At 38.6% G+C, this 107,266-nt stretch overlaps 8 protein-coding genes and 1 long non-coding RNA gene across 12 annotated transcripts; 4 read left to right on the forward strand and 5 right to left on the reverse strand.

The window, feature by feature from the left end:
• Positions 1–14,667: 14,667 nt before the first annotated feature.
• Positions 14,668–20,574, forward strand: LOC131301880 (uncharacterized). Of its 2 annotated transcripts, XM_058328375.1 has the most exons (7): positions 14,668–14,931; positions 16,297–16,557; positions 16,733–16,788; positions 16,909–16,987; positions 17,077–17,215; positions 18,821–18,934; positions 20,116–20,574. In XM_058328375.1, the coding sequence occupies exons 2-7, from the start codon at positions 16,388–16,390 to the stop codon at positions 20,302–20,304; spliced, it is 747 nt and encodes a 248-aa protein (XP_058184358.1). In that variant the 5' UTR covers positions 14,668–14,931; positions 16,297–16,387; the 3' UTR covers positions 20,305–20,574. The 2 variants fall into 2 exon arrangements, with proteins under 2 accessions (XP_058184358.1, XP_058184356.1); XM_058328373.1 differs by lacking the exons at positions 16,733–16,788; positions 16,909–16,987 and having other exon boundaries at positions 14,747–14,931.
• A 3,063-nt stretch (positions 20,575–23,637) lies between these two features.
• Positions 23,638–26,154, forward strand: LOC131301881 (protein MAIN-LIKE 1-like). Its single transcript, XM_058328376.1, has 3 exons — positions 23,638–24,870; positions 25,254–25,412; positions 25,482–26,154. The coding sequence occupies exons 1-3, from the start codon at positions 23,731–23,733 to the stop codon at positions 26,067–26,069; spliced, it is 1,887 nt and encodes a 628-aa protein (XP_058184359.1). The 5' UTR covers positions 23,638–23,730; the 3' UTR covers positions 26,070–26,154.
• An 875-nt stretch (positions 26,155–27,029) lies between these two features.
• On the reverse strand, positions 27,030–29,772 carry LOC131301882 (uncharacterized). Its single transcript, XM_058328377.1, has 2 exons — positions 27,488–29,772; positions 27,030–27,327 (listed from the first exon to the last, which is right to left on the reverse strand). Exons 1-2 carry the CDS (start codon positions 28,211–28,213, stop codon positions 27,160–27,162), a joined length of 894 nt encoding a protein of 297 aa, XP_058184360.1. The 5' UTR covers positions 28,214–29,772; the 3' UTR covers positions 27,030–27,159.
• Positions 28,262–30,959, reverse strand: LOC131299745 (PKS-NRPS hybrid synthetase cheA-like). The gene is made up of 4 exons (XM_058325325.1): positions 30,783–30,959; positions 30,083–30,181; positions 28,810–29,999; positions 28,262–28,703 (listed from the first exon to the last, which is right to left on the reverse strand). Exons 1-4 carry the CDS (start codon positions 30,957–30,959, stop codon positions 28,262–28,264), a joined length of 1,908 nt encoding a protein of 635 aa, XP_058181308.1.
• Positions 30,960–35,932: 4,973 nt separating this feature from the next.
• On the forward strand, positions 35,933–41,003 carry LOC131301883 (WUSCHEL-related homeobox 6-like). The gene is made up of 4 exons (XM_058328378.1): positions 35,933–36,155; positions 36,766–37,116; positions 38,298–38,377; positions 40,623–41,003. Exons 1-4 carry the CDS (start codon positions 35,957–35,959, stop codon positions 41,001–41,003), a joined length of 1,011 nt encoding a protein of 336 aa, XP_058184361.1. The 5' UTR covers positions 35,933–35,956.
• A 4,492-nt stretch (positions 41,004–45,495) lies between these two features.
• On the reverse strand, positions 45,496–51,408 carry LOC131301885 (phytanoyl-CoA dioxygenase). The gene is made up of 9 exons (XM_058328380.1): positions 51,220–51,408; positions 51,006–51,130; positions 50,811–50,871; positions 49,103–49,171; positions 48,726–48,844; positions 46,463–46,610; positions 46,209–46,353; positions 46,040–46,126; positions 45,496–45,875 (listed from the first exon to the last, which is right to left on the reverse strand). Exons 1-9 carry the CDS (start codon positions 51,272–51,274, stop codon positions 45,833–45,835), a joined length of 852 nt encoding a protein of 283 aa, XP_058184363.1. The 5' UTR covers positions 51,275–51,408; the 3' UTR covers positions 45,496–45,832.
• A 1,158-nt stretch (positions 51,409–52,566) lies between these two features.
• Positions 52,567–66,249, reverse strand: LOC131301884 (protein ESMERALDA 1). 2 transcript variants are annotated; one of them, XR_009191452.1, is made up of 11 exons: positions 65,659–66,249; positions 63,320–63,386; positions 61,721–61,788; positions 61,486–61,574; positions 58,130–58,327; positions 57,170–57,374; positions 56,765–56,932; positions 54,349–54,516; positions 53,995–54,265; positions 53,717–53,873; positions 53,085–53,222 (listed from the first exon to the last, which is right to left on the reverse strand). XR_009191452.1 is itself a non-coding variant. In XM_058328379.1 (10 exons), the coding sequence occupies exons 1-10, from the start codon at positions 66,025–66,027 to the stop codon at positions 53,060–53,062; spliced, it is 1,686 nt and encodes a 561-aa protein (XP_058184362.1). In that variant the 5' UTR covers positions 66,028–66,249; the 3' UTR covers positions 52,567–53,059. The 2 variants fall into 2 exon arrangements, 1 of the variants encoding a protein (XP_058184362.1); XM_058328379.1 differs by lacking the exon at positions 53,717–53,873 and having other exon boundaries at positions 52,567–53,222; positions 54,075–54,265.
• A 4,526-nt stretch (positions 66,250–70,775) lies between these two features.
• LOC131301887 (uncharacterized) lies at positions 70,776–93,925 on the forward strand. Its single transcript, XR_009191453.1, has 3 exons — positions 70,776–71,212; positions 92,481–92,583; positions 93,806–93,925. It is a non-coding gene; the product is annotated as an uncharacterized LOC131301887 (long non-coding RNA).
• On the reverse strand, positions 93,521–98,481 carry LOC131301886 (uncharacterized). Of its 2 annotated transcripts, none has more exons than XM_058328383.1 (8): positions 98,373–98,481; positions 98,074–98,143; positions 97,588–97,778; positions 97,400–97,466; positions 97,117–97,237; positions 95,768–96,067; positions 94,557–94,622; positions 93,521–93,795 (listed from the first exon to the last, which is right to left on the reverse strand). In XM_058328383.1, the coding sequence occupies exons 3-8, from the start codon at positions 97,685–97,687 to the stop codon at positions 93,700–93,702; spliced, it is 750 nt and encodes a 249-aa protein (XP_058184366.1). In that variant the 5' UTR covers positions 97,688–97,778; positions 98,074–98,143; positions 98,373–98,481; the 3' UTR covers positions 93,521–93,699. The 2 variants fall into 2 exon arrangements, with proteins under 2 accessions (XP_058184366.1, XP_058184365.1); XM_058328382.1 differs by having other exon boundaries at positions 97,400–97,480; positions 98,373–98,480.
• Between the last annotated feature and the right edge of the window lie 8,785 nt (positions 98,482–107,266).

Consider the following 107,266-nt stretch of genomic DNA (forward strand, 5'->3'; position numbering starts at 1 on the left):
GAATTCCATCGAATTCAACACTATAGGCAATCCTCTCCTTTAATCGCTCATCTCCCCTAAAAGCCCCCCCCCCCCACGGGGCCATCACCAACGGCACAAACGAGCAAGGCTCAAGCACACATGTTTGACCTTGTAAACGCGACTCAAGAAACCCAACCGCACATGCCTCCAAAGTGAGCCTCTATCTTCCAACGAGCACCTCCCACCCAACGCATCCCTCCCGAATGCACTCGAAGATCTGCTCAAACTCCACACGGAGTTAATTACCGACTCTACCACAGAGTTAAAAACTCAACACTGAGTCAACCTCGAATTCACCGATGAAGAACCCAAAGATGTAGCACCCACAATCGTACTACCATCAAGCATATAGAGGTTATTCGATTTTCGACCCTTCATCAAAACACGAGCACCCTTCAAAACCCTCAAGACTCTACCTTCATCGGTATGCTTCCAACCCAAAGAGTCAAGAGTACCCAAAGAGATAAGGTTCCTCTTCGAATCTGGTATATGTCGAACACCAAACAACGTCCTCACAACCCATCATGCATTCTGACTTTAACTGTTCCAATCCCAACAATTCTACAGGGCATATTATTCCCCATAAGAACTGTACCACAGCTGACCGATTCATAAGTATCGAACCAATCTTTATTCGGACACATGTGGTAAGAACATCCGGAGTCCAGAATCCATTCGGTATTCGAACAGACATCACCGACACTCACAGAAAGAACCATAAGTGAATCGTCGGAATCTTCTTCAACAATACCAGCAATAACCTTCTCTTCAAAATTATCCTTATTTTTCAACCTAGGACAATTTCTCACCATGTGCTCGTATTTCCTATTGTAAAAACACTTTACTTCTTGATTTGTGGAACGAGAGCCAGAAACCCCTCTACTGTCATAATCCCTCTCAGAAGTTCTTCCTTGCGCCATCAAACCCTACGCATCAAAATCACCACCCTCACCGGATACTTTTTTCCTCAATTCTTTTGAATACAAACTAGATTTAACTTCCTCCATGGAAATCGTATCCCTCCCGTAAAGTAGGGTAATAACAAAATGCTCATAAGATGCAGGCAACGAACATAACACAATAAGGGCTTTATCTTCATCATCAATCACAACATCAATATTTTTTAAATCCATAATAATTCGATTTAACTCATCTAGATGGTTTTTTACGGGCGTACCTTCCCTCATACGAAACGTATAAAGGCGCTGCTTCAAATACAACCGGTTGGTAAGAGACTTCGTCATATAGATGCTTTCCAACTTCAACCAAATACCGGCAGTAATATCCTATTCCCTGACCTCGCGAAGCACATCATCGGCTAAACACAACTGAATCGAACTGAGCGCCTTCACATTGAGATCCTCAAACACACTATCCAGCATATCAGCAGGCTTCTTCGATTTTCCCAACAAAGTCTTGTGTAATCTTTGTTGAACAAGCAAAGCCTTCATCTTAATACGCCATAAACTGAAGCTAGTGCTCTACCCATCGAACTTCACAATTTCGAAACGAGTCGCCATTGAAACGATCACCAATTGCATAATAAGCAGCGAAAAACAAAAAGCCTCGGATTGAAACCCAGAGCTTTGATACCAATTTGTTGTGCCAAACACCAAATTGAGAATATAACAAATCAACAAGCGATAAACAAGAACACAAGGATATACGTGGTTCCATTCAAGCACAAAGCAAGAACGTACTCCACGGGGAAAAGAGCAAGAGGATTCACTATAAACAGGGAGAGAAACAAAGAGCCGGCTATACCCGTAACTCTACTTGAAGCACCAAACAAATATCTAAGGACAAATCTCTGGTGGAACCCAAAAGGGAGACACAAACCCTTGGTGGAACCCTAAGAGCATAAACAAAACCCTAATATCTAAGCCCTTGAACAAAAGACCATAACCCTAGGAACCCCCAAGGTCCCTATTTATAGGAAAACACAAAATAAACCTAAACCGAATAGGAAAAGAAATCCTAGTCAATTTAGGAATTCTAGTCAATTTTCAACACCACACAAATCATCCGAGTCGTTCATTAAATGTAAAATATTTTTTCAAGGGTCCCTGTAAAAAATAAACTCAATCTCATACCTATAGGTACTTCATCTAACTTTTTATTCAGATTTCCGGATAATGAAAAGTTATATGATTGGATCGAGCACCTATAGCTATCGGATTGAGATTACTTTTTACAAGGACCTTTGAAAAAGTATTTTGCATTTAATGAATGGCTCGGATGATTTGTGTGGGACCCGTGGTGAGCCCCACAATGAAATCTGTGCATAATCTGTGCACAGATTGTATGTGTGTAGACTTTCTGTTTAAAAAAAGTGACAAGACTTGACTTTCTAGAATTTTACTGTACGAAGATGTAACTATTCATACTATTGCTTGTCCGTGCCTAAGGCACTACGCACTCCAGATAGAATTGTCCGCGCCTAAGGCACTTGCTAACTAGTGGCTCAAACACTAAATCGATTCATTAGTATATAGTATGTGATCCTCTTCTTAATGACACAAAAGAGAATTGTCTGTTCTTACGGCACTTCTCAACTAAACTTTTAAGCTAGTTACAAATAACTATCAATTTGCGGGTTTTGGAATTGGAAGATTGGTGACATTTGTGCAATTACTACAAAAAATATGGACACTTACATTATATTTGCAAAGTTCCTTATCAATCTTGGATCAAATTAATGAATTTCAGCCGTTCTTTCAACTTGTGTTTGTGTGATCTCTACACTATTGTGTTTTATTAGGTAGATTTGCATGATGGACATTGCGCCTCCAGAGCTAAAGCTCAAGGAACCTTCTCTTTTTTTTATATGTTAATAATACCCATTATAAAATTCAACAAAAGTAATACAAAATTGATTATTTTCCGGCCTTCCAGTTATTTCTTCAGAAAAAAAACCTTTTATACTGTAATTGAAATTAGTTAAGTCTTACATTCCTTTCCAGTTATAATGTTCGTTAATTTGCAGGATTAGTGATATCTAAGTATGTTTTGTAAAATCTAGTAATGTTTGCTTATTGTTTTGAGATTCTCTTATTCATGAACATTTGTATATATTTTTAAAAGTAAAACTTATATATTTTTCGTAAAAATTCATTTCGAGTCTCACTTTCTATTCACACTTTAAGGCTCTGTTTGGAACTCAGGGAAAAGAAAGGAAAAGAAAGGAAAATTAAAGAATTTTCCCTCCTATTGTTTGGTTGTAGAGAAAGAGAAAAGAAAATAAAGATTTTGAGTGTAGTGAATAGTAAATTTTCTCTCCCATTTTTCTCTCATTTTCCTTCTCTTTTATTTTCCTTTCCTTTCTTTTCTTTTCCCTAAGTTCCAAACAGAGCCTAAGTTTTCAAAAAGTCAAGACGTCCCCACGAAGGATAATTTTCCTTATTCCCAACAAACAACAAAAACACACTACACCCATGGGTTTGGTATTTGAGAAAGTACTTCATCCGTTCCAATTTAATTGTTCTTTTTTAGAGTCTGTGTCATTTTTTAATTGATTATATCTTGTAATTTATAATGTTTTATGTGATTGTGAAAAACATTATATTATAGACCTAATTTAAATATATAAAACAAGATTCATATTCGATATGAAATTCATTACGAATTTAAAGTTATAACTAGTTTTTTAGATGGTTAGAATAGAACGAGGAACAATTAAATTGGAACAAATGAAGTAATAAATGCTTATTTTCAATTGGGCCGTATGTTCGAATTCTACGCCCAACATTTCAAACTTTGGAGCGTAGGTTTATCTTCTCGTTAACTTCAGTATGCTTATACAGAGTATTAAGTTAGCGTCCGGCTCCCATGCCCCAAACTAGTATTGGGGCATTATGCCCCTATTTTTTTTTTAAACCGTTGGATCTTCTCTTTGAATCTCAACCCTTGATCCATCTCTCCCTCTCTCTCTCCTTTAACCTTCTACACTGGTTAACTCATTTTGCTCCCTCTCTCTCTCTACCATACGCCTCTCTCTGTCTTCTCTTCTCAGTTCGCACGCCCCTGCACCAAATCCGAAATCCCTAACGCCATGGTCGTGCCTCTCTCCTCCTCCTGTCCTCCGCCATAGCAGTCCCTCCACACCAACTCCTCCACAGCATCTTGTCTTCTCCTCCATAGCAGTTTTCACTCAAGGTACCTCCTTTCTCCCTCTCTCTCGCCAAAACACACACACACAGTGTGGGTTGCGACCCCCCCCCCCCCCCCCTCCCCCTCTGTGGACCGAACACACACATAGTGTGGGTTGCTAGGGAAAAAGGGGGAAGATTTAGGATTTTGTGAAAATTGGGGCAGATTTAAAGTTTGTTTAAAAAGCTCTTTGATTACCCATCTTACGAGATAATTAATGTTGAACCAGGTAATTTTCTTGGGTGGGTTTGACTATAGATGGTCCTTAGTTCTGTTGTTCCATTTTACTGAATAGTAATAAAATTATTTGTACTCTTCATGGGCATCTAAATGTTCTTGTCAAATAATTTCTTTTTTGGTAAATTGTTTTCAAGTATATGTTGGGAAGAACCTCATTAGGAGCTTGTAAAGCATCACTCGTGGAGGCATTTTTGCTGTGGCCATTTTCTTTTATCTTTTATGCTAAATCGATTAAATTCATACTTAATAGCACTTAAGTGGATAACTAAATATCAATTGTTCTACCAAAGTTAGGCGAAACATACCGCTTCCGGGTACATAATATTGGCATCTCCACAAGTTTGAATTTTATAATCCAGAATCATAACTTGCTTCTAGTAGATACTAAAGGATCATATACAGTTCAGCAGAACTATGTGAACATGGATATTCATGTGGGTCAATCATTCTTTGATTACCCATTATCTTCGTTATGCTGAGGAGCAGTAGGACATCTTAATGAACAACACATAAACCTTAGGCAAAGAAAAGAGCTGATGACTGATTGCACCAACTCTGTAGCATAACGCATCTCTCCTTGTTGCCAACTCTAGTCAGTCAGCAAGTTTCAATGACCCTTACCAGTCAGCAAGTTTCCATTTGAAACAGAAATTCAGTAAGTCAATTCAAAGTTTAAAGGTCCATAATAGCCATAGGCATTTCTTAAATAGAGTATTTGTACCCTGGCGGATGAGAGTAATATATTAAGCAGAGAGAGGCTATCAAGTAAAAGAGCCACACTACTTCTTGCACGATTTTTAGTTTGGCCACCAACTGCTTTTCTTCACATCTTACCTGTTACTAAAACCAAGAGAAGTTCAACAAATAAAAAGATTCAAAATCTTTGACGAGGCAAGACTATATTATTAGTAGCTAATGCAACTCTGATGCCTCTGTCTTTTCCCTATTGATCGCTTTGATCTTTTTCTTATATAACTCTTGTAAGTATTTGGGTATAACTCTTGCAAAATAATTACTGGGAATAACTCTAGATTTTTTTTCCTGGACTGTTTTTTAGCTCTCTGTTGGAACTAAAGGAAGAGATTGGTTATTTGTTTGAGGGTAGATAACTGTGGGTATCTAGCTTGGTTGAATGTTTTTTTTTTCCTAGACAGCTCTAGTTTGGTTTTTTTTTTTTTTTCCTAGACAGCTCTAACTTAGTTGTTTTCTAGCTCTCTGTTTTTAGCTCTCTGTCTATCCCATGGCTGCTAAATGTTTTCTTAACTTAAAACAGGTCTATTATTTGAAGAGTTGAAAGAAATGGATGAAGAATGCCGTAATGAAGTTCCGAAGTACCCTTGTATTGCTACTGATTATGTAGTATTTTGGATGTAATGCAGCTGCCTTTTTGTTAATTAACATGGCTGCTGCCTTTGGATGTATATTGTGGCTCATGTAGATTGTTACTAATGATATTGTGGCTCATGTAGATTGCTGTCTTTTGTTATTTGGAATAACTAAAAACTTATGATATGTATTCAATGATATCAAGGCCCTTTCTTTGTTTTGATGAATGTTGAGAAATTTTATGCCTGCTTATTGTGAATAGAGGATATCCTTCCATTTTAGTGGCCATGTCATAAAACTAGAGGTGCTTACAATGTCAAATAACATACTTACCACGAATATAGGGTGTATATAATTAAAACTGGACATTCTTACCACAGATTTTGGAAGGAAAAAATAGTGACTGAAGGTACTTACCATGACAAAGAATATTCTTACCACGAATACAAGATGTACATAACTAAAATTGGACATTCTTACTACAGATTTTGGAAGGAAAAAATAGTGACTGAAGGTGCTTATCAAAACAAAGAACATACTTACCACGAATTCAGGATGTACATAACTAAAACTTGACATTCTTACCACAGATTTTGGAAGAAAAAAATAGTGACTCAAGGTACTTTACCATGTCAAAGAACATTCTTTTCACGAATGTAGGGTGTTCATAACTAAAAACTTGACATTCTTTCCACGAATACTGGATGTTCTTACAATTACAAATGAAAGACATTACATGAAACAAAGATTACGATTACATTTGTAAATTGCATACTACATTGCCGAGAAAGGGCACACCCACAGGCCTTATCAAGTTGTGGTTGTGAAAGCTTACAAAGTTAGCTACCACGTATTTGTTTGATTTTTGATCTAATTTGAGATGAAATAAAGCAGGACATCCAACTCTAGTTAGTGCCATCGGCTCTTTTTTTCGATCTTCTCTTTCTATATATTTAGCTTCTCGATATCTTTCTTTTGAGCAAACCCACTTTCTTGAAGTAACAATACCCTCATTGTCCTTGTGAATATTATCCTTTCGTACACTAAAGCCTTTCACTTTGACATATGCATTATAGAATTTTTCTTCATCCTCATCTGAATCGAATATCATTTCATAAACATCTTCTTCCGTTAATTCATCCAACCGATAATCGTCAAGTCCGTCATCATCACCATATCAATCATCATCGCTATGTCCGTCATCATCACTAGCATCATCATCACCATATCCATCATCATCGCTATGTCCGTCATCATCACTAGCGTCATCATTAATGTCTATCACTACATTCTTCCCTTTCAAACTGTCATCCATCTCTCTGAATCTAGTAAAATACGACCACAATCGGTGGTAAGTATTTTTATATATAATGGTAAAAAAATGCAACACATTATGGAGATAATTCTGAATTTGGTCAAATACGATCATAGTTTATGGTAAGTATTTCTATATATCGTGGTAATCAACTGATATACATTATGGTCATTTTTATCTTGACAAACCAACAACATAATTATTGACCTTTTGCTAAAATAAATAAATTATGTTCAATATCTAAAAATCATAACTAAAATAAGACTTCATTATATGGATAAACTTACTTGGTCAAATTCTTCAATTTATTGTTCTTGAAAGTTAGAGAGATTCTTCAATATTCATTTCCTGAGACAAGAATGAATATGTAGGAATATGTGTGAAAAAGTGAAAAATCAGGTGGATAAGTTTGAGGAGTTTAAGGTAAGTAGAGAGGAATTTTGTATCTTTAATGGCATAATGTGGGGTAGGTAAGCATTTATTGCACAAGTTCGAAAGTAAGTGAATCATTTTCGAAAGGTAAGTACTAGCAAAAATTGTGGTATGTACAAAAATCAGATGGCATGGTATAGATAGCCTGATTTTGTGGTAAGTATGACACTAATGACAAGTTGGTACGTATTTATATAACATAACTAATATACCATCATGAGGGTAGTTAATAAAGTAACTACCACAATAAATGCATGTGATGTTATTTAGTTTTACTTAATTTGAATTACCTTGTAATTAAAGTATAATACCTTAATGATTAATGAAACTAAATAATGTATTGAATGGGTCATTAGAGATCAATAGTTAGTAGTACTTTTACATTAGCCAATTGTATCAATCACTTATTGATTGCAACTAAAACTACTATACTTCTACTAATAACATTGATCACTATTAACCTACATTAACCAATTTATTTTAGCCAAGTATATTAATACTCAATCATCACTATATCATCACTTATTGAATATGATCAATCAATTAAGCTCTCAGTCAAATGATTCTGACTATTATAGTCGATTATAGAGATTAATTGACACCCTACCACTAATTGAATAGTCTAATGTCAATTATAATTACTAATTGTTATAATATCACGTTAAACGATTGCATACATCATTTCAAATATAATTATTTAAATATAATTAGGAGATTATTACAATTATATGGTTTATATTTATTTTTTTAAAAATTTATTATAAGAAACATATATACACAAAGTAAAAATTTAATGGAATATATTAACAACATTAATTGTAAGTTATTCAAAACAACAAATGAATAAATATTTTCTCAATAATATTTGTAAAATACTTTTTAATTAAAAATAATTTACTGAAATATATTAACAACATGAATCTAAAATCAAGGCAATTTTTTGGCTTAAATATTTAGTTTCAAAAATTTGTTATTAAAATTTTGTTTACAAATTAAATAGTATTAGATTAAATTCATATTTTCAGCCAATATTTGATAGTCTATTACACAAATGATTAAAAAAATGATAAAAAGTAGGGTGAATATGACAAAAAGTGGTGTGAACTTATAAATTTTCAATAATTAAAAAAATTATAGCAAAATGCTACATTTTTCCGCCAAAAAAATTTATTTTCCCGCCAAAAACCGGCTACCTAGAGAACAAGTTAGAGAGAGAAAGGGTAAAAACGTTGAAGTGTAGTCTTTTGTTGTGGTAAGTATCTGCATAAACTGTGATAAGTAGAGTCAGTGTTCATGGTAAGTATAGTGATGTTTTTTTCTGAAAAAAATGCTAAACCCCCATACTTTTTGGGAATGGTTTTCATCCAAAGGCTGAGATTCATCCAAAACCTGATCTAAAGGTCCAAATTAAATGGGGGCATGATGCCTCAATACCACACTGGAGCATCATAGAAAAATTGATTTAAGGTGGGCGCAAAGTCCAGTCCCGAACATCTATATTATAGAACAGAATGGTTTTTATGTATACATACAAACAATAGTACCTCTCCAGTTGTCAGATCAAATTTTCAATAAGTTATGGTCATCCAATCAACTTCTTTAATAAATTTATCCTCTCACTCCCTCTCTCTCTTTCCTTACTTCTTTGGCAATGTTTTCATTTCTAGGGACAAACATATTTTTTTTCTTAATTTAACAATGAGCCTTTTATTATCAAAACATTTTCTTTTCCATATCGTCAATCTTTAACTCTATTATTGGGATGTTGTGCATTGTCCACTCATCTGTTAGAAAACTCTATTTAATTTCTTTCTTCCATCAACTGAGGTAACAATAGAAAAATATTATAAAAACTTTACTCATACAAAAGAATAAACTTAATTTTTTTTTTTTGGTAACAAGTTGTTTCACCTATTTCTTGGACGCATGATTGAAAGTAGTAGTGCTTGATAATTTGTCTCAGTTATAGGCCTGTAGCATTCCTTTGATTTGGAGGAGGAAAAAACTCAAGTTGTGACATTCTGTTGCAAGAATTATTTTCAATGTAAAAAAAAAACAGCATTCTTTAACTTACGGGCAGTAGAGTTTTAAAACTATTCATTTTTTTTTTTTTTGGATTAGTTGTTGGTTGAACTATATTAGATACGGGTGTGATATAAGTATTGGTTGATCGTGATAGCTGTTAACAAATGGTTATGCATAAGTTAATTACAAATTTCATTTGGGTATGTGCTTGTTAGGATCGACACACACACACACGATTTACGAGTATAAACAGTAAAGAATCAACACAGAGATATACGTGGTTCCCCAAAGCCGGGTACGTCCACGGGAACGAGAGCGGCTGCTGTTCTTTATTATCACAGTATAAATTAGGGTTTACAACATAGAGTATTTATATTGACTCTATTCTAATCCTAAACTAGTATTTGGTCTGTATACCCCTATACGAACCATACCGTATAACGCCCCTGCACCCCCCAAATAACATATGAGCCATAGTTCTAACAATCTCCACCTTGGCGAATTCACTCTCGCCCCTTCAGAAGATAACCATCACTATCCAATAAGTTGGGGGGATGCCTCCATTTTCCTAGCACCGGGAGACATTAACCAAGTCCAAGCAATTCTTGGACTTGTCTGCAGTAACCGTCTTTGTCAACATATCAGCTGCATTCTCAGAAGTGTTCATCTTTTCCAGTATCAAATCTCCTGCATCAATCAACTCTCTCACCTTGTGAAACCTCACGTCGATATGCTTGGTTCGAGCATGATACACCTGATGCTTTGCCAAATAAATGGCACTCTGACTGTCACAATGCAACTGAACTCCACCTTGATCTATGCCAAGCTCCTTAACAAACCCTTTCAACCACAATGCTTCCCTAGCTGCCTCAGTCACCGCCATATACTCAGACTCAGTAGTGGATAAAGCCACTAGAGGTTGTACCATAGATCTCCAACAAATAGGCCCACCCACAAGTGTAAACACATAACCAGTTGTAGACCTTCTGTCATCCAAACCCCCAGCATAATTCGCATCCACATACCCAACAACTGAAATCTGACCCCGTTGCCTACCAAACATAACCCCGCGATCTGAAATACCTTTCAAGTATCTGAACATCCACTTGACTGCCTTCCAATGCTCTCTGCCTGGTTTGGCCATGTACTTACTGACGGTGCTAACTGCATGTGCCAAATCGGGCCTCGTACAAACCATTGCATACATTAAGTAACTCACTGCACTTGCATAAGGCACCCTTGACATATCCTCAATTTCTTCATCTGACACCGAACACTGAGCTGAAGATAATCTGAAATGACTTGCCAATGGAGTGCTGACCGGTTTGGCATTATTCATACTAAACCTCTCCAACACTTTCACCACATAATTCTTTTGAGATAACCACAACTTACCAGCTGACCTATCTCTGCGAATTTCCATCCCAAGTATCTTCCTAGCCGCTCCTAAATCCTTCATGTCAAACTCTTTACCCTATAAAGACTTCAACCTATTTACCTCAACCATACTCTTCGCAGCAATCAGCATATCATCCACATAAAGAAGCAAGAAAATATAGGAACCTTCATCAAGACTCTTAACATAAACGCAACAATCATACTCACAGCGTGTGTACCCAATCCGTATCATGAAAGAGTCAAACCTCTTGTACCATTGTCTTGGAGACTGTTTCAGCCCATAAAGGGACTTCTTCAACTTACAAACAAAATGCTCAATCTCTGGCTGCTTGAACCCCTCAGGCTGTTCCATGTATATGACTTCCTCCAAATCACCATGGAGGAATGCCGTTTTCACATTCATCTGCTCTAACTCCAGATCATAGCTAGCCACCAATACCAAGATAATCCTGATTGACGTATGCCTCACCACTGGAGAAAAGACCTCATCAAAATCAATCCCCTTCCTCTGTGAATACCCCTTTGCCACTAACCGAGCCTTGAACTTTTTCCTCTCCTTTTCTGTTGCTGCCACTTTCCGCTTGTATACCCACTTATAACCCACTGGCTTCTTTTCCTTGGGTAGTTCTTTCAACTCCCAAGTCTTATTCTTATGCAAAGACTCCATTTCCTCTACCATGGCTTCCATCCATTGGTCCCTTTCAGAACTCGTAATAGCATCCTGAAAAGTAGATGGATCCCCACTAGTAGTAGTCAATGCATAAGAAACCAAGTCATCAAACCCATACCTCACTGGTGGCTTGATAGTGCGCTTAGTTCTCCCAGCGGCCAAGCTTTGCTGCTGCTTCTGCTGCTGCTGTTGATCAAGCTGTTTATCTAGCTGAGTATCACCTATATCAAAACTCTCCAGCTCAATCTGTATGCCCTGTTGTTTGATGTTCACTTCCTCTGACTTAGAATTTTGAACCCTCTGATGTGCCTTGATCATAGAGTCCTCATCAAATACCACATCCCTACTGATCACCACCTTCTTTGTCTCTAAATCCCAAAGCTTGTACCCTTTGACCCCTTTCTCATAACCAAGAAATATACACTGTCTAGACTTCGCATCAAGCTTTGACCTCTCATCACTGGGAACATGAACATAGGCCGAACACCCAAAAATTCTCAACCCTGAGTAGTCAACCTCTTTCTCTGTCCACATCTCCTCAGCTACCTTCCCATCCAAAGCAGCACTCGGTGACCTGTTTATAACAAAGCATGCCATACTCACTGCTTCTGCCCAAAAAAACCTTCGGAAGTCCCGCATTCAATCTTAAACACCGTGCCCTTTCTGCAATGGTTCTGTTCATTCTTTCTGCCACCCCATTCTGCTGTGGTGTCTTTCGAACTGTAAAGTGTCGCTGAATCCCATGTTCCTCACAAAACTTCAGAAAAGGCCCATTCTTGAATTCTTTCTCATTATCTGTCCTGAGGCACTTAATCTTTTTCCCTATCTGGTTTTCCACTTCAGCTTTCCACACTCTGAACTTAGCAAAGACTTCAGACTTGTGCTTCATGAAGTACACCCAAACTTTCCTTGAAAAATCATCAATAAAGGTCAAGAAATACAGAGATCCTCCTTTCGAAGCTACCCTCACTGGCCCCCAAACATCTGAATGAACGTAGTCAAGAATTCCCTTCGTTCTGTGAGTTGCATTCCTAAACTGCACCTTACACTATTTTCCAAGAACACAAAACTTGCAGAAATCCAATTTACACGATTTAACCCCTTTCAGCAGATTCCTCTTATGTAGCTCTAACATCCCACGCTCTCCCATAAGTCCCAACCGCATATGCCAAAGCATAGTATCATCAGTATCGTCTGTTGTAGTGGCAGCAGCTCCACCTACAACTGTACTCCCTACCAACTTATAAATATTACCAGGAACTTTACAAGCCTTCATCATCACCATAGCACCCTTTGTTACCTTCATGACTCCACTCTCTGTTTTATACCCACAGCCATTGGAGTCTAAGGTTCCTAACGAAATTAAATTCTTTCTCAATTCTAGAACATGTCTAACATCCCCCAAAGTTCTCACAACACCATCATACATTCTGATTTTAATTGTGTCTATTCCTATGACTTTACACGATGCATCGTTACCCATAATAACATTACCACAATCCACTGACCTATATGTGTTGAACCATTCTTTGATAGGAGATATGTGAAAAGAACATGTTGAATCCATAATCCATGAATCTGCCATGTGATCTGAACTTGCTGAGACCGAAAGCATATCACCATCATCTGACTCCTGCTCCACAACGTTTGCAGAAGTTGATCCATCTTTCCTCTCCTCTGTCTTTCCCTTCTTCTTCCAGTCAGTTCCCTTACTCTTCTGCGGACAGTCTTTCTTCATGTGCCCCGGTTCATGACACCTATAACACTTGAACTCAAACGTGCCCTCGGACCTGTTCTTTGACTAATACCTCCCACGCCCCGAAACTGATTTACCCCTCTTATTCTTTCTGCCACGATCCCCGTACCCTTTAACCACCAGACCTTCACCCTGCAGCGATTCTGTTTGTTGCTTGCGTTGATTATACGCCAGAAAGGCTGCAGTGACTTCCTCCAGTTCTAGGGTTTCTTTCCCCCAAAGTAAGGTTGTAACTAGGGTTTCGAGAGAAATCGGTAGTGAACACAGTAACATCAGCGCTTGGTCTTCCTTCTCAAACTTTACGTCAATCCGTTGCAGGTCGCTCACAACCTGATTGAACGTGTTGATATGCTGAATCAGATCAGCACCCTCGCCCATCTTCAACCCAAACAGTTTCTGCTTTAGAAACAGTTTGTTCGTCAACGATTTTGACATATACCTGCCCTCCAGTTTAGTCCAAACCCCAGCCGGCGATTCATCACCCAACACGTGAAACATAACTTCGTCTGCAAGACATAGACGAATCATACTCACCGCCTTCATCTGGAGTTCTTCCCAATCGTCGTTAGACATGGCTTCTGGCTTCGCCTTCAATCCCTTGTACAAGCCCTACTGCACCAACAGATCCTTTACCCGCTGTTGCCACAATCCGAAATTCGAAGTTCCATCGAACTTCATCACATCGAATTTCGAAACAGACGAACTCGATGACATCGTTCTTCTGTGTGATCTAAAACAGCCTGTAGCTCTGATATCACTTGTTATGATCGACACACACACACACACGATTTACGAGTATAAACAGTAAAGAATCAACACAGAGATATACGTGGTTCCCCAAAGCCGGGTACGTCCACGGGAGCGAGAGCGGCTGCTGTTCTTTATTATCACAATATAAATTAGGGTTTACAACATAGAGTATTTATATTGACTCTATTCTAACCCTAAACTAGTATTTGATCTGTATCCCAAAAATACCCCTATACGAACCATACCGTATAACGCCCCCTGCACCCCCCAATAACATATGAGCCATAGTTCTAACAGTGCTCCTACTTTTTCAACGAGTGTGGTATTATTTGCTGTGAAATTATTCTTAGAAGAAATTAGTTCAATTTATACCAGTTGTCTATTTGAAGAGAATTTTAAAAAATAAATTATAAAATTTTTCATTTGGGTTTTTTAAAATTACTAGAAGGTAAGAATAATTTTTTTTTAAGTTGTAATAAAATAGTGCTGTGTCGTGTCTTTTTTTTTTTTTATCGGCGTAAAGGCACGGATAATCACTAATCCAATTATAAAAACAAAAAAAAACAGAAAACATAATAGCAGGAGTATTTGATTTTGACAAGAAATGTCATTGGAGACTTTTACGAGCTGATGCCAACCCGACACCTCGAATATGCGCACACCCTTTCCGAAGATTCGTGGCCTAAATTCGCATCTCCACCATTTTGAACTCTTCCCCACCTTCCTCAACCTTTGTCTTTCACTCCCCTCTACATATATACAAGCAATATATACATACGTGTGTTGGCACATACATAATACTATTGTATATTGCCATTTTCGCCACGTCGTCACATCCCCATTCTCCAGGTTCTCTCTCTGGAATTTCCTTTTTCCTTTTCGGATGATTCGATTTGCTGATTCCTGTTTTCGATTAATGCAAGGCTGTTATTGTGCTCAGAACCCATTTTAGATTAGTTTTGTTGATTCTTTTGGTGATTGGAATTTACGAAGAATTTGGATGTTTTGTTCTGTAAGGGGCAAGGATGGTAATCGATTTGGTCCTGAATTTTGCAAAATCTTGTTGGAATGGGCTAAGCTTTAATTGGGGTTGGATTGAAATTTGCAAATCTTAGACCAGGGGTGTGTATAATTTTCTGAACTGGTTCTGGGTATGCCAGAATTGGGTGATATGTGTGGATTCTTAACCTAGCTTTTCGACATTATTTGGTTATATTTCAAGTGCGTACATTTGAACTTGCTCAATTTACAAATGAAGGACTAAAAAGATTTTCAAAAGAAGCTTTCCAGACCGACATGCTGAGTGTCATCTTGCTGAATAGGAATTTAAGTCCACTATTTGGGGTCTGTACTTCCAATCAAACCTCAAACATGTAGAATTATCTGAATTAGGTCTGCTTTGTATGTTAAGATTGGTTGATCTTTAATGGTTTATTTATTCGAAACTTCGGAAGGACTTGTTAGCATGAGCTTGAGACTGCATATCTGTAAGTTTTAGGATTCGAGGTGCCATCTAGCTTCCCTAATACCTCGTGTCTATGATTGCTTGCCTTTGCTAACAAATCGTTGACTCTTGTACTTCTTGGTAGTTTTGTTTCTGCTTTGATGGTCTCACCGTATACGTAGGATGATTCAGTACAACCAGGGCGACTCCAAAATTTTAGTTTAGTGGTGACAGGAATAGAAGAAAACATTTAAACACAAAGTTCTATATAGAATAAACATACTATATATGGTCAAAAATTTATTGAGTCTAGTGACGTCGAGGTTTATTTTGTTTTGTTGAGTTATATATTAATATTATCTACTTGCTCACAAACTTTGTGAATTTGCATTTACTTTGGCTACATGTGAATGATTTACTGTCAACGATAGTAAAGAAAGATCAGATTATATGTTTAAAAAAAATACTAAATTTTAGTGCATTTTTTGTAACCCTAGAGGTTCGCTTGAACCCCTCAGGATATAGTGGAGCTCCCCGTGACTTCAATAGTTTCCCTACCCATGGACTATATCTGACTGAAATTGGGTATTTTTCAATCTATGGTTTGAAAATTTTCCATCGTTGCAAATGTTTTGTTGTGATATTTCTTGAGCTCTTTCTGAACATATCTTGCTAGTTTCTAGTATATAGGGGTAATTTACATGTTATGAAATCAACATTTCTTAGAAAACAATAAATTGCTGACATTTGAAGTACTTGGTATGTTACAGTGACAAAACAGCAATTTCGCTTGGCATCTCCAATTGAGACCTGCAAGCTTTTGCTGGCAATCAGTCGAATTGACTGATTGCCACATAGCTTATGTATCCCCAAAGTACATTGACCCCAAGCAAAGCCCTAAAGGGTGTGCATGGAGTGCATTTGGCTCCTCAGTCACCATTTGTGTTGGAAGAGGTAAACCAAAATGGGAACATCAATCAGCCGACATGTCAGAATTCTGCTTTGGGATCTAGTCAACATCTAATAGTGCAGTAAGTGGAAGATGATGCCCATTACTTTGATCATAAGTTTGTTAAATCTCAAATATTTTGGATCTTGTCTGTTAGTTCTGCATTGACCATTGAGCTATTTTTTGTCATGTTTTTTAGTTATGTATTGACCATTGAGCCCTATGTGACTCACAACAGTTTATAAAATTTTCATCAGGAGAGTATGGGAGCAAAGACCTTCCTGTTTGAGGCCCATCCAATGTTGTGTGAGCGGTATTACTATACAATTCTTCTAACATATGCTATATTAGTCTGGCACATATGCTTCGTAATACTTTGTATTGTGTCACAACGTTTGTTGACTAGTGTTTTTTCAAATCCTGTTTGCTTCAGGTGATAGGCACCTTGGAGAAACAATTGCTAATGTGATCACTTCACTTCCTTTTATTGCTCTTGGAATCAAAACCCCAAGGCAAGATACTGCATTAGTTGGCAATATAGATGCTAAGAAATTATGTTCTACTGTAGTGTGTCTGATTGTTTAATTTTGTGGTTATGCAGGAAGAATCTGAACTGTAAGCTTTATGCTAGTTCATTAATTGGAGTCGGAATTGCATCAAGTTTGTACCATGCTTCAAGAGGAAAACTGAGGAGGTATCTGAGATGGGCTGACTATACTATGATTGCAACATCAACAGTGGTAAGATACCATTCAGACATAGACATAGTAACAACCGAACTAAAGATATATTCTTCACTTTTTTCATCGATGTATAGGTCTTAGAAACTACTCAATGCTAATCCTTATTTCAGTAAGTACCGGAGTTGCTATTTGAGGGGGTGGGAGGATCTGCGTCCATTCTCGTTTCTTGCTTTAGTTTTCAATAGGATACTAAACTATTGATCTATATCTGCGTAGAGATGGAGAACTTATTAACATAGTATGAGCTTATTTGCGTACTGAACTCTCTCAGTATGATGTTGAATCGAAGAGTACAAGGACTACCTGTGTAAGTTATAGTCATGGAAAATTATCTCCCCCTAAATCAGTTCTTTATCGTTTAATTGAATCTTCAGTGAGTTTAATTCTTGCCTCTTTTAGAATGGTTTGGCCTTTCAATTTGCCTATATCACTCCATATTATTTAGACCTCTATATCCAAAGGAATATCACACATGTCTTGGACGTCAAGATATTTCAATGAAGACAAGAAGAAAGTTTCTAACTGTGACCATATTTAAGAAGGTCCATCTCTTAGAGCATCTGGCTTTATGTTTTCTATTTGTATATAGTCTGATAATGGAAGTATATGTCCCCCTTGCTTACACAATAAGAAAAGGTAGGGATGAGTCAATTTTGTTCCCTTCCTCTCTCTGTGGTTATGTCTTGAACCACTTCACTCCCACAAGTCCCATGTGTTTTTGAAGTATGGTGAATGTTTACTCTGGATATGACATGCGTAAAAAATGACCGTAATACCCAATGACGTTAATACACCTTGATCTTAATACACCTCTTCTTGTCTGCATTCCAAGCTGATTGATGCAGGGATAGCCTCCATGTTACTAACATGGCCATCTTGCGAATGTTATAACAATACTAGGTACGAAGTAATGTATTATGAAAATGTGTATGTTAACCTAAGTGCTGTATCAGAAAGATCAAGCTTTTGTTTCTTATGTGTAATATTGCCTGCTTAAAAGGGGTTTTGAGCGATGTATTCACCAAAATTTGCATCTGTTCCTTCTGCACTTCTTTTTCCCAATTAATACATTGTCACTTCACACACTTACAGCAACACCCACACACCCAAAAATTAAAATTAGTTATTCCCATGCAATGTGATAAAGTGGGTTCAAGCTTTCTGAAGAACCATTAAAGATGCCTGTTTCAATAATTGTGTATGTCAAGCATGGTTTCTAGTATTTGAAGATTCTAAAGATATCCTCTTAGTTCTCCCATTTCAAACCCATAACTGATTCCTATTTATCATAATCTGCACATATGGACTCATAAACTCTAATAACTTAAGGACAAGGACAAGGACAATGATAGTTACCAAAAAAAACTTAAGGACAATGACTTTCTCAAGTCTTTATGTACAGGAATAAACAGACAGCTATAGTATCTTGACGTCTCAGAAGCAGTTGACTGTTGCATCAATTGAATCGAACAGATTTCTTGATTGCATCATAGCTATATCTTCCCATATACTGAATGATTTGTGTTGTCTGGTTCCACTTGGGTCTGAGCCTTTTATTAGCTTTCTTACCCCCTTGATGCATTACTGCAATTGTTGTTCCAGTTTCTGTCAAGGGCGCTGAGGAATGAGAATCCAAAGTTGCTGATGGCAGCGTCCGCTTTGATTCTGCCAGTCCAGCCTCTTATGGTTTCAGCTCTCCATACTGGGATGATGGAGGTAGATATATCTGCACCTTTTTTTTTTGTTCAAATGATGCATTAAAATTCACTTACCCATTTTCTTTTGCCTGTGGTATGTGTTTTACTGCTTATTCTCAGAAGAGAGATGAGTTTGTTTCTTTTGAAATGTGTCTTCGTTAATATTTTACTGTGGTCTCTCCCAATTTACTAATTCTTCTTAAAGGTTCCTTGTTGGAGAACTGTAGTCTTTAATTCCATTCTAAAGAAATCCCCTACCAAAATTTAGGCCCGCAACCTCAGCCAATGCATTGGTGGGAAGACTGAAGGGCATTCAACTATATTATAACCCCTGAGTTTTATGAATCAGATGAATTGCATGGCTAAATGTGCAACTATGAACATTAACCAACATTATCCATGTGGGTTTTGACATATTTCTCATCGCTGATTAGCGACTTAATTTATATGTAGATGCTAATACTAGGCAATGTTATTGGAGATTGCATCTCTGGACTTACTCAGCTAAAAACACTAGATGTTGTTGCCCATGCAAGACTGGATTCGGTTAGAACTATATTACTCGACAGTTGTTGTCTATTGCTTAATTTTTCAACTTCCGGACTGGTAGATTTTAGATAATATCACCTGTGACATGGTGAACAACTGAAGGCATTTATTGCTGTATTAGTAGCGGAAATCATTTAGTTATGACGGACTAATCTGTGTGTTTTATGATTTGAGAGCAAGACAAAACAATGTGGGCATTGAATTTGCTACATTTACTCTCTCTTTTGTCGGATCGGCAAAAGTCAATATTGTTAGAATAGTTAGATTAACATCTTGGAGTAGGAGTTGAACTCCTGACCTCCTTTCTCTTGGAACTTAAGTGCACCCTGTGTACCTTATGATGCCGTTGGGCCAAAGGCCTCTTGGCATTTGCTATGTTCGCTTAAGAGCTAAGATCATCTTATTTTCCTCTTAATTGTGCAAAATATTGTGCCCAACCATCACAATTGACAACCCACCATTTCAACAGCTGTGCTGCCTCCATTTCTCCAACCTGTATATAAATCCATTTACCATTGTTACAGCTCTACCGGAACTTCCTATTATTCTACTTATTAGAAGTGTTGAAATTATCAAAATCAACTGCGGTGTTTTTCATCTTCACGTGGTTGGCTTATGCTCAAATTGCCTCTGATTCCTCCTTCATGCCAGGTAGCGTTTGCTAAGAGAGCATTGGAAGATCCAGAGCTAAGGACAGCACATAACGTGCACAAAATGTCATCGGTTTTAGGAGGAGCTCTTTTCATTGCCGACGATGTCTTCCCCGATACTCCATTTCTTCATGCTGCTTGGCATCTTGCTGCTGCTGTAGGTGTTGGTACTTGTAACAAGCTGCTTTAGCGCGTATATATGTATACTTCAGTACTCCATACCCAAAGGGGCTTCACCTGTTGCAAACTGTTTGCGGTTCCGGTAAATCGTTTTGAACGTCGAATGAGGTAACTAACCTTACCTAGGGTGTTCAAAGGGCATGAAACTGTGTCATTTAGTTGGAGAATGGAGTTTTTGCTGTAAACTAGTGGCAACTCTCGTTGCTTTGTAATATATTTGGGCAATACTGAAAACTGCTAGTGCTATGTTTTTACCAATAATGCATGTTTTTGTCGTAAATAGACATCTATCTTGTCCTCCAAGGTGGCCCGTGGGCATCATGGGCTCGAGTCACGGAAACCACCTCTTTGCATGTTGGGATAAGGCTACAATTTAGGGATGGCAATCTCACTTGAACCGATGGTTAACAAAAATCAAACCGATCATAACGGTTTTTAATCGATTTTTAATTTGAAGAAATTGGCCGATTCGATTTTGATTTTGATTTTATATGAGAAGAAATATGAACCATAATCTAAGTCGAAACCAAACTGCAATATAAATTCGAAATTACCTTTACACGGCTATGAAAATTTGGATGATGGATTTACTCAATGGTATATTAATTTGCAGGATATTTTAGTGTCTTTGAACTCTATGGATTTACTCTCTCCTTGTTTTGTGTTTAGAAGAGAAGTTTTATGGTGTTGTTAACTGTGATTTTGTCTCTGTGTTTAGAAAATTGATTGATTTTGTATTAATTGCACTTTAATTTACATTGTCCTTAATTTTTTTCCCTGCCCCTTTCATCCGGTTAATTAAGGTGGGGAGATTAAAATGGTTGACTACCGGTTTCGGTGAAAACCCGAACACCGTTTTAAGATGTATAGATAATCCAATAACCACCTTAATTAAGTTATAATTAAGGGGAAAAAACTGAAATAGTCCCTGTAGTTAAGTATTTGTGTCAATTTGGTCTCTGTAGTTGTAATTGGCTTGATTTACACTTTGTACTTTTCATTTTGTTTCAATTTGGTCCAATTACTAACTTTCGTTAGTCCGCCGTTAGTCCTTTAAACTACAAAATTATATGGCTCCCTTTTTTGGGGTTAAAATAGACTCGTTCGGCTAAATAAGCCAACTGGCTTATTTTTTATCCTTATTGAATTTTTTTTTGTATTGGTTAGTTTTTCGTCAATTTTTTTGGGGTTATTGCATCGTTATGATCGATGAGAGGAATCTAAAAAATAAAAAATTATGATCGAAATCCAATTTTTTTTAATAAAGACAAAAAAATTGGCTCATTGGCTTATTTTTGTCTTTATTCAAAAAAAATAAGTTTCGATCGTAATTTTTTACTTTTTAGATTCCTCTTGTTATGACGATGCAATAATTTCCAAAAAAATGACGAAAAACTAACAAATACGAAAAAAATTGAATAAGGACAAAAAAAAAGGGAGTTTATAAATGCAACTGCGAATTTACTGCACGTAACATTTTACTAACTTAAACCACAAATCTTATAAAAATTGTTATCATACAACCCCAAAATAGGCATGAACTTCCAAAATTATCCCTCCCCAATCCATCGGCCAATTTTTTTTGAAAACCCTCCATTCCCCTCTCGCCTCTCTCTGTTTTCTGAAAAACCCACGACCCTCGCTCCAATTCTGAAACCCACCGAAACAGCACCACTTCCCTTCCCCCTTCTCCCCGTTCTTCTCCCTCCCTACCTCTGCTGTCTCCATTGTCGAACCACCACCGCCACACATCAGCAAGCACCACCACGGTGGCATCACTTCCGTCGTCCAACCCAACTCCTTGAAAAGGTAATTTTTGAATCCCTAACTGATACAATTAGATATTAGAACTTGATTTTAGGTTTTCTGTTCAATTATTAGAGTCCGAAAATCTGGTGCCATATTCAGACATATAAACTTGAAATTTTCAATTTATTTCAGATGTTTGAAATTGATTTCTGTGACAGATTTCGAACTTAAGAATCTGATTTTTTACATTTATTTGAGATGTTTGAATCTGAAACAGATTGAAAATTATAGTGGTTCCTCTATGTTCGTTTTATGTGTTTCTAATCAACCGTAAATAACTTTGAACACCATGTGTTCGATGAAATTCCTGAGAGAAAAACCAATGTAGAAAAGAGGACTAGTTGATCCGATTAGTTTCTATCAAAGAGTTTCGCTAAAGGACGGAGTGCATTTATCAAATAAGGGATTGGAAATCACTACCTTTGTTTGTTTTTCTTAATAATTCTATTGAATAGGCGTTGGTTCTATAGCAATTGTAATTCAGCAGCTCATTGTTCCGAACTTTAGAAGTTAGTTTCTCATTAATGGATAATCTAGCTGCGATTAAAAATGTAGTAATGATGATCGGTACTTTAGTTGTATAATCATCCGTAGTTATATGTGAAAACCTTTAGGCGGGAAAAAACCCAATTCTCATGTTAATCTTTAGTCCACTGCTCTCCAGTTCAAACATTCAATCTCTAAAAGTTGTACATGGAGCAAATCTGGAATATAAAGGTTCTCTCACACTAAGACACATTGTGGAAGTTTACATTTCTTACGTTGGGTCGTTTGACTCATTTGTGTTTGGTCCTGGAAGTACTTATTTGACAACTTTGTTGCTATTTGAGCAATACCTAAATCTTATGGAATGCTGTTAACTCAGGCAATTATTGTCTTTTCTTTTTTCAAATTTTTGTTAGCATGTTGAAGAGCCTAGTTACTATGGTGCTTGGGAGAGTGATAGAATGAATAACCATTTTGGTAATTGTTGCTTGTGAGTCATGCATGGGAATTATGATGGAGAGCAAAAAAATAAACATGTTGCAATCTAGTCATCCACATCATTCAGTTCCTAAGATGGATTAGATGGAAAGAATTACAGCTACGAAGTGGATAGTTAAAACACTATGGAAACAAGTTACGTGACTGTCCAACTTTTCATGGGTTTCAGCCTAAGCCTAGAACACATCCTAGGTTGGGAAAACACAAAGAAGGCAAACGAATCCACCAACGTCATGCAATCTACAAATGCATTGTGCGTAAGATAGATTCACAGACGATATCCACATTCGGAAATTCAAAGAATAATGAAAGTAAACAATAGAGCAGTAAGATACGAAGTCTAATGGTATGAAGGCAATAATATTGCTTGTGAGTTTCATATTATTTATTTTTTCCTTTTCATGGTATAACACTTATATGCGCAAATTATTTTTTTTGGGCAATAAATAAAGGTCTTTTCCACTTGAGTACTGGTTTTTCTATGTTTCTTTCTTATAATATTTTTTCAAGAATTGGTCTTATTTGCTTATACTATGTGAGATGTTCTATCATTTTAGATGTTTAAAATCGATTTTTTTGACAGAAAATGTAGAGGAATCCATGTGCTAAAGGTTGATTGCTCTGAATTGGTGAATACAGGGAAATGAAGAGGACTCGTCCTACTATTTCAGCAAGAAAGAGGAAGGCTGACCAAACTTTAACTTCAGAAGTTGGAGAAGTTGGAGGGAGAGGACGACGACAGAGGCAGAAGAAGGTTGTCAGAGAGGTCAGGGAGGAGGGGAACAGGCCTGAGGCAGAGCAACAAGTGGAGGAGAATGCTATAGAGGCAGAGGAGGAGGCTAGGCACAATGCACAGGCGGAGGAGGTCCAGGAGGAGGCCAGGCCGGATGCACAGGCGGAAGAGGATGAGGCAAGGCCTGATGGACAGGCGGAGGAAGAGGCTAGGCCCGATACACATGAGGACGATGCACACATTGAGGCTTCGGTTGTACGCAGAGGGCGAGGGAGAGGGCGACAACAGAGGCAGAGGCATGATGAGGTTCTGGTTGGTCCAGAAGATCCGAGCTTGTTAAAGGATTTCAGGAATCATGTTGCAGCTAATATTTGGAATGGTAGGGAGCGACAGTTGTTGAAAATATATAACCACTCGCGTTATTTGAAAATTTGGGAGCTACCGACAACCAATCGTAGGTTCATGGATAGGGTTAAAGCTTCAGGGTTGTTTCCACTCGCTCAAATTACTTACAGGTATTGCAACAAGGTGTTAGTGTCTGCGTTTGTGGAGAGGTGGCACCCAGAGACAAACAGCTTCCACTTTGGGTTTGGGGAGATGACCATTACACTTGAAGACGTGCTCTATCTTGTTGGGCTCCCAGTCGAGGGGTTAGCTGTGCATGCAGAGGTTCATAGTAAGGAGGATTGTGTTGCTATTGTGCATAGATGTCTTGGTGTGACAATGGCTGAAGCGAGTGACGCTGTTTCTTGCGGTGGTGTTAAATTGCACTGGTTGAAAAATACTTTCATGAATGTGGGAGATGATGCCATAGATGAGAGGGTGGATTATTGTGCACGGGCTTTCTTGTTGTACCTTCTCGGGACCACACTATTTGTGGACAAGACTGAAATTAGGGTGAATGTTTCCTACCTCGCTCTTTTGTTTGACTTGGGACAGGTTAGGAGGTATGCTTGGGGTGTAGGAGCATTGGGGTTCCTGTATAGGCAGCTTGGACAAGCAAGTAGAAGTCACGTTATGCAAATGGGTGGCTACATGACCTTGTTGGAGGTAGTTAGTTATTTTTATAAATATTGCTACACGAACAACGATTTAGATATGTCTCGCACATTAATTGCATGTACTTATTCATCAAATACGTGAAAAAATTACATATCTCTCGCACATTATACACGGACAATTTACTTAAAACATTGAAATGAGAGACAGAGAGTTATAGAGAATATATCGAGACATGTTCAAACTTAAAGAGATTTGCTAGAGAGAGGATACGGATACATACACGTTGATGGACTTTGTACTTTTTATAATTAGGACATGAATTTTATAGATTTGGGACATTAATTTGGACACGGATACGGACACGTTAAATTTGCAATGTACACATGGATTCTGGATTACTAAATATATGAATTATGTGTACTAAAATGCAGGCATGGATACAAGAGCATTTTCCAATGTTCCAACACGCCATGAATGCAAACTACACGGAGGACCTACCACGGGCAGCACGCTGGCAAAGTCGTAAGGAGGCTAAGTCGGCCACAACAGTCCGCTACCGTGAGATGTTGGACGATGTCCAAGCTAGTCAGGTAACTAGAACACATACTTGTAAATTTTATTGAAGTAATCTTTTGACTTATGGAAAATTTGTTGGGCAGGTGGTTTTTGACCCGTACAGAGAACGTAGGCAAGTTGTGGCAGATATAGCTTTATACACTGGCTGCATCTGTTGCATGATCGTCATTGAGCCCTACCTACCGGATAGAGTTTTGAGGCAGTTCGGCCTTGTGCAGTTAGTCCCTGGGCCTCCGTTAGCCCCGTTGCGGGGTACTAGAGGATCTACGTCTGCTACCTACAGTGTGGTGTACCAGTATACAGATGGTCTTTGGCAAAATTGGCGTGACCATATGCTGCATGAGGACAAGCGAGTTCCGGTTACACCTGGAATCCCTTGGGAGTCACACCAGGATTACCTTCCATGGTTTAGGAGGGTCTCACACTTGAAGGTGGCACATGGTCGCGGAGACGGGCATAATACTGAGAGTGCAGAGGAGAGGGCTGCAGCGGCTTTGGTCCTTTTAGACAATTGCTTGAGTGAAACACGTATTTCCCCATTTGACATGAAAAATACCCTTCGTGAAGTGCAGAGGATTTTGAGGGGCCAAGACGCTGCGCACACTAGTACACCAGGCCCTAGCTCGGGTATTATTTTCACTAGGCACTCTCAGCGCAACCAATTCACTTGACACATGGACTGTGGTGGAAAAACTCCTGTTTTATTATGGATGAGTAGTACCATATTTTGTACATGAGGGACATATTTTGGACTAGTTGGCCATGGTAGTTCTCGATGGATGTTATTTATTTTGTGTATTATCTAATGATGTGGTATGGCAATTGGCGAATACTATGTTCAATTTCTGGGTGCCATGTTTTTTGAAAATATGAAAATCATAGGTTGATAACAAATATATTGCTGATTCATGTATTTGACAAACACTTGCAGGTACAAGTTAGCATAACATTAAATAAATAAACAGCTGCAAAAAATTTTTCCCAACATTCGGATGTTAGAAATTGAAACGTCATGTAAATTTCAAACACTAGAGTATGAAAATGTACCAACATTTCATATTCTAGAAATTGAACCCAACCCAAGTCTTTACCAATACACTTTCAATTTGTAGAACTCGAAACATGACATCAACTTCATATATTAGAATGTGATAATCCTTGAAATTTCAAACTCTAGAGTATGAAGTTGTGACAAAGTTTCAGATTCTACAAATTGAACCCCACCCAGTCTTTACCGACACAATTTCAATTTCTATAACTCGAAATATGACATAAATTTCATACATTATAATATGAAAATATGAGTAAATTTCGTACTGTAGAGTATGAATTAATACCAAAATTTCAGATTCCAGAAATTGAACTACATAATCTGAAATATATAAATTTTACCAATCTAGTCTATTTTGAATATCTCTAACTTTCCTTTGACGGATCCATAACTATATACGAATATGAAATTTTGCACTAACTTCAATCTCATGAGATTGAAATATTTTCAAATTTCATGTACTAAAGTATGATTGTAAGTGATTTTTTCAAACTCTACAATTTGAAAGTTCTTTGTCCGACTGCCAACAATCATTCATAAGTATCAGACTACCAACATTCATCCATAAGTATCAGACTGCCAACATTCATCCATAAGTACCAAAATACGTACAACTACAATTTGTCAAATATTAAGATCCAAAGTCCAATCACCATTCTAAAACAAAATAGCAGCACAAAGTCCAAGATACATTTGACAAATAAAAATGCCTAATCCACATCGATGACCTCCTTTGTTGCAACGTCATTGCCAATGATCTCCTTGAACTTTTGAATGGCCTTGACATATGGTACATCCCAATTTTTTGCTATAGAGTCGCGATAGATTGTCCAATTGCAAGCTATTGGCGGCATGGGGGAACCCTTTTTAAGGAACACCTGCAATAGTAGGTTTTAAAAAAATTTAATTTTAATTAGACTTTAAGAGGTTCATGATGTACAAATGAGAGGGTATGTATAACAATTACATTAACTTGGATTTCAAGAGCAACATTCGTTATATAGAAATGTGTAAATAATAAACTAATAACTTGAGTACCTGTACAAAATGTCCCCCATCGACGAATCCAATAGCAATAACCTTTCGCTTCATGGAGGGTAAGGGTTTAGATCGAAGGGGAAGGAACGTAAGGCATTGTAGTTTTGATAAGTGGATGAGGACACAGTTATAAGTAGAGGCTATGAGATGACCCATGTCCGGCATTGTCATCCACTTAGCCTGTGGTGCAGGACTTTCATGCCAATTTAAAATGCAATGTAATTCCCAAGCCCTCCCGCTCCTCAATGCCACTCTTTCGTACAGGTCAAAATTTGCATCCAACTCTCTTAGCAAATCAATTCTTACCTGTTTCCACTCATGCTCATTGCAATCTTCATTGATGAAGGCCGATATTGCCCGGAACCCACAATTCCCATCAGATTCAACATCCTTAACCGATTCGATGTAAGGTCTTATTGGTTTCGGAAATTGATCGATGAAGTGGCATGTTGAAACTTGTGCTGTAACTTTTTCTTTGGCTTTCGGATTGCGCCGTGGTTTCTCTTTGACTGCCTTGGGGGTTTCAAGGGAGGGTTGAAGGGAGGCCAAAACGTGCTCAAACTCCGAAGGATTCCTACGTGTCGAATTTTTTACTTTAGTTGCATTTTTCACTTTGGCTGCATTTTTTTCTTTTGTTGACATGCGACCGCGTGACTTTGCCTTCTCTTGGGGTTCAACAAGGGTAGTGCAATCCGGATTGATAGCCTCATCGAACTTTTTGAACATATGGCGCTGGACATCAGGCTTTTCACTAACAAATCTATCGTAGAAAATCTAAAACTTAGCCTTCATTGTCTCCCCCAACGAAGCATCATTCTGGGCTGGAACCAAAGACAGCCTCTTCCAATGGTCGTGTATTAACTGAAGCGGTAGGGGGATATTTTTCGTCTTGTAAGGAGCAATCTCATGAGCGCAAGGTAAACTGTGGGTGTACCTCAAAGCACACTCGCACACATGGTTCGATTCCACAATCCATTCCACTTGACGGGACGCGGCCAGAACATGTGTCATGCCATTCTTCGAAACAACTCCCCTCAATATCTCAAATAGAGGACTGCTAAATTCATGTGGGATAGAAGTAAGACTCTTCTCCAAAGAAGCTTTGACTTCAGTTTCTTGTAACAAAATAAGTCGGTGCATTTTCTCCCATATATTGTCAAAGTTACATTGGGAGTGCTCTAGCTGATATTTTAGCGCAGCATGTGCACTCTCCGCCCTACGAAAAAATAAATATATCCAGACGTTAGCCATATCAAATAACATATATGGATTTTACTTGAAATGCAAAAAGAAAGTGCTTAAATTGCGAATAAAACATTTACCTATTACTTGTTAGGTTACCAAAATGCATGACTTTATCCGTCCAAGCTCCAACAAACCTCTCTTTATAAGGTATTAACCAATTTTTCTCCACATAATCAAGTGCTGCAGGAAACATTTGAAAATCACGCTTCAAAGCACGAAGGCGCTCCTCATACTGTGTAACACTCGCTGAAAGGACAACTAGGCCCCAGCTACAACTAAACTCCTCCCACGTCTTGTCATCAAACATCTTTCTACACTTAGCTAAGACGTTCTTTGAGATATGAAACCTACATAGAAGATTGGTAGCATGAGGGAAAACACTTCTGATGGCATTCATAAGCGCCAACTCCCTATCCGTAACGATAACAACCGGAAGCGCATCAGCATCCATCATTCCCTTTAACTTCTCCAACACCCAAGTGTAGTTTTCCTCCTTTTCACACTCAATGAAAGCAAAGGCTACGTTAAAAGTCAACTCCGTACATGTTACGCCAACAATTTGCAGCAATGGAAACCTGTACCTATTTGTCTTGTACGTGCAATCCATCATTAACACTCGAGGGAAAGCACGTAACATCTCACTAGCGCAAGGGGGAGCCCAAAACAAGTCTGTGACATTCCCATCCTTGTTCGAACGATCCCAATTCACATAGCTAAAATGTTGTAGCCGAGCCATTAGATGTTGCATTTGAGTTCTCCCGGCTTTCTCTATCACTCGGTACTTATGTCGTGCATTGTACACATGTCTGATTGTCGTGACGTTCGAAGGATCATTGCCCTTTAATTGACTTAGAATTTGTTTGGGTTTAACCATAGCGACTGACAAATCCACCAACGTGGCAGTTTGCTCCGCCGACAACCTTCCAGGATACGAATGCCCCTCCAAGTACACCGCTGGGGGATGATTGTGAGTGCCATTATGGACAGAGACAGTCCAACCATCATTGCCCTTTACACCTTTCAATAGAAATGGGCATTCAAGTTTCTTTGTGCTCGTGGAACGCGTCGCCCTTTTCTTCACAGCCACCTCCTCCCCCAAATACTTCTTCACAAACTTCCTATACTTCCCGCTCCTTTCGCATGAAAACCTCATACTCGGTTTGCGATTCTTAATAAACTTCTCCGAGGCCTTAATGATAATGACAAAGCCGTATCGTTTACCCGTAGATCTTGTCCACTCTACCAATTCTTTCTCGGACAAAAATACCTGTAGAAAAGTAAAAAAAAAATAATCATAACCTGCACCATAAGGTTGAACATGAAAAAAACTCCATGGTTTGAAACACTCACCTTGTCCGTTGTGAAATGCTCCGTATAATCATATAGTGTAGGAGTGGGAGTAGGATTAGTTGCGGGTCCTACATGACTACCAAATGTTGAAGTGTCACCCTAGAACACCAAAAGAAAAATCAATTAAACACACTCTGCACAATATTCGAACTCTAAAGTTTAAAAGTTTGGCAACATTTCAAGTTTTAGAATATGATATTATCAGCAAGTCTCGAACTCTAGTGTTTGAAATTTTGTGATAAGTTCAAGATTTAGAATATGATATAAGTTTCAAACTTTCGAGTTTACAAATTTAGCATAATTTTGAATTTTAGAATCTGAACACATCGGGACAAAACCAGCTTAAAAATGGGAGAGTGATTATTGTCTACAAATTCAAACTCTAGAGTTTGAAATTTTGGCAACATTTCGAGTTTTAGAATATGATATATCTGCAATTTTCAAACTCTAGAGTTTGAAATGTTGGCCTAATTTCAAAATTTATAATCTGACAATGTCGTGCCAGAACCAGATTTAAAATGGAGTGATTATTGTCGACAAGTTTCGAACTCTAGAGTTTGAAATGTTGGCATAATTTCGAGTTTTAGAATATGATATTGTTTCCAATTTTCAAACTCTAGAGTTTGAAATTGTGGCGTAATATCAATTTTTAGAATATGACAATGTCGGGACAGAACCAGGCTTAGGAGTGATGAGTTACCTCGTGCTGTGATTTTGGCTCTGAAACTGCAACATCCATGGCTCCCTCTTCCTTGTCAACTTCCATTTCCATTGCACAATCTTCCAGTCCCCAATCAAAATGCACATTGCTCTCATATGTTGGGTTGAAGACTTCTTCTTTACCAATGGAGGGAGAGGAAGCAATGGAGGTTTCCATTGAGAGTTAGAAAGTGTGAAGCGAAAGTTCGAAGGCAGATGTCGACTGGGTTTGTGGTGGGAGTTCAACAATGGTGGTTTGGAATGGAACTAGAGAACCAGATGGTTTCCCTCGGAAGGAGATGGAAAAAAATGGAGGGAAACGTGGGTGGGTTATGGACTCATGGGGTGTATGTTTTTTTGACTGTGGTTGTATGTTTGTGGTTTTATGTAATAAAAATAAGGGTATTTTTGTCCATTTTTATAAGGGTATTTTTGTCCGAATATTATTTACTTAAAAACAAGTTACATGCAATAAATTCGCAGTTGTATTTATAAGCTCCCAAAAAAAAAGCCAGTTGGCTTATTTAGCTGAATAGGGTTACTCATTCCTCTTTTGCCCTAATATACCTCCGAACCAAAACACAGCTCATTCTTCCATTCTCCATTGATAAGGAGGCACTTGGGAAGAAAGTTGGTTATAATTTTCTACAAAAAGTTGTCATCGAATTCAGCATTTTCATGATCAGCCATGAGGCATCATAACCACTGATATTGTCTACATGTTCAACTTGTGGACAAATACTGAGATGCCTTATTTTTCTGCATAGTACTGAAAATGCATATAGAACTATATCCAAAAGTCACAACATGATAAATAACCATGTCCAAAAGTCAGAATATTATATAAACTTAGTTCCAAATTTACCATGTCATAACCTAATACATAGACATAACAAATCACTCAACTAAGTTACAATAAACCTAACTTAACAGCCCAAGTGGTTGCAAAAAATAGTGCCCTGTCATTTCATTCATTTTCCTACACTTGGCCCATGCACTGATTCCTGACTAGAAATGTTGAAAAATAAACCTAAGCCAATTTTTTCGTCTTTATTAAAAAAAATTGAATTTCAATAATAATTTTTTACTTTTTAGATTCTTCTCGTCATGACGATGCAATAACTCCCAAAAAATTGACGAAAAACTAACAAATACGAAAAAAAAAATTGAATAAGGACAAAAAATAAAAAAATAGGCTTATTTAGCCGAACGGGTCTGTTTTTACCCCAAAAAAGGGGCCATATGATTTTGCTATTTAAAGGACTAACGGCGGACTAACAGAAGTTAGTAATTGGACCGAATTGAAACAAAATGGAAAGTACAGAGTGTAAATCGAGTCAATTATAACTACATGGACCAAATTGACACGAACACTTAACTACAAGGACTATTACAGTTTTTTTCCCAACAATTAACCAGCATTATACTAACACTTTTAAAAGTCATACAATCTTATGTTATATATATATATATATATATATATATATATATATAAATAAATCCAAGACTTGGAATGGCAGCATCTTTATTTAACATAAAATACTTCTCCCTCAAAAGTTATCTCAAATCACAAATTAATTAAAGGTGGACGAAGCTAGGGAATGATTCAAGTGGTAAAAAGCGCTAGCTAACTTGGTTTATTTCGGGAGTCCTCCTAACCTCCGCTAACTCGGTAAGCTCCTGATCGAAAGCTCGGATGCCGCACTATAGGAGTGTAGTAAGGGTGTGCACTATAGCAGCCCCAAATTAGCAACGGACTCCATTACCAATCAAGAAAATTGTTTTGAAGTAAATGGCCAATGCCGGCCTTGTCATTTTGGGGCCTAATGTGAAATTAACAAAATGGAACCCTTTGTGCATTATACAATAAATTGACAAAACAAATCAACTTGAAAAAGCAAAATTAATAATATTAACAAGATAAAATTTTAAAATTATGCATATGATTACAAAAATTTGAAACACGCACTTAAATATCACTCTTTTCTCGTATTTTTTTAGTGACAAAAATGCCAATTATGCTTGTATAATCAATTTTCATTAATTTGACATGCTCATTTTGAATGAATATAATTTTATAGAGTAATATTCATTGAATACAAAAACAATTTTTGGGCTCCTAATTTTAGCGAAATTTTGGAGGCCCAAGGCTATTGCTTAGCTCGCCTTTACTTAGGCTGTGTTCTTGTAAATTTATAAGTCTGAAACTTATTTCAGTATTTTTTTACTTTTCGTAACTTTTTTTATTTAACTTTTTGTCTTAATTTTGTGGGTTAATCGTTCGTCTCGGTGAGACGAATCGAAAAAGTAAATAAGATGGCATTTTACACAAATAAGACATCTATTTGATAATTTTTCGTCTTTAGTGATATTTTTTATGTTTTTGATCATAATTTGGTACTTTTAGACTATTCTCGTTGAGATGGATGATTAATCCAAAAAATATCTCGCAAATTTAAATGAATAAAACACAAAAACGAAGAAATTAATAAGTTAAGTTCACAAGAAACCCACCCTTAGCACTGTAAAACGGCCAATCACCATCCACACATATCAAAATCATTATGTCCCTCAATTATCACTCCTAATTAATTAAGATGCAACACGTGAGCTCGATTGATATTCTCTAATAAATGCATTCATATTATATTTCATCTACTAAAATGGGCCCACAAGAAGGAAATAAGCAATAATATTTTCTATACGAAGGTAAATAATTCCGAGTAATTATACATACTCCATAGATTTCACATGGCATACATATATATAGAGCACCAGGAACTTAATTTGAGCCTACCTTCGGGGACAGAGAACAAATAATACGCCCTCGGTATTGAATTGGATAGTAGTTAGATTTGGACAACCTCTTTGTTTTTTGATCCTAAATTAATTTGGACAAACACATTAATATGTTCTTTTGGGTGCAAGACAACATTATATATGTGTGTTTGTAACTACTGCAAAAGTTGGCTAGGGGGACCCACTTGAAAAAATGATATTCGATGTTGTAAGGGTGCTTGGCCGCCAATAGACTCTAGCCCAGTTGGCATTTTCTGATCCTTCCCATGTGAGAGGCCAGGGACGTTCGAGCCCCGTCGTGGGAGTTTGGAATTTAAACTTATGGATAGTATCTGAAGCTTAGTGTGGACCTACTAACTCCCGGCTAATCCCAGCTGATGTGGCAAAAAAAAAAAAAAAAAAACCGCATGGCCAATGGACAAAGTAATTAATTAGGGTTTCTTTTTTGTCCAAATAATTTGACAATAATGAACAAACAAGACTTTGACAATATAAGACCACTAATTTAATGGGTAACTAACTAGCTGAAGTTTTTCGCCCATGTTTGGATTGAAAATTCAAATTAAGTGGTAATTATATACTAGTATTTGAAGTTCTTGTTCAAGTCTTTATGCTAAATTACACACCGTTTTCGTGCTTGATGTGGTATATTTTAGCCTCGAACTTCATATAAGTGCGGTGCGACTTTCTACGAATGACTACGTGTACGTGGCGCATAAAATCCTCGGGGACGGATGGAAGCATGTATGGGTGGGGAGGCTCCGGCCACCCCCAACCTTGTAGCTTGCTATATATATTCATAAGGTATTATATTTGACCCTCCAAACTTTAAAAAAACAAAATCAAAAGTGACTATGTAGTACGTAGTAATAAATATTTACTCCCTTGTAGGTCTACATGTATGTTTTTATCAAATATGAATAAAAGGTGGCTATATTTTTCTTGCAAAAATTCAACAATTATGTGAATATATGTCAAATCACCGATTCTAAATTTCAGCCTTCTTCCCTTTGTGTGAATACTAATTCCATCCCTAGAAGTCCTCTATGATGGCATATTCATTCTACATGTTTATGTTGTAGAAAAATACAAGAATTTAGAGAGAGAGAGAGAGAGAGAGAGAGAGAGAGAGAGAGAGAGAGATCAGATCAACATCAACTGGTGAAAGGCATGAGACAGAGAGTGTTCAACCATGAATGATTGAGAGTACGATTGTTGGACCAAAAGCGAACATGCTTTTCTCCTAGGAGTAAAGGCATGAGATAGAGAGTGTTCAACATTCTGTTATTTTCTACCTCCTAACCAAAACTCCTTGGAGTAAGGGTTTTTTTTTGGAATTCAGAGAAAGGGAGGAAGGAAAGAGAAAGGAAAATTAAATATTTGCTTTTCTCTCGTTTGATTTGAGAATAAAATGGGACAAAATAGTAGGGAAAAAAAGTATACCCTAGATATTGAAAACTACTTTATAGTAAGAAAAAATAAAAGACTTCTTGTAGAGTGTTTTATTTTGAAGTAAAAGACGCATATCTATATTTTCGTTTGACCCAGAAAAAAAAAAAAATGCATACCCATCAACATAAGTTTTGCAAAAGAATATGTATAAAATTTTGTTCGTACATTAATAAAAAAAAAATTATTAGCTCATGGCAACGCGTAAAATATATTATCGCAATTGTTTTGAATATGTGTCCTATTCCTATAGTTTTTTTTTTTTGCTCGGCAAAACGAAACATATATATAAACTCGAAAGGGTACATCGAGGGGGCTCGAGTGACGAAAGCTAAACAAACTTACACAATCAAGCAGCAAAAGCAAAAAAAAAAAGAAGCCACGCCCCTTACAATGACTTCCAATAGAAAATTGGAGGAAAAAACAAACACCTCATACACTACTGCAAACAATCTTTACAATTTTAACATTCTAATTCCATCCAAAAAAATCTTAAAATCCTCGACCGTGTACACTTTAATGTTAAACTTTGCCTTTTTCTATATAGCAACTCTAGCTTTAATTTGCTCGCCCACAACCCAGCTCCCGATGTGGCGTTTCATTGCAACCTCTCCATAACTTTCCATTGTCCACTAGGAGTACTCTTCTCTCCCTTTCTATATAAAGGTCCCCAATGTATGGCCTATGGATATCGCCGTGAATTAGCATACTTCATTTCCCTCCTTTTTTCTTTATCCATTCTTCCATCTGATCATTTCCAGAAGAGAGAGAGAGAGAGCATGAGTAGTATATATCATGCTGGCTATGTCAAACCAATGCATTGATATGGAAGTAACTAGTACTCTTTATATATAAACCCAACAGTTTGCTTCTTCAAGTTATTAGGGTTTTTTTTTTTTGTTAACTATCAACAAGGGAGACTGCACCATGTGGATGGTCAGGGTGGGTTGTGGTGATTACGGGAGCGAGTTTAACATGTCATCAGATGGTTCCCTCCATGGCAGGAAACTTAGGCCTCTCATACCAAGGCCTACCTCTGCCAACTTCTCTCCAATCCCAAACCCTAATTCTTCTATTCGCACTCCCATTCACAAGGCCAATCTTTCCACACTCAATGGGAATCTGGGTACGTATATATCATACATTTATGCTTACATGTTTCGAAAGATAGTACTGTAATTTGAACTATAGAATGATGTGACAGTCATATTCTTGTAACAGTCTACGAGGCACTTTCTTCACGAATTTTTTCACAATATACGTGTGTGTACATAATTATACATATATACGTTATAGGGATACATAAACAAGACATAGCCACGCGTTTTTTTAATGTTTTTTTTGTGCCGGGGATCTCCTTTCTGGCATTCCTTCGGTAATTAAGCGCTTGATCAGCATTACGACCCGTAATCGGTATCCCTTCACCTTCATCTCTTGAAGAGCACGAGGTCGCCTCTTCATCAATAGAACGGAACGCTAGAATATGTACTTCTTGTTTGTATAGCTTACCTTATTTCGGATTAGGGTTTACAATTATACTATAGGACATGTCTTTGAGTCTTTCTATATGGTCATTTCATTTCACCCTAGAATAACCAACTTATGTGGCTTACATAGTGACTGATTTTTTTTTGTTCCTTTTAAAGTTTACATTTCAACCAAATTTATACCAGTGCTCTCTCTAAATGTAAATTCTGTTTGTCAATAATCAATTTTCTTTTAAACAAAAATACAAGGTTTTGATAGTGACTATCGATATATCGCTGCAGCTACCATCAAAGACCAAGCCAAGTTGGATACAACCCCAGCGGCACCCATAGTGACATCGCGTTGGAGCCCGACGCCAGAGCAGCTGCATGCCCTAAAAGAGATGTATTGGCGAGGAATCCGAACGCCCACGATGGAGCAAATTCATCAGATTGCGGCAAAGCTACGCCGGTTTGGCAGGATTGAAGGGAAGAATGTTTTCTACTGGTTTCAGAACCACAAGGCCAGAGAACGCCAAAGACGCCGTCGGATGGCAGTTTGCACACCTTGTGAGGAACAACCACAACGTGATATCCAAACTCTTGAGAGAAGAAACCCAGGTTTGTGGCTTAATTAGTCGTTAACATGGCAGTTCCCAATTAAGGGTTTCAGAGGTTTGATGTTGTTAATCAATATTTCGGTCTTGCTATTGTCAGCCCACTGGGCTGACGATAAATACACTAAAAGACAAGAAAAATACGTATTTCTGTGCACTTTTTACATCATTTATTACACATTCACACACTTACTATCGTCAGCCCATTGGGCTGATTTTAGAATTTTCCATATTTGTTATAAGAACTACTCCCTCCATCCCCATGTTTGAGAAATTCAATTTTTTAGAGAAATACAATTACTAACTTTTTCAAATAAATCAATTTTACTACTTTTCCGTTTGACCAAAAAAAAAAAAAAATTTAAAAACTACCCTCCTTTCAAAAATGCAATGATTACGTTTTAATCTCTAATTCGTTTTCCTTTCATTTTGTGTTTTAATTTGAATGTGGGAATGAAGGGCAAAAAAGGAAACAATTTATTTTTTTTCTTATGACTAGTCAAAATTGGCAAGAATTTTTGGGACGTCACCAAAAATAAAAAATGGATCAACATTTTGGGACAGAAGAAGTATATTGCGAGTACGTTAAATATACATAATCAAAATTTACAGCCGAACTAATTGTAAAAACCAGAAACTGTAAACTATACTTGCAGAAGATCGAAATCCAAAAGCAGAAGACCAGAAAATAAAAAAAAATGGAAAAATCAGAAATCGAAATCAAGAAGTGCTGGAATAATTATTTGGTGGTTTAGGGGCACAGCCACCACACATTTCTGCGGAACTTAGTCCCAAGTGTGTAGACCCCCAGAGTGGTGGCGGATAAGCCAGCCCCAAGACCACCAAATAATTACTCGAAGAGGAGTGCTAGGTACCCCGAAAGAATATTCAAAAATTACTCCAAATTTGAATATCAATGGTCCAGATTCACTTAAAGTCAATCTAAACTAACGATTTCTTCAAATTCGGAGTAATTTCTGGGTACTCTTTCGAAGTACATAGAATTTTCCTTACTCGAAAGTGTTGTGGCCACACAAATCATGAGGCCCACTACACGTGTTACGGATCCACTTTAACAAACCACGCGGAAAATTAAGTTGATTGAATGCTGATTCATATATATGGTTTCGAAAACCCATTTCACTCATTTCTCTTACTAGTTTTCTTTTCTTCACCTGTTAATAGGGTTGAGCGGGACAGCTGGTTTCGAAATTGGGACGACAAAGAACAAGGCAGCTTCTTCAAACTGCAGTACTCTTTCAGAGGTTTGTCAGTATGCATGCGTGCATTCATAACATTAATGTTAGATACCCAATAAAGTACCCCTAAAAAAGAAATCAAGGGTCTAAATCATGGACGGGGGGTGGGCTGTTGTCCCCCAGCAGCGTGTTGCTGGGCCCACTTTCGGGTCCACTCCGGTCTCGTTCCGATGATCGGAATCGTTCATTTTGTAGAACTCGTCGAATAGAACAACTATTAAAAAAATCAGCTTAATTGGATATCATTAAGTGCCTGATCGGAGCCCATATAACTCTCGGTCCATAGATTACAGTGGATTTGATCCAGTGTTTCGGATCCATTCTTTTCAAGATAAAAAAGTTCCGATCAGTCACTTAATGATATCCAATTAAGCTGATTTTTTTTAGTTGTTATACTCGACGAGCTCTACAAAATGAACGATTCCAATCATCGGAGTGAGCCCCGAAAGTGGGCCCAGCAGCACGCTGCTGTTCCCTAGGGGACAGTAGCCCCCGCTTCCCAAAATCATCTTTGAGTGAATTCTAACCATTGATTTCTCTTTTCGAAACACTTTCTGGGTTAGTTGTTTGTGTACCTAGCTTATGCATGTATCATTAATAATGTGTCCTAATTCTGACCCTTATGGCCTTCTCTGTCGGTTTTGTTCCGTACTATGAATGCATAGTGTACAAGATGGCTCCAACAGCATCGGACACAATCCCTGCACGCCGATACTAATTTTCAACTTACCGGAAAAAAAAAAAAAAAAACTGCCAATATATTTCCGCATACTAATGAATTTTTCTGGTTAATTTAGAAAAATTCTACACGTGACATTGACCCCTGCAAGTCCCGATTTTTTTTTCCTTAAAATTCCAATACGAGTGGGAAAATTCCTAATATTCTCACACATGCATACACGTTGGTCTAGGCCCTTACTAGGCACAAATCTGTCCGGCGTCTGCTACTTACTACAGTCTTAGCAAAGAGATATATAATCCGCACGACTTTTAAAGATGGATATGATCAATCTGTGTGATGGGAACACAGTACCCTAACCAACTCAGTATTTTGGTATCGTGCTGCCGACCAATGGGCCGGAGTATGAAAAAATCGACCCATGGATGGACTATATTAATGAAGATATAGTCCTCTAATTTTTTAAAGTATAATCCTCTTCACCGAAATTTTAATGTACTCTCATTCCGGTACATTTTTGGCGGTTGGATCACGTGAAAATTCTAATGGTTCAAGAATTCACGGTAAAAATTGCACTGGAACAGGGATTTAAAATTTCTAGTACAAAGAATATGAGGGGATTTTTAAGTGGCCTAGTGGGTGCACAAGCTAGGCCGCCGCTTTCGACCCCACAATAGCTCTGCGATCAAAATTTGTTAATTTTTATAGCCACTGTAATACTTCGAAAAATAGAAGTTTAAAGCTTAGCCAAAGTTTTTGATTCTTGAATGTAAAAGTTGGTATTCAAAACTTTAAGTTGTCAATTAATAAAATGTTGGTGTTCAAAGCTAACACAAAAAAAGTTTGAATTTGTACTCTACAAAGCACAAAAATTATTTTTTTTTTAAAAAAAAGTGGGGATGACCCGGGCCTCACCAGGCCCCTTGATAATTCCGCCACCTGGTAAAACTACATAGCAAATTTGAATTCATGAGTATCTGAACCTTATCAATTAAGCAAATGGGCGTCACTGTATAGCCTCAAGTGTAGCCTCTATTAAAATTTTATTTTTCAAGCTTGTCCAATCAAACCATTTACTTTTTGAGAAAGGGTAGAAAAGAACTTTCACACACTAATTTACTTAGGTAATTGCTGATTAGGTAAGTGATCGAGGATCCTTATAAACCATTTACTTTTAAAACCACTAAATTTCACGAATTCCTTCTTACAGCAAATTTCCAAACGGCATACTCATATAGTGCAACTTTTCCTTTGCCTTAGAAAACCCTAAAATGTAGAACAACAATTATATATAAATTTTTGTTTTCTAAGTCTCAATCCAAAACAACTACACATACTGTTATAATACGAGTACCAGACAAGGCTAAGCCTTGTCTTGGTGGTCATGCTGTGGGACTTTTTTTTTAAATAATCAGGTGTCCGGGTCAGGTAGCGCACGCCTGAACTAATTCTGGAGACATGTGGGGGGACTATGGAACATAATATGTTTTCGAGAATTTACATTCTGGTAGCAAGATGTTGTGGTATAATTTCCGGGACGATATGGATTTACTTGGCTTTAACGTTGTTTAGGACTCTGTACCAATACTTAGAACAGCAGTATCGGAAAAAGGAACAGATGGGTGGAATCAGTTTGATAAGGAGAGAGAATTGCAGCAGATTATTATGAAGAGCAGCACAGAAACCATGCTACCAAATTGGATGCTAATGGAGCCCTATTCCACTCCACCAATTCACTTCGTTCACACCGCAAACTCAACCGATCAAGCCACACAAGAAGCTTCACGTATCAACGAATTCAAAGGTGAAAGGAGAGATAATCAAACGCTTCAGCTCTTCCCGATCCGGAGCGATGGCGTCCGTTACATGAACATTGATGTAGTGCATCAGCCCATGGGAGCTGTGGACACCGGCTCCGCTCCAAACCAGTTTTTCGAGTTTCTTCCTACGTGAAGAAGAACCAAGAAATTAAAGAAGTTGCCTAGCTATGTCGTTGCAATAAATCTGAAGATTTAACTGTTTTTACTCTCATAAATGTCTAGTGTTTATAAATTTAGGTTTGCTAAAATAAAGTTATCGATTGTTCAATAACTGCCTTTTGGTCACATCGTCTGTTACAAATCTACTTTTTCATCTTATTAATTATGTGGATCCTTTATCCGTTAATTGCAAGTATCAATCCAATTCAAAGATGCATCAATACTCTTTTTATTCCAATGCATAAACCTTTACACTTTCTTTGCCCTCTTTCAAATGTCTCCACAAACCCAAGAAATTTTTTTTTTTTGATCCGTAAACCCAAGATTCAAGCACACTTGTACGGATAGACAAAGGTACAATGAGAATCGGGGCCTAAGTGCACTACAAAGCTCAAGCCATCCAGAAGAGTTAAATTTTGCTAAAAGCATCCTACGGCGGCGCCTAAGATAAATATTTTTCAATGTCGTTCTGGACCATTAATTGGGCCATGAACAGCTTGAATTGTAGGTGCAGTACACCCTACACTACAGAGTCCCCGTGTCCAGGTACAATGGCGACAGGGCATGGATGTGAATTTGATGTCAGGTCAAAACTTCATCAGGACATAAGACAAATGAAAGAATTCAATATGCACTTGAATAATCACACCCCTCATTTAATCTCGTACTTCTATTTATACATTTGAAAACTACAACTCACATGGTAACTGTACCCGACATTCAAATGTATACACTTGAAAGGAACTGTAAGTAAATCAAATCATAAATGTACAAATCAAGGCCTATGCAATTTGCTCACCTTGAACACTTAGGGCACGATTGGATGCATCTAATTAAAGGAAGCCGGATGACCTTTAGGTTGGGATGACTAATCCCAGGCTCACGCTTATCCATGGTTTGGCTCCCAAAGCTGCACCCGGATGACTTAATTCATGCCATATTTAATCCGGTCTAGGGGGATTAATTATAAAGATGGCCGCAACCCAGTCCATATTCTATCTGGCCTAATCCGGGCGTCAAAAGTCCTCTTTACCCTTCCTCACCCCTCCCCTATCCCCAACTGGTCACCACAAAACCGCCACTGCCGCCCCACCCTAATCGCCACCCACAATCACTGCAATCACCCCCACAGGCCACAACCACCACAAACCGTCACCACCGCTAAATAATACAAAAAAATATCTATAAATTTTGAAATAATTATTTATAGGACCCTCTACAAAATCAGCTCCAACGGGTATCGGTAGGTATGTTTTTTGAATTTGTAGTGGCGAAACTGCTCAGTTAGTACGCCCCTACAAATTCAAAAAACATACCTACCAATATCCGTTGGATCTAATTTTGTACAAGGCCCCATAAATAATTATTTCAAAATTTATAAATATTTTTTTTGTATTTTTGTGGGCCCGATGTGGGCCCACTAGCATGTGCGGTGAACTGCCACCGCATCCCATGCATGCGGTGGTCCTAAACTTAATGCTTTGTCCCCTTGGCCTCACTGCCCCCAGACAATTTTACTTCAGTGAATCAAATAAGTTGGACACCCATGTGTTTTCACAAGAAAAAGATTTTGATGTACAACTGACATTAATTAGCCATATATGATACTCCGTACTATCTGTGTTTAATCATCTGTCCATTCTGTTCAACATTTACCCTTCCCAATTATCGTTTACCTATTGTGCAGAAAGTCTACCCACACAGCAGATCTGTGCACAGATTGTGCACAGATTTTGTTGTGGGGCCCACCACGGGTCCCACACAAATTATCCGAGCTGTTCATTAAATGTAAAACATTTTTTCAAATGTCTCCGTAAAACATAAGCTCAATCCAATACCTATAGGTGCTCGATCCAACCATATAACTTTTCATTATCCGAAAATCTGAATGAAAAGTTAAATGGTTGGATGAAGCGCCTATTGGTATCGGATTGAGCTTATTTTTTACGGGGACCCTTGAAAAAATGTTTTACATTTAATGAACGGCTCGGATGATTTGTGTGGGACCCGTGGTGGGCCCCACAACAAAATCTGTGCACAATCTGTGCACAGATCTGCTGTGTATGTAGCAGGACTCCCTATTGTGCTAGAAAACATATTTACATGAATCTCATGGCAAGCAAGAAAGGAAAAACGAAAAAAAGAACATAGCTTTGCGATGAAGAGAGTTATTTATGGAAATGATTTTCGATCGCTTGTCCATTTGCAATTCCCTTTCTTTTCTTTTTTTATTATTCAAGGGAAACTATCAAATTGCCCTTCATATAGCAATTCTCTTTCTTTTCTTTTTTTATTATTCAAGGGAAACTATCAAATTGCCCTTCATATGTAAAAAGTGACCGCAGAGCATGAGTGCATGAGGATAAAAGTAATGCAAAAATCATTTTTCTTGTTGATACCTAAATGATGATTATCTTCTCCTCATTTTCATATGTGGCACGGTGGGTCCTATCAAATTTAAATATGTTTGGTTTTTTTTTTTACTCAATGAAAGTCAATACTTGTTAGTTGAAGTAGGGTTATGAACTTCGGTTAAATAAGTGAGAGTACATGGTGCCTATCATTGGGTTACTACACTTTCTCGATATGTTTACTCTTACATCTATACATGAATTTTGTTATTTTGGGGGCATAAAATTAAGTACTACTACTTTCCTGGTATAATTACTCTTGCAAATCCCAAACAATGACAAAGCGCGAGCTGAACATGTACAATCTATCAAGCACCGAGACTCCTCGCTTCTTGTTGTATCCTTGTTAGACACTTCAAGAACATGCGAAATGCTTGGTAAACTCAAGAAGTCAGAGACACGTATCGTACACTCCAAGTGGCACGTCTAATAAAGTTATTTCTTTTTAAGTAGGGAACATTGGAGACACCCGTGTCTCAACTTGAAAAATGAAAACACAATAGGAATCAACTTGTAATATTCAAAGATTATTTCGGAAGTACAATATTCCAAAAATATGATGAAAAAAGAACGAATGGATAAATACTTTATCAAATGAAATCAATTATTTAGAAGGAAACGATTGAAAATGTAAAAATACTCGTAGCTTTTGTTATATCCGGATGGAGATTTTCATATGATTAACAATTTAATATCTATCCCAATATGTATACATATCTATTGCCAAGTCCCCAGCCATCTACGCGCCCCAGCCATGTACAATTGTTTTGTTCCATGACTGTGCATGTGTCTCGTCTCTGTCCCCATATGTATCATTGCTTCTTAGTGTGCAATTGAACAGAACAATTCTCATTTCTGGAAGAAATCCCTCAGATCTTCATGTATTCAATATTATCATCTAAACCATAAGGAACTCAAAAGTATACACAGAATTAAAAGGAAAAGAAGGATACGCGAAAAGAAAGAGAAACTAGAACTAAAACTTCGAAGGTTTGAAAGCAGAAACCTGTCATTCACTTAGCTAGCCAGCATGGCCAGAGTACCACTCCCAATCATTTACGTAGCGACGAATTATACAACGGAGACATTAACATTTATTTTAGTTGGGAGACAAGGTGTGGCCCACATTGTGTTGTGGCTTTTATTTGCGAGTAGTACCACGTGGTCTCCAAGAGTACCCAATAATTGGCCAGCAGCTATTGTAATATCATGAATAGGTTCACTCTAATTTGTCTCTAATCAAGATTCCTAGGTTTAGGTCGGAGTAGGAGAAAGTTGGTCCCACAGAACAACTTCAGTTGAAATTTAAGAGACAAAACACCCCACAGCTGAATGATCGACAGGGGTTTAACATTTCAAGCAATAATTCATCACATATGGTAGAAATTACATTTCTGTTTGAGGTTTTCTTTTCTTTTCACCTCTACATTTTTTCACCAAAAATTTCTTAGAACCAACAAAGCCTAGGGTTTTCATATTTTCTTTCAGACACGGAACAGTGACAACCAAAGGCTAAGAGAGAAATGAAGGATTTGAACCAGCACCATAGAAATCCAAGTTAGAAGATTAGTATGGATTGATCCATCAAGCAAACCGAGGGAGATCACATGAGAAGAAAATAACATGAAGGCAAAGAATTTGGATCGAAGATAACCCCGGAAAGGGAATGAGTTGGCTTTGGGCTGAATCTACCTGCGCCAATGCATTTTAGGTATTAAAAAACCCACAAATAACGAAGTAGAGAACAATGGAACAGTGCCCCACGATGCCATTAGGTGCCCAAATAGTGCTACTCCTATTAGAAAAAGATTCAAAAAAGCCTCAAGTTAATGATAGCGCTAAAAGTTCCGCGTGGTACCTAAAAATCTCAGAATAGCAGCTGATGCCAATTCTAGTCTAGTTTGATGTTCCTAGAGCAATCAACTTTGACACCAAAGTAATCACAATAATGATGAGGTTGTGAAACGCACAGGTTGTGCTGCTTTCACAGTCTCGCGTTATTCCCGGTTTCACTGAATTTATTTTTTTGGAGAAGAAATGGCTATGTTCTGCAAGTTGCTGCCAAACTCTAGCATGTATATACCTAGCAGGTACAAGCATTGTGGACACACTGTGCAGATAATCGAAAAGTCAGAAGACAAGTTACATGGCAACTGATTCACACCAGGAATTATACACCACATAAAGCAAGAACAGAAGCAATTGGACAATGCAATGCTCAAACATTACGGCATTGAACCAACCATCTGATATGCTCATTATTTCTTAGAGAACAAATTCTGCATTATTACACATACCCTAATTAAGGCATGCAACTTTGTGTTGATAATTTTACTTCAGATGCGCACGGCAGCAGTTAACAGAATGCTTGACAGACCATCCCAAGTATAGATCAAGAAACGTAGAGTGGCTCAGGATCCACTTTCCTTCGGATCCTGAAAAAAGAATGATGCCAGCGATAAGGGGAAAAATGTTAGTAATAACCTTGGCAAGTTTGATCATAATCATTAAATACAATGTTTCCAAACTTTTGGAAAAGCAACTAATAAACAACAAAGATATACAACATGTGAAATGAACAATATCTCAATTTACTAACCAATTGTCTGGTGCCCATTTGCAACCAACAGTATCAACTGTGTGCAAGCTGTAGGCATGCCTTGATTTTGAAGACTGATTCTCAAAACTGTTGGCAAATCAAGTAGATAGATATTACGCAAAGAAGTGAGACTGCGACTCTATCTTGTAGAGGATTTTTAGAAACCAACCTCTGATGAATAAGATCACCATGAATGACAACCAAGGAGCCAGCTTTAACTTCAATGGGCACAAAATCCTTTTGGTCATACGATGGGAAGGGACGATCAAAGTGAACACCCTCCTCATCCCTCGTGAATCTTCTCACAAGGCCATCTGTAAATAAGTCAAGTAAATGAGAGTAACTCATGGCGCTTTGTTTTTCTTTCTTTTCTCGCTTCAGAAGAATGCACAAGAGTCAGAATGCCAGATATAAGAGAGCCACCTTTGTGGGATCCAGGAATAGCCCAAATGCAGCCATTCAGTATGTTTGCATCTTCTAAAGCCAGCCAAAGCCCCGTGCAAGTTGTTGGTTCAGTATACAAAAATGAGTTATCCTGATGTGGCACTACTTCACCACCAATACCTGGTTGCTGAAATAAAAATTCTTCCACATTAGACACAGATTCAGCAGAATCTACAAGACATGCATATTTTCAGTGAAGTCATGGCGCAAGGCACGTTTTCAACCTTTCAATGCATATGTGAATCCTTTCTCAAAAAGGATATACTAAACTACATGCCCAAATGATAAGGGCTGGATTTTCATAAATTGACATGTACATTCCAGCCACAACTGGGCCAAGTATACTAATGGTTTACCAACACAATAACATTAACAATGTCCATATAATCCCCATACTTATGGTTTACCAGAACAGAAAAAGAGACAGACAATATGATTTCAAAACTCTCATAAGGAGCAGGACCCTTAACTTAAATGGTGAAGCTACAGAACAATTATCCGCCATCCAATTTCCAAAACCCAAAAAAGGCGATTTAAACAAAGTGTGTGCACATTGTATAAAGCCAATTCTACAACGCCCTGTCTCCAAATTACTTGTGCTTCAGGGCAAAATAACTAATTCAGCAATGAAACTGACACAAAGTAATGACCTCATTTCATTTCACATTTGATAAAGCATCCAACTCCAAACCAATTGGCTAAGAGTGAAGAGGCCGCCCAGGCTCATATACTAGTTTTTGGAGGAGATAATTAACCGATGTGGGACAAATCCCAACAGTCCCCCGCACGTGCAACCCCTGACTCGCACGTGGAGAGGTAAACAACACTATGTCAAGGTGTTCTATAACTAGACGTGTACATGACACGTTAGGATTTGACAATCCTCAAGGGGGTATGTAAGAGTGAATCTAGAACACCAAGTTCTACAAGTGACGTGTTTCTATGAAAATTTACAGCATCAACTAATATAGACCTCATAGCAGAGGAATAAAATAAACAGAACATTACATTCTTATGGACACATAGCAGAGGGCTCTGAGGACGGATATGAAGTCCTTACAACCCAATATCACCATAACTTCACACGCTATACACACCCTCTGTGCGCATTCTTTTTCTCTAGGACCCAAGATAGCGTCTTACGAAGATTATTTTTTTTCTTGCAACACAAGAAAGAGGTGGTAATTAGCATGTTTTATGCAAGTTCAAAATGTGGGGAAAAAAAATTGGGGAAGCTATAATCATTAGAAGTTAGCAAGGCACAGTAGAATTTAACAATTGTCATTGAGTTGTAAAGAAGTTGGCTATAAGCGAAGTTAGATTCAGGTTAGATTATTATTGTTAACTTGTCACATATTGTTGAGGAGTTATATGTAGCTCCTAAAATCAAACATCGTCATTGCCTCACACACTCCACACAAACACTGTGCACTTTCTTTTACCTATGATCCAAGATCAAAGAGTTCGAGGGTATGTTTTCCTCCCAACAGATGAAAGAGCCAGCAGTAAGCAAATATTATGTAAGTTTAAATGCCAAAAAAAAAACCCTAAGCCCTCAAGGCAGCCACAGAAATTCGAAAGAGAGCAGCAAGCCTTGTGAAGAAATAACGTGTGGATTTGATTTTTGCAAGATCACATGAATGGCAAGCTGCTCATCAAGATCTCTTCCCCAAACTGTTTAAATGCAATTTTTTCACATTGTTGAATGTCAAAGACCACACCCATGCTTAAGTTATTGAATGCATACAACTGCTACCTTAACCAAAAAATAAATAAAAATTCAATTTCTTAACACATAATACATAACCAAACTAAGCCCTGTGTTCCAATCAATCAAATCGGATACATGAATTTTTTTTCGTCATTTTGCGCTGTCAAGCGGTAAAATTTATAGATTAGTAACTGTTCTACTTCTACCACAATGTCTCATGTCAATTTAGGCCTTCCCTCACCCTGATTCCTGAATACATAATTTTGACGATTTTCTCAACTATTGCAGCAACAAGTCTTCATTGTAGGTGACCAAACCACCTCCGCATATTGTCTTTCCACTTATATTCAATTACTGTTACCCCGGACCCACCAATTCGCAAATCTTTTCATTTTTAATCATCTGCCTCCTAGTCTTGCATACATTCACCTCAACTTCTAATTTCAGCTACACATCTATTCATATATTGTCTCTAAGCAGCATAACAATGCTGACCTTAAATTATCAAATACCAAAAAGGACAAGAAGTACCTTAAATATATACATTGACTGAATGATCACCGGCCTCTTGTAATCCAATGATTCGAGTAAGTTCGATAATTCCTCCGAGAATGTGAACTTTTTGAAGACTGGATCAATCTCATGAAGCGCTACGAAAGACATAATATATGAGAAGAAATATAAAATGAGCCAAAAGGATAACAAATATGGTGTGGCATCAACCCATATCTATTCCGAATCATGTAGATTGTAATTGCAAGAATAAAATCCAGATAAGATTATTGAAAACTTGAACTCAACAGATACAAGAAATTTCAAATCATACTAGTTTTCAAACTTAAGGGGATGATATAAATGACATGAATTCTGCGCTTACAAATCAACAAGATCAGATTGCCTCTACATACCATGGCCAACCTTGTTAATTGATAGTTGCTTCGGTTGCTTTAAGTTGCCATCATCGTCAAATGCTTTCTCTGTTGAAAAACAACAAATGTCAATAATCTAGAAACAACAAACATTAAGCTAAATAAGCGCTACAACAAACATCACCCTAAATAACTAAATAAGCGCTACAAGTAACAAACATCACATATAAACAAAAGGATAGGAAAATACAAAAAGGTAGGCATGGGATGAGGTAAGAGCAGACCGGTCTCCAACGAAAATTCTAGAAATCACAACCTTTTTCTTTGAAAGCAGCAATTGAAGGCTCGTATTCTTCAAAAACTAACTAGTATCCATGCAATCACCAAGATTTGACCACAAAAAATTACTTTCTCTGACAAGTAAACAAAGAATCAAGATGATACGTAGACCCCATTACATGAGAAGGTCAGCAGAAGGTGGAAACATATCCATCCTAGTCCTGCCTACACAAAGATGTCTGTACCAGCAACTCCGCTATGTAAGGGCCAGTAATTGGTTTCCAAAGAAGAACAAGGAGACGTAGATGCTATAGCAGTGCACTGCCAGCAAAAAGCAGACCAACTTTACAAATACCTACTGAAACTCCAAAAAAATTTAAAAAGTTACCATCATACTGGCTTGAGCCTGGCGAAAATTTAACACTGCTACAGGCACTGACCCCGTTTGCTAGCACTTAGAATCTAACTTATTTAGCTTATTTGCTTAAACAAAATAATGAAGGGTGTTTGTTAACAGTTATACTTATGAATAATCACTTATTTGGCTTTTCTAGTTTATTTGACCCAAAAGAGCTAGAGCACTTTAAGCTCTGATTTGCAGCTTTTTTTGCTAATTTCAAGATGATAAAACACGGATGGACAAAGGAATCCTAAAATGAATAAGTTATTCTTACTCCAGTTTTAAGGACAATCTAAACATTCAGTTCATAAAAAGCTATTTGACATTCAAGAAAACAAGTTATACTTTTCTTAGAAATTATAAAAAGCTATAACAAACAGTTTTATGACTTATTTTGATTTTTTAATCCAATAATCCAAAAAGCTATAATCAAAAAAGCTAACTTATAAATGCTAGCAAACAGGGCCATTGTTCACTCTCTAGTCACTTAATACTCCTGTATAATAAGAAAGGAAAACAAAGAATAAAAGGCGGGTATTTTAATAGAGAGAAACTTATTCACGGAGAAGCCGTGAATAAGCTATTCACGGAAAACGCGCAATCTAATCCGTCTGTTTCAGCAATCAACGGTTGAGATATGTTTTTAATCTTTGACCGGTAATAAGTATCTCTTACTGTTAATAGTTTGTCTTTTATATGAATCGTCCAAAACATTTTCGGCCGAGATTGGCCTCCGTAAACTTTATTTATGGAATCTCCATAAATAAAGATTTCCCCATTTTAATAACCAAGAGTTCGAAAAGAGTCTTAAAAATGATTGGCTGGCTAAAAAGGAAAAGATGATCATTTGAGGTATACCTAAAAAGTAATTCCTCTTTTAGCATAATCGAAGAGAGCCCACAGACCTTCACAGATGAGTCTATGTAGACAAAAAAACAATAGTAGAAATGTAGAATCTTTTCCCCATAACCAAAACTTAAAAACAAGCAGAAATCAAAAGAGAACTGTTGAATTTCCCCAAAACAATCAGTCAAACGTATAATTAACAACACAGCCATATACAAATACCTTCGAAGAAAAACGAAACCTTCTCGGCGCTGTCGAAGAAGTAATCATCAGTTGTATTTTTCTGGGAAAAAAAATAAGGAGAAACAAAAATTAGGCCTCAAATTAACTAAAGATTTTGCTGACCTAGATATTTCAACTACTAATACTGAGTCAAACTTTTCATTTTTCTTTTCCAGAAAGAAAAAAAAAAAAAACCTGGTTTTTGGTGGAGAAAATGGAGGCGGAAGATGAGCAATCAAACTCGTCGAGCAATTGGTCCATTCTCTTCCTCATCTCGTTCACTTCTTCAGGGCTCGAGAACGATTCAAGAACTATGTATCCTGCGAATCTCAACGGACTCAAAATTGATACGAAAGAAAACGCACATTCATGATTCATAAGTATGTCGGGAGAGAGAGAGAGAGATTACCCTGGGATTGGAAGGACATGAGTTGGTCTGGAGAGAGATTTCCCAGTATCCCCATGACTATGGATTGTATTCTTACTTCTGATGCGGTGATGGAGACGAGACTTGTAGATATATATCTCTATTTACGCAACTCGGAAGTCGTATCTGTATTTCTCCAAGTATCTAGTTTGGTGTGAACAAGCCAAATTGCCGATAGGCGATAACGTGGACTCGTGAAAGTTTTGCCCCGGACGGGTCAATTTCACCGTCCACTTGTGTCCATCCAACTAAATTATGAATGGACACCTAAAAATTTCAAACCTAAAATCTTAAGAAGAAACAAACCCTTTCAAGCATTGACCATTAGGATAACCTCTTGGGTTGCGAGAGTTTCACTGTTCACGGTCACATTTATGATAGGAAATTCTAATGCATCGGTGAAGAAATTATTTTGGGCACAATTGTAAATTACCGCTGCCGCAGTTACATATTGCGCGTGCACAAGCGTGAGCGAAAATTGGAGTGCAAACATTTCAAAGTACTAAAACTGCAGGATCTGAACGAGAAGCACTAAAAAATAACGTGAATTTGGTTGCACAACTCTGTGAATCTTTTCACCATTTCTGCTATTGCACTGGAATAAGTAGTAGTAGTATTTTTCTTTTCTTCTTTCCTGGAAACACAATCTGAACTCTAAAGTCCTTTGCGGCATTTCAAAAGGGATAAAAAAAAAAAAAGGTGGCCCACGTGTTTGTGTGATTGTGTTCACGTTGTCTTTGTGGTTGTAGACCTTTTGCCCAATTATTGATCCCGAATTGGGATATACTACAATGGGGATAACAAGTCTGACAAGCAAATCGTTGCAAAAATATTAACAATATGAATCACATGTCATCAGTCTTTCAAAAAGACCTAACTTTTTTTTTTTTTATCGACCAATACCAAATATATGTTCGATAATTTATTGTTCAATCTTCGATAAATTTGATTTTTCTTATGAATAATCTAGCTGATTAGCCCGAAAACTCTGCAATACTATTCATTCTTCGATAAATTTGATTTTTCAATGAATAGATATACTCCAGCTTATTAGCCCGAAAATCACGAACACTTTGATCATGAGGTTGGCCCACGCCGACCCACACCCTCATAGCAGGTGACAACTAAAAAGCCGTCGGAAGGGTGGGGCTGAATTTGAGCTCTAATTCAGTGTTTTTTCTCCACCACGTGCCAGTGCCTCAAGAGAAGACTATTGGATAATGTTTCCCTCTTTAGGCATTCTGAAGATTGTATTTGCACGAAGCTTTAAAAAGAAACCGTTCAAATGTCCATTTCTTCATTGCTCAAAAGCTACACAAGGGAACAGGGTGAAAAAAATTGCTACCCTGATTTTTGTATAAGGTATACAATCCGATGCTGTTTCTACAATCTAACAAGAACTGATCAAAATTTAAACTGATGTACACAACTACAAACATGGCAAAACCATATTACAAATCTATGCCAGGGATCACCATGCAGCTTGTTAGAATCATACAGCAGCTGCAACGAGATCAATGTAAGATTAAGGCCAGGGGCCAGGTAGCTCCCGCGAGCAGTGGATAGATCACTTTCCTCTCCTGGAATCATTTACACAAAAGATGCAACTCCACCTTTGAGCCAACCCCGGGCAAAAATGAAATCATCCGTGTCCTCCAAGAAATACTCGAAGCTCCAAAAATGGATGTGTATGTGCCCTCTCACCAATGGGAAGAGGAAAAAATGAAAGAATCACGAGACAAAAAAGGCGGTGTTAGAAGCCAGAGGTGGTTATAAGATTATATGAACCGAAAACACAAATCACTGTCAATTTTCCCATCAATCACGTTGCTGATGATGATCTTGAATCTTCTGCTTTGTTCACATGGCACATGCAATCTGGACAAGGAAATGAATATATTGAGTCATTCGGTCTTTTGAGCTCAATTCCTTTTGAATCACTGTGAGCTCGCATATTAAGCATCTGCCGCCTGAAGCTTTTCCACCTGGGGATGAATGTGGAAATAAGTAATTAATCTGTAAGTACAGGCATCTCAAATACCATCAATTAATTTAGTCACCTAACCACAAAATAAAAAAAGATGTTTTTCACACTCCCTTTTTTTGATAATGGTACTCCATTTTTTGTCTTTTTGTGAAGCTTTTGTGTGTATTTTCTTAACAAAAAGACAAAAAGGAGGGCAAATTATCAAAGAGGGGAGTGTGAATCATTACCCAAAAACTCAATATTCTGAACAAGCTCCTTTTTAACATACTACTACCAGCTGGGGAAAAAAAAAATCATCAAATAGGTTGTATCAATTGCACGAGAACACAAGACATGTATCCTACAACTTCGGTCTTGAACTAAATTAACACGGCTCTCCCAAAAATAGAACTGACGAAGTAACAATATAAATGGCCAAATGGGCCACTAAGTCTGCCGTTGGCCACCAAATCAGGGGGAGAGGGAAGCGGATCAGTTTGCTGTTCAACATACATGTGCAACTATATGGCAAAAGAAGAATGCTTGTCCAATTTTTGGATATGATGCAGAATGGTTGTATTTGTTGAACTAGGCAATGATTTTCCAAAGGTTTAGTCGCTGGATCCAATGTTCCGTTCAATATCAGCCAGCAAATGATCGTGCATTAAAGGTGTAGAAATTTTATATCCATCTCAAAACCAATTGGCAATGAGTGGAGAGGTCCCAAATGTTATTAAGTGATCACCCATTCCATTCCCAAGCAATGTGGGACTCTATTTTCTTAACAAAAGGCTTTTAGATCCCCACCTACAAGTGCACAACTGATACTCAACTAAGGTAAAAAACCAAAGCAATGGGATAATTTATATACCCAATATTAGGATTGTCAAATAATAGCGCTAACTTCCGCTTGTCAGGCTTGATAGTCTGAGAGTGTCCACCATATAAGTATCTCCGATGGCCCAACAGAAAATGAGGGAAGTTTCCACCTTGAGTTGTCACAAACACTTCACTATGAAGACAGACAGTGTAGTCTATAGCAGCCATCCTGGAAGAATAATTCTAGAAGAAGCAATTCAAGTCAAAATCAATCACACCTCAAAAGACGTTTTTGAATTTTGGAGAAGCCCACAAAGCATTCAAACCTGGAATGGAGCAAGTTCATCCTGGGAGGCCAACATTTCCTTAGTTTGTAAAAGGGGAAACATTTCCAAAAGTGGAGCCATATTCCTCTCAGCATCGTATATCTTTCCAGATGCCAAAAAGATGAATGTACTGTTGTCAAACCCCATTCCCCTAAGCATCAAACCGACCTGATGGCATACGAGAAACATCGAATAAGCTATATGTGCAATTGATGACTTACGAGAAACAAAGAATATGTTGTATATGAATTGCAAATATACAGGGAATACAACCAGTAATGATAACTTCAACCAATTCTTCATGGCCTGCAATGGAGAAGTGAGTTAACCCGCACCAACGCCACCGACCAACAATTTCAGACAGTTTCTAAACCAACTGAGCTTCATTTCTATGGCAGCCGCCAGCCAGATGCAGAAACCAAAATATATTTGAGTGGCAAGGAAATTTGTCTTATAGTTCAACGTCATGGTGGCCTTGCATTGCTTCTACAGGTCAATGGAATTATGGCCTCAAAGAATAGAGAAATCATAAAGCCGTACAATGTTTTTGTTATTATAGATCTCTTAGTAAGGTAGGAGAGCTTCACTTGTGTCTGTTAGTGAAGTACATTGGCATCCTTCTTGTTCTTGGCTTAGAGAAGTTTCTTCAACTAAAATATAAATAAAATTCTTTTCGAGGACTACTCACAGATAATATTTTAGTGAGGTATACATGCATTGTTATAGAGATATCGTATAAGGTTTTTGTTTAGATCATGTTTTTTATAAACTTTATAATTTTAATTTTTTTGCTAATACAAGGTAATATTGATATATTATTATCTTGCGATAAAAGGGTTGAAAGTCGAGCCCGAGCTTCAAAAAATTTTAAATGAGCAGAACTTGAGCCTGAACTCAGCTTGATTCGGTTCGTTAAACTAAAACAAGTTGAATCGAGCCAAGTCCGAGCTTCAAAAAAATTTAAACGAGCAGAAGTTGAGCCTGAACTCAGCTTGATTCGGTTCGTTAAACTAAAACAAGTTGAATCGAGCCAAGCCCGAGCTTCAAAATTTTAGAAGAGCCAAACTCGAGCTCAATAGCCTAACTGGTTCGGATCAATTCAGCTCGTTTGCACCCCTAGGGGCATGTTTGGGAGCCGAGCCGAATTCAAGCTCAATTGTTTAGGCTCGAAACGAACCCGAGCCGATAACTACTACTTGGGGGTGTTTGGGAGCTTCTTTTTCTTTTTGGATTATAGATTCTGGATTCTTAATTATAGATTTAGAATTGAATCATAATAGATTGCTAATCTTTGCAAGTGTTTGGATCATACATCCAGAATAGATTACGAACCCATGAAAGTGTTGGGAATATAATCTCATATTCTCATGCATAGATTATGATTTGTTTTTTGACCATGTTGTCCTTTCCTAGAATGTATGTATGAAATATCAGGGCTACATTAGGTTTTTGGTTCCAATGTAATTGGAGAATGCAAAATAGAATCCAAAAGCTCTTCCATGGTTGATTCTCAGATTGTAGCTCCATCACTCAATTTTGATAATTGATTGTGGCATAATGCATTCTCCTCTGTGGCTCCCAAACAGCTAGAATGAGATAATGCAAAAAGTGCACAAAATTGAAGAATTAAGCTCCCAAACAACCCCTTGCTTTGATGACCCCATATAATGCAAGTAAATAACTGCACCCATTTTGCCTTCTTAATATACAGTTCATTTAGTTGTTGAAAACGACAACATATAACAATATTCATGATTTAATAATAAATTAAAGAAGCACGTGAAGTCACAAGAGACACTTCATATAGGGATTATGGAGTACTTAGTTATATATTACAAATCAGTAAGTCTACACACACAGATATTTTGTGCATAAATCGTCCACAGATCAAGGCGTGGGGCCCACTATGGGTCCCACACAAATGATCTGAGCCGTTCATTAAATATAAAACATTTTTTCAAGGGCTCTCACGAAAAATCAGCTCAATCTGATACCTATAAGTGCTCGATCCAATCATCTAACTTTCCATTATCCGAAAATCTTAAACAAAAAATTAGATGATTGGATCGAAGATCGAGCACCTATGGGTATTGGATTGAGCTTATTTTTTGCGGGGGGCCCTTGAAAAAATGTTTTACATTTAATGAACGGCTCAGATCATTTGTGTGGGACCCATAGTGGGCCCCAGAAGGTGATCTGTAGACGATTTGTGCACGAAATATCTGTGTGTGTAGACTTACTGTTAACCAATATAGCAGATTTCATTTTCTGGAAAAAGAAATAGTCCCAGTGGCCTTGACAAACTATGAGATAAAGATATTACTATTGAACGACAAAATAAACCATAAATTTGGATCTGTAAATAATTCGATGAACTTCGGAGAAGTTACAGACTTTTAAAACGTGTAGATATTACCTCCAAAGGTGTAAGAGGGCATTTCCCATTAAGCCTAATTGCTCCAGGACGAATTACTCGACCACGCTTGGTGAACTTCCCCTTCCAACCTCTCTCCCTCGCGGCATCCATGTCTTCCTTCTCTTTGCCACCACCATCAAAGATGCAACAAGAGAAAGCAACCATATCCTGCACATGATATATCATCAACGCTGCTTCAGTAATTTCTTTAATTTCCTCATGGGAAAGGGGTGTTGAATCCCTAACCGGTTAGTCCAGTAATGCTTCAAAATTCCAGCTGCGGGGTGCAGTCACATACTATGATCAACACGTGCTCCAAATATTGTGACGGCAATCATATTTTCTAGCGTCTGGTCATAATAAGTCAATCACAACAAAGCATTTTAAACATTGCGAACAACTGACCTCCTCAAAGCGAAGATGGACAGAGACATATTTGCCACTACTATTTGCACTTCGTTCTTTCATCCTTGCAACGAGAGTTTCACCCATAGTCAATACAGGATTTGAAAACCTCAAAGCTTGATAGTTCGCCAAGCATCTAAGCCGTTGAACTGTTGGAGGAGCATCAAATGATAGTCGGTTTGCAAAAGGAGAAATCCGTATGACCCTGTACAAAAAAGTTCTAAGGACAGACATTCCAAGTTCACTTAAAAGAGGTTGAACACTGGACAGTATTCACTTGTAATTGAAAAGAAGTACCACAACGAAACATGCCATTGTGGATGGCCAGCACAGACAATTTGACAGGACAATAATTGTTGAGATATGGAAATCAGAAAAAATAAACCGATGACATGCTATCTTTTTAATCAGTATATTAAAGGCACCAGGGGAAAACTCTTTACGCCGAAAGACCACAAAGAAAACTAAATCCTTCAAGAAAAACTGCTCTGCTGTAAAATAGATAAAAGAAAATGAAGCTCAAAAAAGCTTCCCAACAAATGAATGATAAATTTGAAGGACTAAAGTACCAAAAAAATTTTAACGTGTATGACAATACCCTCTCCATAACATGGCATGATGAATAATTAGACCAAAAGATTACATGCCTAGCAAGCTTCAATATTCCATGAATAGGGCATTATCATCAGTTTGCCAAGGTTTTAGTTTGGTCCATTTCAGAATTACAGAAGCATAGAAAAAGATCCAAGCCATGCTGATATTGTACAATGAAACTTGCTGGAGAACATATTTCAGAAATGGACTTATCATGGAACTATTCGTTATCACCAACGGATGCCTAAAACCATAAGAATACAAGTCCACAAGACATCATTTTTTCCATGCTTATGTACAAAAGAGCTAGAAACTCGAATAGGAGTCGGAAAGATGGTAAGGGTGAAACGTAAATTTCCAACTTACTTTTCTTCAAGTAGCTTCGGAAGGACTGCATCCTTGTAGTAACCAATAGGTGACCATGCCTTTATCCTGAAGTTGTATACATTGCTCATATTGTGGTCAAATCGCTCCATGATGTACTCAGGAATCGTGTTAACTATCCGTACATCATTTTTCAAGGTACTAACAAAATAATCCTCATCATAGATGTCCGTGAATTTGCTGCACAATAAAAAAGATTCAAACAATTCAGGCTGGAAGAAATGGAACTATTTCATATGAAGTCTACTATTAGAGATCAACTGGTAATGAAAAAACTGCGACAAGTTCACAGCAAACTATCTGCCAAGTTGACCGCTTTATAGTCATGCAAGACTGAGCCCGGAAACAAGTCCTGAAACAAAGCTTCCCTAAATAGATTCAACATCTGCCCTTGTTTTAAAATATTCTGTTGTTTTTGCCAAAAGCCGTAATACAAAACTTGAAGCCATTTTAGTGCATCTCCATGTTAACTACTTTTCACTAATGCAAATGAGTTCAGTGTTGGTGATAAAGAGTGTGATCTAGATTCTAGACCAAGGCAGAGCCCTAACACAAAGAAATGATAAGAAACAAAGAGAAATAGAAGCATCACGAAAATGATGCGTGCGGGCGTCCAATCTGTAAAGAACAAACTGAATGCAGAGGATACTCAGAAGCTGAGAAGCAAGGACACATATACTGGCATCACGTATCCGTATCCTACACGTGTAGGACACAGATAGAACACGACACTCTCCGTACACGTGTTGGACACGCCTACGTACATGTCAAATCGTAAATTTTATTTGTTCCACTCGGGCACATCACATGGAGGACACTTGGGATACGTTGTGGTCCTGAGGACACTCTAGGACACGCTTTTGGGACACATTAAGGATGCATTAGTATGTTAAGTTTATTTATAGACTTTTCATTATATCTTCAAAATGTTAATAATATTTGCCATTTTAAACTTGACTTTGTAGAAAATCATGTTTCTGAATGTTTGTGATCCTTTATATTTAGTTGTAAGATACATCTGTAATGCAATACATTTTTCTATTTGACGCATCCACAACGTGTACATCTCTTAATTTTATAAGAAATAACTTGTTCGTATGTCCGTGTCTGGTCCTGTGTCCATATCCGCGCTTCTTAGCACACAAGATCACTATTCATTGTGTAGATACACCATACTCCATTTAATTGCTTATAAAGGAACCTACATTTGAAGAAGGAACTAGTCAACAGCCAAATTTGGCCAGGACAGAAACAGTAACTTTTTTTCCTATCATCAAGACAATGGCTATCCACAGGTCGACCCGACTGACCACCCAACCCGACCTCCAAATGAACCACTCGAACGGCTTCAAAATCCATTTTCGGAAGGGTTCAGATCAGATTAAGAGTTAATTTTCGGGTGTCAGTCGGGTGTCATGTTGATAGCATTTGGTTCGACCAAACACGGCCAAAAAAATAAAAAAACCCCTCTTTCTTCTCGGTAAACCCAATACCCAAAACCTAATCTCTCTCTCACACACACCAAAATCAACTGGCGAGTAGCAACTGGATCGATTTTCCTCTCTCTCTCAAATCAACTGGCAAGTAGCAACTGGATCGATTTTCCTCCACGGCTAGATCGAGTGGCGACTGAATCTGACGATCCATAAGTTTGTATGAGACGAACAGGCGTCTCTCTCTCTCTCTCTCTCTCTCTCTCTCTCTGATTTTCCTCCACGGCTAGATCGAGTGGCGACTGAATCTGACGATCCATAAGTTTGTATGAGACGAACAGGCGTCTCTCTCTCTCTCTCTCTCTCTCTCTCTCTCTCTCTCTCAAATCAACTGGCGAGTGGCAACTGGATCGATTTTCCTCCACGTCCAGATCGAGTGGCAACTGAATCCTACGAACCATAAGTTTGTATGCGACAACCAGGCTGGCGAGTGGCAACTGGATCAATTTTCCTCCACGGCTGGATCGAGTGGCGACTGAATCCGACGAACCGTAAGTTCGTATGCGACAACCAGGCGTGGGATCTCACTCTCTAAGTCTCTCTCTGTGGACCAAAACTAACATTGACTGTATTTTGGCATGCATTTGATCACTGCCACATTTACTAGTTCTATCTAAGTGAAGGGTAGAATCCAGTTTATTCTTTAGATGTCGCTGTCAGTTCCCATTCTAGATCCGTTTGCGTTAAAGGAATGAATACCCGTAGCACTCTTTGTGTTCATCTGTTCATGGTTTGATCACAATCACCCAACCAACCCGGTCAATCCGACCTGACAAACTCGACAGACTATTCGGTCAAAACCAATGTTCTAAAAAGCGCTCGGCGCTAGGCGGGCGGCCGACCACCTTCAAGCTTGGAGACCTATTAATCGGCCATTAATCGCCTTTTAGCAATTAGTCGGTTTTTTTTTTAAAAATATTCTACAACCTCCCTACCATCAATAATCACAGTTTTTCTAGTTGATGTGATATATCTTCTCTACCATCAATACTTACTAGTTACTACACGGCTACGGCCTACACCAAACGGTCCAAACCATAAATTTACAATACTACACTACTCTGCTACTCAGACTCAAGTGTTAAATTTTGTAAAAAAAAATACTACTCACTACAGAGAGGGGGGATCAAGAAATTACACAGAGAGAGAGAGAGAGAGAGAGAGAGAGAGAGAGAGAGAGAGATTACAAAGAGAGAGGGGGATCAAGAGAGAGGGATCGAGAGTTACAGCAGTCAACAATGAGGCGCAGTGGCGGTGAATGGTGATGAAAGGCGTGGGCGATGACTAGCGTCGGCAATGACCGGTGTCGGTGATGAGAGGCGATGACTGGGTTTCTTCCCAGACCCAGATCGATGAGAGGCTGATCGAATGAGAGCCCTAACACAGTAATTCGAAGCCCTAAATAACCTAGTATGAGTATAACAGTTACCCCCTCCGTTTTCTAAAAATTCAGATTTACCTTGCCTAATCGCCCATGAATCGATTAATCGCCTATCGCCGCCTACACGCCAACCAATTAAGCGGCGATTAATCGCCGCCAAAGTCCGATTAATCTTCTAGCCGCCTAATTCAACCTTTTAGCCATTAATCTCATCGGTCAGCCCAAATTTCCGATTAATCGCCCATTAATCGGCAATTAATCCCACCTTTTAGAACACTGGTCAAAACCGACTACCAGTTTGGTCAGCTTCGGGTCTCCATATGTCAAACCCAGCCAAATGCCGGTCGGGTGAAACTCGACCCGAACCCAATAAAATCCAAACCGTGGACAGGCCTATATCAGACAGTAAGGCACCCTACTTTTACAAATCAGAAAGTAGAGAAAAAACATAAACACGGAAGAACCTGGGATCTCTCCAAATGCTGTGGAAATGAAAATTGGGAATCACAAGAGTTGCATTAAGATAGCCGGCCACAGCAACAGCATTGCATATCTACAAATGCACAGACAGCAATGTGCAGAGAATACAAGTGAATAAAGCTACTGCACTGAAATCCTCCCATCGAACCAGCAATTTGAATAAAGCTTATATAAGCTTAAAACTTGAAAAATATAAAAGTGAGAGACTGAAAAAGCTACCGATGTCCTCTGCTGATTCAAGCCACCATTCGCCTCAACATACACATAACCATTCGACTCAGGCAAGCCTATGATAATACAAACATGAACTTCACGTTAAAATGTGACAATAACTACAGGTCCCATAAGCCTGCATATAAAAGTCGAATGCAGATGTTCTAAGATATTCAGAAACCAGAAAGGCAGAAACATGAGACTAAGAAGAACAGACACGTCTACTGCTGACACAAATCGGCCACTTCCAAATGTGAGTAATTTTTTAACTTTGTTTCCTTAGTCGGACACACTTGGGAAATGCTAGGACATGTTGGGGTCACATTAGGGATAGCCCAAGCCCCTTTATTATGATGAGAAGAAGAGGGCCCCCCCGCTTTTCCGCACCAATCCTTATTTACTACTACATCTTTTTTGGGGGTACAGCTCAGTTGGTAGAGCATTGGGCTTTTAACCTAATGGTCGATGGATGAGCACAGCAGATGATGCGTGAGGTGTCTTTCCAAAGGAAGAGAATACAAGAAAAAGAGATCAGCAACTTTACAAGGAGGTTCTACCAAAAATGGCGTGGGGTAAAAAATACTTAGATCTTCAATAATTATCTAGTGATGGGTGGTTTTCACTTTTCGACAATTTCCAAGTTATGATTTCTTTATCCGTACTTTGATAGAAATAACAATATTATATACACCTGTCGTTCATATTTTGTCCAATTTTTCAGAATAAATTTGCGTTTGAGTCCTTCTACCATGTGGCATTTGTGTTCTTGCTTTTTAGCATCAAAGATATTCCACACAGTGATCAAACCAAGCTGGTATCAGAACTTCTTAAACGAAATAGAATGAAATAGAAGATGGAGAAGAAGAACAAGAAACGAGAAGAGTATACAAGCCGCGAGGATACGACAAGAAAACAAAATGAAAGAGAGGGTGTGGGGGGAAAAGCAAATTAGAGGCCTAAGGAAGTCACAAAAACTCCCCTCTCAAAACCAATCCCAGTCAACATACTAACCTAATATAACAAATTTATTAATTAAGCCTCCAGAACACTTAATAAAATCAATAATCAGCAACGGAATTTCATTGAATCTTGAACTAAACCTAGTCACTGAAATATGAGCAGCCTAAACAAAATGCGAAAACATTTAAATAATGTGAGCTTCCAAAACATATGCAGAAAGTATATTCTTGGAAATTTTGAAATATATAAAACTGGGATAGAAGCAATGATAGACCAATTTTTCAGACCCAAACCTAACCCCAAGTATTAATAACAAATCAAAAACTAGAAAAAGAATCTTCCCTTCTCATTTTGAGTAACATCCCAAGTACAAACTGCTCGTTCAATTTCTTTCAATGTACACTCCTAAAGAATTGGTTGAGACAATAGAGAACATACAAGACTCTAGAGTAACTAGACCAAGAAAAGAACGCCGTGTATGTCAGAATACTGCAATCTTATTCACAATCTATGTTAATAGATGCTCTAAAATAACATTTAACCAGATTACAATTGTCTGTATAAAGTAAATAATTTGTGTGATTAACTATAACAAAGGAATGCAAATACAAAGAAATGATAACTAAAAAAAGCAATTGCTCATACCTTCTGAAGAATTGCTTAAACAAGGTCTCCACTCAGCACCTTTAGGGTGTTTCCATATGGTCAATATCTAAAGAAAATGTGATACCTTGTGTCAAAGCCACTAAGCCCAACAAGAGATGACAATACAAGAAAATCACATCCTCATCAAAAAAAAGATAATAATAATAAAACCAAAAACGAATAGATGCTACTGAAATTACAATTGAACCCTATTACATTCATTCAGAACAACTTCTATCATGAGATGATATGCAAGTATATTAGATAACATAGACAAGCTAAAACAAAAACTTTCAAACAGCACCACATTAAGGTGATAAACCAATAAATTACCGCTACCAGATGGCTGGATCTGAACCGTACAAGAAACTTATGGTTACTTGTTATTTCTATTCATAGGTGACAAGAGAAACTAGGGTTACTCGAGATAAATCTACTCACAACAGAAAATATATTTCTCGACAAATAGAAGCTTCCATCGAATAATATATTTAAACAAGCTGTATTATATAATCTGATCCTCATCTTACTTTCATTGACACAACCGCACAAGCTTATCTGAGTCCATTGTTCCGGATAAAATTAGCATCTTGGTCGCAAGACCGACCACTTCAAAGCAGAACATTCCTAAACAGCCTTGCATGGTTCCTCAAGCATACATTTTGCTAAACTAAATACAATCAGAGATCATCAAAGCAAAGATATGACTACAGACTAATGCTGCAGAAATGTCAAGATTTAGGATAACTATCTATCTAGCTATCTCCAAGTAGCAAGCTAGTCTCTTGGAACTCAGAAACAACAGCCCATTCCGAGGTTATTGTACACGATTCACAAGAAGCGTGCTAAATTCACTAATAGCCCTAATGCAGCAGAGGGCTGGAGTCACTGGGCTAAGGAATATCTTTAGCTCAACTACGGCCCTTGGAGGGCCAGGCAGTATTAGACCATCTCCTATGGTTAGACAGGAATAGGTTAGTTAAGTTTACTTTAGCTTCCTCTGCATTCAATTCAGTTATGAGAGTTTTTTACAGAGAGAATCGAAATGCACCAAACGGTTATAGAGTGAAAGCACAGTGTTTTATAAAAAGTACAATGTCCACATTGTAATCTGATTGAGAATCACTAATGAACAGTTTCAGTTTTCCATTCTCTCAACCTAACCATAAACCCACCCGTAATAACCGAGAGGACAGGGGTATGGTATGAGTTCAACCAGGTGGGGCCACCAAGCCAGTCCAAGATTGCACAAGTAGGAAAGCCAACAACTAAGGGCGGATAAACATCACGTGACAAGATCAGAAGATGTGAACAGCTTGTTAAAGCATGCCAATACAAAAGGAACATCATATCAAACTACCATGAACCCCAACTCGCATTTTCCCTCAAAGAATTTGCTAATTTAAGCATCGGAGGGAACTTAACTGACCAAACCTGGTCTGGCAAGCATACAAGATTACTCGTTTTACAGGTTTTCAGCACTGCCAAACATCCAAATGGCATACTAATGCACGGTTCCCGTCCTCTAATGGCACACTAATGCACCGTTCTAATCCTAGCGAATTCTACCCCACTAAAATACACTTATCAGCAAATCTACACACATTAAGTGAACAAGACAATTCTATTACCGCAAAAATCCCAACTCAAATGTAAATATTTCAGCTTGACGAACGATACCCAACAAACCACAAAGTGCTTGCATAATGTGATCTCTATCTCTACTGATCTATGAACTAGACCAAACTCCAGGCTACAACACAAAACAAATTTCTCATTCTGCTTCTCCAGATTTTCGCCCATATGTGCATTGGTTCCTAAGACTTCCACTTCAGTACTAACTAACCTAAGCAAAATATCAAACTAATTCCTGAATCCTTTAAACCTAAAGATACGACAATTGAATCACTAACCGCAACGCTGGAAGAACGACGCCACAAAGTGAGTGCATAACGTGATCTCTACTCATCTATGAACTGGACCATACTCCAAGTACAAAATAAAGCCAAAGCAAAACAAATTGCCCATCTGTCTCTCTAGCATTTTTAGCAAAATGTGAATTAGGGGGCATTTCTGTTAAACTAAATGGACTAAATGAACTAAACGCCCATGTTTTTCACGGATTTCTAGGTATGTCATTCTCCTCACATACATCAACTAATATTCCACTATGCATAAACAACTTGACTACTGTCATTAGCCTGTAGTATAATAATATAGCAGAAACGCACCCTTAGTTACTAAAACTCCTCTTTAGTACTAACATAAGTCAAAACACCAAACTTACAAACGAACTCCGAAACCTAATAAAGATTGAAACGAGTAATCCAACGACTGACCGCATCGGTGGAGGAATTGTCGGCGTCCATTTCAGGCCGGAGCTTGGCGTAGAGCTGGGGGCTGCGGTACACGGACCCGACGGCGGGGCGGTGCTTTATGACCGGGACGACGTCGAAGGAGACGGTGCCCATGTAGAAGAGCATGCCGGAGATGTAGAGCAACGGGGCGAAGAGGAAGATGCCCTGCCTGCGTAGGAGGACGGAGAGGAGGATCCCGGTGAGCCGCTGGGGTAGGGTTCGGGGCGGCTGTGTGAACCGGCCGGATTTGGAGGACCGGCCGCCGGGCCGGAGCCGGGTGGGGGAGCGGAGCGGGGACTGGGGTGGGGAAGGGCTGTTGTGCCCGCTGCTCGGCAGCCTGTTATATGCCATCTCCCTCTCTCTCTCTCTCTGGGAGTAATGCGGCGATTGAGAGAGAGAGAGAGAGAGAGAAAGTGATGGATGTGGAGTGAGAGGGGAGAGGGGGATTGTGTCCGTTTGTACGTAATAATGTATATATGTTGATTCCAATCGACGTGAGAGCGGTGCAGAGCAAGATTGCGAGCGATAGAGAGGGGGAGAGAGAATTTTTTTTGGAGAGAGAGAGAGAGGATGCACGTGGCTTTGACAGGGACAAAGTTAAGGTCAAGGAGGCGCATGCCCCTCATGTTTTTCAAAATTCTTTGCGTTAAGAATTGGGAATGATTTTTGCTACTCTGTCTTTCGCGGTGTATATCATTATCGGGAGATTTTTCAGTACCAGGTGAGTATTATGTAGTGTCCGTTCGGTGTATCTGAGCCGCCAATTGCATTTTGTGGACGGCTAAGATTTAGAGAAAAAAAAAAAGAGAGAGAATGTCGGAGTGAGAGGGGAAAGAGGGTTCCAATCCGATTCGTTCAAAAGCGTATTGGACGGCCCAAATGTGCCAAATGGGTTCCACTTGAGATATACCCACACGGCACCGAAAAATTTCTCATCATTATCAGCTATTTATTTTTATTCTGCCATCTATTTTTTAACAAATAAAACACCGGTGAATATACATATATTGACAACCATTGTTTAGTGTAGTTGATAAGTCACTGCCTCCTCTTTATGGAAAGTCTTGAGTTTGAGCCTCAGGGACATGTCTTTTGGGGGCTAGGGCTATGGATGACTTCTAAACCTTCCGTCCTAACTCTAACACCTCCACTAATCTTCGCCTGACAATATATATATGTGCGCATATATGCATATATCTGTATTATTACACTAACGGAAAGTCGTATTATGGAAAATATGCGAGAAATTAAATAAATTGTACTGAAATAGTAAAACATACAAATAAAATATTGGAAGATTGAAGTCGCTTTCAACCAAATAAAGAAAAAAAGCAGGTGCATGATTGTTGCAAATAATTGATTTTTGTAAAGAAGCGAGTAATACATTCGTCGTAACTAATTGATTTTTAAAAAATGTTACGTTTATAATTAATAGCATAACCCATACCAAGGATTAAATATTTTTAAAAGATGAGAGTCATGTAATTGAACGGAACATTCAGTGCGAAGCTATTGTGTAATATTTTTTTTTCGAATCTCTTATTTTATTGACTACAAAACCTTAAAGAAAATATGTCAAATTCATAGTTCTTCCGTATACGTGATGCAACTATGCTATACCCCTACGCGGGGGAACCAGTAGCTTGAAATCTGAGACAGTAAAATATTTCAAATTTTAGTTACCAAGATTTATGCGTAAAATCTTAAACCTCCTCATATGTCGGTATCCATTCTAAGCATTTGAGAACATTTATCGGTATTTTTATCCATCATATAGGTAAAATATATCATGAAATAAAAATTACTATAGTAACCCTTTTTATTTTTGTTTTGTTTTAACATTTCAGATGTACTAACTAATTAAATTTCCAAATTAATATATAAAGTTCAATGAGAGGTTGTTTGAGCGATACATCGGTAGTTTAGATTCCGAACTATTTTTATTTTGCTTTATAATGCTATTTTATTTTATTTTCTTGCGAAATGAAGGAGAAAATTTCATTCATCTTGTAGGCAAAACCTATACATCATGCAATTGGTTGGAAGCATGGAAAATACTAAAGTAAATATAGGAGTGAACGATTTATTGGTTGGAGAATAGAGTAAGGAATGTTTAAAGTCTATTACATGGTTGAGAATTTGAGTTGACTATACATAGATGAAAGTCCTTATTAAATAGAGTTATACTTATTTTTGTTAACCACTTTTATTTTGTTTTGTTAACCACTTCTCTTTTTGTTTTGTTAATCAATTTTTATTCTCCAATTATTCTAGAAAAACTTAACCAATAGAGGATTGACTCAACCTCCTAAAACACAGATAAAACCTTCCCCATGCAACAGGATAGGCACACAACTCTTGCACCCTAATTAGCTTGAGCTCTATATGTTTTTCTCCACAAATATTCTGACTTAGGCATCGAAGGGATGTTGGTTGACAGCACACTTGTGTTGAGTTTTTCCTTGTAGGTTGTCAAGGCTGACCAATCCAAACATTGACTCATCACCTGCCTTCACATGAACAGAACCACAATCAATTCAAAAAAAAAAAAATTATATCAAACTCACCCAATAAACCCAAAAGATTGACTTTGTGATCTTGGCGTAAGACTTAGTGATTTGCTTCCTTATACGGTTTCAAGTTTTACTCTATTAGTATCTTTTGAAAATTGGTCAGCCAAATTTGTTCAGATGAAATGAAGTCAGTTTGTCTCAACTGAATCGACTCCATTCGATTCCTTCACCAATTTGGTGGAAAAACATTTAAAGCTCCATGCAGGCAAAATTTTTGAAGATACAGATATCGTTTGTTTTTGATAAGTAGTGTTGCAAACAAACCGAGTTGATCGCGACTCACGAGCAACTCAGGGCTGGGTTAGTTAAGCCTCGACTCGTTTGCTATTGATAAGGGAGAAGATGCTGATAGAAAATATATATATATATATATATATATATTGATAAGAGCGAGACGCATGAAAAATAAATAAATTTCAAGAATGGATAATTACATTATTCAAAGCCATTAACAGCAACTAAAAAAGAATGAATGATAAGGTGAGAATTCCAACTCTAAGGGATAAAAACGTTTCAACTTCAATATATTATAATAGTGATGTTAATAGGCTCCGATATTTACATTGTTTTTTTTTTTTTTTACATTTGTTAGTTTTGCGTCAAATTTTTAAGCCGCATATGAGAGACAAACAGGTCATCAAACTCGGATTACAGCTGCTACTTACGAGTACCATTTTAAGGGGAGAGAGAGAGAGAGATGAAACTCGGATTACAGCTGCTACTTACGAGTACCATTTCAAGCGGAGAGAGAGAGAGAGAGAGAGAGAGAGAGAGAGAGAGATTTGGTAATTGTTCCCTTTGCTTTGTCATATGTTGGTTGGTTTCATTGCTTTCTTCTCAGAGAATGGGGAGAAAGAAAAAAGAAGCCATCAGATTGGAGTCGGAATCTGTTATCCAATTCTTAAACAGAAGCTTATCGTGGCTTTGGCCACTTCCATTGGTAATTAACTCAACCCAAATCTATCCCCTTCCCTCACACAAACATATATGTATATATATGTTTAAACATATACTAATTTTTATGCTTCTCTGCTCTAGTATTTACCAATTTGTTGAAATTGAGGCAGGTTAATCTTTTGGCCATATGTAATAGCCCTTATTTTTAATTCGGTCTCTTTTTCCCCCTCCTCAATTTGGAGAAGTGAATCCTATTGGTAGAAAAACATTTGGCTGCATTTGGCTATTTTTTTGTGTTTGGGGTCGACACAGACCAATGTGCACAAGTCCAGACAAATCTCTCCGATCTCAAATGTGACCAGAGAACTACCCGATGTGCATGAGCCTCACATTTATTGTGTGAGACCCACATGCTTCAGATGGTCCTAGACACATCATATCTAGATGTATGCACTTTCGTCTGTGTGTGTAGCATTTCTCCTTTCATGTCTTGGTTTTGGGTAAGTGAAGTGACGTATTAGAAACGAAGATAAAATGAAGAAATTTACTACACGAGCGCCCATAACCTAGGTCATCCAAACAATATGAAAACAACTACCAAGATTATATAGATTGAGTGCAATTTTGTTCACCCTCCTTAAAACAGGGTGAACATTATCCTCCCTCCTATTGGTTGAAATGGTGTAGGTCTCACCCCTGCAATACACTTTTTAATAAGCATGACATCACTTTATTGTAGGATTCACACCATTTCAACAAATAAGAAGAGAGGTAATATTCACCCTCTTAAGTGGAGAGTGAACAAAACACAACTCATATAGACCTGCATACAAACAAGATTTGCAGTAATACTATTTTATGGGTAGCACTCTGTGTCCTAGCTGATTTCACCATCACATTTCTGATTTCACAAATATAGAACAACAGGGCGCACATGACAAGGCATATCTGTGAATAGCAAGCTATATACAGAACACAAACTAAAAGAACCACAAATCTTGTTCAGTTTTCAGAATCCCAACCTATGAATCGCAAGTTACTTACAAATCAAAACCAAAACATTCACAGATCTCATTCTGTTTTCAGTTTCCCGACAACCATCAGTCCAAGACTCCAAAATACGTTCCTGAGCCTACTAAGTTGCCCTTGTTTAACCAGTAGTGACTCTAGTCAGTACTGTGACACTTTGTCTTCAATCGTCCAATAGTCTTTCGCTGTCGTTACAAATGCTTTATGGTTGTCTTTTGTATTTTATTCACACATAGGAAAGTGGGGATGTGACAAATAGTGGTAAAGATTGTGTTCGTACGTAAATGTCAGGAAATTGACGTGTCATATTGTTTCTGCTGTAATAACATACTCTCTCCGTCCCTAAATAAGTGTTCGATGTGCAAACCTAGACCTTCAAAAAGATGCATTTGTTACGTTAAAAAAATCAATTTTTTTTCACAAATCAATAGATAGCAATGAGTTCTATTAAATTGTGAAAAAAAATTAAATTTTTTAATGAAAAACAGGCATATTTTGTAAAGCCTAGTTTTACGCGTCGGACACTTATTTAGAAATAGAAGGAGTATCTTCTAAGTGATACTTGTGATTCACGTGTGAATGAGAGTGCCTTATCTTATCTTACAATAAGTAATGAGGTGGTTGATTATGGTTATCCTTTTACCCCCTGAAGGAGGGAAAGTTAGTTCAAAGATGAGTACCAACATCCATTGCTTGACGTTTTGCATGCTTTGCAGAAAATAAATCAGACCGGGATCAATTTTTGAAGCTTTGCAAGAGAATCGAGTACACAATTCGAGCTTGGTATCTGATACAATTTGAAGATTTGATGGTAAGTACAAGTTTTCTTGTTATCTCGAATACTTATTACTCCGTACCAGATAGCCGATACGTAATCTTAATGCTTAGCTCAATTTATTGATCTAATTTCCCTATACTACGTATATGCAGCATCTGCACTCTCTTTGACCCTATCCATGGGGCAGAGAAATTGGAGCAGCAGAACTCCCGAGGAAATTGATGTTCTTGAACAGAACTTCCTTACTTACATATTCCAGGTCATTTACCCTGCATTTTATTAGACACATGTCCGTTATTCCTGGTTGATTAAATTGTTAATTGGTTGCTAATTCCCTTGAAAATCATTTAGAGCAAATCATAAACCCCCCTCGGCATATAAGGACTTGGGTTTGAACTGTAACTTGGCTCTTTTTTGCAATTTAATTGTTATCTATGTTTTTACCTGGTGATCTGTAACGCCCCGAATTTTAAGAACGTTAAATAGGAAATTTCATTGAAAAAATAAATGGAGTCTGGCTCAATATTACATCATAAACCTTACAAAAGTACTTTTATTCAAATAAGGGAAGGAACTAGTATTCCTATCTACTGCTCCGCTTCTTCCTCCATCCTGGCTAGCTCTTCGGCTCCAAAGGCTTCCAAGGTGTAGAGTTCATCCAGTTCATCTATAAGATCTGACACATTATACCGGCGTCGCCACTAATATAATATGTCAGGGTCACCAAAGGTAACACCGTGAGCTACAAAAACTCAATAGAGCAACTCATACCTTCTAACCCTTACACTTACGAACAAACGATCATAATTTAATAATTTCCACAAAGTTCATACATATTCGACAAAATGGTTAACAATGACACATCCACATTCATTATCCAAACTAACGTTGGGGCCTATTATTTTCCGAGTTTCTCCTACGTGACTCCTCGTAGACCGTGTCCCCAATTTCCATATTTCATAACCATATCAATATTTTCAAAATCGTTTTTAACACACCCAACCTCGGTTCCGCTGTTCCGGTCTCCTGAATATCCTCACAATGGTTCCACCGCACCGGATTTCTATTGGCACACTTTGCATTCGCTCCTTTCCACGGATAACCAAGCCACACACCCAACCTGGGTTCTGCTGTTCCGGTCTCCCGAGTATCCTCACAATAGTTCCACCGTCTCGGGTTTCCATTGGCACACAAAACACACACCACACAATGGGCCCACATTATGGTTTCCAAAACATTTCACCCTTTCAAAACACGCATTTTCATTAACCACCCCTCTAGGTGTCATGTTTCTACTTTCTCGATTTCCGTGTCTCATTTTCATGCATTGACTCCGCGGTAGGACTTCATATGTAATCATAAATCATTCATTGAAATCTCTAAACTAACAAGATCATCCAACTCAATATTATACTACAAGTAGTACAAGCAATTCATGTATGCATGCTCATAACCATCCTAAAGATCAAAATACGAATACTTCTAAACAAGCGATAAGTTTTTATCTTTCCAAAATCCATTCTTTCCTCTTTTGTGAAAAGTTCAAAACAACACATGTTTATTGAAGTACAAGTTCATGATTCAACATGTTCATACCACCATTAGCAAAACGAGTTTGTTAATCATCATGTATTCTAAACATTATAAGCGATAGATAACCTCATTACTTTAAAAAAAAATTCCATGTTGTACTTTGAACTAAAGAGTAAAGACATTCTACTTCCTAACATATGGTTCTATACGTAGAGTTAGGGGGCAAGGGGTTCTACGTATACTTAGAGATAGCGTATATGAGACTCTACCTTTCTTCTTGGCGGTAGTTGACGACTACAGAAAATAAGTTGGTGTTTGGGCGGAGTAACTTCTTACGGTAAGTTTCCGGGAGCTTCGAAAGAGAAGGGTTTCTCTCGAAACTAGTATGTGACTAAAACTACTCTACTTTATGGATCGAAAAGGTGGTTTGAGGATGAGTTTCTTGAAGAACACAAAAAGAGCTTTAAGAACAAGGAAAACTAAGCAAGAACAAGAAAAAACACAAGCTTTCTTAGAGAGAGAAGTTGCTAGGTGAAGGTGTGAGTTGAATGGCATGAGGGTGGTCCTATTTACAGCCAAAATTTGGCTCTCTCTCCTCCTCTCATGGCCGGCCCTCTCTCCCTCTAATCCTCCCATGGATTTGCTCCATGGACTTGTCATTTCAAGTCCTTCAATCAATCTATAGCCTTCCCTCACTTGTCACTTCCATTTATAGGCCAAATCTTAGGCCATCATGAAGGGTTTTTGACTAGTCTTGTCCTAAAAAGAGATTGCTTGCAAAAAAGAACAAAATCAAAGGCTAGGATATACTTAGGAAGACTACTAATGGGTTGGCATGTAGTAAATAGGCTTATGGCTATTAAGTAGCTTGTGAAAGAGAACAAAACACAAGCACACACTCCACCTCTCTTTCTCCCATTCGGCCTCTCTCTCTCTCTCTCTCTCTCTCTCTCTCTCTCTCTCGCATATACATATATATATATACATATACATATATATACATATATATATATATATATAAGTACAGAGTCTCATTCTCCTAAAGACCACCTTAACTTAATAAAATAAGGACCTCATTTTCCCGATAGAATTTCGATGATCCAAGCCGCTCAATGTGTTCAGAACGTGATTTTAAGGGTACCCAAGAGAAATCAGCCAAAAAAAATGACTGGAAAGGCTTCATCCGAGAAGTTTTTGTTTGTTTTTTATCGAACGGTTCAAATAAAAACTGCTCGGATGAAACCCTTCCCGGTCAATTTTTTTGCTGATTCCTCGCAAGTACTCTTAAAATTACGTTCTGAACACATTGAGCGGCTCGGATCATCGAAATTCGAACGGAAAATGGGAGGAATGGAGAGGTCCTTATTTTAACTAAAATAAAGACCTCCTTATTTGAAAATGACTGTATATGTACATATATATATATATATATATATATATATATATATATATATATATATATAGGAAAGTAACTCTAGTATAAATAGGCTTAATGCTATAACCCTAGGCATGACTTGTCTTATCAAGTTGTATATATATGTATATACACTTGGCAAGTCTAATCTCTATTAACCAAGGGATAATAATTCCCCAAACATTTGTTATCCAATGGGTAATGACATGAAAGGTTGAAATGACAAGGTTGACTTCTTAGAAGCAAGGTATAAGATTCCCATGGTACAAGATTCTCAAGTGACTAGTCTTGTCACACACACACACACACACACACACATATATATATATATATATACGGAACGGTTCAAGAGACACCCAAAAAAACACCCCAAATCTCAATCTCATAGTTTCCGATCAAATTTTTATGATCTGAACCGTTCAATGTGTGCAGAATGTGATTTTAAGGGTGTCCGTGAGAAATTAGCAAACAAAATGACCGGAAAAGGCTTCATTTGAGCAGTTTTTATTTAAACCGTTCAATAAAAAACTGTTCGAAACTGTTTAGATCAAGCCCTTACCGATCATTTTTTTTGTTGATTCCTCACGAGTACCTTTAAAATCACATTCTGATCACATTGAGCGGCTCGAATCATCAAAATTTAATCGTGAACTATGAGGTGTTTTTTTAGGTGTTTTTTTGGTTGTCCCCGGAACCGCCCCGATATATATATATATATATATATATAAGAAGACTAGTTGCTATTATCCAATAATATCTCTCCTAACAATTATGGACCAAAAGGTAAGGAAAAAGTAAGGTTGACATGATATGACCCAAGATTCTTTTCTTGACTTGTCACATCAAAGATTTATTGGTCATTAAAACTCTATTACCCAACGGTTACAAGTTTCCCTAACGGTTATTAACCAAAGGATGAAAGAGAAAAGAACTAGGTAGTTTGGTTTCTCCAACTAACCGGTTATAAACTAATTATACTAACCATGTAGGGTTTTGAATTAACAAATGAAATTTCAAATGACTAAAATCTAATTATAACGAATTATATAAAAAAAATTAAAAATATAATTCAAATATTAAACGAGATTTTATTTACTAAAAATCAACATCGTTATAAATTATCCCCTTAAACAATTTCGTGTCCTCGAAATTAGGTGCACGCTCGGATTCGAACAGGTGATGGTAATTTGCTTTCATAGTTTCTTCTATTTCCCATGTGGTCTCTCTAGAACCGCGGTGCTTCCACAAAACTCGTACCAATTTGATCGTCTTGTTCCGAATTGTCTTCTCACTTCAGTCCTGAATCACTATGGGTTCTTCTTCGTATGTCGCGTCTTTGTCAATGGTGAGGTCTTCCCAGTTGAGAACATGCATGGGCAACGCGAGATACTTACGGAGCATTGAAACGTGGAATACGTTATGTACTTTGTCTAGTTGTGGCGCAACGTTAGACGATACGCAACCTTTTCGATTTTCTCTATGATGTCGAAAGGTCCGATATAACGTGGAGACAACTTTCCCTTTTTTCCAAATCTGATGACTCCTTTCTTTGGTCTGATCTTTAGGAATACATGATCTCCTATTGCAAAGGTCAATGGTCGGCTCCTTCGATCTGCATAACTCTTCTGTCGACTTCGAGTGCTTTGGATCCTTTGTCTGATGATCTTAACTTTCTCTGTGGCATCCCATACTAGGTCCGGTCCTATCAATGCTGTTTCCCCAGCATCTATCCAACAGACTGAAGATCGCCAGGGTCAACCGTATAGAGCTTCGTCCGGTGCCATCTCGATACTTGCTTGATAGCTGTTGTTGTAGGCGAACTCTACCAACGGTAAATGTTGTTCCCAGTTTTCAGAAAAATCCAAAGCATAGGCTCTCAGCATGTCTTCCTGTGTTTGGATTGTCCTCTCCATTTGTCCGTCTGTTTGAGGGTAGAAGGCTGTACTAAGCCTTACATCTATCCCCAATGCCTTTTGCAATCCTTTCCAAAAGTGTGATACGAAACGTGGGTCTCTGTCAGACACTATCGAGATAGGTACTCCATGTAGGCGTACAATCTCTCTAATGTACAACAGACTCAGCTGTTCTACGTTCTCTGTCATCTTAACAGGCAGAAAATGCGCAGATTTGGTGAGTCGATCCACGATTACCCAAATGGCAGTGTTTGACTTGGCAGATTTTGGCAGTCCAGTCACGAAATCCAATGAAATGTGCTCCCACTTCCAGGTTGGTATCTGTAAGGGTTGGAGGTCTCCTTTTGGTTTCTGATGTTCAGCCTTGACTTGCTGACACACTAGGCAGGTTGATACAAATTGAGCTACGTCCTTCTTCATTCCTTCCCACCAGTATGTTCTCCGCAGGTCATGATACATCTTTGTACCGCCAGGGTGAACTGCGAAAATCGAATGGTGAGCTTCTCGGAGTACAGCTTCTCGAAGGGTCCCAATATTAGGTACGAACACCTTTCCCTTGAATCCCAGGCTGTTATCCTTCTCGATTGTCCATCCTGGTAGCGCATTTCCTTCTCGGATTCGGTACCGAATGAACTCACAATCCTGCTCAAAGGTTTGGGCCAATAAGATTTCTCGGTGAAGCGTCGGTTCTGCAACCAGAGCGTACAATCGAGCGTTCTCGGTGAAGCGTCGGTTCGGCAACCAAAGCGTACAATCGAGCGTTTCCATTTTCTGATGATGGTCGCAGGTTGAAGTCGTTGAGGATATCCACCATCTCCCATTCCTTAATAGATGTCTTGACCTTCTGTGCCCTATCCTTTCGGCTTAGAGCGTCAGCTACCATATTGGCCCTGCCAGGGTGATAATGAAGTGTAAACTTATAGTCCTCCAAGTATTCCATCCGTCGTCGCTGCCTCAGGTTCAACTCCTTCTGAGTGAAAAGGTATTTGAGGCTCTTATGGTCAGTGAAGACCTCGAATTGTTCTCCCCAGCAATAGTAACGCCAAGATTTGAGGGCGAATACCACTACAGCCAATTCTAGGTCGTGTGTGGGGTAATTCCTCTCGTGCGGTTGAAGTTGTCGTGATCCGTAGGCTACAACTTTTCCATTCAGCATAAGCACGCATCCCAAGCCATCTCTTGACGCGTCGCAGTAAACCATATAATCTACACCTCGCTCGGGAATGATGAGTATCGGTGCGCTGGTCAGTCTCTTTTTCAGTTCTTGGAAAGACTTCTCGCAAGCTTCATTTCAATCCAGCTTCACTCCTTCCTGAGTTAGCCTGGTCATTGGTTTGGCTAGGGTTGAGAAGTCTTGTATGAATCTTCGGTAATATCCAGTCAATCCTAAGAAACTTCTGATTTCGAATACCGAGGTCGACTGTTTCCAATTAAGTACTGCTTCAACCTTACTTTCGTCCACTACAATTTCGTCTTTGGATACTACGTGCCTCAAGAACTTAATCACTTCCAGCCAAAAACTCGCATTTACTCGCCTTGGCATAGAGTTGGCTATCTTGGAGTACTTGTAGCACTATCCGGAGGTGTTCCTCGTGCTCCTCCTTGTTGGCAGAGTATATCAAGATATCGTCAATGAATACCACTACAAATTTGTCTAAGTAGGGCTGAAAGACCTTGTTCATGAGACACATGAATACTGTCGAAACATTTGTCAGTCCGAACGGCATTACTACAAACTCGTAGTGTCCGTATCGGGTGCGGAAGGCTGTCTTGGCGATGTCCTCGTCCCGGATTCTTAACTGATGGTAACCTGATCAGAGATCAATTTTGGAGAAACAAGTTGCTCCTCTCAATTGGTCAAATAGGTCGTCAATCCTAGGCAGGGGATATCGGTTCTTGACTGTGACTTGGTTTAACTTCCTATAGTCAATACACAGTCGAAGTGTTCCATCTTTCTTCTTCACGAACTATGCGGGGCGCTCCCCATGGTGATGTACTTGGTCTGATGAATCCTTTATCCAACAGCTCCTGCAATTGGGTCTTGAGCTCCTTTAGTTCTGCAAAGGCCATTCGGTATGGTGCCATCGAGATTGGTGTTGTTCCCGGTTGGAGTTCTATAGAGAAGTTTATCTCTCTTGGACGTGGTAAACCTGGAAGTTCTTCAGGGAAAACATCGGCGTACTCGCAAACGATGTGTGGTAATCCCAATTCCATTCGGTCGGTTTCTTCCATTTGGAGACTAGCTAGCCATCCAAACAGTTGATTCTGCCACCTGGATCTCTTCGTCATTGAACTTGTCGTTTGTCTATCCCCCTTAAATCGGAAACGAGTCCCTTCAGAAGTATGAGCCGTCACCGTCTTCTGGTGGCAGTCTATGACTGCTCGGTGAGCTGATAGCCAGTCCATTCCAAGGATTACGTCGAAATCCGCTAAGTCGATCACTCTGAGGTCGCAGGTCAGACGTAGGTTGGCTATTTCTATCTTGCAACCTCTACACACTAGATTAACAGCTATACTCCCCCCTAACGATGATGTGACTTTCGTACTCGTACTGAGGGGTTCTGTTTCTAGTGCTAGGGCAGTTACGCAAGCAGAAGATATAAACGAATGTGATGCTCCAGAGTCAAACAAAGCTTACACGCAGGTATTGTATAATAATAGCGTACCTTGGATCACAGAGGGATCCTATTCCTGCTCCTCAGTCTGTAGTACAAAGATGCGTCCTCCAGTATTTTGTTGTGTTCCCATGGGTTGTTTCCCCTTGTTCTGCCCATTCAGCTGCTGTGATGAGCCTCCTGGGTTTTGTTTCCCAATTCCGGCCTGTCCCGGCTGTTGAACTTTTTGACCACTAAAGTTCCCATTCCTTTCCCTCTGGGGTTGGGGGCATTCACATTTGTAGTGGCTCATAGCCTGACAGTTGAAGCACTGAACTGTTGCTATGTTTTTGCCGCCCCTCTGCTGTTAGCCACGTCCTGGTGCAGCAGTCTTCCAAGGTTGGTGGTTTTGCGACGGGGTGAAGGGTTTGGTAGGGTAAGGCCCACGATTGTTGTTGGAAGGTTGAGTTCGGATAGGTCCGCCAGTGTTGCCTGTCGCCTTCCTCCATCGGGTTTTGAAGTCATTCTCTTCACTCTCCAATCGAAGAGCACACTTCACAACACCGGTATAGGTGGGAAAAGCCTGAGCTACCACAGCCCTTCTAGCATTGGTCAGCCCCCACTCAAACCTTCTTGTCCTCGGTTGCAATGGCAGTTTGGGCGTAGCTGAACAGTTCCTCAAACTTGGCCGCGTATTGAGTGACGTTCATCGTTCCTTGTTTCAGGTTTAGGAACTCTTGTTCCTTGGCCAAACGAAGAGGCATGGGAAAGTACTTGTCGAGAAATAGGGTTTCGAACTCGGCAAATGTCATGGTGGCTATGGCATGGGTTGCCTCCATCAGATCCCACCAATAACGGGCTTCTCCTTTCAATTGGTATGTGGCTAAGGCTACACAATCTCCATTTCGAGTAATCTCTAAGGTGTCCAAGATCACCTTGATTGCTTTCAGCCATGTTTCAGCCACGGTGGGGTTGGTATCCCCGTTGAAGGTCGGAGGTCGGCGTTTGCAAAATTCGTTCATCGCTCGGGTTCAGGTCATAGGTTCATCATCGCGGTTTTGGTTTCGGCGGTTGGCGTTTAAGGCTGTTACGAGCGCTTGCATGATTTGAGCTAGGTCGGGGTTAGAGGATTCACCGTTCTCATATCCTAATCTACTGCGCCGGTTCACCATCTACGAGTAAAAATTGGAAGGGGGAGTCTTAGTTTATTTAACAATTTCCTTTTGTAAAAGGTATATCTTTCTAGAAGTTAAACACAATAGATTATATAGTATGCAACAGTACTCTTAAACAAAAACAAGGCAAAATTTTCATAGATAAGTAGGACATTACAATCACAAGCATAGAGTTATAAGGCAAGTAGACTTAAAACAAGATTTCCTAATACACGTTGAGACAATCCTACACACTCCTACTATACGATCTTACGGCTTATAAAGCCTTATTCTACTCTATGGCCGCGACACTCTAGGGTGGGCTGATTCCAAAGACTTCTCTTAGCCACATCTTGTAGCTCCTCTCGGCATTGGTCTTTTCTCTAAGAAGACGCTCATGTTCTTGTGCGAGCATCTCATCCATCGTTAGGATGAGTGGTTCCTCCAGTGGTTCTAGGTAGTACTGGGAGAGGTTCATCATTGCAGCCTTCAATTCCAGGTCAGACATGGTATAGCCATATGGTTGCTCAAAGTTCTGCACAGGTGTACAGGGACTTTGGGTAGGTGGAAGGGGCTCGGGATTTGTAATTGGTGGGAGCATCTCCCAAGTGATTGGGACTTCATAGAGCTCCATGCCATCCTCGGATGGAAAGGTTGGTCCGGTGTACTCTGGTGCTAGCAATGATCGATAGTTGGCCAAGACTCATGGGGCGAATGGTGGGCATCCTCCTTGTGGTACGTTCAACATCTATATCAATAAAGAAAATTATATATTAGACTTAATGGTGGATTGCACACAAATAAATGCAAGTACACACATAAACAGTGATCATATGTCAAAAGGAAATTCAAGTCTTTCATTACCAAATGAAACGAGTACAACATAGATGGCTTACTAGCCTAAGCTTCCTACTGCATTCTGATTACAACAAAAGATCCAACCACAAGCTAGGCCTTCCTAACTAGTCTAGAAAATGTTTGAAAATTTGACCGTATACGCGACTATGTCGGTCTCATAGGGTGGCTGTGGTACTTCATTGTAGTCTCCGGGCATGTCTATGAAGCTTGGCATGACCCATCCTGGCTCTATTTCTCCAAACTCCATTTCCTCATTGCTCTCATGATACAATGGTTCCTCCTCGAAAAACTCCTCTTCTTCGGGTTCTTCCTCGGGATCCTCCTCGGGTTCTTGGTATCAAAGCTTTGAGCTAAGCATTAACATCAATTCCCAAAATTCGGGGCGTTACATCTTGGTATCGAAGCTTTAGGTTCAAAACCTCGGGCATGGGTAGACCATAAGATAGTTTGACTGTCGGATAGAACATGAATTGAGTTTAAGTTTACCGTCCCAAATTGGGTAGAATTCTGACAAAACAATCTTCGGATTGAAACAAGGTGTAGGAAATTGGCAGTACCACCGAGCTGGGAATTCCCGAACAATTGGATGACGACTTAAATCAAGAATCGAATATGGAACTTAGAATCTCGAAAGCATTTTTAGTATTAGTAAACCTTGCCTAAAAACGTTACTAATTGAGGTTTAAAACTTTTCCTTGTAGATGAATCACATGAGTCCCTATCAAGTCAACCTACTAGCCGAAGCTCACCATCTTGCAAGCACCCTAAGGTCAATGACAAACCAACTAGTGGGAGATCCTTACTTCCCCTATGCTTTCCCCTACCAAGAACATGGTACCATCCTACTTCCTGTAAATGAGGAGGCAAATGATGCCGAGGCAGCACCTGTCTTAGTTCAATTAGCTCTTCCCGTAGAAGTGGAGTTCCTAGCTGAGGAAGTTAAGGAGGATCCCTAAGAAGAACCCGAAGAAGAGGAAGTTCCCGAGGAGGAACCATTGTATCATGAGAGCGATGAGGAAATGGAGTTTAGAGAAATAGAGCCAGGATGGGTCATGCCAAGCTTCATAGACATGCCCGGAGACTACAATGAAGTACCACCGCCACCCTACGAGACCGACATAGGCGCGTATACGGTCAAATTTTCAAACATTTTCTAGACTAGTTAGGAAGGCCTAGCTTGTGGTTGGATCTTTTGTTGTAATCAGAATACAGTAGGAAGCTTAGGCTAGTAAGCCATCTATGTTGTACTCATTTCATTTGGTAATGAAAGACTTGAATTTCCTTTTGACATATGATCACTGTTTATGTGTGTACTTGCATTTATTTGTGTGCAATCCACCATTAAGTCTAATATACAATTTTCTTTATTGATATAGATGTCGAACGTACCACAAGGAGGGATGCCCACCATTCGCCCCACGAGTCTCGGCCAATTATCGGTCATTGCTAGCACCAGAGTACACCGGACCAACCTTTCCATCCAAGGATGGCATGAAGCTCTATGAAGTCCCAATCACTTGGGAGATGCCCCCACCAGTTGCAAATCCCGAGCCCCTTCCACCTACCCAAGTCCCTGCACCACCTGTGCAGAACTTTGAGCAACCATTTAGCTATACCATGTCTGACCTGGAATTGGAGACTGCAATGATGAACCTCTCCCAGTACTACCTAGAACCACTGGAGGAACCACTCATCCTAACGATGGATGAGATGCTTGCACAAGAACATGAGCGTCTTCTTAGAGAAGAGACCGCTGTCGAGAAGAGCTACAAGATGTGGCGGAGAGAAGTCTTTGGAATCAGCCCACCCTAGAGTGTCGCGGCCACGAAGTAGAATAAGGCTTTGTAAGCCGTAAGATCGTGTAGTATGAGCGTGTAGGATCGTCTCAACGTGTATTAGGAAATCTTGTTTTAAGTCTACTTGCCTTATAACTCTATGTTTGTGATTGTAATGTCCTACTTATCTATGAAAAGTTTGCCTTGTTTTTGTTTAAGAGTACTGTTGCATATTATATAATTTATTGCGTTTAACTTCTAGAAAGATATACCTTTTACAAAAGGAAATTGTTAAATAAACTAAGACTCCCCCTTCCAATTTTTACTCGTAGATGGTGAACCAGCGCAGTAGATTAGGATATGAGAACGGTGAATCCTCTAACCCCAACCCCAACCTAGCTCAAATCATGCAAGCGCTCGTAACAGCCTTAAACGCCAACCGCCGAAACCAAAACCGTGATGATGAACCTATGACCCGAACCCGAGCGATGAACGAATTTTGCAAACGCCGACCTCCGATATTCAACGGGGATACCAACCCCACCGTGGCTGAAACATGACTGAAAGAAGTCAAGGTGACCCTGGACACCTTAGAGATTACCCGAAATGGAGATCGTGTAGCCTTAGCCACATACCAGTTGAAAGGAGAAGCCCGTTATTGGTGGGATTTGATGGAGGCAACCCACGCCATAGCCACCATGACATTTGCCGAGTTCGAAACCCTGTTTCTCGACAAGTACTTTCCCACGCCTCTTCGTTTGGCCAAGGAACAAGAGTTCCTAAACCTGAAACAAGGAACGATGACCGTCACTCAATACGCGGCCAAGTTTGAGGAATTGTCCTGCTACGCCCAAACTGCCATTGCAATTGAGGACAAGAAGGCGAGAAGGTTTGAGTGGGGGCTGACCACTGCTAGAAGGGCTGTGGTAGCTCAGGCTTTTCCCACTTATACCGATGTTGTGAAGTGTGCTCTTCAACTGGAGAGTGAAGAGAATGACTTCAAAACCCGATGGAGGACGGCGACAGGCAACACTGGCGGACCTATCCGAACTCAACCTTCCAACAACAATCGTGGGCCCTACCCTACCAAACCCTTCACCCCGTAGCAAAACAACCAACCTTGTAAGACTGCTGCACCAGGACGTGGCGAACCGCAGAAGGGCGGCAGAAACATAGCAACAGTTCAGTGCTTCAACTGTCAGGCTATGGGCCACTACAAACGTGAATGCCCCCAACCCCAGAGGGAAAGGAATGGGAACTTTAGTGGTCAGAAAGTTCAACAACCGGGACATGCCGGAATTGGGAAGCAAAATCCAAGAGGCTCATCACAACAGCTGAATGGGCAGAACAAGGAGAAACAGCCCATGGGAATGCAGCAGAATACTGGAGGACGCATCTTTGCACTATAGATTGAGGAACAGGAGCAGGAACAGGATCCCGCTGTGATCCAAGGTACGCTATTATTATACAGTACCTGCGTGCAAGCTTTGTTTGACTCTGGAGCATCACATTCGTTTGTATCTTCTGCTTGCATAACTGCCCTAGCACTAGAAACAGAACCCCTAAGTACGAGTACGAAAGTCACATCGCCGTTAGGGGGAAGTATAGCTGTTAATCTAGTGTGTAGAGGGTGCGAGATAGAAATAGCCAACCTATGTCTGACCTGTGACTTCAGAGTGATCGACTTAGCAAATTTCGACGTAATCCTTGGAATGGACTGGCTATCAGCTCACCGAGCGATCATAGACTGCCACCAGAAGACGGTGACGGCTCATACTTCTGAAGGGACTCGTTTCCGATTTAAGAGGGATAGACAAACAGCAAGTTCAACGACGAAGAGATCCAGGCGGCAGAATCAACTGTTTGGATGGCTAGCTAGTCTCCAAATGGAAGAAACCGACGGATGGAATTGGGATTACCGCACATCGTTTGCGAGTACGCTGATGTTTTCCCTGAAGAACTTCCAGGTTTACCACTTCTAAGAGAGATAGACTTCTCTATAGAACTCCAACCGGGAACAGCACCAATCTCGATGGCACCATACTGAATGGCTCCTGCATAACTAAAGAAGCTCAAGACCCAATTGCAGGAGCTGTTGGATAAAGGATTCATCAGACCAAGTACATCACCATGGGGAGCGCCCGCATTGTTCGTGAAGAAGAAAAAAGGAACACTTCGACTGTGTATTGACTATAGGAAGTTGAACCAAGTCACAGTCAAGAACCGATATCCCCTGCCTAGGATTGAGGACTTATTTGACCAATTGAGAGGAGCAACCTGTTTCTACAAAATTGATCTCCGATCAGGTTACCATCAGTTAAGAATCCGGGACGAGGACATCACCAAGACAGCCTTTCGCACCCGATACAGACACTACGAGTTTGTAGTAATGTCGTTCGGAGTGACAAATGCTCCGGCAGTATTCATGTGTCTCATGAACAACGTCTTTCAGCCTTACTTAGACAAATTTGTAGTGGTATTCATTGACGACATCTTGATATACTCCGCCAACAAGGAGGAGCACGAGGAACACCTCCGGATAGTGCTACAAGTACTCCGAGATAGCCAACTTTATGCCAAGGTGAGTAAATGCGAGTTTTGGCTGGAAGTGGTTAAGTTCTTGGGGCACGTAGTATCCAAAGACAGAATTGCAGTGGACGAAAGTAAGGTTGAAGCAGTACTTAATTGGAAACAGCCGACCTCGGTATTCGACATCAGGAGTTTCTTAGGATTGACTGGATATTACCGAAGATTCATACAAGACTTTTCAACCCTAGCCAAACCAATGACCAGGCTAACGCAGAAAGGAGTGAAGCTGGATTGGAATGAAGCCTGCGAGAAGTCTTTCCAGGAACTAAAAAAGAGACTGACCAGTGCACCGATACTCATCATTCTCGAGCGGTGTGTAGATTATACGGTTTACTGCGACGCGTCAAGAGATGGCTTGGGATGCGTGCTCATGCAGAATGGAAAAGTTGTAGCCTACGGATCACGACAACTTCGACCGCACGAGAGAATTACGCCACACACGACCTAGAATTGGCTGCAGTGGTATTCGCCTTCAAATCTTGGCATTACTATTTGTGGGGAGAACAATTCGAGGTCTTCACCGACCATAAGAGCCTCAAATACCTTTTCACTCAGAAGGAGTTGAACCTGAGGCAGCAACGATGGATGGAATACATGGAGGACTACAAGTTTGCACTTCAGTATCACCCTGGCAGGGCCAATGTGGCAGCTGATGCTCTAAGCTGAAAGGATAGAGCACAGAAGGTCAAGACAACTATTAAGGAATGGGAGATGGTGGATACCCTCAACAAGTTCAACCTGCGACCATCATCAGAAAACAGAAACGCCCGATTGTACGCTCTGGTTGCAGAACTGGCGCTTCACCGAGAAATCTTATTGGCCCAAACCTTTGAGCAGGATTGTGAGTTCATTCGGTACCGAATCCAAGAAGGAAAGGCACTACCAAGATGGACAATCAAGAAGGATAACAGCCTGAGATTCAAGGGAAAGGTGTTCGTACCTAATATTGGGACCCTTCGAGAAGCTGTACTCCGAGAAGCTCACCATTCAAACTTCACAGTTCACCCTGGCAGTACAAAGATGTATCATGACCTGCGGAGAACGTACTGGTGGGAAGGAATGAAGAAGGACGTAGCTCAATTTGTATCAACCTGCCTAGTGTGTCAGCAAGTCAAGGCTGAACATCAGAAACCAAAAGGAGACCTCCAACCCTTACCGATACCAACCTGGAAGTGGGAGCACATTTCAATGGATTTTGTGACTGGACTGCCAAAATCCGTCAAGTCAAACACTACCATTTGGGTAATCGTGGATCGACTCACCAAATCTACGCATTTTCTGCCTGTTAAGATGACAGAGAACGTAGAACAACTGAGTCTGTTGTACATTAGAGAGATTGTACACCTACATGGAGTACCTATCTCGATAGTGTCTGACAGAGACCCACGTTTCGTATCACACTTTTGGAAAGGATTGCAGAAGGCATTGGGGACAGATGTAAGGCTTAGTACGGCCTTCCACCCTCAAACAGACGGAAACGAAGAGGACAATCCAAACACTGAAAGACATGCTGAGAGCCTGTGCTTTGGATTTTTCTGAAAACTGGGAGCAGCATTTACCTTTGGTAGAGTTCGCCTACAACAACAGCTATCAAGCAAGTATCGAGATGGCACCGTACGAAGCTCTATACGGTCGACCCTGTCGATCTCCGGTCTGTTGGACAGATGCTGGGGAAACAGTATTGATAGGACCTGACCTAGTATGGGATACCACAGAGAAAGTCAAGATCATCAGACAAAGGATCCAGACCGCTCAAAGTCAACAGAAGAGTTATGCAGATCGAAGGAGCTGACCATTGACCTCTGCAGTAGGAGATCATGTATTCCTGAAGATCAGACCAAAGAAAGGAGTCATCAGATTTGGAAAAAAGGGAAAGTTGTCTCCACGCTATATCGGACCTTTTGACATCATAGAGAAAATCGGGAAGGTTGCGTATCGTCTAGCGTTGCCGCCACAGCTAGACAGAGTACATAACGTATTCCATGTCTCAATGCTCCGCAAGTATCTCGCATTGCCCATGCATGTTCTCAACTGGGAAGACCTCACCATTGACGAAAACGCGACATACGAAGAACCCATAGTGATTCAGGACCGAAGTGAGAAGACAATTAGGAACAAGACGATCAAATTGGTATGAGTTTTGTGGAAGCACCACGATTCTAAAGAGACCACATGGGAAAGAGAAAAAAACCATGAAAGCAAATTACCCTCACCTATTCGAATCCGAGCGTGCACCTAATTTCGATGACGAAATTGTTTAAGGGGGATAGTTTGTAACGACTTTGATTTTTAGTAAATAAAATCTCGTTTAATATTTGAATTATATTTTTACTTTTGTTATATATAATTCGTTATAATTAGATTTTAGTCCTTTGAAATTTCATTTCTTGATTCAAAACCTTACATGGTTAGCATAATTAGTTTTTAACCGATTAGTTGGAGAAACCAAACTACCTAGTTCCTTTCTCTTTCATCTTTTGGTTAATAACCGCTAGGAAACTTGTAACCATAGGGTAATAGAGTTTTAATGGCCAATAAAGTTTTGATGTGACAAGTCAAGAAAAGAATCTTGGGTCATGCCATATCAACCTTACTTTTTTCTTACCCTTTGGTCCATAATTGTTAGGGGAGGTATTACCCATTGGATAGTAGCAACTAGTCTTCTAATATATATGTGTGACAAGACTAGTCACATGAAAATCTTGTACCATGCAAATCTTGTACCTTGCTTCCAAAAAGTCAACCTTGTCATTTCAACGTTTCATGTCAACCTTACTTTTTCATTACCCATTGGGTAACAAATATTAGGGAAATTATTATCCCTTGCTTAATAGAGATTAGACTTGCCAAGTGTATATACATATATATACAACTTGATAAGACAAGTCATGCCTAGGGTTATAGCCTTAAGCCTAGGGTTATAGCCTTAAGCCTATTTATACTAGAGTTATTTTTCTATATATATATATATATATATATATATATATATATATGCAAGAGAGAGAGAGAGAGAGAGAGAGAGAGAGGCCGGATGGGAAAGAGAGGTGGAGTGTGTGCTTGTGTTTTGTTCTCTTTCACAAGCTACTTAATAGCCCTAAGTCTATTTACTACATGCCAACCCATTAGTAGTTTTCCTAAGTACATCCTAACCTTTGATTTTGTTCTTTCTTACAAGCAACCTCTTTTTAGAACAAGACTAGTCAAAAACCCTTCATGATAGCCTAAGATTTGGCCTATAAATGGAAGTGACAAGTGAGGGAAGGCTATGGATTGATTGAAGGACTTGAAATGACAAGTCCATGGAGCAAATCCATGGGAGGATTGGAGGGAAAGAGGACCGGCCATGAGAGGAGGAGAGAGAGCCAAAATTTTGGCTATAAATAGGACTACCCTCATGCCATTCAACTCACACCTTCACCTAGTAACTTCTCTCTCTAAGAAAGCTTGTGTTCTTACTTGTTCTTACTTAATTTTCCTTGTTCTTGAAGCTCTCCTTATGTTCTTCAAGAAACTCATCCCCAAACCACCTTTTCGATCCATAAAGTAGAGTAGTTTTAGTCACAAACTAGTTTCGAGAGAAACCCTTCTCTTTCGAAGCTCCCAGAAGCTCATCGTAAAAAGTTACTCCGCCCAAACACCAACTTACTTTCCATAATCGTCAACTACCGCCAAGAAGAAAGGTAGAGTCTCATATACACTAACTCCACGTATAGAACCGTATGTTAGAAAGTAGAATGTCTTTACTCTTTAGCTCAAAATACAACATGAAATATTTTTTAACGTAGATGAGGTTATCTATCGCTTATAATGTTTAGAATGCATGATGATTAACAAACTCGTTTTGCTAATGGTATGAACGTGTTGAATAATGAACTTTTACTTCAATAAATATGTGTTGTTTTAAACTTCTCACAAAAGAGGAAAGAATGAATTTTTGAAAGATAGAAACTTATCGCTTGTTTAGAAGTATTCGTATTTTGATTTTTAGGATGGTTATGAGCATGCATACATGAATTGCTTGTATTATTTGTGGTATAATATTGAGTTGGATGATCTTGTTAGTTTAGAGATTTCAATGAATGATTTATGATTACATATGAAGTCCTACCGCGAAGTCGATGCATGAAAACGAGACGCGGAAATCGAGAAAGTAGAAACATGACACCTACGGGAGTGGTTAATGAAAATGCGTGTTTTGTAAGGGTGAAATATTTTGGAAACCGCAATATGGCCGGACGTGGTAGCCCATTGTGTGGTGTATGTTTTGTGTGCCAATGAGAACCCGGGACGGCGGAACCATTGTGAGGATACTCAGGAGACCGGAACGACGGAACTGAGGTTGGGTGTGTGGCTTGGTTATCCGCGGAGAGGAGCCAATGCAAAGTGTGCCAATAGAAACCCGGTGCGGCGGAACCATTGTGAGGATACTCGGGAGACCGAAACGGTGGAACCGAGGTTGGGTGTGTTAAAAACGATTTTGAAAATATTGATATGGTTATGAAATATGGAAAATGGTGACACGGTCTACAAGGAAACGCGTAGGAGAAACTCAAAAAATAATGGACACCAACGTTAGTTTGTATAATGAATGTGGATGTGTCATTGTTAACCGTTTTGTCGAATATGTATGAACTGTGGAAATTATTAAATTATGATCGTTTGTTCGTAAGTGTAAGGGTTAGAGGGTATGAGTTATTCTATTGAGCTTTTGTAGCTCACGATGTTACCTTTGGTGACCCCGACATATTATATTGGTGGCGACGCTGGTATAATGTGTCAGATCTTACAGATGAACAGGGTGAACTCTACACCTTGGAAGCCTTTGGAGCCGAAGAGCTAGCCAAGATGGAGGAAGAAGCGGAGCAGTAGATAGGAACCCTAGTTCCCTCTCTTATTTGAATAAAAGTACTTTTGTAAGGTTTATGATGTAATATTGAGCCAAACTCCATTTATTTTTTCAATGAAATTTTCTATTTAACGTTCCCAAAATTCGGGGCGTTACAGTTTCTCTCGAAACTAGTTTGTGACTAAAACTACTCTACTTTATGGATTGAAAATGTGGTTTGGGGATGAGTGTCTTAAAGAATACAAGAAAAGCTTCAAGAACAAGGAAAACTAAGCAAGAACAAGTAAGAACACAAGCTTTCTTAGAGAGAGAAGTTGTTAGGTGAAGGAGTGTGTTGAATGGCATGAGGGTGGTCCTATTGGCTCTCTCTCCTCCTCTCATGGCCGGCCCTCTCTCCCTCCAATCCTCCCATGGATTTGCTTCATGGACTTGTCATTTCAAGTCCTTCAATCAATCCATAGCCTTCCCTCACTTGTCACTTCCATTTATAGGCCAAATCTTAGGCCATCATGAAGGGTTTTTGACTAGTCTTGTCCTAAAAAGAGGTTGCTTGAAAGAAAGAACAAAATCAAAGGTTAGGATGTACTTAGGAAGACTACTAATGGGTTGGCAAAAGAGGTTGCTTGCAAGAAAGAACAAAATCAAAGGTTAGGATGTACTTAGAAAGATTGCTAATGGGTTGGCATGTAGTAAATAGGCTTAGTTCGGCCCCTCTCTCTCTCTCTCTCTCTCTCTCTTGCATATATATATATAAGTACATATATATATACGGAACAGTTCAAGGGACACCCTAAAAAAACACCCATAATCTCAATCTCATAGTTTCCGATCAAATTTTTATAATCCGAACCATTCAATGTGTGCAGAATGTGATTTTAAGAGTGCCGGCGAGAAATTAGCAAAAAAAATGACCGGGAAAGATTTGATTTGAGCAGTTTTTATTTGAATCGTTTAATAAAAAATTGTTCGGATCAAGCCCTTCCTGGTCTTTTTTTTTGCTGATTTCTCATAAGTACCTTTAAAATCACGTTCTAATCACATTGAACGGCTCAGATCATCAAAATTTGATCGGAAACTATGAGGTGTTTTTTTAGGTGTCCCCGGAACCGCCCCGACATATATATATACACACACACACAGTCAGGATTAGGTCAGGAGGTGTGGACCGGAGCTCCGGTCCGCACCTCCCCATTTCTCACATTTTCCGATTGAATTTCGATGATCTGAGCCGTTCAGAAAAAAATTGCTCAGATCAAAGCCCTTCCCGGTCATTTTTTTTTGCTGATTTTACGCGAGTACCCTTAAAATCACGTTCTGATCACATTGAGCGGCTCAAATCATCGAAATTCAATCGGAAAATGTGAGAAATAGGGAGGTGCGGACCGGAGCTCCGGTCCCCGCCTCCTGACCTAATCCTGACTCTGTGTGTGTGTGTGTGTGTGTATATATATATATATATATATATAAATGTGATCAGAACGTGATTTTAAGGGTACTCGCGTAAAATCAGCAAAAAAAAATGACCGGGAAGGGCTTTGATCTGAGCAATTTTTTTCTGAACCGTTCAGAAAAAAACTGCTCAGATCAAGCCCTTCCCGGTCATTTTTTTTGCTGATTTCTCGCGGGTACCCTTAAAATCACATTCTGATCACATTGAGCGGCTCGGATCATCGAAATTCAATCGGAAAAGGGGAGGTGCGGACGGGTGCGGACCGTAAGGTTGTGGACATCTTTCCTAACAATTATGGACCAAAGGGTAAGAAAAAAGTAAGGTTGACATGACATGACCCAAGATTCTTTTCTTGACTTGTCACATCAAAGCTTTATTGGCCATTAAAACTCTATTACCCAACGGTTACAAGTTCCCTAGCGGTTATTAACCAAATGATGAAAGAAAAAGGAACTAGGTAGTTTGGTTTCTCCAACTAACCAGTAAAAAACTAATTATACTAACCATGTAGGGTTTTGAATCAAGAAATAAAATTTTAAAGGACTAAAATCTAATTATAACGAATTATATATAAAAAAAGTAAAAATATAATTCAAATATTAAACGAGATTTTATTTACTAAAAATCAAAGTCGTTACATGATCTATACTGGGTATGAAATCGAGTGGTATCTTCTTCATACACCACAAGTGGCAATCAGCATGTCCTCTCTAAAAGCAGAGGACCCAGCCAACTCCATGATAGTTTTTGTTTTTGTTTTTGAGAGTTCTTTTTGTATAGAAATTTATGTACAACCGCCCTGTAGATTTTATTTCTTTAGTAGATAGATTTTGCTGCTTGAAAGTATACAATAGTTATCAGCTAGTATTGGTTTAACATCATTTTAAAGGTGGATTCTTGTCTTTTCCTACATAATTGGCTACTTAAAGGTATTATTACTCTACACTTTACCTGGATTTGTGTCCTACTTAATATGCCTTATGGTTGGCAAGAATAATAAAATCTTCTAGTATGTTACTCCTACGATTTGTAGTAACAGAATTATTTGTATCTTCTAGTTTCATACTCCCTCCGTCCCTTTTTAAGTGTCCTGCTTCGTAACTCCAACTTATTAAAAAGACATCATCATTATACCTTTCACATCAACTTTTTCCTCCACTTTTCCAACTTACCCATCATCATTACACTTTTACTCACTCACTTTTCAAAAAGGAATCTACTTTTAGGGACAAAATAGACAATGCACCAACTTTTATCCACTAACTTTACAAAATGAACACTTATTAAGGGACAGCCCAAAATAGAATACTGGACTCTAAAAAAGGGACGGAGGGAGTATTTGTTACCTTCAACGTATACTTTAGAGAATACTCTCATTTTTTCAGTGCTTCTCTCATGTAGATAATGGACGAGCAATTTCAAGATGACAACTGACGAAGAAATTAATCCTGTAGCTTCTGCCCAATATCTGTTTGCTCTTCCTATCAAAGTTGATAAATCTAAGGTATGTAGCAGAGTAGATGGATCTAGATAAACACTTCTCAGTGTAGCATGTCTGTATGGCCACACATGGCACAGCCGCACATGTAGAGATTTTTTTTTGATATTGCTTCGGATTTAGAGTGTTTTTCACATATGCTGATACAAGGGTTGGAAACAGGTTAATCTTTCCACAAATGTTGTTGAGTGTGCATAGACACACGCATACACACTTCGTGTCAACCAACTCTGAATTCCAAATCACAAAAAGCCTCAAAAATCAACACAGAATGAAATTTTTTTTTAAAAAAAAAGAGAGAGAGAAGAAATATTGTTCCATACTAGAGGCCTGAAGAGCAATTCTCCATTTGATACATAGGAAAACACATTCCCCAATTGGTGCGAATCAGTTCTGATATCTACCGGTATAGGGTGAGATTCTCATCCCCCGTGTGTGCATGTGTGTGTGTGTGTGTGTGTGTGTGTGTGAGAGAGAGAGAGAGAGAGAGAGAGACCTGCTGCACTAAAAGGGGAATATGCACCTGAAGGCTGTAAGAACCATCCAAGTCCCTTCCCGTACATGCCGTGCCACCTTCAATGGCTCTCTCCAATGGGAAGAATTTATTTTCTAGTAAGCAAATATATTTTCTTCCAAATTAAAGGCATGTAGGGGAGTCCTCATGTCTAAAGCAGCTGGTCCTACTCCTAGTTCCCCCCTTGGCTATCACTAACACTTTATGTTCTAGTGTTAATATGGGCATGCTTATCAAGATGCCACAGAGACCCTTCCCCCAACAATTAGATAATGGATTCTGAACCACATTTGAGTACAATCTTCCTGTTCTTTTTTATTTTGTTTGCATTTACATATATATATATATATGCATATATATATATATATATATATATATATATATATGTATATATATATATATATATATATATATATATATATATATATATAATAAAAAACCTTCATTCATTCATTAAGATAAATCCGTATTTAAATTAATTATAGCATAATTGGCATAACCTTGAACCTAAGTAACAGGAAAAACATCTAGTCTACCAAAATTATCAAAACCATGACTGAATCCCATAACTGCTTTTCCATGAATAACACAAAATATTCCAAGAACCGCTAACCATTTGTCGCTTCAAGCTTTTTCCCCTTACGTGATCTTTTCCTTTTTTTGTTGCTCCTGCTTCTTATGGTTTCACTGCCATCATTGCTTTCCTGCATTTAGGACGACCACACATCAATGGCATGACGAGGAACCAAAACGTTAGAGAACGTTTCTTAACTACCACAGATATGCTGATTAGGCAGTTCAGAGGATACAGTACAGATCCGTGTTCCCACGTCCATTTTCCAGTTAAAATATTGGACATTATCATTGGACATAACAGCTCACATTCATCGTTCCATTTCAAAATTGCCCCTTTCTACCTATCATCTGGTATTGAAGCAGCTAGTTCTCAGCATACAACTTATGTGGATCAAGCCTTAGGGGAGAATATTTCATCATTAGCACAAAAGCTGACCTTTTGCAGGATTACCAAAGTTCCTCGGGCTAGTGTCAGGAGTCCAGACAGGCTCTCAGAAATGCTTCAGACTTCCATCAAGATCATCAAAAAGAGCCCTTAAGCCTTTCTTTTTCTTGTCTCGGTTTTGCAATATGTAGGCCCTCTGAATAGTACGGTAGCTTCATTTTAGTCTTTTATTTCGTTTGTCCAGGTTTGGGCATCGAAGTACCTTTTTTCCAGGTACTATTATGGAAGGTGTGTTTAAATTATGAAAGAAGTTCTTCCGTAAAACCCCCAAGAAAATCTCAATGAAACCCCTCTATGAAATGCTACAACCCATCATTGGGCCAAGGATCACCAAATGTCATATTATAGCCCTCAATGTTCAATAACAAGATAAAAATTCTGGAAAAGGGAAGAGTAAACTGAATCAAATGAGAAATAAAAAACAATGTAAAGCGAATAACTCACACTTTTAGAAACAAAAGTTGGAAGCCCAAGATTCTTTTTCTTCTTACATGAGAGTGGGTTTGGACCCTGCAAAATCCAAGAAAGTAAACCCATGAATGTGAGGACTGTCACCCTACAAAGGATTGACAAGTAGCAAGTTTGCTAATCCATTTATTTTTCTCTTTTCCTTTGGCTTGGGGTGAAATATAGGATCACCTTTTTTTTTTTGGTACTTCGGAATATAAATATAGGATCACCACTTTTACAATGATTCATGCCTACAATATGAGACTATGGAACCAGCATTGCTTCTCCAACGGCTTAGTCAGTCCACTATAAACACAACACAACATCAAACTTTTCTTTAACTCATGAAAATTTCTAGTAACTACTTAGTTAATAAGAACCAAAACATTAAAAAGTGCATACCTCCATATATTTCTAAACCCTTAAAGATTTGATCAACTTCATCAATAACTACACACATCCTTTTGAACGGCAAAAGAAAGAATGCCATCATCCAGTTATCAACATTTTCAATCGAGAAAGTTGAATAGAAAAACAAAAATGATACTCTCACATACATGTGGGACCCACACATAGTAGTGTGTGTGGGTCCTACATGTATGTGAGAGGTGTTTGGTGTTGTGTTTGGATTGTTGCGTGTGTAGCATTGTTCATAGAAAAATAACATTATCATCACGAATGTAGTGTGATACATTGACTCGCCTATTCCCCCCAAGGGTAAGGGCAAGGATGTGTCATGCCCCTGCCTCCAAATTAGACGCTTGGATACTCAATTCTCCTTATGATTTTATCCATTTTGTAGACTATGTTTGAAGAATAAGTCCAAACAGGGAGTCACACAATTCTATTGAGAAGGACGTGCGACAGATACTCCTGTGAATCTATTTAAGATCCATGTATCACCGATACGGACAATACCTTTATCCTAGTTACCTTATCGGGCCAATTTCACTCAACAACTCTGAAATTCTGCGAAAATCCTACTTTAGCCACCCACTTACGTTTGTGACCGACAATTCCTTACACTACAAGTCAAGTGGCAATGTTGCCCTTCCGTCAATCTAGCACATGGGGTGACGTGCTTTCCGGGCAAAGCCCAATGGGTGTTCAAGTGTAATCACCCCTGGTAGCAAAGAAGCAAAAGCAAACAAATGCAAATGAAGAGAGCAACTACGAAAAAGAAAGATTATATCATGGATCAGAACCTTAGCCTTCTTTCTCTTGAACTGAACTTCATCCTTAACTCCAATTCGCTTTCCTCCATCATTCGCCTTTCTCATTGCCTGGGTCCCTCCATTTTGATCTCCTTCACTTTGATTCGCATCAGCGAACTTCATTGCTTCCTCTGTTTCTAATGTATTCTTCATTCTTAACATCTTATATTCTGCTTCAGACATGTGCAAGCGTCCTTCCTCTGTAGATTTAGCAAATTGGCGTTGAAATGCAGATGGAGACTCGAGGAGTAAGGCATTCCGCAGACCAAATATAAGAGGAACACCTGGTACCTTCAGGCCAAAAAATGACCTTTAAAAAGACAATCCGTACGTGTGCAAATTGGCAAGCATGCAAGTGTGAGCACAAAACAGAGGAAATGGTTCTCACAACCAAAAACACAAGAACGGACTTGTACCATCAAGAAGTTCATGAAATGTCATATTTAGTACTGATGAATTCATAATCTAATAAATTTCCTAGTCTGGTTGCTGGACACTTAGTTAGCGTTAGCATCATAAGAAGCTTCTAGCATGATGAAAACAGAGTAGCTTGAAAACAAATGCATACCTTTCATTTTCTTAAATCCCTTCCTCCCTCCCTCCCATTCTAATATTTCTCAATCTTTGGTACCCTATAGGCTATAGCCAGTCTAATATTTTTCAATTTGTGATGATGTGGTATAAAACTACCTGAGAAATTTCTCAGGAGATTTGCTAAGAAATTCCTTCTGACGGACTTTTACTCAGAGTCCCACGACTCCCACCCAACAATTTTTGACCTGTGAAGTCTCAGCCCCAAACAAGAGACCATAATATCCATCGTGCTTTGCGCCAAACTATTCTTTTCTCCTCCATCTTCTACCAGCCCATGGAAGACAGACGCCTGTACTTCAAACTACTCCTCTGATCTTAACAAGAAAGTTCCTCATGGATCACCACCGCATTAAACTATTAAAGTACTCCATTGTCCGCTAAAATTATCCAATCACCACCATTATGGCATAATCCAGAGAATTATCACTGGCGATCATACTGAAAGCAGCAGGATTTTACGAAGTCTGAGCTGCAGTTCCATGATTTGCAATAACGTATCACCCTTGACATACTTGATGACAAAAATCATATGAATACAGCAAGAGGAACCTATGGAAAAACAGTAGCTATTGTTCAACACTTCAACCCCAATATAAGGATGGCAAAGAAGTCCATTAACCAAAATGATAATGATTTCGAACTATCCGTTCAAATACATTCATTCACAAGTTTTTGTTGGTTGAAAACAAAGGAAGCTAAAAAACCTGAAAAATAAATATCCAACTCAAAGGTATGAAAACACAAACCTCCTGTAACTTCTCCCTCAAATCAGCATCCTGAGTAGCAAGAAAGAAATGCTCAAGATTTTTTTCTCCAACAACTTCCATCATGCAAGCCACAGCACTCTTCCTCTTCTCATGGTCACACCTGAAAATGGCTCAAAAGTCAAAACAACAACTGTATGAGCAGGCCTCCTTAAATCAAGCAAAAGTTGGTATTATAACATACTTGCAAAGTTGGGTAAGTGGGCTGCCTTTTACAAATCCTCCTTAGTTTCAAGTCAATATTCCACAGAGAGAGAGCACTGACCTCGCAGTAATGAGTTCACGAGCTGTCTTAAGAGATTCAGAATAGGATTCGCCGAGGCTCTTTAACTCTGCAAGAACGCATCTACAAGTAAAGCAGGTTTAAATGAAAGCACGTGTATCACATATTTTATCAAGTGAAAGTGAAGTAAAACCTCATGTTGTCATATCATCAAAAGAGTAAACAAAGACCTGGTAGTAAATACTTTGACAGCACCACCAAGGATATTTGAGAGTGCAGAATCGGCCGGTGCAATACGATTGACAAGAAGGTGATGTATAAAAGTTCCATCACAAAGGACCTTGAAGGGCTCTCGGAAGCCAAAGCAAGTCGTGTAGAACCTCACAGTCCTACGGTGGCGTTTCTGCTTTTTCAATCTCATCTGTTTCAAGCAAGGATATAACTAAGTTTAGGACCTCACTACCCCCTTCAACCCAAAATGATTGTCCGGTCCGCAAAACCATAACCTACAAAAATGCATTTTTCACGAAAAATTTGAACTTTTGTGATAAATTAAAAGAGCTCATTGATATTTAGTACCTAGCAGCAAGAAGTATAAATAACCTATTATTTTTGAAGTTCTCAATCTGCGGACCGGAAAATCTTTATGGGATGAGGGAAGTACTAAGCAAAAATGAAAGATTAAGATTTTGGGGTTAGAAGTAAAAATGAAGTACCTTGTGATTAGTCTGTGACTGATCAGGCGCTCCCGAAAATTGTCGAATCAGAATCCCGAATATCGGGGCCCTAGAGGTGTACCAGAGAGGGAAAATTACACGTAAATCAAAGCAGCTAGATGGGTGTTGTTGCCAATGTAGCAATCGTGAGTTTTCAGCTAATTGCTTCGATTCTTTGGAAAGTAAATTATAGCCATCTTAACTTAGGAACAATACGAAAAACACTGGAAAAATGCAAACAAAACACAGACACAGAGAGAGAGAGAGAGAGAGAGAGAGAGAGAGAGAGAGAGCGCTACCTGTTGTCGTGGCCGGAGCTTTCCTCGGATGGAATGAGATTTTTGGGGCAGTTTCGGATTCTGATCGATAGTTACTCCGTACTAGTTAGGGCTGATAATTGTAGAAAATTAAAATCTCATTTTAGACCCTATAATTTAATCCGTGTTACAAACGAAGACCTGTATTATAATTTTATCGGTTTAAACCCTAAACTTTTAATTTGACAACAATGTCAAATTGTCAATGCTTGTCCTCCGAGCTTTTACTCCGTATGATGGAAGTTAAAACCAGCAACACATGCGGCACCTTGTGTCTAATTCTTCGATTCTGCTAACAATAATCTAAATAAGAGATACTTAGAGCATCCACAGTGGAATAAGCAAAATAAAAAATTGTTAAAATTAGCAATATTAGATCGAAAAAGTGTTCACATTGGAATAACTAAACCTAGCAACCTCTTAACAACTCATCAAATTTTGGCTTTTCAATAATCAAAGTTAGCAATATTTTGTCAATAACCAAATTTTATCTCTCAATCAAGTACACCAACATTACACAAAAACCTTCTCTCTCTCTCTCTCTCTCTCTCTCTCAATCTCAACAATGTTTTCAAAAAATAATTTTAAAAAACTGTAACTTTCAGATTTTTTTTTAGAAACTTTTTTTTTACAAAAAACAAATTTTTTCAAAAATTTTAAAAACTATAAGTAAATAAAGTGTGTTTTTCAAAAATCTGTTTTTGAAATTTCAAAACTCTTTTATAGAAAACTATTTTTTATACAAAATCTGTTTTTAAAAAACTATATTTATAATTTTTAAAATTCCAAAACTATTTGTGTAGATATAATTCTTTCAAAATTTCTCAAAATTGTATTTACAGTTTTTAAGTGCAAAGTGTGTTTTTTGAAAAACTGTTTTTTGTTTCGAAGAACTTTTTTTTTAACTGTTTCTAACATAAATTGTTTTTTGTTTCCTTCAAAAATCGTTTTTTCAAAAAATATGCGTGAAATGAAGGGAAAAAGTTTGGAGGGCTTATTGGTTTTGATTATGGGAAAAAAATAACCAAAGTAAGATTTGACATTACTAACTTTAGCAACCTCTAAATGGATAATCAAAATCTGATGTGGCATGTTTTGATTATTTATATTTGCTTATTCCACTGCTGATGCTCTTAGGCCATCCATAGTGGTATAATCAAAAATAGATAACCAAAAGTTGACACATCAGCTTTTGATTATTCGCTTTTGATTATTCACTTAAGAGATTGCTAAGTTTAACAATGTTGAGGTTTACAATGGTCACTTCTAACCCATAACCAAAATAAGAGGTTCACTACAATTTCACACAATCTCTCTCCCGTTTTGTTTCCCGCCATTCACTTCCCTCCATTACGTTTTTGTTTTTGGCAAAAATATATCGAATATATGGTGTTCTTCCTAGAGTTATCTATCAAAACAACACCGATTTTTTTTCTCTTCCTATTCCTATAGCTTATATCACAAATCCACCACTCTCTTAATCTTTCAAAAAAAAAATAATCAAATGTGTTCTTAAATTTGAAAAAGAATGCAAAGTTCTTTCTCTCTCTTTTTTTTTTTTTTTGCAAGGTTCTTTGTTTACTCAACCATAGGGGGAGGAACCAAAAAATAAATAACCACTTTTTAGTCGAAAAAATCAATTTTTTTGCTAAAAAGTGATTATTTATCAAAATACTTGGGTAAAAGTAAAAAAAAAAAAAAAACACTTTTCCCGATTCCTCTCGTTGAGACGAATCAATAACCTATAAAAGTTTGGTGCAAAACTAAAAAATGCGAAAAAAATTCAAATAAAGACAATTTTCAAATTTAAGTTAAGTTTAAGTTAAATTCATAAGAATGCAGCCTAAAATAGAAACGTAAAAGAAGAGTAAAATACCTTAATCCAGCAATGATGAGTTAAATTATAGATGATCGAGAAATATGAGCTTCACTTTTGAAGGAAAAGAAAGAGAAACATTTTATGATTGAAGTGAAGAAGATATAGAGCAAGTGAAGAAGAGAAGAATAAAATAGTAGTTGAAATACGTGTATATATGAATTTTGGAACTAGTTAACTTATGTAGTGTGGGGTTCACAAATTTTGATTATTAAAAAAGGTTGCTAGTTTTGGTTATCCAAAGCCCAAAATTTGATTATTTCTAAGGATGTTGCTAGTTTGATTATACCATTGTGAGCCATTTTTTGCACAAATATTGTTAACTTTAACAACAATTGTCTTTTGGTTATACCGCTGTGGATGGCCTTACTTCACCATTTTAACATGTAATTAAATATCTACCATAAAAACAGATACTTTCCAATTCTATTTGGGTTCTCATTGGAATTTTAAGAGCATCTCTAACAGCAGATGTCAAAGCTATGATGAACAATCAAATGGCTAGTTTTGGCATTAAGTCATCATCCAACCATGATGTCTTCTATCATGCCAAAAGTGACATGGCTTTGAAGGGAGGTGGCGTGGCTTTGAAAGAAAGTCTCAACATATCAACTTTGATATCAACCTTCTAGACTGCCAATTTTCAAAGATTGACCATAAGCTTTCAAAATAATTTGACATAAGGGTTGAAGAGGGGGAGCTTAGTGTCAAATTGTCACATAAGCCTTTAAAATAATTGGACATCTCTACTTTTGACCTCTCTCGTTGGAGATGCTCTAATATATCTACTCCAACTTGTACAATATTTTCTTTTTCTTTTTTTTATCATGAATCTCATTCAAGTCAAAATAATTGTTTTCTTTTTCTTTGGGTGAACTCACTGTGCAAAAAAATTTCATTCACTGTCCTATAATCTCAAAAGCCACTATCGATAAAAAAAAATAATAACTAAAATAAAAATGTAGCTGAAAAGTGAGAAAAATTCATACTTTGCAATTGGATAAGAAACACGAAGACAAAGTGGAAAAGGGAAGATGAAGTGGAGAAATTAACCTTGAATATAAGTCTAGATCGGACCAATATGGTATTGGCATATATTGAATATACGAACATAAAAAATATTCCATAGAAATCAGTTGTGACATAAAATACTACTCACTGATCATTGGTTCCTTGTTCGTTTGTGCATATTTCATATTCAGTGCACCTTCCATATTTATTGCACCTCAACTTGTGCGTATTCCATACTTGTTAGTATATCTAAACTTGTGCTCCGAGTGCATTGGTTAGCATTTGCCCTAATTCTTTTAACTTGTTACAGTTTAACTTTTGACTTACCATAGACAGAACTTACGTTATTGAGTAAACCAAGTTTTTTAAGGTCGCTGAACAATTTATTTTAAAATTAAGGAACGATTAAGATCATTTACGTGGAACCTTGTGATAACCCAATTTTTTTCTACGATAACAAACATTCTGACACCATGTTGGTTGAAATGTAATTTTTTGTAGTCACATAAACCATCTCTCTAGCTTCTCCGTGCACCCACCTCCCTGCCGAACACCCACCCTGTTTTTCCACAACACCTGCAAGCTGCACCCATTCCAGCGACCCCTCCGATAGCTCTCTCTCTCTCTCTCTCTCTCTCTCTCTCTCTCTCTCTCTCTCTCTCTCTATATATATATATATATATATATATATATATATATATATATATATATATCGCTCTAGAACTTACAAAATAAGAATCAAATAATTCTAGTTGTTCTTGTTTCAACTTTCATCTGGAACATTGTATTTTGACTTCAGATTTGCTACATTGGGGTTTTCATTGGGAGGTTGATCTTGGATGTTTATTTTGAAATGGCCGGAAAAGTTTCATTAACATCCGGACCGGCCAAAAACCTTTTGGACGGCCGCTATTCATCTCTGTAAAACTTCTTTACGGTACCTTCGGTAAAAAAAACCTCTCTTTGCCAACGTCTAGCCTTCCCAATCCAACAAGCTCCATCGGGCCAGATTGAAATACCATCGAACAAGTGTAGCTGCCTTCTTCATTGCAGGATTTTTATTTTTCTTAATTTTTAGTTAAGAAATTCATCTTGGTCTCTGGTCTCTCTATGCCCTATCACACCATATTTTGGTGCGAAAATCCTACAGGTACCGACCGGTACTGTAGGGAAATCGTAGGGACGGCCGCGCCGGGCAGTTTCCGGCCACCGGACGGTCAATCTGAGCCGTCCAAAAATTCTAAAAAAAAAAATGAGGGGGCCCACGTGAGATTCAACGGCATCCAACGCGTGTAGGGTGCTCGATCCAAATATTCCATTTTCGTATATATTCCGGTGGCTGGAGACGGCCCGGCGCGGCCGTCCCTACGATTTGCCTACGGTACCGGTCGGTACCTGTAGCAATACTCATTTTGGTGTGGTGGTGTGCAGAAAGCATTCATCCTAGACTCTTCTTTAAAAGTTGTGCAGTGCGACGACGTGATAATCTCCAATGAGGCGGAAGCTAAGGTGTACGAGCAAGCCCTTGCCGATTTAGGGGTTTTGATCAACAGCAAAAAAAAAAAAAAAAACAAGTCTCTGCCTTCTAAGAGGTTGCAGCCCTTCGAAACTTTTTTACGGGTTCGATTTCTATTTTTCTTAATTTTAATGAAGAAAATTTTATTTTGTAGCTAGTGCCAGACAATTGACCCATGCCAACAATAGGGTCAGTTTGGACTTTTCCCTTTTGTTGAATTTGCATGGGATTTGTAAAGCTTAGTTTTAGCCTTGATGATCTTTTTTGGATAATTTACGATTAGTCGATTATATTGAAGCAAAATCACTTACAGGTGCAAAGAGGCATACCCCAAAACAACAAAATACTACAAACTAAGCCATAGGATAAACAAAGCCAAGAGCAAAGAGTAACAACTCAAGGCGCATACTATCAAGAAATCACACAGACAATTACTATCAACGAGGATTGGATTTCCTAACATTATATTCCTCCGCGTGCTATTGTAAGCCGTTACATCCCTCTCAATTCTTGAAGTCACAAGCACTGGACTGCCATATCTTTGTTGGAAAATTCAAGCATTCCTCCCACCCCAGATACAGTAAATTACGACAGCTAGCAAAGCCGAGCTTACCCACAATATGGTGAAGGGTAGAGTACCCTCTGTGCCGTGTCTCCCAAACCATTTCACCACCTCACCAAGAGAATGGCTTGGTCTCCAACCATAATAGTACTATTATGGCTTTGAATGTCCAAATCAAGTAATGGAGTTCTTATCCAATAATTTTTTAAAATTAGGACTCCTTTTTTAAGCCATTCCAAATTCAAATAGTTTTCCTACAAAGCTAGGGAGCTATAGGATTCTCATAAATGTTATTATTAGATAAACAAAAACAATCACTTAATTGTGATCCAATCAATTATGCGAGGCCATCTCACTAAATGACGCTCTTGTATAATTAATATATATATAGTACAAAGTACAGATGAGATCTTGCATCTTTGAAGACTATAATAAAATTCAACGTAAAAAGAAAATAATTTTTTTAATGTAAATGAGTGTTGGATAAAGAGGATATGAAAGGATATTGACATTTTAGTAAATAGAAGCTTAGAGGGGGACTAAATAGTGATGGGGTGGAGAGGCCAAATATTATCCAGGAGGGGTGGAACATGGTAGTCTCCATAATATGATAGCCAGAGTCCCGAATGCTATTTTTTTTTTCGAAAATAATTTTATTCACCCTCTTTTAAAGAGATAAAAAAGAGTGAACATTACCCTCCTTATATATGATTGGCAGAAATTGTGTAGGTTCCACTACAAACTAACTCATTAGTATTACAAAAAAGTGTATTGATTCCGTGGACTCTACACTATTTTTATCGATCACATGGAGGATAATGTTTACCATCACATGGACGGTCTAGATTTAAAAAATAATTCTTCCAGAACTTATCTGAAAAAGAATTTGAGCGAATACTGACCATTTATTACAGCAATGGACGGCTAAAGATTGATTGTGTGTTATGTTTTGCACAACTACTCTTTATAGGAGAGTGAACAAAATTATTCTCTTGATTTTTGGTGATTAAAAAAACGGGTCCCGAATGCTATACGAACACCTGTGTAGGATTAGATTGGATATAGAAACAAACCAGCCCCTTAGAGGTAATGATACCGAAAGTCTGTTGATACAGACAATCCGTGTCAACACATACAATCAGTGCACAGATTGCGATGTGGAATCCACTAGTATTGGTTTCACACTAATAATTCGGTTCTAGAACCTGAATGAAAAGTTAAATTATTAAATCGAATAATTATAGGTATCGAATTGAGCTAATTCTTTGTGGGGGCTTTCGAAAAAATGTTTTGAATTTAATGAATGACTCGAATCGTTTGTGTTAGACCCATAATGAGCCTCACATTGCGATCTATGTACAAATTGTCTGTGTCTATAGCACCTTTGGCAATGACAATGGGTTCTCCTAGTTTTTTTTTTTCGGAATTTACTAATGAGTATCAACTAGGGTGTGCACAGGTCGGACGGGTCGGGTTCGGCCCCGAACCCGACCCGACTAGTTGGTTATCGAATTTTTGGGCCCCGAACCGAAGGAGGGGGAATAACCGTCCGCGTAACTGATTCTTTTGGTTGGGTCGGGTAAGAAAAATAGCACCCCGAACCCCGAATCAAAAACTGATTTTTTTTCAAAAAATAAACCCGTACCCGACCAAACCACATGTTCGGCCCCACCCGAAACCCTTCGGGTCAGGTCCGTCGGGGCTCGGGTTTTTTGCACACCCCTAGTATCTACAATAAGAAATAGGCCCTAATTTCTCTTCTTTTAATCTTGGGAAAATGACGGCTCAAAACGTATTTTGATAATTAATATCCGTCAAGGACAAGCTAAGAACGTTTATTAATATTGAAATTATCTTTAGCGAATATTAATTATCAAAACACGTCATTGACCGTCATTTTCCCTTTAATCTTTTAATGGTCGGGCCTTAAGTTTTAGTTACCTTAACAGGGGCCGAAGTCAGCCTAAAGAAAGCTTTTGTTAGCCCAATTGTACTTTATCCCAGAATGGTAAGGGCCCCAGTACACAATTTCTGGATTGAACCCTCAAAAGAGAAATGCTACTGGTACAACAAAAATGGCACCGACGGTGCATATAGCGCGTTTGGATCCGTCTCGAGTCTAACAAAAATAATTAGAGCCGTTCATTTTGTTCAATATATTTTTCTTAAGGTCTCTGTAAAAAATCAGCTCCATCCAACATCTATAAAAGCTTTTACGAAGCGTACATAATCACTTTAAAAATTTTAACAAGCAATTTCGGACGCTTCGTAAACGCCCTTATCGATGTCAGATGGGGCTGATTTTTTCCGGGGACCTTAAGAAAAATATATTGAACAACAATAGCAGCTCCAATTATTTTCGTTAGACCCAAGACGGGCCCAAACACGTGTTGTACGCACTGTCTGTGCCATTTCTCCTGTACTAGTAACATTTTTGCCCTAAAAAATACTTACAGAAATAAATGATAAAAATAATTGAAAATAGCTGGAGTATCTCACACAAACATCAAGAACCGTTCTATGGGTACAAATCTCTCTTGCACGGACTGGATGGCGGTAATGCGCAGCGTGCTGTGCACGGCAAATCGTTGCCGCTCCCGTCTCGCTCCAACGATCGAAAACGCTCATTTCGTAGAACGCTCATTTTGGTATATTTGTTCTACTCAACAAGCTCTACGAAGTGAACGTTTCTGATCGTCGAAGCGAGATCGGAGCGGCGGCAATTTGTCGTGCACAGCACGCTGCGTAGCACCTTTCTCTGGTCCCTCTTGCACATATTGCACTAAATGAGTATGCGGGGCCACTATGAAGTCTTGTACAATGATCGAAGTTGTTCATTAATTTTAAAATAATTTTTTAAATGGTCTTGAAAAAAATTTGCTCAATCGAATAATTCTGAATACTTAATCCAATGGTTCCGAATGAATTTTGAAAAACCATTAGACAAACAGATTGAGGACTTAGAGTTATTCAATTGAGCTTTTTTTTTTTTTTTTTGGGAGGGTTAGCTCAAAAGTCATTTTACAAATACAACTCGGGTTATTTGTGTGAATTTATGAAGTGAATCTCACACATCCATCTGTACAAGAGGGATATGTACCCACATATTTATTTATTTATTGATACATATACCCAAGTTATATTATTGAAACTGGTTCAATCCACGGCTGCCCTACGTCCCCATACATTCGACCAGGAGCTAGCTCGTTTGCAACAACTGCATCTGTCAGACGGATTTTCGAGTAGCTAGACAATGACAGTGATAGTGACAGCATCTACAACGAATCCAATGATGGTCGTTCAGTCTGCGGTGGGAACAAATTTGCAAATCTTTGTCACTCCACCCACCGTCATGAGTGTGACTGATGGGTCCAATCCACGTTGATTTCATGTAGCTTTTTTCTTTGTATTTTTTTTACTGCTTTTTGTTGTATTTTATTTGGTTGTTTTAATTTTTTTTTGCTTGCATTAATATAATTGGGATGATCTTTTGCTAAAAAAAACTTCCACACACATATCCAAGACCGAACTAAAGGGAGAAGGAATTCTAATTTTGAAGTCGGGCCATTTTTGCCATGATTTTCCAATTGGGGTCCCTTGGTGGGAGAGGCTTCAGTGCAAAGTCTGGGGGTATCCCCGTCTTTTCCTCTGTTTTGTGGTGGGGACAGGCTACTGTTTCGGCGAATTTCCAAATTACTAATTTGTGTTTTCGGACATTTCAACAATTCCGTTTATGTCCCTAATAAAGGTACGTAATTTTGTCCTTATGCGTCTGGTATTTTAAGTTTTGTCCAGGGTTATTTTTTTCTTTCTACCTTCCCATCTCTGAACATGTCTAACGTCTCTGTCTTCTTCGCTCTCATCTGTCAGTTGCTCTCTCTCTATCTCACTCTCAATCAATCCAAATCCAT

The sequence above is a fragment of the Rhododendron vialii genome, chromosome 9a (assembly GCF_030253575.1).
Source record: "Rhododendron vialii isolate Sample 1 chromosome 9a, ASM3025357v1".
In the NCBI taxonomy this organism is placed as follows: Eukaryota; Viridiplantae; Streptophyta; class Magnoliopsida; order Ericales; family Ericaceae; genus Rhododendron; species Rhododendron vialii.

What these genes read in the sequence shown, in the direction of transcription:
- LOC131299745 (XM_058325325.1), bottom strand. Translation starts at nt 30,959, where the DNA reads ATGGAAACCTCCATTGCTTCCTCTCCCTCCATTGGTAAAGAAGAAGTC. An exon ending in AGCATTTCACAACGGACAAG is followed by an intron (nt 30,000 to 30,082) that starts GTGAGTGTTTCA and finishes ACTTTTCTACAG; the next exon opens with GTATTTTTGTCCGAGAAAGA. An exon ending in GGTAACCTAACAAGTAATAG is followed by an intron (nt 28,704 to 28,809) that starts GTAAATGTTTTA and finishes ATTTTTTCGTAG; the next exon opens with GGCGGAGAGTGCACATGCTG.
- LOC131301881 (XM_058328376.1), top strand. Translation starts at nt 23,731, where the DNA reads ATGAAGAGGACTCGTCCTACTATTTCAGCAAGAAAGAGGAAGGCTGAC. An exon ending in GCTACATGACCTTGTTGGAG is followed by an intron (nt 24,871 to 25,253) that starts GTAGTTAGTTAT and finishes ACTAAAATGCAG; the next exon opens with GCATGGATACAAGAGCATTT. An exon ending in ACGATGTCCAAGCTAGTCAG is followed by an intron (nt 25,413 to 25,481) that starts GTAACTAGAACA and finishes TTTGTTGGGCAG; the next exon opens with GTGGTTTTTGACCCGTACAG.
- LOC131301884 (XM_058328379.1), bottom strand. Translation starts at nt 66,027, where the DNA reads ATGGCATATAACAGGCTGCCGAGCAGCGGGCACAACAGCCCTTCCCCA. An exon ending in TCCATCTTCGCTTTGAGGAG is followed by an intron (nt 56,933 to 57,169) that starts GTCAGTTGTTCG and finishes TATCATGTGCAG; the next exon opens with GATATGGTTGCTTTCTCTTG. An exon ending in GCCCTCTTACACCTTTGGAG is followed by an intron (nt 54,517 to 56,764) that starts GTAATATCTACA and finishes GTATGCCATCAG; the next exon opens with GTCGGTTTGATGCTTAGGGG.
- LOC131301886 (XM_058328382.1), bottom strand. Translation starts at nt 97,778, where the DNA reads ATGAGATTGAAAAAGCAGAAACGCCACCGTAGGACTGTGAGGTTCTAC. An exon ending in GTCAAAGTATTTACTACCAG is followed by an intron (nt 97,481 to 97,587) that starts GTCTTTGTTTAC and finishes CTTTACTTGTAG; the next exon opens with ATGCGTTCTTGCAGAGTTAA. An exon ending in CAACTTTTGTTTCTAAAAGT is followed by an intron (nt 93,796 to 94,556) that starts GTGAGTTATTCG and finishes TCCTAAATGCAG; the next exon opens with GAAAGCAATGATGGCAGTGA.
- LOC131301883 (XM_058328378.1), top strand. Translation starts at nt 35,957, where the DNA reads ATGTGGATGGTCAGGGTGGGTTGTGGTGATTACGGGAGCGAGTTTAAC. An exon ending in CACACTCAATGGGAATCTGG is followed by an intron (nt 36,156 to 36,765) that starts GTACGTATATAT and finishes CAAAAATACAAG; the next exon opens with GTTTTGATAGTGACTATCGA. An exon ending in TCTTGAGAGAAGAAACCCAG is followed by an intron (nt 37,117 to 38,297) that starts GTTTGTGGCTTA and finishes ACCTGTTAATAG; the next exon opens with GGTTGAGCGGGACAGCTGGT.
- LOC131301882 (XM_058328377.1), bottom strand. Translation starts at nt 28,213, where the DNA reads ATGTTCAAAAAGTTCGATGAGGCTATCAATCCGGATTGCACTACCCTT. An exon ending in ATGGGGGACATTTTGTACAG is followed by an intron (nt 27,328 to 27,487) that starts GTACTCAAGTTA and finishes CTACTATTGCAG; the next exon opens with GTGTTCCTTAAAAAGGGTTC.
- LOC131301880 (XM_058328375.1), top strand. Translation starts at nt 16,388, where the DNA reads ATGTATCCCCAAAGTACATTGACCCCAAGCAAAGCCCTAAAGGGTGTG. An exon ending in CTTGGAATCAAAACCCCAAG is followed by an intron (nt 16,988 to 17,076) that starts GCAAGATACTGC and finishes GTGGTTATGCAG; the next exon opens with GAAGAATCTGAACTGTAAGC. An exon ending in TGATTGCAACATCAACAGTG is followed by an intron (nt 17,216 to 18,820) that starts GTAAGATACCAT and finishes TTGTTGTTCCAG; the next exon opens with TTTCTGTCAAGGGCGCTGAG.
- LOC131301885 (XM_058328380.1), bottom strand. Translation starts at nt 51,274, where the DNA reads ATGGGGATACTGGGAAATCTCTCTCCAGACCAACTCATGTCCTTCCAA. An exon ending in TATTCCTGGATCCCACAAAG is followed by an intron (nt 46,354 to 46,462) that starts GTGGCTCTCTTA and finishes ACTTATTTACAG; the next exon opens with ATGGCCTTGTGAGAAGATTC. An exon ending in AAATGGGCACCAGACAATTG is followed by an intron (nt 45,876 to 46,039) that starts GTTAGTAAATTG and finishes TTCTTTTTTCAG; the next exon opens with GATCCGAAGGAAAGTGGATC.